This window comes from Tachyglossus aculeatus, chromosome 17 (genome assembly GCF_015852505.1).
Source record: "Tachyglossus aculeatus isolate mTacAcu1 chromosome 17, mTacAcu1.pri, whole genome shotgun sequence".
NCBI lineage: Eukaryota > Metazoa > Chordata > Mammalia > Monotremata > Tachyglossidae > Tachyglossus > Tachyglossus aculeatus.
In genome coordinates this window covers 53219540-53350957 of record NC_052082.1, presented here as the reverse complement: position 1 = coordinate 53350957, position 131418 = coordinate 53219540, and the positions used below count along the sequence as shown (strand labels likewise).

Sequence of the window (131418 nt, the reverse complement as noted above, 5' to 3'; positions counted from 1 at the left end):
CCCACCCCCCAGTCAGGTCTTGGACACGGCGGGCTCAAGCACGTATACACGCACATATCCATACACCTGTGAGCCCACTGTTGGGTAGGGACTGTCTCTCTATGTTGCCAACTTGGACTTCCCAAGCGCTTAGTCCAGTGCTCTGCACACAGTAAGCGCTCAATAAATACGATTGATTGATTGATTGATACACCGGCCGCCCTGCGCTGCCTATGCCGGGGGGAGGGGGAGGCAGGGAGGGCGAGGGTCCCCGACATCCCTCCCGCCGCCCCCTTCAGCCTCCCGTCCTGACTCTCCCGGCAGAGCGGGATGGGGGGAATCGTCGCCATGGCAACCGATGAGGTTTGTACGGATCTTGTTTCCCTGAGGCCTTGGGGGAACCTGGCAACCAGCCCCGGAGGACGGGAAGGGGGCGGGGGGGGGGGTCCTCCTCTGCCTCCCCAAACCGGGGCCACGACTGAGTCACCGGGGAGAGCCGAACAACGAAGGGTTAATGGGAGGGGGGGCGGGGGACCCGGGGTCTGGCGTGGGGAGGGGGTGGTAAGCACCCGATGGCTGGGGGGGCACGGGAGGCCCCTCCTCACCCCGGAGGAGGGCCGAGCGGAGAGGAATTGGGGTTAGGTGGGCGCAGGGTGGGTGGGTGGGGGTGTCTCCAGTCCCAGAGGGCTTCCTGGAGGAAGGGCTGCTTGCCCATGCCCTCCATAACTTGCTTTTCCGGCAGCTCCGGGCCCAGCCCCCTGCAACCGCCGGGCACCACTGCCCTACCCAAGGCGACCCTTCCCCACCGCCGGGCCTCCGGGCACACCCACCCTAATGGCCTCATCCCCTTTTAGACTGTAAGCCCACTGTTGGGTAGGGACTGTCTCTATATGTTGCCAATTTGTACTTCCCAAGCTCTTAGTACAGTGCTCTGCACATAGTAAGCGCTCAATAAATACGATTGATGAGGATGATGATGATGATCCCGCCCCCCCTACCCCCAGCCTTTGGATGGGGGTGTTCTTTTAGGTGGGCCTCTGCTCTGCCCTCCGTCTTCACAATCCCTGCCATTCGTCTGCTATGTGACCTTGGGTAAATCACTTCCTCTGTACCTCAGTTTCCTCATCTGTAAAATCGGGATTCATTCATTCAATCGTACTTATTGAGCGCTTACTGTGTGCAGTGCACTGTACTAAGCCTTTGGGAAGTACAAGTTGGCAACATACAGAGACGGTCCCTACCCTGTTGGGACCCTGTAGGGACTGTCTCTATATGTTGCCAACTTGTGCTTCCCAAGCGCTTAGTACAGTGCTCTGCACACAGTAAGCGCTCAATAAATACGATTGATTGATTGATTGATTAATTGATAGAATGGGGGAGACAGACAACAAAACAAAACATGTAGACAGATGTCGTCAGAACAAATAGAATTAAAGCTAATATTTATTTATGTTTACTTACGTATATTAATGTCTGTCTCCCTCTCTAGACTGCTATTATTGCTGTTTTGTACTTTCCCAAGCGCTTAGTAATAATAATATTACTTTCCCAAGCACTTAGTAATAATAATATTACTTTCCCAAGCGCTTAGTACAGTGCTCTGCACTGTAAAAACGATTCCGTTGTTGGGTAGTGACCATCTCTATATGTTGCCGACTTGTACATCCCAAGTGCTCTGCACAAAGTAAGCACTCAATAAATACGATTGAATGAATGAATGAATAATTGACTACGTAAACGATTGAATTGATAAATACGATTGAATGACTGAATGACTCAGCTCGTTGTGGGCAGGGAATGTGTCTGTTGTTGTAGTGTGCTCTCCTAAGCGTTTAGTACAGTGCTTTGCACACAGTAAGCCCTCAATACATACCCTTGAATGAAGTACCTGAGCTTCCTCCCCCTTAAACTGTCAGTCCCGCGTGGGTCCGGGACTGTGTTGGATCTGATTCTCCTGTACCTTTCCCAGCGCTTAGTGCAGTGCTTAGCTCAGAGTAAGAACTCAATCAATTCAACAAATATCCTTCTTCTGTCCTTGTGGATTCCCTCCCTCCTTTCCCCCAACCCGCCTCTCCCCCCCATCACGCTCACTGCACTTCCCCCTCACTCCATTCAATCAATCATATTTATTAATAATTGTGGCACTTGTGAAGCATTCGCTATGTGTTAAGCCCTGTTCTAAGCGCTGGGGAAGGTGCAAGGTAATCAGGTGAGACAGTCCCCGTTCCACAGAGGGCTCACAGTCCAATCAATATCAATCAATCAATCATATTTATTGAGCGCTTGCTGTGTGCAGAGCACTGTACTAAGCGCTTGGGAAGTACAAGTCGGCAACACATAGAGACAGTCCCTACCCAACAGCGGGCTCACAGTCCAAGTAGAAAGGTATCAAATCCCCATTTTACAGATGAAGTAACTGAGGTACAGAGAAGTTAAGTGACTTGCCCCAAGGTCACCCAGCAGGGTTGTGGCAGAGCCGGGATTGGCTCCCAGGCCTGTGCTGAGTGCTCACTGGGTGCAGAGCACTGTAATAAGCGCTTGGGAAAGTACAACAGACTTGGTAGACACGTTCCCTGTCCACAAGGAGTTTACAGGCTAGAGGCCTCCCCCACGGCTGTCTCTCTGCCCCCACCTTAGCCCCCAAACTCACTGCGCCCCGACTTTCTGCTCCTTCAGCTCTCTCGGTCTCTGTTTTCTTCCTCACTCTTTGCCCCGCTCCTCTCGGTCCGTCGTCTCCCTCTGCCCCTTGCCCTCGTCCCTCTAGACTGTAAGCTCCCTGTGAACCGGGAACCGCTCTACCAACTCGGTGATTTTGTGCTCTCCCAAGCACTGAGTACAGTGCTCTGCACACGGTAAGCGCTCAATAAATACCATCGATTGGCTGATCTTCCCTTCGGCTCCCCTGAGTCAACCTCCTGCTCTGTAATCATCATCATCATCATCAATCGTGTTTATTGAGCGCTTACTATGTGCAGAGCACTGTACTAAGCGCTTGGGAAGTACAAATTGGCAACATATAGAGACGGTCCCTACCCAACAGTGGGCCCTCACCTGATCTTTGGCCTTCCCTAAGGGGCTTCTTTTCAGCAGGCGACAAACTCTTCAGGCCTGGCCCCTGGGTCCTCACCCCCGCTCAGCTCCCAGGACCTGTCCTAACATTTCCTTCTCCGGCTGGGGCCCCCTTGGCTCTCCTTCCCCTGCCTCTCCCCCGCCCCCCGACTTTTTTTATGGTATTGGTTAAGCGCTTACTATAGTCCAGACACTATACTAAGCGCTGGGGTAGGTACAAGCTGATCAAGTTGGATACAGTCCCTGTCCCACATTCATTGATTTGGTCAATCCTATTTGTGGAATGCTTATTCATTCATTCATTCAATCGTATTTATTGAGCGCGTACTGTGTGCAGTGCACTGTATTAAGCGCTTGGGAAGTACAAGTTGGCAACATATAGAGACAACAATGGGCTCGCAGTCTAGCAGTGTGCTTATTGTGTGCATAGCACTGTACTAAGCGTTTGGGAGAGGGCTCTGTCATTCATTCAGTCATATTTAGTGAGCGCTTACTGTGTTTACTGTGTTCAGAGCACTGTGCTAAGCGCTTGGGAAAGTACAATACAACAACACTGAGCCCGTTGTTGGGTAGGGACCGTCTCTATATGTTGCCAACATGTACTTCCCAAGCGCTTAGTACAGTGCTCTGCACACAGTAAACGCTCAATAAGTACGATTGAATGAATGAATGAATGAACAATAAAAAGTGACATTCCCCAAGCCCCATTTTACAGATGAGGTAACCGAGGCACAGAGAGGCGAAGTGACTTGCCCCAGGTCACACAGCAAACACCGGCTGTGTCCCCTTGCCCCTCCCCCCAGAGGCCCCCTGAACCTCCAGCCTCTGTTCCAAATAAGTGATGACGATGAAGATGATGGTGATGGTATCTGTTAAGCACTTACTATGTGCCAAGCACTGTTCTAAGCGCTGGGGTACTTAAAGGGTAATCAGGTTGTCCCATGTGGAGCTCACAGACTTAATCCCCATTTTACAGATGAGGTAACTGAGGCACAGAGAAGCTAAGTGACTTGTAAGTCACACAGCTGATGATTGGCAGAGGCGAGATTAGAATCCACGACCTCTGACTCCTAAACCCGGGCTCTTTCCACTAAACTACGCTGCTTTTTCACTCCCATCCTCACTCCCGTCCTTGACGCCATCTCTCTCCCGGAACCTGTCCATCCGCCCCGTGGGGCTCCCCGCATCCACCACATTGGAAGCAGCGTGGCTCAGTGGAAAGAGCCCCGGCTTTGGAGTCAGAGGTCATGGGTTCTAATCCTGACTCCGCCACATGTCTGCTGTGTGACATTGGGCAAGTCACTTGACTTCTCTGAGCCTCAGTTACCTCATCTGTAAAATGGGGATTAAGACTGTGAGCCCCACATGGGACAATCTCATCACCTTGTATCCCCCCCAGCGCTTAGAACAGTGCTTGGCACATAGTAAGTGCTTAACAAATACCATCATTATTACTATTATTATTATTGGACTGTGAGCCCACAGTCTAGACTGTGAGTCCACTGTTGGGTAAGGACCGTCTCTATATGTTGCCAACTTGTACTTCCCAAGCGCTTAGTACAGTGCTCTGCACACAGTAAGCGCTCAATTAATATGATTGATTGATTGATTATGTCGCCAGCTTCCCAGCCTGGCTGTGCCCCCCGTCCCTGTCCCGTCCTTCCCATCCCCTCTCACCCCGCCCCAGCCGCGCCCCACTTGTTTTGATGTCTATCTCTCCTCTCTTCTAGACTGTAAACTCGTTGTGGGCAGGGATGGTCTCTCTTTATTACTGAATTGTACTTTCCTAAGTGCTTGGTACAGTGTTCTGCACACAGTAACCGCTCAATAAATACGATTGAATGAATGAATGAACAACTCATTAGAGAAGCAGCGTGGCTCAGTGGAAAGAACACGGGCTTTGGAGTCAGGGGTCACGGGTTCGAATCCCGACTCTGCCATATGTCTGTTGTGTGACCTTGGGCAAGTCACTTTACTACTCTGAGCCTCAGTTACCTCATCTGTAAAATGGGGATTAAGACTGTGAGCCTCACGTGGGACAATTTAATCACCTTGTATCCCCCCAGCGCTTAGAACAGTGCTTTTCACATAGTAAGCGCTTAACAAATGCCATCATCATCATCAGCTGTGACTTTGGGCAAGTCACTTAACTTCCCCCTCTCCATCACCCGCGCCTTATCTCCTTCCCTTCCCCACAGCACCTGTATATATGTTTGTACATATTTATTACTCTAATTATTTATTTTACTTGTACATCTCTATTCTATTTATTTTATTTTGTTAATATGTTTGGTCTTGTTCTCTGTCTCCCCCTTCTAGACTGTGAGCCCACTGTTGGGTAGGGACCGTCTCTATATGTTGCCAACTTGGACTTCCCAAGCGCTTAATACAGTGCTCTGCACACACAGTAAGCACTCAATAAATACGGTTGATTGATTGATTAACTTCTTTGTGCCTCAGTTCCCTCATCTGTAAAATGGAGATTAAGACTGTGAGCCCCCCGTGGGACAACCTGATCTCCTTGTAACCTCCCCAGCGCTTAGAACAGTGCTTTGCACGTAGTAAGCGCTTAATAAATGCCATCAACGCCCCCCCCCCCCCCAAAAAAAACCTCCTGGCTTCCAGTTCTGGCACGGAGCCCCGCTCCAGCCATGCAAACCCCTGCCTTGCCCCCTGCACCTCAATCAGTGGTATTTATTGAGCGCCTCACTGTGTGCACAGCACTGGACTAAGCGCTTGGGAGGGTGCAATACAACAGAGTTAGTAGACACGATCCCTGTCCACCAGGAGTTTGCAGACTGGAGGAGGAGACAGACACTAAAATAAATGACAGGTAGGGGAAAGATCCATTCATAAATACAGAGAAGCAGTGTGGCCTAGTGGAAACAGCCCGGGCCTGGATATCCGAGGACCTGGGTTCTAATCCCGGCTCTGCCGCTTGTCTGCTTTGTGATCTTGGACCACTCACTTAATTTCTCTGTGCCTCAGTTTCCTCTTCTGTAAAACGGGGATTAAATTCTACCCCCTCCAACTTGGACTCTGTGCCCCATGAGGGACCGGGACTGTGTTTAACCTGATTATCTTGTATCTACCCCAGCGTTTATAGAGTGTTTTGACACATAGTAAACGCTGACGAATATAGTAATGACAATAGTAATAGTATTTCTGTTGATGCTATTGATGCCTGTCTGCTTGTTTTGTTTTGTTTTGTTGTCTGTCCCCCCCACCCCTTCTAGACTGTGAGCCCGTTGTTGGGTAGGGACTGTCTCTATTTGTTGCCAAAGTGTACTTTCCAAGCGCTTAGTTCAGCGCTGTGCACACAGTAAATGCTCAATAAATACGATTGAATGAATAATAATAATAATAAGTACTGAGAGCGTTGGGATGGAGTGTGTACCTTAGGGCTGGGGTGGCACAGACTCAACGGCAAAGCTGTTGCAGCAATCAATCTGTCAGTGGTATTTCCTGAGCACTTACTTTGTGCAGAGCACTGCACAAAGTGCGTGGGAGTATATAATACAGTCGGTAGGCACAAGGCCTGCCCTCAAGGACCTTTCAGTCTAAGCTCTAGGCCCTCTCCCACCTCTCCCTCCCTCCTCACCTCACTGGAACCACCCCAGTCTTTAGGCCCCAGCTCAAAGCCTAAAGAGAAGCAGCGTGGCTCAGTGGAAAGAGCCCGGGCTCTGGAGTCAGAGGTCATGGGTTCAAATCCCGCTCCTCCAATTGTCAGATGTGTGACTTTGGGCAAGTCACTTCACTTCTCTGTGCCTCAGTTACCTCGTCTGTAAAATGGGGATTAATACTGTGAGCCCCACGTGGGACAACCTGATCACCTTGTAAACTCCCCAGCGCTTAGAACAGTGCTTTGCACATAGTAAGGGCTTAATAAATGCCATTAAAAAAAGCCACCGCCTCCTCCAGGGAGCCTTCCTGTACTAATCAGAGACCCAAGTCCAAGTCTTCAGAACCTCAACAGCTCCTCCACCCCCATCCCCCGCAGCCTTCTGCGACCGTTCTGGGAGATCCAGGGTTGAAAGGGTTCATGTCCGACCTTAATAACCCACCCTTTCCTGTCCCACCACCCAAACCCTTCAGGACGGGGATAATGGAAAATCTTTATTCCCCCATTCTCCTCTTCCCGTCCGGATCCTCCGACCTTCCCTCGGCTTCTCCTCTTGCCACCAGATTCTCCTTCCTTCCCTAGCGGTTTCCCACTTCCCACTCTTCTTTCCAGCCTGGACTCCTCCCCCCTCCTCTCCGTTCCCCTGGGCGCCTCCCTCTTCCCATTCATAAAACTAGGAGCGATGTCTTTATGAATCAGGCCAACGGCCCAGTCAGTGCAATCAGTCAGTCAGTCAGTGGCATTTACTGAGCGCTTCCTGTGTGCTGAGCACTTGTACTAAGCGCTTGGCGGAGTACAACAGAACGGAGTTGGTAAATATAATACAGGAGTTTACACCCTAAGGCAATCTTTCTGTCTCCAACAGTCGCACCGAAGGATTAACTCATGAAGAGTTGCCAACCTTCTTGATGCAGTCTTCATTTGCGGTACCCGTGGTAATTTCTAATCAATCGAGCAATAGTATTTGTTGAGCGCTTACTGCATGCAGGGCACCGTCCTGAGTGCTTCAGCGAGTACAATGCAACCGGGTCGGTAAACACATTCCCCGCCCACGAGTTGAATGAATGAACGAGTTTACAGTCTAAAGGTGAGTTTCCAGTCTCTAATCTTTGACTTCTTTCTCACTTCTCTCTCTCCCCCTCATTTTCCCTCCATTTTCTTCCGGTTCCTTGCACTTTTTCCCCATTCCCACCCTCTGGCCCGGGTCCTTCCGTTTTCCACTTCCACCCCGTCTCAATCTCGCGCCCACCCACCCGCTGCCTCTGCTTGGCTGCTCAGTGGAAAGAGCCCGGGCTTGGGAGTCAGAGGTCGTGGGTTCTAATCCCGGCTCCGCCACTTGTCAGCTGTGTGACTTTGGGCAAGTCAGTTCACTTCTCTACGCCTCAGTTCCCTCATCTGGAAAATGGGGGTGAAGAACTGTGAGCCCCACGTGGGACCACCTAATTACCTTGTATCTCCCCCAGCGCTTTAAACGGTGCTTGGCACCTAGTAAGCGCTTAACGAACACCATCATCAACATCAGTGGGACCCCCTCGCTCTCTTTCTTTCTCTCCCCCTCGCCGCCCTGTGCCTGCCCAGCTCCCCTCTCCTCGCAGGTTCATTCATTCATTCAATCGTATTTATTGAGCGCTGGGTGCAGAGCACTGTACTAAGCGCTTGGAAAGCACAATACAGCAAATACAATGAATGCAACCTCTCCCCCACCAAGTCATCCTGCAGCCCTCTCCGCCTGACTGAGAGGCAACCGAGTCCTGCCCTCCCCCTCTGCCCACGAGATTTCCCCGCGGCACTAATGTCGCTTAACAAATACCATAATTGTTATTATTATAATGTCCCCAGCCGGAATGGATTTATTCAATTATATTCAAGCCCGCCTCTCCCTCTATACCGTCAGCTCCTTGTGGGCAGGGAACGTTCCTGCCAACTGTATTGTATTGCGCTCTCCCAAGTGCTTAGTACAGTGCTCTGCACACCCAATAAGCGGTCGATAAATGCCACTAATTAATGAATTGATTGGTTGATTGATCGTGATCCTCCCTCCTCCCGGCCCCACCTCCCTCCGTCTCTCCCCCTGCCTGCCTGAGGCCTGGTCCCTGCCAGGCCGCCTCCCCCAGGAAACCCTCCCGGATTGCACGGATCCTCGTTCTCCAGGCTTTCCCCCAAGCCCGGTGCCGGTCTATAGATCAGCGTCTGCAGACGGAGCCCCCCCACCCGGACTCTCTGCCTCTCCTGTGCCCCCTCCCCGCCCCCCGGGCCCGATCCCTCTGATGGTGACGTCTCTGCCCTTGCCGCGGGGGCGGCTATGACGCTGCCACGGAAAACGTTGTGACGTCGTAGAGTTGCTACTCCGGAGAAGCTGCCAGGAGGGAAGGAGGGAGTGGGAACGGCTGTGGGCGGGGCGGGCAGGATTCCCGCCACCACACGCAGACCGGGACCCACTCCCCCTCCAACGGGAGTGCGGAGGTGGCAGGACATCAATCAATCCGTCGGTGGTACGTATTGAGCGCTTCTGGCGTTCAGGGCACTGTCCCAACAGCTTGGGAAAGCACAGCCCAACCACAGGCCCGGCCCGCCAGGAGTTTACAGTCTACGGGACACGCAGGGCACAAGATAGGAAGGTGGGACTCGTCGGTTTTCCTACCCTCGGTGCCTCAGTTTCCCCTTCTCGAGACCGAAGACCCCCATCTGCCCGAGAGCCCTGGCACCCCTCCGTCACGCTGATAGAAATCCAGGTGCCTCTCAGAATGCCCCCTGGGTCCCGCCCCCTGGGTAGTTATGCCCTACCCGCATAACTAATGAGCTGTCACTTCCGCCGGACTCAGTTTCCCCTCTCCGCCCCCCCAGCTCTTCCGAAAGGGGGGTTACTCCGCATAGATATTTAACCCCTCGATGCTTCGACCTGTGCTTGGGGGTTGGGGGGTGGGGGCTCCAGTCCTCTCTCCCCCGCCCCTTCCATCCATCCATCCGTCTATCCATCCATCCATCCATCCATCCATCCATCCATCCATCCTTCCGTCCGTCCATCCATCCATCCATCCATCCATCCATCCATCCTTCCGTCCATCCATCCATCCATCCTTCCGTCCGTCCATCCATCCATCCATCCATCCATCCATCCGTCCATCCAACCATCCATCCATCCATCCATCCATCCATCCATCCATCCTTCCGTCCATCCAACCATCCGTCCTTCTCCCCCCCCCGCCCTCCAGGCTCCCCCCGGCCCCGGTGCCCCCTCCCCCGTGGCCGCCGCTATAAATAGGCCTCTTCCAGTTTCCTAAATTCCCCGCTGACGTGGGCGCCACGTCAGTGTGTAGGAGCCGCGGCCGCATGAACGAGGAGCCGGCCCGACCACTCTCCCCGCCTATAAAAGCCGCGACGCCAAGCCCGCCGCTGCGGGAACGGGAGCCGGGCACCGGCCGACGGGCACCGGGCACCGGCCGACGGGCACCGGCCGACGGGCACCGGCCGACGGGCACCGGGCGAAGGGCAGCTCCCACCCGCCCAGCCCGGCGGCCCCGCCAGGTAAGAGTGGCCGGAGGGAACGGAGACAGACGAGGACCGGACACCGGGGGAGAGAGAGAGAGAGAGAGACAGACCCGGGGGAGACAGACAGACCGGGGAAGAGAGACAGACCCGGGGGAGACACAGACCGGGGAGAGAGACCGGGGGAGACAGACCGGGGGAAGACAGACCGGGGGAGACAGACCCGGGGGAGACAGACCGGGGGGAGACAGACCTGGAGAGAGGGACCCGTGGGAGACAGACCGGAGGAGACAGGTCCGGGGGGAGAGACCTGGAGAGAGAGAGACCTGGAGAGAGAGAGACCTGGGGGAGAGACAGGTCCGGGGAGAGACACCTGGAGAGAGAGAGACCCGGGGGAGAGACAGCCCCGGGGGAGACAGACCGGGGGAGGCAGACCTGGGGAGACAGACCCGGGGAGAGAGACCTGGGGAGACAGGCCGGGGGAGAGAGACCTGGAGAGACAGGCCGGGGGAGAGAGACCCGGGGAGGAGAGAGAGTCCTGGAGAGATAGACCTGGGGTGAGAGACCGGGGGAGACCGACAGACCCGGGGGAGACAGACAGACAGAGGCCGGGGATCCGGGAGGGGGGACCGGGGCTCGCCGGGCGGCCGGGGGAGCTGGAGCGTGAAGAAGGCAGGCGGGCGGGCAGGCGGGCGGGCAGGCAGGCAGGCGGGCGGGCGGGCGGGCGGGCGGGCAGGCAGGCGGGCGGGCGGGCAGGCAGGCAGGCGGGCGGGCAGGCCGGGGTCTGGGCCGGACACGTGCGGCCGCCGGCATCCTGGTCCCCCCGGCATCCCGGCATCCCGGTCCCCCTGGCATCCCGGCATCCCGGTCCCCGTGGCAGGCATCCTGGCCCCTGGTGGACCCCGGCGGGGCCCCGGAGAGCCCCTGTCTCCCGCCCCAGAGCTGGGGGCTTCCTGCGGGGTGGGCGGCGGGGCCGGACCCCTCCCCCGCCCCCCCCCCCCCCCGTGAGCAATCCGCCGCCCCGACCCCTTCTGGGCCCCTTCCTCCCCTCCCGGTGCCGCCGCCGCCCCCGTCCCCGTCCTCCCTCTCCGCAGCGCCGTGACTCAGCCGCGGCCGCCGAGCGGGGAGAGGGCGGGGGGCGGCAGGGGGGACGCGCCCCCCCGAGGACGCCCCCCTCCCCTTCTCTCCTCTCCTCTCCTCCCCCTCCACCCCTCCCCTCCCCTGGGACCGCAGATCGTCCTACAGCCCCCCCCCATCGCCCCATCGCCCCATCGCCCCCTCTCCATCCCTCCATCCCTCCATCCCTCCATCCCTCCCTCCCTCCCTCCCGTCCCCCTCCATCGCCGGGCCGGAGCTGTCCGCTCAGCACCGGACGGGAGCCGCCCCGCCCCCCGGCTCCCCGCCCCCCCCCCGGCTCCCCCCGGCTCCCCGCCCCCCCGGGGGCTGCGGCCTCCTACGTCACACGGGCTCTGACGTCAGAGGCCGCGTGCTGCTCCTCGCCGCCCCCCGGAAGAGCGGAGGAGGAGGAGGGGGAGGGGGAGGAGGGGGCGGGGCGGGGGCCCGGCCGTCCGTCCGTCCGTCCGTCCGTCCGTCCGCCCGTCCGTCCGCCCCCCGGGCGGGAGCGGGAGCAGGGGCAGGAGGATCCGGAGCCGTCGGCGCCCGCCCCGGCAGCGCGCCGGACCCTTGGCCGCAGGCTGCTTTACTGCCCGCCCCGCCCCGCCCCGCCTCAGTAACAGTCTCCGGTCACGGACCCCGGCGGAGCAGGAGGAGCAGGAGGAGCAGGAGGAGGAGAAGCAGGAGGAGCAGGAGGAGCAGGAGGAGGAGGAGGAGGAGGAGCAGGAGGAGCAGGAGGAGGAGGAGGAGCCCCCCGGAGCTGTCCGCGGTGCTGAGCCCCGGTGCCCCGGAGCCCGCCCCCCGCCCCCCGCCCCCCCTCCGCCGCGGGCTGTGACGTCAGGAGCCTCCGGAGCGGCCGCGATGACGTCACCGCCCCCGCCCCCGCGTCTCCAGGGCAACCGTGGCTTTCGATTGTTACTGTGGGAACCGGGGGTAACAGTCTACAGCCATGGTCGCCCCGCAGCACGCCCACGCCACCACGTGCCCCGCACCCACCCACCCCCACCACCACCACGACCACGACGCCCCCGAGGATTTCCGCTCGGACTCCGGGCTCGGCCGAAAAGCCCCCCCCCCCCAAAGAAAACCAGCCGCAGCCCCCTTCCGCACAAAGCCCCCCAACCCCCGGGCCGGAGACCAGGCCCACGGGATCCCGGCCTTGCCACCCGCTCCTCTCCTACATGGAGCCCCTCGTTGGGCAGGGACCGCCTCCATCTGTTGATTCATCCATTCAATCGTCTTTATTGAGCGCTTACTGTGTGCACAGCACTGTCCTAAGCGCTCAAGTTGGCAACATATCGAGACGGTCCCTACCCAACAGCGCGCTCACAGCCTAGAAGTTGATGGTTTGTACTTTGCCAAGCGCTTAGTCCAGCGCTCCGCACACAGTAAGCGCTCAACCAACACGATTGAATGCATGAATAGACGCATCTAGGCCGCGCGGGAAGCGGCTCCAGGACAGACGCCCACCTCTTCCCTACTTGACACGTCAATCAATCAATCAATCAATCGTATTTATTGAGCGCTTACTGTGTGCAGAGCACTGCATTAAGCGCTTGGGAAGTACAAGTTGGCAACATATAGAGACAGTCCCTACCCAACAGTGGGCTCACCCTCCTCCCTGCCGGGGCTCAGCTGCCTTCCCCAACGAGGGCGGTTCGGGGTTCGAGTCCTTCCTTTAGGGCCGCCGGGGCCAGAGAGGGGTGGGTGGGCTGCGGGAAGCCCGCCTTGATGGCAAGCTACCTCCCCCGAGGGGCTCAGATTGCCCCCCACATCCCCCCGACCTCTCTTTCGGGGAGCAGGGGGTTCCTCGTTCTCTCTTCAATCCCCTAAAGGCCGAAGAGACCCAGCCCGCCCGGTGAGTGCTCATGGCTGTATTGTATTCTCCCAAGCGCTTAGTACAGGTCTCTGCACGCAGAAAGCGCTCAATAAATACCATCGAATGACCAGATGGATTAAACTGGACTGGCTCGGGCTGGGACGCGATGCGGGGGACGGGGGCGTCCCCCCCGCTGCTCCAGAGGTGAGTGGGAGAAACAGGGTGAGAAGGGATTCTGGGAGTGAGAATAATAATAATAAGAAGAATAATGTTGGTATTTGTTAAGAAGCGCTTACTATATGCCAAGTGCTGTGTGTGTGTGTGTGGGGGGGAGCAAGGTAATCAGGTTGTCCCACGTGGGGCTCACAGTCTTCATCCTCATTTTCCAGATGAGGGAACTGAGGCACAGAGAAGTGAAGCGACTTGCCCGAAGTCACACAGCTGACATGTGAGGGAGGTGGGATTCGAACCCATGACTTCTGACTCCCAAGCCCGTGTGAGGGTGGGAAGACAGTGAAAATCCCCTAGGTCGTTGGGTCTAATTTATTCCGCCTTGGCTGTAAATTTTTTTTTAGGGCAAGGATCGTGTCTTCCAACTGTGGCACTGTCCAGCATTCAGTACAGGGCTCTGCACACAATGAGAGTTCATTAAATACCATAGAAAGCGGTGCGGCCTAGTGGAAAGAGTCTGGGCCCGGGAGTCAGAGGAAATCTCCACTCCACCACTTTCATACTGTGTGATCTTGGGGAAGTCATTTAAATTCTCTGTGCCTCAGTTTCCTCGTCTGTAAAATGGGAATTCACAACACCTGCTCTCCCTCCCACTTGGACTGCGAGCCCCACGAGGTCAGGGGCTCTAATCGACCTCATCAGTAACTTTTATTTACCTCAGTGTTTAAAACAGTGGTTAACACATTGGAAGCGCTTAATCAATCAATCAATCGTATTTATTGAGCACTTACTATGTGCAGAGCACTGTACTAAGCGCTTGGGAAGCACAAATTGGCAACATATAGAGACAGTCCCTACCCAACAGTGGGCTCACAGTCTAAAACGGGGAGACAGAGAACAAAAACAAACATACTAACAAAATAAAATAAATAGAATAGATATGTACAAATAAAATAAATAAATAAATTTATTAACAAATGAAGGTTAATGAATGAATGGATGTTCGGATCCATTCTACTTGCGTATCCGTGTTCTAGAGTCCGGGGGAAACAGCAGAATGACAGGGAGGCAGGGGGATGGCCAGGAGGGAAGACTTCAAGCAGGAATGGGATTCTAATACTAATTGTGGTATTTGTTAAGCAATTACTATGTGCCAAACGCTGTACTAAGCACCAGGGTAGATACGAGATAATCCATTCCCCACATTGGGCTCACAGTCTAGCTAGGAGGGAGAATAGATATTTAAACCCTATTTTGCAAATGAGGAAACTGAGGCACAGAGCAGTTCAGTGACTGGCCCAAAGTCACTCAGCAGGTAAGTGGCAGAACTGAGGTTAGCACTCAAGTCCTCTGACACCCAGGCTGGTGCTTTTTCCACTAGGCCATGTTTTAGTAGGATTCTGAAGGAGGGGAGGGAGATGGCCTGGTGAAGTGCAGGGTGGAGGGGAGTTTGGGGAGCAGTTGGTATGAATCCGCCTTCAGAATGGTGGAGAGTTGAGGATTAGGAAGGTTGATGAAGTGCCCATGTCTGGAAGTTTTGCTTCCCCCAGTTTAACCATGGAGGAGAGACAACCTTTTTTTTTTTCTTTGAATGTGCCAGGAACTGCACAAAGCACTGGAATAGTTACAAAATAATCGGGTTGAACACAGTCTCTATCCCACATAGGGTCTCAGTCTTAATCCCCCTTTCACAGATGAGAGAACTGAGGCACAAAGTAGTAAAGTGACTTGCCTGAGGTCAGACACTAGACAAGAACCTAAATCCTCTGACACTCGGGTCCGGGCTCTTTTCACTAGGCCACACTGCTTCTCTTCGACTTCCTTGGAATAAAATCCTGGAGCCCAGAGCTGAACTGCCTACAGGAGGGAGGCCTGGTGGTTTCCACCCCGAAAGGTTGCAGCCTTGAGAACCTAGAGGCCCTTGGGGTTGGAGAGGCAGGAGAACTGAGTCTTGAAAAGGCAAAGTGATCTAGGGGAAAGAGTACGGACCACGGAGGCGGGAGAACTGAATTCTAATGTCTGGCTCTGTACGGGACTTCAGCAAAATCACTTTGCTTCTCTGGGCCTGTCTCCTCATCTGTAAAATGGGGATAAGCAAAGCTCTACCTGCCTCACAGGTGTATAGGTAGAGTCAAATGAGCTCACAGGTCACACCTGATAGCGTTGAGAGGTAAATTACAAGGTGGGGAGGAGCTGGGGGAGAGATTGAGTGTCGGGGTAGAAGAGGAAGGAAGTTTGTCATCCGCACCAGGGGGAGAGGGCTGGGCCGGGAGAATCACCTGGATTTAAACTGGGTTTAGAAACAATTTGGAAAGGGTCTGGCCCCAGGACTTTTCCCCTGCCTTTTCTACTCTTCCTCCTTCTGACTCTTGCTCCCATCCCATCCTGTTAACCTCTCCTAGACCTCCTTACCCTCCTCCTGCCTCCCCCCTCCCCGGTTCCTTCCCTCCTTTGTCCCCAGGTCCAGAATGCATCTGATCCCTCATCTGAAGGCAGGGGCGTGTCCCACCGTTCAGCTGATGACCGCTCAGCTCATCTCCATACCTTTGCACCCAGGACTCCAAGAGAGCTGCCTCTTCACTACTTGAGAGGTGAAGGAAGCGGGGTGTGTGGGGGGCGGGAATGTGTTTTTCTAGCTCGGGGCTACCACGTCCTTAACCAGGGTCTTCTGATTCTGCTGTAGTGGGGCATACTGATGATGATGGCATTTGTTAAGCGCTTACTATGTGCAAAGCACTGTTCTAAGCGCTGGGGAGGATACACGGTGATCAGGTTGTCCCACTTGGGGCTCACAGTCTTAATCCATATTTTACAGATGAGGTAACTGAGGCCCAGTGAAGTGACTTGCCCAAAGTCCCACAGCTGACAGTTGGCGGAGCCGGGATTTGAACCCATGACCTCTGACTCCAAAGCCCAGGCTCTTTCCAATGAGCCACGCTGCTCCCCACGGTGGGCCCAGCTGGGAGGGAGAGGCTATACCCCTTAATCCCCCTGACCAGGATTTGAAAAGCAGCATGGAACAATCAATCAATCAATCGTATTTATTGAGCGCTTACTATGTGCAGAGCACTGTACTAAGCACTTGGGATGTACAAATTGGCAACACATAGAGACAGTCCCTACCCAACAGTGGGCTCACAGTCTAAAGGAACAGTCTAAAAGGAACAGTGGATAGAGCCCAGGCTTGGGAGTCAATAGGTCTTGGGTTCTAATTCTGACTCCACCACTTGTCTGCTGGGTGACTTTGGTCCAGTTACTTGACTTCTCCGTGCCTCAGTTACCTTCATCTGTAAAATGGGGATTGAGACAGTGAGCCTCTTGTGGGATAGGGACTGTGTCCAACCAGATTGGCTTATATCCACCCCAGTGTTTAGTACATTGCCTGGCACACAGTAAGTGCTTAACAGATACCACTGTTTATTATTATTATTTGGTAAGCCAAGTGGTGGTCTCCGGGAAGCTTATGGAAATAATAATGATGGTATTTGTTAAATGCTTAGTAAGTGCCAAGTACTGTTCTAAGCGCTGGGCACTGTTCTAAGCGCTGCCTCAGTGAAGGGCCTGGAGGGGAGGGGTGGGAACCACACACATCAGCAGTTCCCCTTTTTTCCTAAGGAGGTTGTGGGGAGAAGGCCCATGGTAGCACCCTGCCCCTGATGCCCCTAATGGGAGCTTATAGCTCTCTCTGTCCGTCCCCCCCGAGGCTGAGGGCAGGTGGGGTTCATTAAGTCTTGCTTACTATGTGCAGAGCACTGTACTAAGCGCTTGGAAAGTACAATCTGGCAACAGGTAGAGACAATCCCTACCCAACAACAGTTCACAGTCTAGAAGGGGGTGACACAACAAAACAAATGGACAGGCGTCAATACCATCAAAATAGATAAATAGAATTATAGATATATACACATCATTAATAAAATAGAGTAATAAATTCGTTCAAATATACACAAGTGCTGTGGGGAGGGAGTAGGGGCGATGGGGAGGGGAGCAGAGGAAAAGGGGGGGCTCAGTCTGGGAAGGCCTCCCGGCTGTGGCTCCGTCTTGCTGTTGGAGGGAGGGCTGAACCCGTCGACAGAAGGGAATGGAAAGCCATGGGTGGAGGTGGAGTAAGAGTGGAGAGACTTGGAAGGGAGCCTCGGAGGCCTCAATGCAAGAAGGGTTTGGGGGGGGGGGGGTGCACAGAGGGAGTTCTCCTCTTCAAAAAGAAGGCACCTCTTAACCTTTCTGTCCTGGTCCAATCTCCCTTGAGGGTCTGCAGGACTCCTGAACATAGTAAGCGCTTACTAAATACCATTATTAATAATAACTGTGGTTTTAAGTGCTTACTATGTGCTAGTCACTCTACTAAGCACTGGGTGGATGCAAGCTAATTGGGTTGGACTCAGTCCCTGTCTCAAGTGGGGCTTACAAGTCTCAGTCCCCATTTTACCTATGGGGGAAGTGAGGCCCAGAGAAGTGAAGTGACTTGCCCAAAGTCACACAGCAGACAAGCGGTGGAGGCGGGATTAGAACCCATGACCTTCTGACTCCCAGGCGCAGGCTAAATCCCGACGTTTGGCCCAGCAGAGCAGGTCCAGCCACGGAGCCACCCGTTTTTTGAACGAGGTCCCTGCCCTGACCTCCGTGGACTGGTTCCCTTTCTGAAAAATGGCAGCGCCCACTCGAATCAGCCCGCCTGCCCACGGGGCGCTGGATAGTACTTGTGGTATTTACTAAACGCTTACTATGGGCCGAGCATTGTACTAAGTGCAGGGGTAGATGCAAGTTTATCAGGCCGGACACAGTCCCTGTCCCACATGGGGCTCAGAGTCTCAATTCCCATTTTACAGATGGCAAACTGAGGTAACTGAGGCCCAGAGAAGTGATGTGAGGAGGGGGAGGTGGCCAGGTGGAAGTGGGTGGTCCCTCCTCCCTGCCAAGCGCTAGACCCATTGTTCGCCAATAAGTAGTTTTCCTTTCATTCATTCAATCGTATTTATTGAGCGCTTACTGTGTGCAGAGCACTGTACTAAGCGCTTGGGAAGCACAAGTCGGCAACATATAGAGATGGTCCCTACCCAACAACGGGCTCACAGTCTAGAAGGGGGAGACAGGCAACAAAACAAAACATGTAGACAGGTGTCAAAATCGTCAGAACAAATAGAATTAAAGCTATATGCACATCATTAACAAAAATAAATGGAATAGTAAATATGTACAAATAAAATCAATAGAGTAATAAATCTGTACAAATACATACAAGTGCTGCAGGGAGGGGAAGGAGATAGGGCAGGGGGGATGGGGAGGAGGACAGGAAAAAGGGGGCTCTGTTTGGGAAGGCCTCCAGCTCTGAGTTCCCAAGTTGTCAATCAATCAATCAATCGTATTTATTGAGCGCTTACTGTGTGCAGAGCGCTGTACTAAGCTCCTGGGACGCCGACAAACCCAACCCTCCAACCCTGGTCCCTCCCTTCAGAAGAGACTCAGCTCGGTTTTTGGGCATGGGGGGCAGCTCCTGCAGAGAGGGAGAGAGAGAGATGCTAATCAATCAATCAATCAATCGTATTTATTAAGTGCTTACTGTGTGCAGAGCACTGTACTAATCACCAGCTCTTCTCCCCTCCATGTGGCTCTATTTCCCCCCATCGCCCCCACCCCCACCCAAATGTTGCCTCTTCAATAGGAAAAGTGCGGAAAATTCACCAAGTGGATCTTTTTTTTTTTAAAAGGTATTTATTAAGTGCTTACTTTGAACCAAGCACCATACTAAACGCTGGGGAAGATAGGAGGTAATCAGATCGGACACAGTCCCTGTCCCACGTGGGGCTCACAGTGTCAATCCCCATTCATTCATTCATTCATTCAATCGTATTGAGCGCTTACTGTGTGCTAAGCGCTTGGGAAGTACAAGTCTGCAACATATAGAGACGGTCCTTACCCAACAACGGGCTCACAGTCTAGAAGGGGGAGACAGACAATAAAACAAAACATGTAGACGGGTGTCAAAATCGTCAGGACAAATAGAATTATAGCTATATGCACATCATTAACAAAATAAATAGAAGGGTAAATATGTGCAAGTAAAATAAATAGAGTAATAAATCTGCACAAATATAGACAAGTGCTGCGGGGAAGGGAAGGGGGTAGGGCGGGGGGGATGGGGAGGAGGAGAGGAAAAAGGGGGCTCATTTTACGGATGAGGTAACTGAAGCACAGAGGAGTGAAGTTGCTTGCCCAAGGCCACAGAGCAGACAAGTAGCGGAGCAGGGATTAGAACCCAGGCCCTTCCGACTCCCAGCCTCGTCTTCTATCCACTAGACCACGCTACTTCTCCAGAAACAGCGTGGCTCAGTGGAAAGAGCCCGGGCTTTGGAGTCAGAGGTCGTGGGTTCAAATCCCGGCTCTGCCACTTGTCAGCTGTGTGACTTTGGGCAAGTCACTTCACTTCTCTGTGCCTCAGTTACCTCACCTGTAAAAATGGGGATTAAAACTGTGAGCCCCCCGTGGGACAACCTGATCACCTTGTAACCTCCCCAGCGCTTAACCACATAGTAAGTGCTTAACAAATACCATTATTATTATTATTATCTTGTCTAGTGGCAACTGGCCAAAGTAGTCCCAGCCTTTCAGTATTTATTGAGCACTTGCTATGGGCAGAGCACTGTACTGAGGGCACTTAGGAGCGTCCAATGCGGTAAGAGTTGGCAGATGCGCTCCCTGCCCAGAAGGAGTTTTACAGTCCAGGGGTGGGGACTGACATTAATGGAAATGAATAATTTATAATATATAATTTAAAGAGATGTGCACATCTTTGAGAAGACCCGACTGGTTGTGTAGCGATGAGGTGTTGCTTCTTGGGTGGGGCTGCCACTTCCCTCGCTAGTCAGAAGATCTGAGTTTTAATCCCAGTTCTGCCTTTTGCCGGCTCCTGTGTGACCTGGGGCAAGTCACTTAGCGTCTCTGTGCCTGTTTCCTCATCTGTAAAATGAAGATCAAATAGCTGTTCTCCCTCCTATTTAGACTGAGCCCCGTATGGTGCAGGGATTGCGTCTGATTTGATTACCTCGTATCTCTCCAAGAGTTTAGAACAGTGTTTGCCTCATAATGAGCACTTAACAGATACCATTCCATTCAATCGTATTTATTGAGCGCTTACTGTATGCAGAGCACTGTATTAAGCGCTTGGGAAGTACAAGTTGGCAACATATAGAGACGGTCCCTACCCAACAGTGGGCTCACAGTCTAGAAGGAAGAGGCAGAGAACAAAACATATTAACAAAATAAAATAAATAGAATAAACATGTACAAATAAAATAAATAAATAAGGTGTTCACATTGACAAAACGTGATTATTATTGATGTCCCAGTGATGTTCGAATGTGCTAGTATCCCTCTACCTAGGGATAGAGCATTGGTCTGGGAGCCAGAAGGACCTGGGTTCCAATCCCACCTCAGCCACTTGTCTGCATTGTGACCTTGGGCAACTCGCTTCACTTCTCTGTGCCTCAATTATCTCATTCATTCATTCAATCGTATTTATTGAGTGCTTACTGTGTGCAGAGCACTGTACTAAGCGCTTGGGAAGTAGAAGTTGGCAACATATAAAGACGGTCCCTACCCAACAGCGGGCTCACAGTCTAGAAGGGGGAGACAGACAACAAAACAAAACATATAAACCAAATAAAATAAATAGAATAAATATGTACAAGTAAAATAGAGTAATAAATATGTACAAACATATATACAGGTGCTGTGGGGAGGGGAAGGAGGTAAATCTGGGGGGTGGGGAGGGGGAGTAGGGGGAGAGGAAGGAGGGGGCTCAGTCTGGCTCATTTGTAAAATGGGTATTAAAACAGTGAGCCCCATGCGGGACAGGGACTGCATCCAACCTGATTTGCTTAGCAGTGCTTAATACCGTGCCTGGCACATTAATTAGTGCTTAATAAATACCATAATTATTATTTTTTTCTTCATTTCTCTGTGTCTGTTCCCTCCTCTGTAAAACTGGAATTAAGACTGTAAGCCCCACAGAGGACATGGACCTGATTAGCTTGTATCTACCCCAGCACTTAGAACTACGCTTGACACATACCCCAATGTTGCAAGCCCGTTGTGGACAGGGAATGTGTTTATTGATCTGTTGTACTCTCCCAAGCGCTTAGTACAGTGCTATGCATACAGTAAGCGCTCAATCAATACAACTGAACGAGTGAATACAGTGCCTGGCACATCATAAGCGCTTAAAAAAAATACCGTAAAAAAAGTGGACACTCAATACGCAATAAATGAAGCTAATCCTACCGTCTCCCCTTCCTCCCCTACACCCCACGGAACTCTGGAGTTGCCCTGAAACCTCCCGGGCTGGCACTGGTGGGGCAGGAAGGTGGATGTGGCAAAACCTGAGTAGCTGCCCCTCAGAATGATGAACCAACGGCAAGGGTTTCTGCCCCAGGCTCCTGCCCCTCTTTGGTCCCTCTCCCCACCCCACCTCTGCTTGTGTTAGGTGCTGCCATAATAATAATAATAATAATGGCATTTGTTAAGCGCTTGCTATGTGCAATGCACTTTCTAAGCTCTGGGGAGGATCCAAGGTGAACAGGTTGTCCCACGTGAGGCTCACAATCTTAATTCCCATTTTACAGATAAGGTAGCTGAGGCACAGAGATGTTAAGTGACTTGCCCAAAGTCACATGGCTGACAAATGGCGGAGCTGGGAGTCGAACCCATGACCTCCGACTCCCAAGCCCAGGCTATTTTCCACTGAGCCATGCCTGCCCTGCGAGGCCCATATCAATCGTATTTATTGAGCGCTTACTGTGTGCAGAGCACTGTACTAAGCGCTTGGGAAGTACAAGTTGGCAGCATATCCTGATGAGGTCAGCTGCTGACTGGCTGCAGGTAATAATAATAATAATAATAATAATAGTATTTGTTATGCGCTTACTATGTGCCAAGCACTGTTCTAAGCACTGGGGTAGATACGGGGTAATCAGGTTGTCCTACATGGGGCTCACACTTTTCATCCCCATTTTACAGATGAGGTTACTGAGGCACAGAGAAGTGAAGTGACTTGCCCAAAGTCACCGTCACCCAGCTGACAAGTGGTGGGCTGTCCCCTGCCAATTTATATATATATATATATATATATATATATATATACACACACACACCTGTATATATGTATATATGTTTGTAAATATTTATTACTCTATTTTACTTGTACATATCTATTTATCTATTTTATTTTGTTAGTATGTTTGGTTTTGTTCTCTGTCTCCCCCTTTTAGACTGTGAGCCCACTGTTGGGTAGGGACTGTCTCTATGTGTTGCCAACTTGGACTTCCCAAGCGCTTAGCACAGTGCTCTGCACACAGTAAGCGCTCAATAAATGATTGATTGATTGATTGAGTAGGGATTAGAATCCACGACCTCTGACTCCCAAGCCCGCTCTCTTTCCACTAAGCCAACACGCTGCTTCTCTAAGGTAAGACAGGGAGAGTGGGAAAGACAGGTTGGCTTGGTTGGGGGCGGGGGGGGGGGGGGGGGAAGGGGAAGAGGCCAGAGAAAGGGAATAGGGTGAAGGGGGGACACCAATCCAGGGAAAGTGGGAATCTGATGGAGGAGAGGCTGGGAGGTAAGCGCACAGGCCCCAGGAAAGGGCGGCGAGCCAACGCTCTCCCCCGAGCAAGGTGTGACTCCACCGAAGCTTGCGACACAACTACGTGGTAGTGAAAGGGAGACTCGTTTAGCCACTTAATTTGATCAATGAAGCAGCCAAACCAGAACCGTCTCGAATGATCCTTGTCGTCTATGCACATCGATCGGAGAAGCAGCAGCGTGCCTCAGCGGCAAGAGCCCGGGCTTGGGAGGCAGAGGTCATGGGTTCGGATCCCGGCTCAGCCGCTTGTCAGCTGTGGGACTTTGGGCGAGTCACTTCACTTCTCTGGATCTCGGTTCCCTCACCTGGAAAATGGGGATGAAAACTGAGAGCCCCACGTGGGACCACCTGATCAATCAATCAATCGTATTTATTGAGCGCTTACTGTGTGCAGAGCACTGGACTAAGCGTTTGGGAAGTACAAGTTGGCAACATATAGAGACAGTCCCTACCCAACAGTGGGCTCACAGTCTAAAAGGGGGAGACAGAGAACAAAACCAAACATACTCACAAAGTAAAATAGAATAGATATGTACAAGTAAAATAGAGTAATAAATATGTACAAACATATATACAGGTGCTGTGGGGAAGGGAAGGAGGTAAAATGGGGGGGATGGAGAGGGGGACGAGGGGGAGAGGAAGGAAGGGGCTCAGTCTGGGAAGGCCTCCTGGAGGAGGTGAGCTCTCAGTAGGGCCTTGAAGGGAGGAAGAGAGCTAGCTTGGCGGAGGGGCAGAGGGAGGGCATTCCAGGCCCAGGGAAGGATGTGGGCCGGGGGTCGATGGCGGGACAGGCGAGAACGAGGCAGGGTGAGGAGGTTAGCGGTTACAGAGGAGCGGAGGGTGCGGGCTGGGCTGGAGAAGGAGAGAAGGGAGGTGAGGTAATAAATGCCATAATAATAATGTTGGCATTTGTTAAGCGCTTACTATGTGCAAAGCACTGTTCTAAGCGCTTGGGGGGGTTACAAAGTGATCAGGTTGTCCCACATGGGGCTCACACTCTTAATCCCCATTTTACAGAGGAGGTAACTGAGGCTCAGAGAAGTTAAGTGACTTGCCCAAGGTCACACAGCAGACACGTGGCAGAGCCGGGATTCGAACCCCTGACCTCTGACTCCAAAGCCTGTGCTCTTTCCACTGGGCCATGCTGCTTCTCTTCATTATTAGTATTATCAACTTCTCTGTGCCTCGGTTACCTCATCTATAAAGTGGGGATTAAATGTGAGGTCTCCGTGGGACAACCTGATCACCTTGTAACCTTCCCAGTGCTTAGAACAGTGCTTGGCACAGAGTAAGCGCTTAACAAATACCATTAATTATCCGGACAACCAGAGAAGTGACAAAGTGGCTGCCGCTCGGCGCCAGAGGGCAACACTGCCCTCTCCCGGGAAAATGTAGCATGGCACCCCCCAATCTGCAAAAAGCCCCTGGAGAGATCAGTCAATCAATCAATCAATCAATCGTATTTATTGAGCGCTTACTGTGTACACAGCACTGTACTAAGCGCTTGGGAAGTACAAGTTGGTAACATATAGAGACAGTACCTACCCAACAGCGGGCTCACAGTCTAGAAGACTGTGAGACTAGAAGGCCAGGGAGAGAGGTCAGAGGTTGGAGTCAGAGGTCATGGGTTCGAATTCTAGCTCTGCCACATCAATCAATCAATCGTATTGAGCGCTTACTGTGTGCAGAGCACTGTACTAAGCGCTTGGGAAGTACAAGTTGGCAACATATAGAGACAGTCCCTACCCAACAGTGGGCTCACAGTCTAGAAGGGGGAGACAGAGAACAAAACCAAACATACTAACAAAATAAAATAAATAGAATAGATAAGTACAAGTAAAATAAATAGAGTAATATGTTACTCTAACTCTCCTAAAAGCTTAGTGTAGTGCTCTGCACACAGAAAGCACTTAATAAAGCACCTAATAGAGGAGCATTATGGCTCGGTGGAAAGAGCACAGGCTTGGGAGCCAGAGGTCATGGGTTCTAATCCCCACTCCGCCACTTGTCTGCTGTGTGACTTTGGGCAAGTCACTTAGCTTCTCTGTGCCTCAATGACCTCATCTGTAAAATGGGGATTAAGACTATGAGCCCCTCATGGGACAACCTAATCACCTTGTATTCCCCGCCCCCCCAGTGCTTAGAACAGTGCTTCACACATACTAAGTCCTTAACAAATACCACCATTATTATTATTATAAGTAACAAGTGATTGATTGTCCCGATTTTGTGTATCCACCCCGGCGCTTAGTATGTGTCGTACTACAACTACTATCAATCAATCAATCAATGGTATTTATTGAGCGCTTCCTGTGTGCAGAGCACTGTACTAAGCGCCTGGGAAGTCCAAGTTGGCAACATATAGAGACGGTCCCTACCAACAGTGGGCTCACAGTCCTACTACTAATAATAATGGTATTTGTTAAGCGCTTACTATGTGCGAAGCACTGTTCCAAGCGCTGGGAAGGTTACAAGGTGATCAGGTTGTCCCACGGGGACCTCACAGTTTTAATTCCCACTTTATAGATGAGGTAACTGAGGCACAGAGAAGTTGATAATAATAATAATAATAATAATAATGACATTTATTAAGCGCTTCCTATGTGCATAGCACTGTTCTAAGCGCTGGGAAGGTTACAAGGTGATCAGGCTGTCCCAAAGGGACCTCACAGTCTTAATCCCCACTTTATAGATGAGGTAACTGAGGCACAGAGAAGTTAAGTAATAATAATGGCATTTATTAAGCGCTTCCTATGTGCATAGCACTATTCTAAGCGCTGGGAAGGTTACAAGGTGATCAGGTTGTCCCAAGGGGACCTCACAGTTTTAATCCCCAGTTTATAGATGAGGTAACAGAGGCACAGAGAAGTTGATAATAATAATGGCATTTATTAAGCACTTACTATGTGCATAGCACTGTTCTAAGCACTGGGAAGGTTACAAGGTGATCAGGTTGTCCCACGGGGACCTCACAGTTTTAATCCCCACTTTACAGATGAGGTAACTGAGGCACAGAGAAGTTGATAATAATAATAATGGCATTTATTAAGCACTTACTATGTGCATAGCACTGTTCTAAGCGCTGGGAAGGTTACAAGGTGATCAGGTTGTCCCACGGGGGCCTCACAGTTTTAATCCCCACTTTATAGATGAGGTAACTGAGGCACAGAGAAGTTGATAATAATAATAATGGCATTTATTAAGCGCTTACTATGTGCATAGCACTGTTCTAAGTGCTGGGAAGGTTACAAGGTGATCAGGTTGTCCCATGGGGGGTTCACGGTCTTCACCCCCATTTTACAGATGAGGTAACTGTGAGCCCACTGTTGGGTAGGGACCGTCTCTATATGTTGCCAACTTGTACTTCCCAAGCGCTTAGTACAGTGCTCTGCACACAGTAAGCACTCAATAAATACAATTGATTGATTGAGGCACAGAGAAGTTAAATGACTTGCCCAAAGTCACACAGCCGACAGGTGGTGGAGTCAGGAATTGAACCCATGAGCTCTGACTCCAAAGCCCGGGCTCTTTCCACTGGGCCACGCTGCTTCTCGTGATGATGATAATAATAATAATAATAATGGCATTTATAAAGCGCTTACTATGTGCAAAGCATTGTTCTAAGCGCTGGGGAAGTTACAAGGTGAGGAGGTTGTCCCACGGGGGGCTCACAGTCTTCATCCCCATTTTACAGACGAGGTCACTGAGGCTGATACTTGTTAATAATAATAATAATAATGGCATTTAAGTGCTATGTGCCAATAATAATAATAATGATGATGGTATTTATTAAGCGCTTACTATGTGCAAAGCACTGTTCAAAGCGCTGGAGCACTTACTATGTGCCAAGCACTGTTCTAAACGCTGGGGAAGGTACAAGGTAATGAGATTGTCCCACGTGGGGCTCACAGTCTTAATCCCCATTTTACAGATGAGGTGACTGAGGCACAGAGAAGTGACTTGCCTAATCACACATGATAAAGGGAGGAGCTGGGATTAGAACCCAAATCCTCCTCTGACTCCCAAGCCTGTGCTCTTTCTATGACTGCGAGCCCCACATAATAATAATAATAATGATGGTATTTGTTAAGCGCTTAATCTGTACCAAGCACTGTTCTAAGCACTCGGGGAGATACAAGGTAAGCAGGTTGTCCCAGGAGGGGCTCCCAGTCTTCATCCCCATTTTACAGATGAGGTCACTGAGGCACAGAGAAGTGAAGTGACTTGCCTCAAGTCACACAGTGGAGGAGCTAGGATTAGAACCCACCTCCTCTGACTCCCAAGCTCTTTCCACTAAGCCACGCTGCTTCTTGTGGCATTTATTAAGGGCCTACTATGGGCTGACTACCGTACTAAGCGCTGGGGTAGACGCAAGATCATTAGATCCCACATGGAACTTCCCCGTTCTAAGAGGGAGGACAGGGATCGAATCCACATTTTGCAGGTGACGAAACAGAAGTCCCAGCGTAGTGACTTTCCCGAGGCCACCTGGCCAGCACATGGCAGAGGCAGGATTAGAACCCAGGTCCTCTGGCTCCCAGCCCCGTGCTCTTTCCACTAGGCCATGCGGTTTCTCTATTCCAGCCTCTTCTGGAATAGGTAAGGGAGGCACAGGGAGTGACTGAAGGAAAAGATTAGATAGCCAAGCCCCCGACCCCGCTTTAAAGGGTGCTTAAAGTCTTTTATTAGACTGTGAGCCCACTGTTGGGTAGGGACTGTCTCTATATGTTGCCAACTTGTATGCCAACTCTATATGTTGCCCCCATCTTACCTCCTTCCCTTCCCCACAGCACCTGTATATATGCTTGTACATATTTATTACTCTATTTATTATACTTGTACATATCTATTCTATTTTATTTTGTTAGTACATTTGGTTTTGTTCTGTCTCCCCCTTCTAGACTGTGAGCCCACTGTTGGGTAGGGACTGTCTCTATATGTTGCCAACTTGTATGCCAACTCTATATGTTGCCCCCATCTTACCTCCTTCCCTTCCCCACAGCACCTGTATATATGCTTGTACATATTTATTACTCTATTTATTATACTTGTACATATCTATTCTATTTTATTTTGTTAGTACGTTTGGTTTTGTTCTGTCTCCCCCTTCGAGACTGTGAGCCCACTGTTGGGTAGGGACTGTCTCTATATGTTGCCAACTTGTATGCCAACTCTATATGTTGCCCCCATCTTACCGCCTTCCCTTCCCCACAGCACCTGTATATATGCTTGTACATATTTATTACTCTATTTATTTATTATACTTGTACATATCTATTCTATTTTGTTAGTACGTTTGGTTTTGTTCTCTGTCTCCCCCTTCCAGACTGTGAGCCCACTGTTGGGTAGGGACTGTCTCTAGATGTTGCCAACTTGTGTGCCAACTCTATATGTTGCCCCCATCTTACCTCCTTCCCTTCCCCACAGCACCTGTATATGTTTGTACATATTTATCACTCTATTATACTTGTACATATCTATTTTATTTTGTTAGTACATTTGATTTTGTTCTCTGTCTCCCCCTTCTAGACTGTGAGCCCACTGTTGGGTAGGGACTGTCTCTAGATGTTGCCAACTTGTATGCCAACTCTATATGTTGCCCCCATCTTACCTCCTTCCCTTCCTCACAGCACCTGTATATATGCTTGTACATATTTAGTACTCTATTTATTATACTTGTACATATCGTTTATTTTATTACTACGTTTGCTTTTGTTCTCTGTCTCCCCCTTCTAGACTGTGAGCTCACTGTTGGGTAGGGACTGTCTCTATATGTTGCCAACTTGTACTTCCCAAGCGCTTAGTACAGTGCTCTGCACATAGTAAGCGCTCAATAAATATGATTGATTATGCCCAGAAGCGGAGACCATCCGAGACTCCACCAGTGAGCTCCTGGGCAGCCACGCCAAGAATCCCTGCAAGAAGCTTTGAGGGGGAGAGGTTGGAACGAGTCCTTGGAATCGGGTAAGTGTAGGGTAGGAGGGCCCCCACCTCCAGCTCAGCGTCCCCTCCGTTGCGCCTCCTCCTTACCCCTCGGCTCTGAGAACAGAGCATTGAGCCAACAAACTGTCGACGCCGGTTTCCTGACCCCTCCCCGCGTCATTGTGCGAAGGGTGTGTGACACACTAAGCAGTTCATTCATCATTTTATTGTACAGCGGCTCCGCCGCTAAGTCTGTCTCATCGCCGGGGAGAGCGAGGCACGGAGCAGGGCAGCGGCTTGGCAGGATTCCCTCCTCTCCGCGGCCCTCAGTCCCAGCACCTGCTTCTCCGGCAGTTCAAAGCAGCCCAGGGAGGGCCCGCCTCTTCTGGAGGGGATGGGAGGGGAGGGGCCGGGGCGGAACGCTTCACCGGCCCCCTTAGGCCAAGGGCAAGTAAAAGCTTGAGCCAGCAACCCGGGGCCCCCGGGGATGGGGAAGTGGGGGGATCACCAAGGTGGGGCTCTGAGGAGGGGCGGTTCAGAGCATCTGCTTGGCTTGGGGCTGGGCAAGGGAGCGGGGCCTCCCCCACGCTCCCGTCAGTCCACAAACTGGTCCAGGAAGTTGAGGTAGACCTGCCGTTGGGGCGCGGCCGCGGGCACGAAGTGGCCCCCGGGATGGACCAGGCAGACGGCTCCCGGGAAGCAGGCGGCCAGTTCTCGGCTCTCCCGGGCGGGGATGACCCGGTCGGCCTCGCCCAGGACGTGCAGCGAAGGCAGCTCCACGGGGGCCCGCAGGAGGGGCGGGGACAGCCGGTCGCCACGGGGCCGAAAGCCGGAGACCAGGATGACGAAACGGGGCGGCGGGAAGCGGGGGTCTCCGGCCTGGCCCAGGGCGCAGACGAGGGCTGCTAGGGCCGCCCCCTGGCTGAAGCCCAGGAGCCCGTCGAAGGGGCCGTGCTGCCGCAGCGCCGCCCGCACCGTCTCCAGTGCCTCCTCCAGGCCCCGGCAGGCCGACGGCTCCTCCAGGGCCGAAAACGTGGCCGCCTCTGGCTCCGAGAACCACCAGCCGCGTGGCTCTTCTTCCGGGGGTCCGGGATCTGCGAAACACAAACTCCTTAGAGGCCGCTCCACCTCCGCAGGCAGGTATTCCTCACCCGCAGCTGTAAAGCTCTCTCATCACTTTGCCCCCTCCCACCTCACCTCGCGGCTCTCCCACTCCAACCCGGCCCACCCGCTTGGCTCCCCTAATGCCAACCTAAACTCTGTACCTCCATCTCGCCTTCCTGGAGCTGATCTCGCCCCCGTTCTGCCTCTGGCCCGGAACCCCTCAACCCCCCTCCACGCCCGACAGATGCTCACCCTCCCCACCTTCAAACCCTTCCCGAAAGCACATCTCCAAGAGATCTTCCCTGACTCATTTCCTCTTTTTCCACTCCCTTCTGCGTCACCCTTGCACTTGGATTTGCTCCCCTTTTTTCACACCCCGCCCCCCAACAGCACTTACGTCCATATATACAATTTATTTGCGTGTTCATTCAATCGTGTTTACTGGGCGCTGTGTGCAGAGCACTGGACTAAGCACTTGGAAAGTACAATTCGGCAACAGAGACAGTCCCTACGCTACTGTCTGGCTCCCCCTCTAGAGTCTAAACTCGCGTGGGGTCAGGGAACGTGTCTGCACACTCTGCTGTAATAATAATAGTAATTACGGTATTTTTTAAGTGCTTACTATGTGCCAAGCACCGTTCTAAGAGCTGGGGTAGAGACCAAGTGATCAGATTGTCCCACGTGGGGTTCACAGTCTTCATCCCCATTTTCCAGATGAGGGAACTGAGGCTCAGAGAAATTAAGCAGCTTGCCCAAGGTCCCACAGCAGACTGTGAGCCCGTTGTTGGGTAGGGACCGTCTCTATATGTTCCCGACTTGTACTTCCCAAGCGCTAAGTACAGTGCTCTGTACACACTAAGTGCTCAATAAATACAACTGAACTGAACGAAGTGGCGGAGGCGGGATTCAAACCCTTGACCTCTGACTCCCAAGCTCGTGCTCTTGCCCCTAAGCCACGCTGCTCCACGCTACAGTACAGAGTTGTACTGCGCTCTGTATGTTGTACTGTACTGTGCTGAGAAGCAGCATGGCTCAGTGGAAAGAGCCCAGGCTTGGGAGTCGGAGGTCGTGGGTTCAAATCCCAACTCCACCACTTGTCAGCTGTGCGACTTTGGGCAAGTCACTTAACCTCTCTGTGCCTCAGTTCCCTCATCTGTAAAATGGGGATGAAGACTGTGAGCCCCATGTGGGACAACCTGATCACCTTGTATCCCCCCAGTGCTTGGCACAGAGCATTCATTCAATCACATTTATTGAGTGCTTACTGTGTGCAGAGCACTGTACTAAGGGCTTGGGAAGTCCAAGTTGGCAACATATAGAGATGGTCCCTACCCGACAGCGAGTTCACAGTCTAGAAGGGGGAGACAGACAACAAAACAAAACATATTAACAAAATAAATAGAATATGTACAAGTCAAATAAAGAAATAGAGTAATAAATATGTACAAACACCTATACATATATATATAGATGCTGTGGGGAGGGGAAGGAGGTAAGGCGGGGGGATGGGGAGAGGAAGGAGGGGGCTCAGTCTGGGAAGGCCTCCTGGAGGAGGTGAGCTCTCAGCAGGGCTTAACAAATACCATCATTGGGCTCTGTGACACGTACTTCCCAAGCACTTAGCACAGTGCTCTGCACGCAGTAAGCTCTCAATAAATACAACTGAATTAATAGAAAGAGCCCGGGCTTGGGAGTCGGAGGTCGTGGGTTCTAATCCCACCTCTTCCCCTTATCTGCTGTGTGACTTTGGGCAAGTCACTTCACTTCCTTGTGTCTCAGTTCCCTCATCTGTCAAATGGGGATTAGGACTGTGAGCCCCACGTGGGCCGACCTGATCTGCCGCTAACCTCCTCACTGTGCCTCGTTCTCGCCTGTCCCGCCGTCGACCCCCAGCCCACGTCCTCCCCCTGGCCTGAAATGCCCTCCCTCCACACATCTGCCAAGCTAACTCTGTTTCCTCCCTTCAAAGCCCTACTGAGAGCTCACCTCCTCCAGGAGGCCTTCCCAGACTGAGCCCCTTCCTTCCTCTCCCCCCTCTATTCCCCCCATCTTACCTCCTTCCCTTCCCCACAGCACCTGTATATATGTTTGTACATATTTATTACTCTATTTTACTTGTACATATCTATTCTATTTATTTTATTTTGTGAGTATGCTTGGTTTTGTTCTCTGTCTTCCCTTTCAGACTGCGAGACCACTGTTGGGTAGGGACTGTCTCTATACGTTGCCAACTTGTACTTCCCAAGCGCTTCGTACAGTGCTCTGCACACAGTAAGCGCTCAATAAACACGACTGAATGATATCTATTTACTTTATTTGTACATATTTATTCTACTTACTTCAGTTTGCTAATATGTTTTGGTTTGTTGTCTGTCTCCCCCCTCTAGGCTGTGAGCCCGCTGTTGGGTAGGGACCGTCTCTAGATGTTGCCCACTTGGACTTCCCAAGCGCTTAGTCCAGTTCTCAGCACACAGTAAGCGCTCAATAAATACGATTGATTGACGGTTGGGTAGGGACCATCTCCATATGTTGCCAACTTGGACTTCCCAAGCGCTTAGTCCACTGCTCTGCACACATTCATTGAATGAAAGAATGACCTTGTATCCCCTCAGCACATAGGAGGCGCTTAGTGCGGGGGGTGTCTCACCCGGGTTAGTCCAGTGCTCTGCACGCAGTAAGCGCTCAATAAATACGACTGATTGATTGACTGTTGGGTAGGGACCGTTTCCATATGTTGCCAACTTGTCATCATCATCATCATCAATCATATTTATTGAGCGCTTACTATGTGCAGAGCACTGTACTAAGCGCTTGGGAAGTACAAATTGGCAACATCTAGAGACAGTCCCTACCCAACAGTGGGCTCATAGTCTAAAAGGGGGAGACAGAGAACAAAACCAAACATACTAACAAAATAAAATATATAGAATAGATATGTACAAGACAGAGTAATAAATATGTACAAACATATATACATATATACAGGTGCTGTGGGGCAGGGAAGGAGGTAAGATGGGGGGGATGGAGAGGGGGACCCAAGCGCTTAGTCCAGTGCTCTGCACACATTCACTGAATGAATGACCTTGTATCCCCACAGCGCTTAGTGTGGGGGGTGTCTCACCCGGGTTAGTCCAGTGCTCTGCACGCAGTAAGCGCTCAATAAATACGATTGGTTGATTGACTGCTGGGTAGGGACCGTCTCCATATGTTGCCAACTTGGACTTCCCAAGCGCTTAGTCCAGTGCTCTGCACACATTCACTGAATGAATGAATGAATGACCTTGCGTCCCCTCAGCACATAGTAGGCGCTTAGCGCAGGGGGTGTCTCACCCGGGTTAGTCCAGTGCTCCGCACGCAGTAAGCGCTCAATAAATACGATTGATTGATTGACTGTTGGGTAGGGACCGTCTCTATATGTTGCCAACTTGTCATCATCATCATCAATCGTATTGAGCGCTTACTATGTGCAGAGCACTGTACTAAGCGCTTGGGAAGTACAAATTGGCAACATATAGAGACAGTCCCTACCCGACAGTGGGCTCACAGTCTAAAAGGGGGAGACAGAGAACAAAACCAAACACACCAACAAAATAAAATGAACAGAATAGCTATGTACAAGTAAAATAAATACAGTAATAAATATGTACAAACATATATGCAGGTGCTGTGAGGAAGGGAAGGAGGTAAGACGGGGGGGATGGAGAGGGGGACCCAAGCGCTTAGTCCAGTGCTCTGCACACATTCACTGAATGAATGACCTTGTATCCCCACAGCGCTTAGTGCGGGGGGGTGTCTCACCCGGGTTAGTCCAGTGCTCTGCACGCAGTAAGCGCTCAATAAATACGATTGACTGATTGACTGTTGGGTAGGGACCGTCTCCACATGTTGCCAACTTGGACTTCCCAAGCGCTTACTCCACTGCTCTGCCCACATTCACTGAATGAATGAATGAATGACCTTGCGTCCCCTCAGCACATAGCAGGCGCTTAGCGCGGGGGGTGTCTCACCCGGGTTAGACCAGTGCTCTGCACGCAGTAAGCGCTCAATAAATACGATTGACTGATTGACTGTTGGGTAGGGACCGTCTCTATATGTTGCCAACTTGTCATCATCATCATCAATCGTATTTATTGAGCGCTTACTATGTGCAGAACACTGTACTAAGTGCTTGGGAAGTACAAATTGGCAACATATAGAGACAGTCCCTACCCAACAGTGGGCTCATAGTCTAAAAGGGGGAGACAGAGAACAAAACCAAACATACTAACAAAGTAAAATAAATAGAATAGATATGTACAAGATAGAGTAATAAATATGTACAAACATATATACATATACACAGGTGCTGTGGGGCAGGGAAGGAGGTAAGATGGGGGGGATGGAGAGGGGGACCCAAGTGCTTAATCCAGTGCTCTGCACACATTCACTGAATGAATGAATGACCTTGTATCCCCACAGCACATAGTAGGCGCTTAGTGCAGGGGGTGTCTCACCCGGATTAGTGCAGTGCTCTGCACGCAGTAAGCGCTCAATAAATACGATTGACTGATTGGGTAGGGACCGTCTCCATATGTTGCCAACTTGGACTTCCCAAGCGCTTAGTCCAGTGCTCTGCACACATTCACTGAATGAATGAGTGAACATTCATTGAATGAATGAATGAATGAGTGACCTCGTATCCCCTCAGCACATAGTAGGCGCTTGGTGGGGGGGGGGGGTGGCTCACCCGTGTGTGTCCGGGGTAGGGGGTGGGGTCCGCTGAGGCAGAAGAGGTGTGCCCGGCCCCTCAGGGCCTTCCTCAGCGCCCCGGTCTTCCGTCGGAAGGCCTCCTGGCTCTGCCGGAACCCCGCCAGGCCCAGGAGCCGCAATGGCCGCCGCTCCCCCGCCGCCATGGCCCTCCCTCCCCGACCGGAACCGGAAGCGGAAGTCCGCCCCGAAAGCGAGGCGCTGATTGGTACCTGCGGCGGCGGGGGGCGGGGCTTAGCGCGGCGGCGCGGGCGCCTCCTCCTGGCGGGCGCAGCCTCTGCAAGGCGGGGCCTCCTTCGCCTGGAGGGGGCGGAGACGCGTCACGTGAGCCCGCCCGTCCAATGAGGAGCCAGCTGCCGTTCCCGCCCGCGGCCGCCGGGTGGCGCCAGCGGCCCCCGTTGGAGACCCCCTCCCCCGCCCCCCCCACCTGCTTGTCCCTGCAGGGGCCTCGGGGCGGCCGGTGACTCGGGTGGTTGACGGTCCAGGGTCCCAGGGAGCTGCCGGAGTAGAAATCCATGGGGTAGGGATGCTGCCAGGGGATGGCCTGCAGGGCCACAGACGCCTGGGGACAGAGGGCACACCATGGAACCTCAGTTGGGTCTGGGTTCCCCCCCTCGATCCATCAATCAATCGGATTTATTGAGCGCTTAAGCGCTCAATAAATCCGATTGATTGATTGATTGATTGCAGAGCACTGGACTAAGCGCTTGGGAAGTACAAGTCGGCAACATAAGAGAGACAGTCCCTACCCAACAGTGGGCTCACAGTCTAGAAGGGGGAGACGGAGAACAAAACCAAACGTACTCACAGAATAGGATATGTACAAACATCTATACAGGTGCTGTGGGGGAGGGAGGTAAGATGGGGGGGGTGGAGAGGGGGACGAGGGGGAGAGGAAGGAAGGGGCTCAGTCTGGGAAGGCCTCCCGGAGGAGGTGAGCTCTCAGTAGGGTCTTGACAGTCCCTACCCAACAGGGGGTTCACAGTCTAAAAGGGGGAGACGGAGAACAAAACCAAACATACTCACAAATGGATATGTATAAGTAAAATGGAGTAATAAATATGTATAAACATATATACAGGTGCTGTGGGGGAGGGAGGTTAGATGGGGGGGTGGAGAGGGGGACGAGGGGGAGAGGAAGGAAGGGGCTCAGTCTGGGAAGGCCTCCCGGAGGAGGCGAGCTCTCAGTAGGGTCTTGACAGTCCCTACCCAACAGGGGGTTCACAGTCTAAAAGGGGGAGACGGAGAACAAAACCAAACATACTCACAAATGGATATGTATAAGTAAAATAGAGTAATAAATATGTACAAACATATATACAGGTGCTGTGGGGAAGGGAGGTAAGACGTGGGGGATGGAGAGGGGGACAAGGGGGAGAGGAAGGAAGGGGCTCAGTGTGGGAAGGCCTCCTGGAGGAGGTGAGCTCTCAGTAGGGCCTTGAAGGGAGGGAGAGAGCTAGCTTGGCGGACGGGCAGAGGGAGGGCATTCCAGGCCCAGGGGTCGATGGCGGGACAGGCGAGAACGAGGCACGGTGAGGAGATTAGCAGCAGAGGAGCAGAGGGTGCGGGCTGGGCTGTAGAAGGAGAGAAGGGAGGTGAGGTAGAAGGGGGCGAGGTGATAGACAGCCTTGAAGCCAAGGGTGAGGAGTTTCTGCCTGATGCACAGATTGATTGGTAGCCACTGGAGATTTTTGAGGAGGGGAGTAACATGCCCACCCTCAAGCTCCCAGGCCCCAGCCGTGGGAAGGGGGGTTACCTCGTAGGGGGTGAGCAGAGGTTTGGGGAAGGCTGTGCCCCAGTCGATGGAGAGGCGGGGACAAGCCACCTGCACCCACCTGCAAAAAAAGGAAACTTGGAACGTCTCCCCGCTTCTCCCCTCCCTCCAGTCCGGACCCTCTGACCCCCCACATCCAAAGCTAAGTCCCAGACCGGGAGGGAGCAAAGGAAAAGTTGGCGGCCACAAACCTCTCTGATCCTCCCTCCCTCCCCTCCTAAACGGCTCACACTCAGGGCGGCCCAAGGAGACCACGGTGCCAGGCTGTGAAGCCCTGGAGGGCAAGGACCATGCCTAAGCCACCGTGAAGGTTTCCAGTCCTGGACTGAACAGGCAATAAACCTGAACTGATGATGATGATGACAGTGTGAAGTGCCAAGGGTGAGCAGGGCACGGGGCAAGCAGCTCGGGGCCTTTCGAGTCTCGGCGGCAAGGGGAGGCCCACCCCAAGGGGAGGCCCACCCTGGCTGGGGGTTGAGGAGGCAGAGGCCAGGAGATGGGACCGCGCCTGGTACTCACACGTCCACTTTGGGCAGTAGGCTGAGCTTGCTGGGGAAGATCTCGGAGAGCAGAAGCCGCAGGAAGGGAAGGCCCAGGGCTCGCAGCCTCGACTCCAGGTGCTGTGAGGGCAGGGGCTTTTTAGAGCTGGACAGTAACAGCAAGAGTTTCTCCGGTGCCTCCTGCTGTGCAGCCATCAGCCACCCAGCCGTTCCTCCGTCTGGGGGTCCCACTGCCCGCTATACCATCACCCAACAGCCTCGAGGCCTAATTTTCCTGCAACCACCTGTCCCTCAGTCGGACCTCACAGCCAACTGCTGGAGTTCTCCTATCCTCATCCCACCAGCTCGACACTAAAATAAGTGCGAGCGATTCTCTGTGCCGGGGAGGGAGATGGTCCCCTATCCCGAGCTCACTTTGCCCGGGAGAGAAAAGACCGATAGTGGGATGGAGGGAGGGGCTCCTGGGGAACAAAGGGGCCAGCGGAGGATGAGGTTGTAAGAGGAAATGGGAAAAGGAAAGCGATGCTGATTGTGGGGCTGTGGTCTCCAGCCACCCCCGACCCCCTCACCTCCAAGACCTTGGGGCTGCCCTGCCGGCCCAGGGTGCCCAGGATGAGCCCCCAGGAGCGGGCCTTGCGTGCGGCGGCGATGGCATCCTGCCGAGCGGCCCGCATGCGCTCGTGGTCGTAGTGCTCTCGGGACAGGACCTTGCTGTATGGGTCATACCTGCAGGGGGGCAGAGGGAGCTGAAACTTAGGGTACCCAGCTACCGAGGCCCTGCCGCCTTGCCCCCAGCAGCGGTGCCCCGCACTCGGCTGGGACACGTGGGGCACGGCTAGACCCCATCCATCGGCCGGCCCTGCCGCCCCGAGTCAGAGTCAAGCGGGTGAGAGGAAGACCTGCAGCCCCGGGGAGGCGAGGCGAGGCCGGGAAAGGGCTCGGGAGCACCGCGAGTGCTAATCCCGGTGGCCACAGCCGGCTGACCCCGGATCCCTCCCCGGGGGCCGCCTAACCCTCCGAGATCCGCCCCGGGAGGTGGGGGCCTCTGCCCAGGTCAGAGCGGGGTGGAGACACTTGGCCGCTGCTGCGTCCCAGCCCCGAGACGGGAGTCAGAGCCCGGCCCCCTCCCCCCCCCAAGCCTCCCCCACGTTGGTACCTGTAAGCAGCGACTCCCGGGTTGGCGATCATGATGGACTCCAGGTGGAAGCGGCCGTCCCCAAGGTAGCTGAGGGGTTGGGAGGAGATGGGGCCTCTAAGTGGGGTGAGGATCCTCTCCCCACCCCCATTTCTTCCCCATGCCCCTGAGCCCGCTACCTCCTAATAGGTGCCAGGTTGTGTTCCTTGGAAGGAGGGTCTTGCCTATCCCAAGACACCCCCCTGCAACCCACCAGAGACATCACACCAAACCCACAGCCTAGTGTACGGGATGGGGAGTCAGGACCTGTGTTCTAATCCTGGGCTCTGCCACCTGCCTATTGTGTGAACTTGGGTAAATCGCTTGACTTCCCTGGGCCTCAGTTTCTTCATCCGTAATATGGGGATTAATAGCTGTTATCTCTCCTACTTAGACTGGCAACGCCGTTTGGGACAGGGGCTGTGTTCAGCGTGACTGGCTTCTATCTACCCCAGGGCTAAGTAAGGTGCCCGGCAACTAGCGAGCACTTAAACATCAGAGTTGTTCCTATCATTACACCCCAATCAGGGTGTGTGGGGGTGGAAGAGAGGAAGGGGTGCAGTCAGTGTGGGCAGCAGCAGCGCCTGCCCTCCCCCGTGAGGGCTCATAAAAGTTCTGTGTGTGGCCACCTCCGCTACACCCCCTCCCTGCCAGGGATGGAGAGACCAACTGGCCGACCACAGGGCATCAGGGAAGCCATGGAGTGGAGGTCGAAGAGGCTCTAGGCAGAGCGGGACGATGAGGGAGACGGACTCCCCACCCCAAACCCCCGCACAGGGGCAGAGGCTTCATGGAAGAGCAGGGCCCAGGCTGGAAGCCTTCTTTTCTACCACCCGCCAGGCCCGGCTAGGACTGCAGCAGGATGGAAACTCACGCCAAGGGGGCTTGGCGGGTGGCCCCGGGGGCTGCTGGAATTTGCTTGCCTGTAAGGGGCCGGGGATGGTGGGAAGCTGGTACCAACTGGGTTTGTGCCAACCCTAATGGGCTGGGCGCTCGGGGGTTCTGCCCACACCTGGGCAGGGCTGCTCTGCAGGGCATCTCCAGGGAAGGCACTCCCTGGGGGCAGGGGTCCGGTCGGAGGGATGGAGCCGCGGCACCCCACCTCCGCCCCTCCCGCTCTCCGGCGGGGACCCCCTCCCCACCTCCCTGCCTCCCGGGAGCCGCGGGGAAGTGTTTGTTCTGCGGCCGGCCGCGTTCACACAACGTTAAGCATTTCCATTACGTAAAATAATTATGCTCCGGCTCCTGCTCGTTAGCTGTCCTGACACCAAATTAATGAGGCCGCGGTGGTGGGCCCGGCCCAGGCCCAGCCAGGAGATCCGTCTTCTCCAATTACCCTCGCCACTGCCCCCGCCCCCAGGATCCTCTCCCCCACTCAAAGGTCCCCCGGATGCCCCTAACTTACAGGATGGCCTCCGTGGCCTCTGGCAGGCGGGGAGCCGTGCAGCCCAGGATCTCCCCCGGGGACAGGGGCTTGCATTGGGGGATGCTCACATGGTATTCGGCCCGCAGCTCCTGGGCGGCCGCCTGAGGGGATGGGGAGAGGGCCGGAGGGCGAGTTTGGAGGGGAGGGTGGGGGGGGATGTCAGATGGGAGGGTCGGGGGTGAGAACCGCTTTGGACAGCAGGACGGTCGGACCAACCCCCCGCCCCTCTCCCAGGCCCCGGCTCTCCCTTCCCCTACCACCCCGCTCACCTGCAGGGTGGAAACGAACTGGATTGTGCTGACCAGGGCCAGAGCCGTGGCCGGGGGGAAGGTGAGGCGAACGGAGTCCAGCAGGTGGGCCGTGTCGATCCGAATGTCAACGAAGACGTACAGGGTCCGGAGACCCCCGGCCGAGATGTCCATGGGCACTGCAGGCGAGGGGTGATCAAAGCCGTGGCCCTCCCCTCCCGGCCAGCCGGGACCGGGGTGGGAACGGGCTCTAGGAGCCGGGCTTCAGTCGGCTGCTCTGAGCATCTGGGGTGTGTGCCCGTCGCCAGGGTAACCCCTAGACCAGGTGAGGGGCCGTGTGAGAGCCCCCTCTTCTTCTCTCCCCTCCGGGCCCGGCCCTTTCCCACCCCCATCCCCGGTCACCCGTGTGAGGCCTGGCCTGACCCCGGCCCTGGGAACAGGCGGCCCCCACACACCCGCATCTGGGACGGGACCATGGTTTCCACGGCAACCAAATCCAGGGGACCGTTCCACCTGGGGAGCAGGGAGGGCCCAGCCTTTCTGGTGAGGTGGAGGAAGATGGAAGAGACTGGGCGGTGGTGGTGGGGACACCCAGAGACAGAGCCCCCCAGAAATGCGGGAAGAGAAACTCAGAGACAAAAGGACACAGCGAGATAATCAACTTCAAGAGAGATGGCTGGGGTGCCCTGGGCACCCCTCCCCCTGCCCCGCCCCGGCCATACCCAGGCAGCTGTGCCCATAGTGCACCAGGAAGTCAGCCCCCAGGGCTCGGGCAGTGAAGTCATCCACGCAGCAGGCACCGTACGTCACATCCCCCATCACCACAGCCTCGGCCTTCGTGAACCTGTGCGGGGTAGGGAGGACCGAGAGGAGGCCGGCGAGGCCTGGCTTAGGGCCACACTGTGTGGGAAGTCCCGGGCCCCAACCCTCCCAAGCTGCCACCCGCCGACGCACCAGGCCCACAGTGGGAGGGGCCCAGCTGCCGCCTCCCTCGGCCCTGGCAGCGGCTCCAGGCACTGGCCCTAAATGGGCCCATCCCCCGTGCCCGCACCTCCAGCTTTGGCCAGGCAATCAATCAATCAATCAATCGTATTTATTGAGCGCTTACTGTGTGCAGAGCACTGTACTAAGCGCTTGGGCAAGAGGGGTACCTCAGCTGTCTGACCCACCCCCACCCCCAAGTGCCAACCCGTTCTGGTCACGTATCCTCCCAGCCTCCCAGATCTTCTGAGATGCCGCCTCACCCCACCTACCCGTTCCCCAACAGGGCAAGGACAGTGAGGCCCTCTCTCCCTACCCCCGACAATCGCTGGGACCCCACGACTCCCTAGGGTGGGGAAGGGGCCCTAGACAGCATTTCTGTGACCCGCAGGACATCGGTGCCCGTTTAGCCACTCTCCAGGGAGAGCGGGATCCGGGTAACACGCAGTCACTGGCACCGATGCGATGCCAGCCCTGAGTAGCTAGGGCTGGAGGAGGGGACGGTGGATTCCCCCATCCCCTAACACCGGTCTCCTCTTGGGGCTGGCGAACACCGCCCGGAGACCTCAGACCCCGGCTGTTCCCCCTGGCAGGGCGGGAGGGAGCGACGACAGATACCCGCCCCAGCGCGGGCCCTGCAAGGCCGCAGATTATTCAGCTCTTTAAGATGCAGGCCGGGTGTCTGAGTCAGCCGTGGTGCTCAATTTTTTATAGATGAAAATGTATGCAAATTGGCCCGAGCCCCAGAGAGCGTTCCCGGGGGAGGGGGGAAGCGGGGAAGCGGATCGGCGGCAGCGAGGAGGCGGGGTGGGGGGTGGGGGGCCGGCAGCAGCAGGCAAGTGGGAGGTTCCCATCACGAGGTGACCTCTCTTCTCCCCTCTCCCCGCCCCCACCGCTGTGTTCATTTGTGTCTGTGACAACTCCACACCCCCAGGCCCCCAGCCCCATCCTCCCACAGTTAAATGAAGTAAGAATTGGGTGGGGGGTGGGGGGGGAAGGGAGGGTCCAGATGCCCATCCCTGACCCATGTGCCACCCTACCCGCCCCCCCCCCACCCCCGATCCAGAAGTGAGCACTCTTCTCCATGGAGATGGATTGAAAGCCACCTCTGAGGGAATGTGGCCAGGGCCCCCCCTCACCTCTCCAGGATGTCCACAATGGTGCAGGCAAACAGGAGGAGACCCTCGGGCATCTGCAGGGCGACTTTGGGGTGGGGGGGTGTAAACAGTTGGGGAGAAAAGCTTGGGTGGGGCAGCAGCTTCAAGGAATTCTGGGTCCCTTCCCATTGTCCCAGTAAGGTGCTGCCCTCAGGCTGGGGGCTGTGGTGGTCTGGAGGCCCCCTGGGGTATAACTGTAACCACCCCCCGCCCCAAGCCACCCCCTTTTCCTGCTGAGGCTCTTGCTGTCCCACCAGTCCCAGCCCCCATAGCCCCCACTCCCCTGCCATCACTCACCCTTCTTGGCCTGGGCCTGTCGGAGCCTCCAGACGGTCTTGGGGATCTCAAAGTTGTAGTTGTCAGGTAGGGCCCGCACGGCCTCTTGCAACCTCACGTCGCCCAGGATTTCGGGGGGGATCTGGTTGGCCAGGCGGCCGCGGGAGATTCTTCGGCCTGGGCGGAAGGGAGTTGGCAGGTCTTCACCGTGCACCGCCCCCCTGCCAACCCTCACTACGGCAGCTTCAGTAATCATAACAATCATCATCACTGTGGTACTTGCTACTTATACTATGTGCCAAACACTGTTATAAGCCCTGGGGTAGACACAAGATCATCAAGTGCCACACAAGGCTCCTGGTCTAAGGAGGAGGGAGAACAGGGACTAAATCCCCATTCTGCAGACGAGGGAACTGGGGTCCAGAGAAGTGAAGTGACTTCCCCAAGGTCACACAGCAGGTACGTGGTGGAGCCGGGACTGGAACCCAGGTCCTCTTACTCCGGGGCCCGGGCTCTTTCCACTAGGCCACGATCATCACTGCGGTAGTTGTTCAGTGCTTACTATGCGCCAAGCACCGTTCTAAGCACTGAGGTACTCAGGTCAGACTCAATCTCTGTCCCGCACAGGGCTCATAGTTGACAGAGCAGAGAGAACAGGAATCTAACCCCACTTCACAGATGAGGCACAGGGAAGTGAATTGATTAGCCCAAGGTCACAGGTAGGCGGGTGGGGGTTAGAATTGGAACCCAGGTCTTCTAACTCCCAGGCCTGGGCTCTTTCCAGTAGGCCCGTGATGGTTTGGGGTGACTGGCTGGCTCGTGGGTGGCCCGGGGACTTGGGCCCCGTGGGTTCACCTGGAGCGGGTGGGCTCCCACGCCAACCTGCTCACGTCTCCGTGGGAGGCGGGAGGCCCGGCACGATGGCACGGCACGACAACGAAGGGTAAAGGGATAAGGACCTATGAGTCCGAGGAAGGGTAAAGGGATAAGGACCTACGAGCCCGGCTCCCGCCACCATCCCCACAAGCCATCGGATCATCCCCAGGAGGGGTAGGGAGCCACCCCCGCCTCCCCGCTTTTCCCACTAAACTAGTACTGAAGCTGGAAAATCAACCCATTAAGCTGAGCGGAAATCTGCATAATTAATTTCCATATTATGGAGCAACTGGGAACAAATGAAGTGAGCATAACAATGTAGGGGAGGAGGGCGAGGCAGAGGAAGAGGTTGGGGGGAAAAATGTATCTGGTTACTGTGACATTGTACTCTCCCAAGTGCTTAACACAGTGCCTGTTGTTGGGTAGGGACCGTTGCCGACTTGTACTTCCCAAGTGCTTAGTACAGTGCTCTGCACACAGTAAGCGCTCAATAAATATGATTAATGAATGAATGTATGAATGCTCTGCACATAGTAAGTGTTCAATAAATACGACCGAAAGAATGAAACGAACAGGGGCTCTGGCTGATTTAAAGGGGAAAGACAAGTAAAACGTGGATTAATAGCTTTAGTTACAACGGGGAGAAGGGGGCTGGCACAACCACAGAGATATATCAACTGATCCTCCCCCCCCCAGCTTGAGGGATGGGGTCTGTGATTTGATGATCTGCTATCTTGGGGACGCAGCACGACCTGGGGCAAGAGCCCGGACCTGAGTTCTAAACCCAGCTCTGCAAATACCCTGCTGTGTGACCCTGGGTAAATCATTTAACGTCTCTGTGCCTCAGTTTCCTCAGCTACGACATGGGGAATGAAATCCTACTCCTGCCTAGACCGCGAGCCCCATGTGGGACAGGGCCTCCATCCGACCTGATTATCTCGCAGCTAATCCAGCACTTAGTACGGTGCTTGGCACATGGTCAGTGCTTAAAAGATATCATTAATTATTATTACCTACTCCAATGTTTGGTTTATAGTAAGCACTTAATAAATGACATCAATAGGGGGCTGACTGGAGCTTGATGAGGAGGGGGATGTCCCATTCCTTTTCTGGGGCAATAAGTGCCATGATCAGGGGACTGACCAGAAGTAGATGAGGAGGAGGATTCCCCATGCCCTTTCACGAGCAATGAGGCAGAAGCTGCTTTGCCCCAAAGGGTTATGGCTGCATGAAACCAACAAAACCAATCTCCGGAGGCCACTAACCCACCCCTCCACTCCGGGTCCTGGGCCTCTCCTCGTGGCCTCCCAACCAAAAACCACAATAATAATAATAATAATATTAGCGGTATCTGTTGGGCACTTACTCTATGCCAAGCACTGTACTAAGCACTGGGGCAGATTCAAGACAACCAACGGCTTGGCTAGACTGTCAGCTCTTTTTTCTGTTTTCTTTTTTTAATGGTTTTCGTTAAGCCGGGACTAGAACCCAGCTCGCTGTGGGCAGGGACTGTGTCTACCCACTACGTTGTACTGTTCTCTCCCAAGTGCTTAGTACAGTGCTCTGCACACAGTAAGTGTTCAATTAACATGATTGATTGATTTTGGCACCTGCCAGTCCCTGCCAAATGGACCCATGGACTTGGGAGCATAGATGGGTATCCTGCCCGCTGCACTAAGCTCTCCAGCAAGGGGTTCTCTGGTCCCACCCTCAGCCCCACCACACTTACGTCCATATCTGTAATTTATTTAAATGTCTGTCTCCTCATCTAGACTGTAAGATTCTTGCGGGAAGGGAATGTGTTGACCAACTCTGTTGCACCGTATTGTACTCTCCCAAGTGTTTAGTACAATGCTCTGCACGCAGTAAGCGTTCAATAAGTACCACGGTGATGATCTTCCTGTCTCACCGGAGCCGGCCTCTCGGCCAGCTTCTTCCTGGGGTCTGTCTCTTTCAACCTGCCCATCGGTCAGTTTACCCTGAGGGCAGCTTATCGGCCTTTTGGATCATCCTATTAAAAAAAAAAATTTCCCCAGCATCCAAACATTCACTAATATTTTATAATTATTTATACTAACGTCTGTCCTCACTTACAGACCGTGAACTCATTATGGGCAAGGGACTGTGTCTGCTAATTCTGTTGTATGGTACTCTCCCAAGAGCTCACTTCTGTGCTCTGCACTGTAATTGATTAAACGTGTGCAAAGCACTGAATTAAGCACTTGGAAAATACTACAGAATTAGTAGACGGGATCCCTATCACGTTTGTATGGTGTTCGGACTGTGTCTGATCTACTTAGTACAGTGTGACTGTAGGCAAGTCACTTCACTCCTCTGGGCCTCAGTTCTCTCATCTGTACAATGGGGATTGAGATTGTGAGTTCCCCAAGGGACTGGGTTCAACTCGATTTGCTTGTATCCACCCCAGCGCTTAGTACAGGGCCTGGCACAAAGTAAGTGCTTAAAAAATACCATCATTATTAGAGCTCCACACGGGACAGGGACTGAGTCCAACTCGATTTGCTTGTATCCACCCCAGCTCTTAGTACAGGGCCTGGCACAAAGTAAGCGCTTAACAAATACAGAAGCAAAAACAGAAATAAAGCAAAAATACAAAAACAAATAGAAAATCAGCGTGGCTTAGTGGATAGAGCCCGGGCTTGGGAGTCAGAGGTGGTGGGTTCTAGTCCTGCCTTCACCACTTGTCAGCTGTGTGACTTTGGGCAAGTCACTTAACTTCTGTGCCTCAGTTCCTTCATCTGTAAAATGGGGATTAAAACTGTGAGCCCCATGTGGGATAACCTGATTACCCTGTATCTACCCCAGTGCTTAGAACAGTGTTTGGCACATAGCAAGCGCTTAACAAATAGCACACACACAAAAAAACCTTCATCATTATTAGAGCTCCACACAGGACAGGGACCGAGTCCAACTCAATTTGCTTGGATCCACCCCAGCGCTTAGTACAGTGCTTGGCACATAGTAAGTGCCAAGTGCCATCATCATTATTATGAAGCAGCGTGGCTTAGTGGAAAGAGCCTGGGCTTGGGAGTCAAAAGTCGTGGGTTCTAATCCCGACTCCACCATGTGTCAGCTGTGTGACTTTGGGCAAGTCACTTAATAATAATAATAATAATAATGGCATTTATTAAGTGCTTGCTATGTGCAAAGCACTGTTCTAAGCACTGGGGGCGGGTACAAGGTAATCAGGTTGTCCCACGGGGGGCTCACAGGGTTCATCCCCATTTTACAGATGAGGGAATTGAGGCCCGGAGAAGTGAAGTGACATGCCTAAAGTCACACAGCTGACAATTGGCGGAGCCTGGATTTGAACCCATGACCTCTGACTCCAAAGCCCGGGCTCTTTTCCATTGAGCCACGCTGCTTCTCCAAGCAACTGGGAGAGCGCTGCTTCTCCCAGCGCTTAGTACAGTGCTTGGCACATGGTAAGCGTTTAACAAATACCACTAAGAAAAAACCTTCCATCACTATTAGAGCCCCACACGGGACAAAGACCGAGTCCAACTCGATTTGCTTGGATTCCCCCCCACCCCCCCCCACCCCCAGCGTTAAGCACAGTGCTTGGCACATAGCAAGCGCTTAACAAATTCTGTAATTATTATTAGGTGAGGTGATGGGGAAGGACCTTCCCAGACTGAGTCCCCTCCTTCCTCTCCCCCTTCTCATCCCCCCAGCCTTACCTCCTTCCCCTCCCCACAGCACCTGTATATATGTTTGTACAGATTTATTACTCTATTTTTTAATTTTACTTGTACATATTTATTCTATTTATTTTGTGAATATGTTTTGTTTTGTTGTTTGTCTCCCCCTTCTAAACTGTGAGCCCGCTGTTGGGTAGGGACCGTCTCTATATGTTGCCAACTTGTACTTCCTAAGCACTTAGTACACTGCTCTGCAAACAGTAAGCGCTCAATAAATACGATTGATTGATAATTAGACTGTGAGCCCACTGGGTAGGGACCGTCTCTATATGTTGCCAACTTGGACTTCTCAAGCGCTTAGTACAGTGCTCTGCAAACAGTATGCGCTCAATAAATATGATTGATTGATAATTAGACTGTGAGCCCACTGGGTAGGGACCGTCTCTATATGTTGCCAACTTGTACTTCCCAAGCGCTTAGTACAGTGCTCTGCACACAGTAAGCGCTCAATAAATACGTCTGATTGATAATTAGACTGTGAGCCCAGTGGGTAGGGACCGAGATGTTGCCAACTTGGACTTCTCAAGCGCTTAGTACAGTGCTCTGCACACAGTAAGCGCTCAATAAATACGATTGATTGATAATTAGACTGTGAGCCCACTGGGTAGGGACCGTCTCTATATGTTGTCAACTTGGACTTCTCAAGCGCTTAGTACTGTGCTCTGCACACAGTGAGCGCTCCATAAATACGATTGAATGAATGAATGAATGAATGAGGGGCACAGACCGGCTCCCAGCGGGCTGGGAATCAATCAATCAATCGTATTTATTGAGCGCTTACTGTGTGCAGAGCACTGTACTAAGCGCTTGGGAAGTCCAAGTTGGCCACATACAGAGACGGTCCCTACCCAACAGTGGGCTCACAGTCTAGAAGACTATTGCTCGATTTATTTTACTTGTCCATATTTACTATTCTATTTATTTTGTCGATGACATGCATCTAGCTTTAATTCATTCATTCATTCAATATTATTTATTGAGCTCTTACTGTGTGCAGAGCACTGTACTAAGCACTTGGGAAGTCCAAGTCGGCAACACAGAGAGACGGTCCCTACCCAACAGTGGGCTCACAGTCTAGAAGGGGGAGACAGAGAATAAAACCAAACATACTAACAAAATAAAATAAATAGAATAAATATGTACAAGTAAAATAGAGTAATAAATATGTACAATCAATCAACCAATCAATTGTATTTATTGAGCGCTTACTGTGTGCAGAGCACTGTACTAAGCGCTTGGGAAGTACAAATAGGCAACATAGAGAGACAGTCCCTACCCGACAGTGGGCTCACAGTCTAGAAGGGGGAGACAGAGAACAAAACCAAACATATTAACAAAATAAAATAAATAGAATAGATATGTACAAGTAAAATAGAGTAATAAATATGTACAAACATATATACATATATACAGGTGCTGTGGGGAAGGGAAGGAGGTAAGATGGGGGGGATGGAGAGGGGGGTGAGTGGGAGAGAACAAAACCAAACATATTAACAAAATAAAAAAAATGGAATAGATATGTGCAAGTAAAATAAATAGAGTAATACATATGTACAAACATATATATATATATACAGGTGCTGCGGAGAAGGGTAGGAGGTAAGATGGGAGGATGGAGAGGGGGGCGAGGGGGAGAGAACAAAACCAAACATATTAACAAAATAAAATAAATGGAGTAGACATGTGCAAGTAAAATAGAGTAATAAACATGTATAAACATATATACACATATACAGGTGCTGTGGGGAAGGGAAGGAGGTAAGATGGGGGGATGGAGAGGGGGATGAAGGGGAGAGAACAAAACCAAACGTATTAACAAAATAAAATAAATAGAATAGATATGTGCAAGTAAAATAAATAAATGAAAAGAGTAATAGATCCGTACAAACATATATACATATATACAGGTGCTGTGGGGAAGGGAAGGAGGTAAGATTGGGGGGATGGAGAGGGGGGCGAGGGGGAGGGAACAAAACCAAAAGTATTAACAAAATAAAATAAATAGAATAGATATGTGCAAGTAAAATAAATAAATGAATAGAGTAATAAATCCGTACAAACATATATACATATATACAGGTGCTGTGGGGAAGGGAAGGAGGTAAGTTGGGGGGGGGGACGGAGAGGGGGGCGAGGGGGAGAGAACAAAACCAAAAGTATTAACAAAATAAAATAAATAGAATAGATATGTGCAAGCAAAATAAATAGAGTAATAAATCTGTACAAACATGTATACATATATACAGGTGCTGTGGGGAAGGGAAGGAGGTAAGATGGGGGATGGAGAGGGGGGTGACGGGGAGAGAATAAAACCAAACGTATTAAAATAAAATAAGTAGATGTGTGCTAGTAAAATAAATAGAGTAATAAATCTGTACAAACATATATACATATATACAGGTGCTGTGGGGAAGGGAAGGAGTTAAGATGGGGGGATGGAGAGGGGGGCGAGGGGGAGAGAACAAAACCAAACGTATTAACAAAATAAAATAAATAGAATAGGTATGTGCAAGTAAAATAAATAGAGTAATAAATATGTACATATACATATATACAGGTTCTGTGGGGAAGGGAAGGAGGTAAGATGGGGGGATGGAGAGGGGGTCGAGGGAGCGAGAACAAAACCAAACGTATTAACAAAATAAAATAAATAGAATAGATATGTGCAAGCAAAATAGAGTAATAAATATGTACAAACATATATACAGGTGCTGTGGGGAAGGGAAGGAGGTAAGATGGGGGGGATGAAGAGGGGGGCGAGGGGGCGAGAACAAAACCAAACGTATTAACAAAGTAAAATAAATAGAATAGATATGTGCAAGTAAAATAAATAGAGTAATAAATATGTACATATACATATATACAGGTTCTGTGGGGAAGGGAAGGAGGTAAGATGGGGGGATGGAGAGGGGGTCGAGGGAGCGAGAACAAAACCAAACGTATTAACAAAATAAAATAAATAGAATAGATATGTGCAAGCAAAATAGAGTAATAAAAATGTACAAACATATATACAGGTGCTGTGGGGAAGGGAAGGAGGTAAGATGGGGGGGATGGAGAGGGGGACGAGGGGGAGAGAACAAAACCAAACGCATTAACAAAATAAAATAAATAGAATAGATATGTGCAAGTAAAATAAACAGAGTAATAAATGTGTACAAACATTTATACATATATACAGGTGCTGTGGGGAGGGGAAGGAGGTAAGATGTGGGGATGGAGAGGGGGACGAGGGGGAGAGAACAAAACCAAACGCATTAACAAAATAAAATAAATAGAATAGATATGTGCAAGTAAAATAAACAGAGTAATAAATGTGTACAAACATTTATACACATATACAGGTGCTGTGGGGAGGGGAAGGAGGAAAGGCGAGGGGGAGAGGACAGAGGGGGCTCAGTGTGGGAAGGCCTCCTGGAGGAGGTGAGCTCCCTTCAGTAGGGGAAGGGGAAGGAGCCGCGGGGGCGACGCCGAACCGAACCGGACGGAACCGAACCGAACCGGGCGGAAGCGGAGGGGGCCCCCGGGGCGGGTGGGAGACCCGAACCGGCGCGGCACCCACCTGGCGTCGCCGTCCCCTCAGCCGCCCCCTCAGCCGCCATGGCCAACATGGCCGCCATCGCCTCCACCCCCACAGGCCGCCTCACAGGCAGCGCCAATCCAGCCCCGAGCGGCGGGAAGCACGCAGGCGCAGCAATCGATCCCCGAGCGGAGCCAGCGTTCGAAGGGGGGCGGAGCTTCCGGTTGGGGGCGTGGCCGGAGTTCGGGGCGGGGCTGGCATTCGGAGGGCGGGGCCCGAGTTCGGGGCGGGGCTACCGTTAGGGGGGCGTGGCCGGCGCCAGGGGGCGGAGCCGGCGTTTATTCATTCATTCATTCAATCGTATTTAGTGAGCGCTTACTGTGTGCGGAGCGCTGGACTAAGCGCTTGGGAAGGACAAGTTGGCAACATCTAGAGACGGTCCCTACCCAGCAGCGGGCTCACAGGCTAGAAGGGGGAGACGGACGACAAAACAAAACTGTCATTCATTCATTCATTCATTCATTCAATCGTATTTATTGAGCGCTTACTGTGTGCAGAGCGCTGGACTAACTGCTTGGGAAGTCCAAGTTGGCAACATCTAGAGACGGTCCCTAACCAACAGCGGGCTCACAGTCTAGAAGAGGGAGACGGACGACAAAACAAAACAGTCATTCATTCATTCATTCAATCGTATTTATTGAGCGCTTACTGTGTGCACAGCACTGTACTAAGCGCTTGGGAAGCCCGAGTTGGCAACATCTAGAGACGGTCCCTACCCAACGGCGGGCTCACAGTCTAGAAGGGGGAGACAGACAACTAAACAAAACTGTCATTCATTCATTCATTCATTCATTCAATCGTATTTATTGAGCGCTTACTGTGTGCACAGCACTGTACTAAGCGCTTGGGAAGTCCGAGTTGGCAACATCTAGAGACGGTCCCTACCCAACAGCGGGCTCATAGTCTAGAAGGGGGAGACAGACAACAAAACAAAACAGTCATTCATTCATTCAATCGTATTTATTGAGCGCTTACTATGTGCACAGCACTGTACTAAGCGCTTGGGAAGTCCGAGTTGGCAACATCTAGAGACGGTCCCTACCCAACAGCGGGCTCATAGTCTAGAAGGGGGAGACAGACAACAAAACAAAACAGTCATTCATTCATTCAATCGTATTTATTGAGAACTTACTGCGTGCACAGCACTGTACCAAGCGCTTGGGAAGTCCAAGTTGGCAACATCTAGAGACGGTCCCTACCCAACAGTGGGCTCACAGTCTAGAAGGGGAAGACAGACAACAAAACAAAACTGTCATTCATTCATTCATTCATTCAATCGTATTTATTGAGCGCTTACTGTGTGCAGAGCACTGGACTAAGCGCCTGGGACGTACTAGTTGGTAACATATAGAGACGGTCCCTACCCAACTGCGAGCTCACAGTCTAGAAGGGGGAGACAGACAACAGAACAAAACATGTTAAAATAAAATGAATAGAATATGTAAATATGTACAAGTAAAATAAATAGAGTAATAAATCTGTGCAAACGTATATACAGGTGCTGCGGGGAGGGGAAGGAGGTAAGGCGGGGGGATGGGGAGGGGGAGTAGGGGGAAAGGAAGGAAGGGGTTCAGTCTGGGAAGGTTTAAGCAGCGTGGCTCCGTGGAAAGAGCACAGGCTTGGGAGTCAGAAGTCCTGGGTTCTAATTCAGCTCCGCCACTTGTCAGCTGTGTGACTTTGGGCAAATTGCTTCACTTCTCTGGGCCTCAGTTCCCTCATCTGTCAAATGGGGATGAAGACTGGGAGCCCCACGAGGGACAACCTGATTACTTTGTACCACCCCCAGCGCTTAGAACAGTGCTCGGCACATAGTAAGTGCTTAACAAATGCCATCATTATTATTATTATTATTATTTAGGGGCGGTACCATGGTTCGGTGGTGGGGCCATCGTTCTGGGAGCAGAGCCATCGTTGGGGGGTGGAGCTATCATTTTGGGGTGCAGCCATCATCCGGGGGGCGGGGCTATAGATTAGGGGCGGTGGTTATCGTTCGGGGGTGGAGCTATCATTTAGGGGCGGGGCCATCCTTCGGGGGCGGAGCATCAATTAGGGGCGGGGCCATCGTTCGGGGAGGGGCTACCGCTTGAGGGCGGAGCTATCATTTAGGGGTGGGGGGGCCATGCTTAGGGGGCGGGGCTATCGATCAGGGGAGGAACTATCATTTAGGGGTGGTGCTATTGTTTGGGGGAGGAGCTACCATTCAGGGGTGGGGCCACTCTTAGGGGTGGAGCCATCGTTCGGGGGCGGAGCTATCATTTAGGGGCGGAGCCATCCAGAGAGGCGGAGCTATCATTTAGGGGAGGGGCCATCCTGAGGGGCAAAGCTATCATGAAGGGCGGGGCCATCTGGGAGGGCGGAGCTATCATTTAAGGGCAGGGCCAACCTGAGGGGCGGAACTATCATGTAGGGGCGAGGCCATCCGGAGGGGCGGAGTTATTTAGGGGCGGGACCATCCGGAGGGGCGGAGTTATCATTTAGGGGCGGGGCCATCCGGAGGGGCGGGGCTATCATTTGGGGCGGAGCTATCATTTAGGGGCGGGGTCATCATGAGGGGCGGAGCTATCGTGTAGAGGCGGAGCTATCATTTAGGGGCGGGGCCATCCCGAGGGCGGGGCTATCATTTAGGGGTGGACCCATCCTGAGGGGGCGGAGCTAACATTTAGGGGCGGAGCCATCCTGAGGGGGCGGAGCTATCATTTAGGGGTGGAGCCATCGTTCGGGAGAGCTATAATTTAGGGGCGGGGCCATCCTGAGGGTGTGGAGCTGTCATTTAGGGGAGGGGCCATCCTGAGGGAGCAGGGCTGTCATTTAGGGGCGGGGCCATCCTGAGGGGGCGGAGCTATCATTTAGGAGTGGGTCCATCCCGAGGGGGCGGGACTATCATTTAGGGGCGGGGCCATCCCGAGGGGGCGGGACTATCATTTAGGGGAGGGGCCACCCGGAGGGACGGAGCTATCATTTAAGGGTGGCACCATCCTGAGGGGGCGGAGCTATCATTTAGGAGTGGGTCCATCCCGAGGGGGCGGGACTATCATTTAGGGGCGGGGCCATCCCGAGGGGAGGAGCTATCATTTAGGGGAGGGGCCACCCGGAGGGACGGAGCTATCATTTAAGGGTGGCACCATCCTGAGGGGGCGGAGCTATCATTTGGGGCGGGGTCATCATGAGGGGGCGGAGCTATCATTTAGGGGTGGAGCCATCCTAAGGGGGCGGAGCTATCATTTAGGGGCGGAGCTACCTTTCGAGGGCAAAGCTATCTAACATTTATCAGAGAAGCAGCATGGCTCAGTAGAAAGAACACGGGCTTTGAGAGGCAGAGGTCGTGGGTTCTAATCCCAGCTCTGCCACTTCTCGGCTGTGTGATTTTGGGCAAGTCACTTAACTTCTCTGTGCCTCAGTTCCCTCATCTGTAAAATGGGGATTAAGATTGTGAGCCCCATGTGGGACAACCTGGTCACCTTGTATCCCCCCAGCGCTTAGAACAGTGCTTTGCACATAGTAAGCGCTTAACAAATGCCGTTATTATTATTATTATTATTATTATTATTGTTTAGGGGTGGGGCTACCGTTAGGGGGCGGAGCTATCAATTGCTGGGGTAATAATGATAGCATTTATTAAGCGCTTACTATTTGCAAAGCACTGTTCTAAGCGCTGGGGAGGTTACAAGGTGATCAGGTTGTCCCACGGGGGGCTCACAGTCTTCATCCCCATTTTACAGATGAGGTAACTGAGGCACAGAGAAGTTCATAATAATAGTAATGATAGAATTTATTAAACGCTTACTATGTGCAAAATACTGTTCTAAGCGCTGGGAAGGTTCCAAGGTGATCAGGTTGTCCCGCGGGGGGCTCACAGTCTTCGTCCCCATTTTACAGATGAGGTAACTGAGGCACAGAGAAATTAATAATAATAATGATAGCATTTATTAAGCGCTCACTATGTGCAAAGCACTGTTTTAAGCGCTGTACAAGGTTATCGGGTTGTCCCATGTGGGGCTCAAAATCTCACTCCCCATTTTACAGATGAGGAAACGGAGGCCCAGAGAAGTCAAATGAGTGGCCCAAGGTCACACAGCAGACAAGTGGCAGAGTCGGGATTAGAACCCAGGTCCTTCTGAGTCGCAGGCCTGGGGTCTCTCCACTGCACCACGCTGCCCGGGGGGAATCAGCCGCAGCCGGGCGGGAGGTGTAGGGGGGACGCCTGGGTCCGTCCAGGGCCTAAAGGACGAGTCCAGCCGTCCCGTCCCCCCGAAAAACTTCGGGGCGTTGTGGCCCTTTAAGCAGAGCTCAGCCCCCGAAGGACCCGAGCAGACTCCCCCCCGGGGCCGGTCCTACCTGGAAACTCCTAATTAAAGTCGGTGAGAGAAGCGAAAACAAGTGGTATCGCGGGTGTGTGCGTGTGGAGAGAATAATAATAATAATAATGGCATTTGTTAAGCGTTTACTCTGTGCCTGTACACTGTTCTAAGCGCTGGGGTGGTTACAAGGTAATCAGGTTGTTCCACGTGGGGCTCCCAGTCTTTAATTCCCATTTTACAGATGAGGTCACTGAGGCACAGAGAAGTTGCTGCTGCTGCTGATGGTATTTGTTAAGCGCATACTATGTGCCAAGCACTGTTCTAAGCATTGGGGTAGATACAAGGTCATCGGGTTGTCCCACATGGGGCTCACAGTCTTAATCCCCATTTTACAGTTGAGGTCACTGAGGCACACAGAAGTGAAATGACTTGCCCAAAATCACACGGCAGACTAGTGGCGGAGTCAGAATTAGAACCCACGTCCTCTGACTCCCAAGCCCCTGCTCTTTCCACTAAAGTGATTCGAGAGGGGGAGGTGGGAATAAAGACCGAAGGGGTGTAAAATGGGGATTGAGATTGTGAGCCCCATGTGGGACAAACTGATTATCTTGTATCTCCCCCCAGCGCTTAGAATAGTGCTTGGTACATAGCAAGCGCTTAAAAAAGTACCATCATTGGTATTATTAATAATGATAATAATGCCATTTTACTAAGTGTTTACTACATGCCAAGAACTGGGGCATTTACGAGCTGCTCAGGTCAGACACAGTCGTTCCGCACGAGTGCTCAGTCTAAAGGGGAAGGAGAGCCGGAATTTCAGCCGCATTTTACAGATGAGGAAATTAAGCCCGGGGAAATTCAGTGACTTGCCCAAAGTCACACAGCAGGCAGGTGGTAGAGCCGGAATTAGAACCCAGTTCTGCTAACAGCCAGGCCCGTGTTTTTTTCCACCAGGCCAGGTTGGTTTCTGTCAGCTTTCTGGACTTTCTGGCCCTTTCTTCCAGCATCCCCCCGCGCTCCCCTCCCCAGATGGGACCCCAATGTCTATGGTGCCAGTCCTTGGCCTATTCCCTATTCCGGGGGCGGGGGTCGTCCGGGAGGTGGAAGAGGAGGAGGAAGAATTCGATTGCATTACTCACGGGTCTGAGTAATTGCCATCTCTCCTGGCCATCTCGGCCCGCCCCCTCCCCTCTCCCACCGCCGCGTCCGCCCCCTCTTCTGCTGCTCCTGCTGCTGCTGGTATTTGTGAAGCGCTTTACTATGTGCCAAGCACTCTTCCAAGCGCTGGGGGAGATACAAGCTAATCATTAGGTTGTCCCTTGTGGGGCTCACAGTCTTAATGCCCACTTTACAGATGAGGTAACTGAGGCACAGAGAAGTAAAGTGATTTGCCCAAAGTCATACAGCTGATAAGTGGCAGAGTCGGGATTAGAACCCACGACCTCTGACTCCCAAGCCTGGGCTCTTTCCACTAAACCGCGTTGCTCCTCCACGCTGCTTCTGCCCGGACCCGGGTTCTGGAGTTGCTCCCAGCCCCCAAGGGGACCGAAATAGCCCCCTCCCTTAACGCGGGCCTAGCCCGGGCCAGCCTAGTTCTCCGTTTTGAACCCTGGAGGCGACGGTGCGGGGGAGGTTCATTCATTCATTCACTCAATCGTATTTATTGAGCGCTCACTATGTGCAGAGCACTGTACTAAGCGCTTGGAAAGTACAATTCAGCAACAGAGACAATCCCTGCCCACAACGGGCTCACAGTCTAGAAGGGGGGGAGGCAGGCATCAAAACAAGTAAACAGGCATCAATAGCATCCATATAAATAAATAGAATTATAGATATATACCCATCATTAATATAAATAAATAGAATTAGAAATATGTACATATATACACAGGTGCTGGGCGGGGGCAAAGGGAGAGAGTCGGGGCAATGGGGAGGGGATAAAGAAGGAAGGGGGAGCAGAGGAAAAGGGGGGCTTAATCTGGGAATGCGGTCATCGTTCCTGCCCGCCCCCTCACCCCGCTCCTGCTTTTTCCTCTCCTTCCAGCTGAGCCCTGGGTCTGCCTGGTGTTTGGGCAGTGGGGGTCCCGAGAATTCGGGGATAATAATAATAATAATGGCTTTTATTAAGCGCTTACTATGTGCAAAGCACTGTTCTAAACGCTGGGGAGGTTACAAGGTGATCAGGTTGTCCCACGGGGGGCTCACAGTCTTCATCCCCATTTTACAGATGAGGTAACTGAGGCACAGAGAAGTTAAGTGACTTGCCTCCAAAGCCCGTGCTCTTTCCACCGAACCACGCTGCTTCTCATAATAATAACAGCAATGGTATTTGTTAAGCGCTTACTATGCGTCAAGCACTGTTCTAAGCCCTGAGGTGGATACAAGGTAATCAGGTTGTCCCACTTGGGGCTCACAGTCTTAATTCCCATTTTACAGACGAGGCCACTGAGGCAGAGAAGTGAGGTGGTTTAGCCAAGGTCAAACAGCAGATAAGAGTCGGGATTAGAACCCCGGCGCTCCTGCCACGAAACCAGGCTGGGGATGGGGCTGGAGAGGACGGTCATGGAGGGAACAGGTGGGGGGGTTTCTTGTGGGGGGGAGGGAGACGGACGAATGCTAAGAGGGGGACCCCTCCTCCCCGCCAGGCCATCCTGGGGGTCCACCAAGCTCCACCGCTGAGGAGGTTGGACCCAGGACTCCGAGCTTCCGGACCGATTCGGGGTGAGGCCGGGATTCGGCGGGAGTCAGAGGTCGTGGGTTCTAATCCCGACCCCGCCACTTATCAGTTGTGTGACTTTGGGCAAGACACTTCACTTCTCTGTCTCAGTGACCTCATCCGTCAAATGGGGATTGAGACTGTGAGCCTCACGTGGGATAACCTGATGACCTTGCATCATCCCCAGCGCTTAGAACAGTGCTTGGCACATAGCAAGCGCTTAAAAGAAGCAGCGTGGCCCAGCGGAAAGAGCCCGGGCTTTGGAGTCAGAGATCATGACTTTGGCTCTGCCAGTTGTCAGCTGTGTGACTTTGGGCGAGTCACTTTACTTCTCTGGGCCTCAGTTACCTCATCTGGAAAATGGGGATTGATTGTGAGCCTCACGTGGGACAACCTGATCACCTTGTATCCCCCCAGCGCTTAGAACAGTGCTTTGCACATAGTAAGCGATTAACAAATTATTAATTATTATTATTAACAAGTTAACATTATTATTATTATTAACAAATTAACATTATTATAATTATTATAATTATTAACAAATACCATTATGATTATTGGGCCTTGACGCCCACTCAGCGAGGGGTTCCGTAGCCCCAGGGGGGCATGCGAGAAGGCCGAGGGGAAGGGTCATGCGGGAAGGTCGAGGGGTAATAGGTGCAGGGGCATGCCGACTGGTACTTTTCCAAGCGCTTAGTACAGCGCTCTGCACACTGTAAGCGCTCAATAAATACGACTGAGTGAATGAATTAATCAATCAATCGTATTTATTGAGCGCTTACTGTGTGCAGAGCACTGTACTAAGCGCTTGGGAAGTACAAGTTGGCAACATACAGTCCCTACCCAACAGTGGGCTCACAGTCTATAAGAATGAATGAATAAATGAATAAATAAAGGCCGGGATCAGGGGCGTGCGGGAGATCCGGGAGCAGGGAAGTAGGGAGCTCCTCGGGAGAAAGGACCCGCATGGGAAGGAGGGGAGCGTGTAAGGGGGCCCGGGGATTTGGGGTCCCTGGCGCAGGGTCCGGCTCTTCCCCGGGCCGGGGCGCGGCGGGCAGAAAGCCCTTTCAAAATAGTAATAATAAATAATGGTATTTATTAAGCTAGTACTCCCTGTCAACCACCGCTCTAAGCGCTGGGGTAGAGACAAGGTCATCAGGTTGTCCCACCTGGAGCTCCCAGTCTTCATCCCCATTTTCCAGAGGAGGTCACTGAAGCCTAGAGAATAATAATAATAATAATGTTGGTATTTGTTAAGCGCTTACTATGTGCCAAGCACTGTTCTAAAAACTGGGGTAGATACAAGATCATCGGGCAGTCCCACGTAGAGCTCCCAGTCTTCACCCCCATTTTCCAGAGGAGGTCACTGAAGCCTAGAGAATAATAATAATAATAATGTTGGTATTTGTTAAGCGCTTACTATGTGCCAAGCACTGTTCTAAACACTGGGGTAGATACAAGATCATCGGGCAGTCCCACGTAGGTCTCACAGTCTTCACCCCCATTTTCCAGAGGAGGTCACTGAGGCTTAGAGAATAATAATAATAATAATGGTGGTATTTGTTAAGCGCTTACTATGTGCCAAGCACTGTTCTAAGCGCTGGGGTAGATACAAGGTCATCGGGTTGTCCCACGTGGGGCTCACAGTCTTCACCCCCATTTTCCAGAGGAGGTCACTGAGGCCTAGAGAATAGTAATAATAATGGTGGGATTTGTTAAGTGCTTACTATGTACCAAGCACTGTTCTAAGCGCTGGGGTAGATACAAGGTCATCGGGTTGTCTCACGTGGGGCTCACAGTCTTCACCCCCATTTTCCAGATGAGGAAACTGAGGCCCAGAGAAGTGAAATGACTTCCCTAAGCCCGTTGTTGGGTAGGGACCGTCTCTATACGTTGCCGCCTTGTACTCTCCAAAGCGCTTAGTACATTGCTGTGCACACAGTAAGCGCTCAATAAATACGATTGAATGGATGAAGTGGGGGAAGTGAAGTCGCGCAGCGGGCAAGCGGCGGGATTAGTACAGTGCTCTGCACACAGTAAGCGCTCAATAAATACGATTGAATGAGTGGATGAATACTGAGAGCTCACCTCCTCCAGGAGGCCTTCCCACACTGAGCCCCCTCCTTCCTCTTCTCACCCACCCACCCACCCCCGCCCTACCTCCTTCCCCTCCCCGCAGCACCTGCAGCATGGCTCAGTGGAAAGGGCACGGGCTTTGGAGTCAGAGGTCATGGGTTCAAATCCCGACTCCGCCAACTGTCGGCTGTGTGACTTTGGGCAAGTCACTTCACTTCTCTGTGCCTCAGTTCCCTCATCTGTCAAATGGGGATGAAGACTGTGAGCCCCCCGTGGGACAACCTGATCACCTTGTAACCTCCCCGGCGCTTAGAACAGCGCTTTGCACATAGTAAGCGCTTAATAAATGCCATTATTATTACTTATGACTCTATTTTACTTGTACATATTTACATATTCGTTTTATTATGTTAATATGTTTTGTTCTGTCGTCCGTCTCCCCCTTCTAGACTGCGAGCCCGCTGTTGGCTGACAGCCCCTTCCTTCCTGTCCCCCTCTCCATCCCCCCATCTTACCTCCTTCCCTTCCCCACAGCACCTGTATATATGTATATACGTTTGTACATATTTATTACTCTATTTATCTTCCTTGTACATATCTATTCTATTTATTTTATTTTGTTAGTATGTTTGGTTTATGTTCTCCGTCTCCCCCTCTGAGACTGTGAGCCCACCGTTGCGTAGGGACCGTCTCTATATGTTGCCAATTTGTACTTCCCAAGCGCTTAGTCCAGTGCTCTGCACATAGTAAGCGCTCAATAAATACGATTGATGATGATATGTTTGTACATATTTATTACTCTATCTTACTTGTACATATCTATTCTATTTATTTTATTTTGTTAGTATGTTTGGTTTATGTTCTCCGTCTCCCCCTTTGAGACTGTGAGCCCACCGCTGGGTAGGGACCGTCTCTATATGTTGCCGACTTGTACTTCCCAAGCGCTTAGTGCAGCGCTCTGCACACAGTAAGCGCTCAATAAATACGATTGATTGATTGATTGGGTAGGGACCGTCTCCGGATGTTGCCGACTTGGACTTCCCAAGCGCTTAGTCATCATCATCATCATCATCAATCGTATTTATTGAGCGCTTACTCTGTGCAGAGCACTGGACTAAGCGCTGGGGAAGTACAAATTGGCAACACATAGGGACAGTCCCTACCCAACAGTGGGCTCACAGTCTAAAAGGGGGAGACAGAGAACAGAACCAAACATACCCACAAAATAAAATGAATAGGATAGATATGTACAAGTAAAATAGAGTAATAAATATGTACAAACATATATACATATATCCAGGTGCTGTGGGGAAGGGAAGGAGGTAAGATGGGGGGATGGAGAGGGGGACGAGGGGGAGAGGAAGGATTGATCATCATCAATCGTATTTATTGGGCGCTTACTGTGTGCAGAGCACTGGACTAAGCGCTTGGGAAGTCCAAGTTGGCAACATCTAGAGACAGTGGGCTCACAGTCTAAACTGCAGGCAGTAAGCGCTCAATAAATACGACTGAATGAATTAGGACCCACGAGCTGCGACTGCCGAGCTCTTTGCAGGGAGCTCCGTTGCTTCTCTGTTTTTTCATCAATTTTGCATGGGAGGCGGGCGCTCCGCCCCGCCCCGCCCCGCCCCGCCCGGGTGCCCCGCCCCGCCCCGCCCGGGTCCTCTCCGCTCCTCTCCGCTCCTCTGCTCTCCTCTCCGCGTCCGTCTCTCTCGGTCCCGCAAACGGGCGCGGGAAGCATCTCCGGGAGCAACGCGGGCCGGGAGCCCCGGGCAACCGCATCCCGACGGGGCGGGGCGGGGCGGGGCGGGGCGGGCCCCCCATCCCCGGGGTCCCGGTCCCGGGCTTGGTCCGGCCGGGGCTCAGGATGCCCGAGCGGCCGAGCCTGGGCCGTGGGCCGGGGCAGGTGGCGGGGGCGCCGCCGCCGCCGCCGCCGGGGATTAGCCGCCCCCGAGGGATTTGAACCCAGAGCCCGCGCGGGCCCGTCCCCGCCGCCAAGATGCTCCGGAAAGGTGAGCCCGAAGCCGCCCAACCGGGGATGGGGAGGGGGTCGGGGGGGGGTCCGCTCCGCCCTCCCGGGACCTCTCCCTGCCCGCGGTAAAGTTTTGCACTTTGGGGCTCGGCCCGTGGGGTGTCCCCCCGCCCGGTGCGGGGTCCGGGGTGCGCGGAGGGAGGGGCCCCCGCACCCGCAACGCCCCTCCCCCCCCCAGTCCTGGGGGAGGGGGCGGGGGGTGGACGCCCCGCAAACTTTCCTGCGGGCGGCGGGGCGGGGGGCGATCCGGGACTGGCCGTGGACCGGAGCCTCCGCTCTCGGCCAAGCTCCCCGGAGAGGCGGGGCGGGGCGGGACCTCCGAGGGAAGGGCTCTGGACGCCCCCTCCCCACCAGTTGGCCCGGGTTGCGGTGTGTATGCGTGGCTGGAGAGGGGAGGGGGGGCACGACGACTCCCATGTGGGTCCCGCTTCTCTGCGGCCCAAATTTTGGGGAGGGTGGGCTGTCCCTGGGGTCCGGTGGACGAAACCAGGAGCCCATCTTCCACTCGGGGTCTTCCCTGGCTCTCCTACCCCATCCCATCCCACCCCACCCTACCCCCATCCCACCCCACCCTACCCCCATCCCTCCCCATCCCATCCCATCCCTCCCCATCCCATCCCACCCCACCCTCCCCATCCCTCCCCATCCCATCCCCATCCCATCCCTCCCCATCCCTCCCCATCCCCATCCCCATCCCTTCTCCATCCCCATCCCCATCCCTTCCCCATCCCCATCCCCATCCCTTCCCCATCCCCATCCCCTCCCCATCCTACCCCCCTGCACCCGGGCCTCGGTGCCAGGCGCATCCCGATGCCCAGACAAAGGCCGACGCGGGAGGCCCAGGTAGAGAGGGGCCCGATCCCGGGGCTCTTCGGATCCTGCCTTAATCCGCCCTTGTTTCCATGGCAACAGTCGGGGATGTCGTAAGCTGAGGATTCTGACCTCACAGCAGGATAAGGAAGGAGAAAGCTGGTAGGGGGAGAGGAGGCCCGAGGATTTAGGGAGAGGAGCAGGTTTGGGCCCCAGCCGGGAGCGGGGAGGAAAGAGAGATGTCCCGGGTTGAGGAGTGAGAAGAAGGTCTGTGGAGATGCCAGAATCCAGCGTGATGAAAGCAGGCGCCTTTCCCTCCCGCTTCTGCCTTCTCCGGTCTGCTGGAGTAAAGTGGTGTAACTCGTGTCGCTCGCCTGCAGTTCCGGCTCTCTGGATTCCAAGTCAAACTTTGTTTAGAGGGCAAGGCGGTGGGGCAAATGAATAACTGCCTTTCGCTCTTTGATGGTTCTGAGTGGGCCCAGTTCTCCATCAGGTCAGGGCGCCTAAAGAACATAAAGCCATGAGCAGTGCCCAACTGGGTCAGGCCAACAGCCCTTCCGACCCAGTGTTTGTTCTGACTCCCACAGTACCCACGGGATGCTTGGCGGAATTGGGTTGGTCCTCCCTCTTGGTCACCACCTCCAGGCTGACACCCTGACCTTCACTGTAAGCCCCTTGAGGGCAGGAATAGTGTCAACCAACTCTGTAGCACTCTTTCAAGTACTAGTACAGTGCTCTGTGTTTAATAAGTGTTCAATAAATGCCAATGATTGATTGATGTCATTCAACATCCCTGACCCCCCCCCCCCATAACTCATCCTTAACTTTCTATCTAGTTACCCCCTCATCCATCCCCTTGAGCCTACTGATATTTTCTGTATGAACAATTTTCCATGGGAACAGATTCCATGCATCTACCACCTGCTGTGGGGAGAAGTGTTTCCTTTTGTTTGTTTTGAACCTGCCATCTCCAAGCTCCCATGGGAGCCCCTCCCTGCCCCCTGGCCGGGTGAGAGGAGCTGAGTGAACACAACTGCCTGCTTGCCTGGACTACATTTCTAGCAAAAATGAAAGGAAATGGACTTAAACTGCAAGTGGAAAGATTTGGGTTAGCATAAGCAACAACTGGAACAGACTCCTGGGGGAGCTTGTGGAATTTCCATCCCTGGAGGTTTTTTAAATAAAATGCAACAACATCTAACGGTGCTGAATGACTTTAGGCACTTCTCCTTGCCCAGAGGCAGAGGGCTGGACTAGATGAGCTCAAGAAGTCCCTTCCAGCTGGAGGATCTTAGAGGGCCTCATCCTGCTTGCCCCTCTGTAAGGAAATAGCACGGGGGGAGAAAAGTGATGATGAAGATTCATTGTGTTCCACCATCCCCCCAGGTGTGGAGGGAGCAGAGCTTACAGCTGGCTGGGGCTCAGGATGGACCATAGGTTTGCTCAGCTAGAATAGAGCGACAACGTGCGAAGGTTAATGACCCTTCACCAGTGCGGTCCCCCGGAGCTGAACTCCTGTTTCTTTCATGACGGGGAGGGGAGGCCTGGGTTTTGGAATGTGTGTTTTGGAAAGTGCTCAGTCGGCTCAGTGGCCACGGCGCAGGGTTGGCCTCTCTCCTGCTGCTGGGCTGAAGTGGCCTTTCCCTGGCGACAAACGACTGCGTCCTTCCCAGGGAGGTTGGCGTGAGGGGGTCGGGAACGGCCCAGAAGCACCTAGAGAAGCCAGAAGCTGAGGGCAGTGGCAGGCCCGGAAGCTGGGCCTAGGTCGGGGTAGGAGCCTGGCACAGTGGGAATGGTCCTGGTGTCTCTCTTGGGGGCTCCGGTCTCTGGGACTGCAGTCGGTAGAGATAAAGGCTCTGTCCTGACAAATATCATTTTCTGTTCGGTCCTGTGTCTTTCGGCAGCTCGTGGTTAAAAATGAACCATGAAACCAGCCCACTCACTTTATTTTTATGATTTAGGGGCGTAACAATAGACCTGGAGGTTTGTATTGCGCTTTGCTCCCATTTCTCTCTCCTCCTCCTCCTTCTTCTCCTCCATCCCCCCTCAGCAAGCAGAGGCCTCCTCCCCCACCCCTGCTGCAACCCCTCTCTGGTACCCCAGGCTTTCTCCCCAGCCCTGGCCCCAAGGGGCAAGTTAGTTGCATGTGTTGGCATCCTTTGGTTGTTTTTTCTTTCTACCCAGTGGGTAGTGGAGTCTTAGCTGGTAGCAATGGTCTATGGAGAGGTTTCCATCTTGCTTTGCCCAAGGGAAGGAGAGAAGAGCCCTGAACAGGGACTCCCTGGGGACTGCTCCGGTCTCTGCTGCAGAGACATTCCACTGGAAGTTTCATTTATTTCCACCGTTCCCCTAGTGAATTCTGGACCAGTGGATGTTCTCTTGCCACAGAGCCCGGCGTGGGTCTCTTAGAAGTATCGTGGTGGTTCCCGGCTTCCCCCTCCAAATGAGAGGGAGAGACAGAGACCGAGACAGAGAGACAGACAGACAGACATTGGGTTGGGTTCAGGCCTCCAGTTCCTGCAATGGGCAGATGCTCCTAGGCTGTCCAATAGAATAAAGCTTGAATTGGGTGCATGGGGCCCACGGTGCCACACAGAGGTTTCCAGAGTTGTCTCTCATGCCCAAGCGAGCACGCTCAACTCCGAGACTGGCAGAAAACCAAAGCTTCATGGGTGAGCAAGAAGCACCCCGAAGGGGAGGGCTGAAGCAGGGAGGAGTGAGGCCAGGTGTGAAGGTTTTCCTCTCTCTAGTTTCCATGTTTCAGCTGGATATTCAGGGCAGAGCGGCTGCTGCCACTGGCACAAGGGACTCCGTAATCCCTGGGAAAGGGCAGCCACTGGGTCACTTGGCAAGGGGTGTGCACCTTGGCAACCAGCCTTTTCTTTTTCTTTTTTTTTCTTCAGTGGCATTTGTTAAGTACTTACTAAGCGCGGGGTTGGACCCAAGTTCGTGACCTACTTGGAGCTCACCGTCTTAATCTCCATTTTACAGATGAGGTAACTGAGGCACAAAGAAGTGACGGGACTTGACCAAGGTCTCATAGCAGATGTGGCGGAGCCAGGATTAGAACCCAGGTCCTCTGACTCCCAAGCCCGGGGTTTTTCCACGAGGCCATGCTGCTTCTGTCAAGAGCCAGAACCGGGCCAGAAGCCTGGGTGGGTTGGAGCAGCCGACACTGCCCAGGAGAGGAGATCATCTCCTAGCCCATTCTAGCAGTGCCGGGGAGGCAAGAAGCCATTCCTGGTAACAGATGGGCAGAAGGCATCGCAGAAGCCTTCAGAAAGGAAGGGTCTGAGTCTTTAAGAGGGTTTCGTTCCACCAGAACCAGCCCATTGAGGTCAAGACCTACGACCTTCATTTATCCAGCTAGAGAAACCGAATGCAAACCTACAGCCTCTGGACTAAAACCCCGGACATTTCCTTAAAGTTTTTGTCTTGTTAAGCAAGGAAATATAGTGCCAAATAGGCTTTGTTAAGTGGCAGTCTAATTAATAATTTAAAATCTTGTAGCTGTCTTTCATTAGAATTTATCTGTACATCAACCACAAAATCAGTCAAACACACTCATTTATAAGTTAATGCCATCCCTGAATAATTCAGCAAGCAGCTAGAGGAAGGCCTGCAGTTCTGCAAGATGCATCGCATCCTTCTGGATTCTGAAGCCAGATGGTCCTCGCATGGCGGTTTGACTGGACCGCCTCCTTCCTAGGGAGGGAGCGGGTTAGGAGCTGGGCTAGTGGCCGGTTGGGCAGGGTCCCCCGGACATCCCCCAGTGACTGGGGGGCGGGGGGGAGGGCGGAACTGGTCTCCAGGCAGACTGAAAGTGAGCCCACCCCAGCACTGCCTCTCCGCTGGACGGCCGAGACCCTAGCGTCTCTTCACTCAGGGAGAGAGGCGAGACCTGCTGGGGAAGAGCCTCTTCCTTGTAGGCTGTGGTGTAGCTTGGATTTTAATCCCGCTCTGCCACTTATCTAATGTGTGACCTTGGGCCAGTCACTTCACTTGTCTGGACCTCAGTTACCTCATCTGTAAAATGGGGATTAAAACCATAAGCACCACATGGGACAGGGACTGTGTCCAACCCGATTTGCTTGTTGTAATAATAATAACAATAATAATAATTGTGGTATTTGTTAAGCGCTTACTATGTTCCAGGCACTGTACTAAGCGCTGGGATGGACATAAGCAGAGTTGAACATAGTCCCTCCATGTCCCATGTGGGGCTCACAGTCTCAATCCCCATTTTACTGAGGCACAGGGAAGTGAAGTGAGTTGCCCAAGGTCACACAGCAGACAAGTGGCAGAGCCGGGATTAGGACCCATGACCTGACATGGCACGTGCCTGGCACGTAGTAGGTGCTTAGCAAGTACCATAATTATTAATTATCATTATTATTATTTTTTTTGTTCACGTGGGAGAAAGCAGTGGAGAGGCAGACAGAGAAGGCCCAAGAGCCTCCCCTGGGGAGGGGGTGAGTGTCCGAGCTTCTGGGCCCCAACTCACGAGAGGGGCAGGTGGGTAAAGTCCCGGCAGAACCGGTCCTCTCAGTGGCTGCGCTGGATGGCTTCCAGCTGTTCCAGTGGACCTGGAGATGGGGAAGAGCTAGAGGAGGTGGAGGAGGGGTTGCTGAATAAGTGAAGCATACGCACAAATTTTCTCTCCAGTGGCCAGAATGAAAACAAGTAAGGCAGCAAAATGTTCCCCTTGTGAGCTAAGAATATATATATATATATGTGTATAAATATATATATATATATATATAAACACGTGCTCCTCTCCAGCTCCTGACATACCAGCAAGAGGCCATTTCCTCCCAGCTGGGTTTTCAGCACCACTTTCCACGGGGAGTCGAAGAACGGAAACTGCCAGCGTGCAAGGGACACTGGTTCTGTGCTCCTCAGCCTGCAGTGCGTTACAGTTCTGTTCAGCGTAGGGTCTCTGACACACAGCCCGCCACTCCCCACGTCCTTCAGAGTGCCCTGGAGTTAGAGGGAAAAAGCACAAAGCCACTTGGGGCAAAAGGGGAGAGGTGGTCTTATCTGAGATGGGAAGGAAAATAGAGCATGAGATGGAGAAGTGAAGGGAAAGGGGCTGGCGTGAAGGGGTCTCAGTGGAGAAGGGTCTCGCCACCCGATCAAGGCTTTGCTACAGCAGTGGCGTCCACTTGGAGATTTGAGCAGAATGGAGAGATGGAGGAGGTGGGCTCAGTGACTCCAAGCCAGAGGAGTTGCCCCCATCTCAGAGGCGTTTAGCTGAAGGGGAGCTAGGTGTAGCTTGGCGTTGACTTGATGAAGATGGGGAAGGGGGAAGCAGAGGGGAGTCTTGAGCGCTGTCGGGATTGCCGCTATCGAGAACCTCCAGTATTAAAGTAGTGGTTAAGAGTAAAGAAGAGAGATGATGACAAAGAGGTACAGATGGCCCAGGAAGCAAAATAGCCACTTGGCAAGAACTGAGCCTCACGGGGGCACTGAGCCAGAGGGGTTTTGGTGCTCGGAGGAGGAGGAAGAGGGGGTGAGGGGGGGCTTGCAACAGCAGGTGGTTGGGGAGGAGCCACCCCGGGGGTGAGGGGTTGGACAGGGAGCACCGCCTGGGCAGCGGGAGAAGCCCGAGAGACCAGGCCGAGGAGGGGAAAGCTTCCTGAAATGACATCTCCTCCTGGAAGCCTTCCCTGAGGCTGTCCCCAGGCTATATCCACCCCACAGCTGCTACTTAAGCACTCTTGCTCCATCTACCTAAGTGTGGTAGTCACGAACATCCGTAGCACTTTAGGACAAATCTTTCTGACCCTATCAGTTACTCCTATGCATATTCACTTCTCCTTCTTTCTCCTAATCTGAAAATTATTTTAGTGTCTGTCTCCCCCACTAGGTTGAAAGCTCCTGAGAGCCCGGATCACGATCACGAAGCCCACTCGGGGCTGGGGAGGAGGGGCCGGGACCCATTTCCTTAGCAGATTTGTATGGAATCAGAGTCAGGCTATTGATTCCACATCAAGTGAAAAACCTTTTTCACTATCAATCAGTCCATCAGTCAGTACATCAATCAGTGGCATTTATTGAGTGCTTCCTGTGTGCAGAGCACTGTACTAAATGCCCCGGAGAATACAGTACAATAGAGTTGGTGGACACAGTCCCTGCCCACAGGGATCTTACAATCTAGCTGGGGAGACAGACATTCAAATAAATTAAAAATAGGGGAAATAGCTATGCACAAAAGTAATGTGGGGCTAGGGATGGGGTGAATATCAGTTGCTTAAGGGGTACAGATTAAAGTGCATAGGTAATGCAGAAGGGAGGGCAAATCAATCGATCGGTGGTATTTATTGAGCTCTTACTACATGCAGAGCACTGTACTAATCAATCAATCAATCAATCGTATTTATTGAGCGCTTACTATGTGCAGAGCACTGTACTAAGCGCTTGGGAAGTACAAATTGGCATCACATAGAGACAGTCCCTACCTAACAGTGGGCTCACAGTCTAAAAGGGGGAGTCTAAAAGGGGGGGGGGAGTCTAAAAGGAGTCTACTAAGTGCTTGGGGGAGTCTAGTATAACAGAGGGAGGTGGTCTCTTGTGTAAGAAGGGGGAGGGAGTTCCAGGCCAGGGGAAGGATGTGGTCAAGGGGTCGGGGGCAAGGCAAACGAGGCTGTATCACTTCCCTAATGGAGGAGGATGGGACCTAGATGACCCCCCACAGTGGTGTGGAGAGACATGGAGACACAGTGTCATGCCGGCGACCTGGTTAATGCTCCTAGTATTAATGAGTAAATTTCAGGCGGAGGAGTCGACAGCTCAGAGACCAATGTCCTGAGCCAGTCAAGAAGAAACAGCCCACCAGGCACAGGATTTCAAGGGCCCGGGAATCAGAAGGACCTTTAACAGTTCCCTGTCAGCAAAATGGGGATTCAATACCTGTACTCCTTCCTACTTAGACTGTATGCCCCATGTGGGACCCGATGATCTTGTATCTAACTCTACTCTTAGTAAGTGCTTGGCACATAGTAAGTGTTTAACTAATACCACAATCATTATTATTATTATTGTTACTAATTCTGCATCTTATAACTACCCCAGTGCTTAGTACAGTAATCGGCGCATAGTAAGTACTTCATGAATGCCCTTGTCAACATCATCATCATCATTATTCCAGGGTACCAATTCACGCTTAATCAGTTTGCCACCCCATGTTCCGACTGGCTCCCTTGAAGTCATCCTGCCTCCGTGGGCACAGTGGTCAGTCGGTCAGTTGGCAGAGGTCTTTGCAGCACCCAATGTGCATTTTAAAGAGACGATAACGAAATAAGGCAGCCACTCCCAGAAATCTCTGCCTAATCTCATAATGAGCAAGATACAGCCAGGCGCCTCTTGATGAGATAATTTTTTCTCTTCATTTGTTTAGGTTAAAACGCTTCTGATATAACAGATAAAATTTGGCTGGTGATGAGCCTGTGATTACTGTCTAATCACCCGGAGAGGTTTGGATAATAAAGTACAAACAGCCTTGCTATCTTGTTCGGAAAAGTAGACTTTTGTGCTGGCATAGTAAGGGTTGGCACAACACATAGTGTGCGCACGGGGGCAGAGACACACCTGGCATGAACACAACAGGCACGCTGGAGCATGTGTGCCGAACGGGATGCTGTGGCGATGCGCCCCGTGCGCTCGCAGCTGGTCCGTTGGCACGGGGGCGTGTTGTGGGCCCGCGGCCTGGCCCACTGGGACGGGTCGAGGGGTGTGTGCCGTGGGGGTAAGGCGAGGCACGCTGAGGGTGGGCCTAGCGAGTGGGTGCCTTGGTGCACCACATAGCTGGCATAGCGTTGGCTGGCGGGCGCTGGAGACCAACGGGGGAGTGGACACGATGCAGCACGTGTCCACCCAGAAGAAAGGCCAGCCCCGGCCCCCTGAAGCGGAGCTTCTCCCGTTGGGCTCTTGATTGGCATATCCGGAGCGGTGACGTCACGGAGCCAGAGGGCCGAGGCATCGCAAGTGCGCGAGCCGGGCCCCACTGGCTTGTACTGGAGGTTAGTTGGGTCCCGGCCCAAGAACAGCCCTTTCCTGCCATGTGGGATGACATGTTTTCCGTCAGTCAGTCCGTCAGGTCTGCCAGCTTCTCTCCCTCTTCCCATCTCTGCCCCTAACTGAGGGCTCAGATGCACCCTTGAGTGGCCCTCTCCATCTGCTTCTGTGGAGAGGAACGAGAGATCACGGGGTCCTTGGGGACAAATTGGCATTCTTCTCATGATTATTTATTAATAGGGATATTGGCTAGTGAGGGGATGGGGAGCTGAGGTGCTTCCATTAACGAGAAATACACAAGGCAGGGAGCCTTGGTCTGCGTTTGACATTTAGTGGGTTCAGTCCTAGGGAGTTGACGCTCTCTCCTTTATGAGGTTTTGCCTTTAATGTTCTATTTATGGGCTCATCTGTGCCATCCGCCCTGGGGTAGCGAGGAGGGAGCCGGGCAGGCTGAAGGCAACTGGGGGCATCCTGGGGGGCGTGTGGGGAGGACTACTGGGATCAGAGATCTCAGCCGGGTAATTGGGGAGGGGCTGGCAGGGGGTGGGTGCAGCCACCCAGATAGGGAGAGACAGGATGGGGGTGGTCGTTAGTTTGCCTGCTGCCCTCACATCCGTTTTTTAATGCGCTTGGAGCCGACATGTTTCTTGGAAGCAGCATGGCTTAATGGTTAGAGCATGAGCCTGGGGGTCAGAAGGTCCTGGGTTCTATTCCCGGCTCTGCCACTTGTCTGCTGTGTGACTTTGGAAAGTCCCTTCACTTCTCTGGACTGTTACCTCATCTGTAAAATGGGGATTAGCTCCCTGTTGGGTAGGGACCGTCTCTATATGTTGCCAACTTGTACTTCCCAAGCGCTTAGTACAGTGCTCTGCACACAGCAAGCGCTCAACAAATGTGATTGAATGAATGATTAAGAGTGTGAGCCCCATGTGGGACAGGGACTGGGTCCAACTTGACTAACCCCAGTGCTTAGAACAGTGCTTGGCACATAGTAAGCGCTTAACAAGTAACATTATTATTATTATTACTACTTCCCCGTGTGTCTGTCGAGGCCAGAGAGGCAGGCAGCCCAGCCCTCAGGGCAACCCCGCTGGGGATCCGCTTGGGCTTCCATTCCTCCTTTCTTCTTCAGGAGTTTTCTTCTTCAGTCCAGTTTTATATCAGATTGTCCTGACCGCAGCTGGTCAGTAATTTACCCAAGGTTTCACAACAGGCAAGTGATTAGAACCCAGGTCCTATGGATCCCAGGTCTGTGCTCTTCCCACTAAACCATACAGCTTCCGTTGTACTTTCCCAAGCACTTAGTTCACTGCACTGTTTCCAGTGGACATTCAGTAAGTTCCCTCACTGCTATTACTACTGTCTGGTATTGGCACAGCAATAGATGACCTTTAATTCTGATAATTTTTGTTTTAACCCCCTCCTCGCATCCCCCCCCCCAAAAAACACACACTTTGCATCCCACTGCTGAGTTCCATGGTTTCACAGGGACCTTGGAGTGGAACACAAAGGCTCTGGAGAGAGGGAGGGGGCCAGGGGTCGCCCCCGTGACAAACTCCAGGTTCTGCGGATTTCCTCAGAGAACCTTTTTGTGTGTCCTTACAGCGCCGTTGTGTTGCGTACCCCATGTAATGCACGGCACTTAATATGTGTCCCTTTTGGGCTGGCAAGGGGTGTCTGCGTATGCCGTGAATGCTATTTTGGTGCATCTGGAAGGGTCAGGGTCCTTGTGCCCAGGTGCAGAGAATGAAGTCATCGAGGCCAGAGTGGGATACCACCTTCAAAGTCTTATTGAAGGCCCATCTCTGCCACGAGGCCTTTCCCGACTCAGCCCTCATTTCCACTTCTCCCACTCCCTTCTGCGTCACCCAGACTTGCTTCCTTTATTCACCATCCGCCCCCAGCCGCACGGCACTCATGTCCATATCCGTAATTTATTTTTTTCTATTATTGTCTGTCTCCCCCTCTAGACTGTAAGTTCGTTGTGCGCAGGGACTGTATCTGTTATATTGTTGTGTTGTTCTCTCCCAAGCGCTTAATATAGTGCTCTGCACACAGTAAGTGCTCAATAAATCAGATTGATCGATTGATTGGGAGGTGCAGCGCAAGGACCCTGCTCTCTCTCAGCAACAACAGTGCCTGCCAGGAGCCCAGAACTAAGCCAGCAGCATGGCATAGTGGATAGAGCACGGGACTAGGAGTCAGAAGGTCATGAGTTCTACTCCTGGCTCTGCCACTTCTCTGCTGTATGACCTTGGGCAACTCACTTTACTTCTCTGGGCCTCAGTCACCTCATCTGTAAAATGAGTATTGAGACTATGAGCCCCACGTGGGACAGCAACTGGGTCCAACCCATTTGCTTGTATCCACCCCAGTTCTTAGTATAGTGCTTGGCACTTAGTAGGTGCTTAACAAATACCACAGTTGTTATTATTAGGGGCCGAGGGTTGTCTTCCAGGGCCAGTCCATACCCCTGGGGGTTGCTGCAACCAGGCAAAGCCCCTTGGGGAAGCCCAAGTATGACTGCCCCAAGCCCAAGGGTAGCACTGGAATGGCTTTGGGGCCGCTGGGAACCAGATAATGAGGAATGGCCATTGGGCACTACCACTAGCCAGCAGAGTGACCATATCCAGACCCTTGGACCCTGGCCTGAAGGGTGGGTGAGCTCAGTTCTGTGGGATTGCATGGGTGGAGGTGTTGGAGATGCTCCTACTCCCCACCCTCTCCCCGAGACTTCATTGCACACACAACCAAGTGGGCCTGAATGCAGGTCCCTGCCCGGTCAACGAGGGTTTTGAGATCAGGACGGTGGTGGGGAGATTAGGACAGCAGGATTTGGGGTGGTCTTAGAAGCCGAAGCCCACTCGGGGCTGGGGAGGAGGGGCCGGGACCCATTTCCTTAGCAGATTTGTACGGAATCAGAGTCAGGCTATTGATTCCACATCAAGTGAAAAACCTTTTTCGGGTCATTTTCAGCTTTGGATATGAAATATTCAAAGCAAGGCCGCGTCCAGGACTAGGAGGTAGTCTGCAGGGCCTGCTGGGTGGGAGGGGGCACCTGGGGTCTGGGTGGAGGAAGGAGGGAAGGAGGGAGGGAGGAAGACCTAGTGTGAGAACAGTCTTCCATCTGGCCCATTCCAGCATCCTATGAAATGGCTCCTTCCTTTGATCAGCTTCCTGTCCTCCCTAGGGGGGCTATTGGATTGTTATACAACCCCACTGGATGAACTGAATCACTGAGAGAGGGAGTGGGGGCTGGGGCGGCTTTCCAGAAAAATCCCCCGGAAAGAGATAGAGGACGAGGACGCCAGGAGGTTCAGGGAAGCTGGGATCGTCTTCGCTTCCAGTTCCTCTCTGATCTGGCGTGTGCTGGTCTCCTTGGGCCTGGCCTAGGGTTAGGGGACAAAGGACTTGATAATTAGCCCCTCTTCAAGGACATACTTGTACAAGCGGCATGGCGTAGTGGCTAGAGCCTGGTCCTGGGAGTCACAGGGTCATGGGTTCTAATTATGACTCTGCCACTTGTCTGCTGCATGACCTTGCACAAGTCATATAATTTCTCTGTGTCTCAGTTACCTCATCTGTAAAATGGGGATTGAGACTGTGAGCCCCATGTAGGGCAGGGGACTGTGTCCAACCTGATGTTCTTGTATCCACCCGAGCACTTAGTACAGTGCCTGGCACATAGTAAACACTTAACAAATGCCATTATTATTATTATCATCATTAGTTAGCAGGGCACCCCTGGGAGAGCCAGGCCAAGGGTCTAGTGGGTGGGGTCACCTCCATAATAATAATAATGATGGCATCTATTAAGCGCTTACTATGTGCAAAGCACTGTTCTAAGCGCTGGGAAGGTTACAGGGTGATCAGGTTGTCCCTCAGGGGGCTCCCAGTCTTCATCCCCATTTTACAGATGAGGTAACTGAGGCCCAGAGAAGTTAAGTGACTTGCCCAAAGTCACGCAGCTGACAATTGGCAGAGCGGGATTTGAACCCATGACCTCTGACTCCAAAGCCCGGGCTCTTTCCGCAGAGCCATGCTGCTTCTCTGCTTACTAGGTGTCAAGCCCCATGTGAGGCTCACAATCTAAGACGTAGGGAGGACGTATTGAAACCCCATTGGACGGGTGAGGATACTGAGGCCCAGAGAAGTTAAGGGACTCGCCTAAGGAGACTACTCCATAGTCTCAGTACAGTGCTCTGCATACAATAAGGGCTTAATAAATGCTACTGATTGATTGATTGGGTATTAAGCGCTTATGAGAGCCCAAACAACAGGGCATGTTCCCTGCCCTCAGTGAGCTTACAGCTGCCCAGGAGGACAGTGTTGTGAAGTGGGAGATTGTAAAATGGGGGATGGGATCATCATCATCATCATCAATCGTATTTATTGAGCGCTTACTGTGTGCAGAGCGCTGTACTAAGCGCTTGGGAAGTACAAGTTGGTAACATGTAGAGACAGTCCCTACCCAACAGTTGGCTCACAGTCTAAAAAGGGGAGACAGAGAACAAAACCAAGCATACTAACAAAATAAAATAAATAGAATAGATAGGTACAAGTAAAATAAATAAATAAATAAATAGAGTAATAAATATGTACAAACATATATCCATATATACAGGTGCTGTGGGGAAGGGAAGGAGGTAAGATGGGGGGGATGGAGAGGGGGATGGGGGGAGAGGAAGGAAGGGGCTCAGTCTGGGATCCTGAAGTCCTATCTGGAAGTGTAGAGCAACACGACCTGCCAAGGAGGCAGCATGGCCTGGTGGAAAGAGCATGGGCTTGAGAGTCAGAGGACCTGGATTCTAACCCCAGCTCTGCTACTCATCTGCTGTGAACCTTCGGGAAGTCACTCCACTTCTCTTTGCCTCAGTGCCCTCATCTGTAAAATGGGGATTAAGACTGTAAGGCCTACATAGGATGGGACTGTGTCCCATCCGATCATTTTGTATCTACTTCAGTGCTTATTACAGTTCCTGGTACATAGTAAGCACTTAACAAATACAACACGGTTATTATTATTATCATTGGATGGGTTAATAATGATAATAATAATACTAGTAATAATGGTATTTGTTGGATTATGGGTTGGAGTTTGTGGCTTCCTGGATGGAGGAGGGGTGGGGCAGGAGACTGGGGAGAGAGTGAAGCAATTGGGATGGGGGAGGAGCCAACCTGAAATGGTGAGTTCACGGGTATTGGATGGGTTGGGGTCTTTTGTCCTCCTGGCTGGAGGCAAGGTGGGGCAAGAGATTGGGGAGAAAGTGAAGCAACTGGGGGGACGACCTTGCCACAGAGTAGGGGAGGGAGTCCCCAAGGTCCCATTGGGGCGGGGGGGGGGAGTGGGAGGGGATCGTTCTGCCCTAAAAGGAGGGTGTAGAGAGGTGAGGAACCATAAGTCAGTCCATGGTACTTATTGAGTGCTTCCTGTGGGCAGAGCACAGCAGAGCAGTTCCCTTTATCCAGCTTCTTTGTCCACTTGAAACTGGCTTGCAGGTTTGAATTGGTCTAGGGAATTCTGCTGTGTGACCTTGGGCAAGTCACTTTGTTTCTCTGGGCCTCAGATACCTCATCTGTAAAATGGGGATTAAGAGTGTGAGCCCGATGAGAGACAGGGACTGTGTTCAACCTGATTAACTTGTTTCTACCCCAGCACTTATAACAATGCTTGGCACATAGTAAGTGAGCAACAAATACCGTAATTATTATTATTAGAGTTTTACCAAGTCACCCTCCACACAGGCACCGGCCCTTGGGGAGAGCAAGGTGGGGTGGATACAGAGTCCAAAGCTTACAGATACTCAGTGGGCTTTTGTTTTATTGCACTCCTGACCAGACAGGAAACTGAGGCCCAGGACTAGATACCTTCACCTGAGAGGTTGGAATACATCTTCAGAGTATCTACCCCAGCAACTAGCATAGAGCTTGGCACATTGTAAGGGCTTAACAATACCTATATACATGTATGAGAAAAGGATGAAGGGAGGGAGAGCTAACTGTGGTATTGTACCCTCCCAAGCGATTTGTACAGTGCTTTGCACATAGTAAGTGCTCAATAAATGAGAGAGAGGGAGAGACACCCCACCCTGAGTGGAGCTACTCAGGGGTAAGGTGTCTGGGCATTGGTGATTTCCTGGATGACATCATTGGTGGGGGGGGGGGGGCAGAGTTGGGGCAGGCCAGATGTGCTGCAGCTCCCCCCTCCCCCCAAAAAACACACCCTGCTGTTAAAAGTGTAAAAGGGGCAGCTTAACCCACGGACAATTGCAAAAATGCCCCATTGCTTTTTGGGATAGTCCAACCATGCCAAGGCCCCAAGGCAGGGCAAGCCCAGGCTGCCTCGGCATCTCGATTTTTCCAGCTGTGAAATGGGGACAGGAGGTCACACTGGCCAAGTCCTCAGAGACGTTCAAGGGGAGGGTAGGAGGCAGCCGGCACTCCTGTCGCTGTCATCCTGGAGAGGATGCTGGAATTGATTTCTCCTTTTACACTCCCTTGAAAAGAGCAGCCACATGCGGGGAAAGCATGTTATTGGCTGAGTGTTTGCCCCAGGAGAACAGCCGGGTGTGATAAAGAAATACTGCAACATGTGCCAGAGGGCACAGTCTTCACATCAGAGAAAAGAAAACAGCCTATCAGGCCCAGTCTGCCCAGCTTCTCTGTCCGAGCCCTTTGCGTGTGGCTTTTGGGGCTGCAGCCCCCCTGAAAACCTCCGCATCCAGGGGCCAAGCCCGACTCGTGGTGTGATGTGTGGACAGAGAGGACCGAGGCAGCTGCAGCTCCTCCTAGGTCTCTCATCTGCCCTCCTCCTTAGGAAATTTCCCCAGTATTTTTGCTAACAAGCCCAGTCCATTATAATTTCAATGGAATTTAAAAAACAAAATCGTCCTCACACACATGGCTCTGCAGTGTCTCTTCCAGGGCCTAAGATCTAGTCTATCTATTTTTTAATAATTGAGGGTAATAAATATGTATTTCCTTCTCCTATTTCCCACCCTCCGCAGCTTGTCAGTTCTCTGCGTCTCTCTTCTGATCAGACCGAGTCTTCGCTGAGCAAAAAAAAGATCCTTTAAGTGAAAAGGATTAAAGCCTTGAAAGTAGGTCTCCCCGAGCCTCCTCCTGGCTCAGCCTCTCCCCACCAGGGCCAAAGAGAGCTCTCCCAGCCAAAACCAGAGAGGACAGCTGCCACAGAACTGTGGGGAGGAGAGCGTGGGAGTGGGAAGGGGGAGTGCTGGAGCCCCAGAGAAGAGAAAGAGAGGTTGGCAGAAAGGGGCATACCTCTTCACTGCCCACCTCCCTGAGGCTTACAATCTTCACTAGACTGCAAGCTCCTTGAGGGGAGGGATTGTGACTATCAACTGTGTTGCGATAATAATTGTGGCATTTTTCAAGCGCTTATTAGTCACCAAGCCCTTAGTACAGTGTTCTGCCCAAAGTAAGCGCTCATTAAATACCATCAATTGATTGTTGTCGCTGGAGTCCCTTCCCTTCGAGTAACCAGTGGGGCCTGAGAGCTCTGCAGTCGCTATGTTTACCTTGCCCCTATAGACTGTAGTAAGCTTCTCTTGGGCAGGGATTGTGTCTACCAACTCTACTGTATTGTATTTTCCCAAGCTTTTAGTCGAGTGCTCTGTTGCTCACAATAAGCACTCGATAAATACCACTGATTGACAGATTGAATGCATCTGGAGAGGGGGAACCCCCCCCAAAATCTGTGGGGCCCCAGGGTCTCCCTCAGCCCCCAGTGGGATCTGGGTAGGAAAGTGACTTGGAGTGGAGGCCAAACCCCCATACTCTCAGAGTTCCTTCCCCAGCATTTAACAAAGAACTTGGCACATAGTAAGGACTTAACAAATACATATATATGAGAGGGAGGGAGAGAGAGCTAACTGCCGTATTGTACTCTTCCAAGAGATTAGTACAGTGTTCTGCATATACGTGCTCAGTCAATCAATCATTCGTATTTATTGAGCACTTATGTGTGCAGAGCACTGTACTAAGCATTTGGGAGAGTACGGTATAACGGAGTTAGGAGACATTTTACCTGCCCACAACAAACTTACTGTCTAGAGGGAGCTGAGAGAGAGAGAGAGAGAGAGAGAGAGAGAGAGAGAGAGAGAGAGAGAGAGAGAGAGAGAGAGAGAGAGAGAGAGAGAGAGCAGGAACCGGCCTGCTGCCTGGCTAAAAACTTTCCTCCACTGTCTGTGCAGTGAGATGATTCTGCTTATGCAGCAAATCTTTACCGCACTGAATTCCCAGCCAGTATGCCCCTAGGCCCAGAGAGAGGCTGTCAGCCTTTCTGCCCCATCCCTGCTTTTCCCCCTGCCCCTTTCACCTTGCCCACTGATCTAGCCTCTGTCCCAGCCCAAATAGACTGAGCTAAGCTCCCTCAGTCTCCCCCAGATCCTGAGAATGCTGGAAAAGTCAAATGGTGGTGGTGGGGGAGAGATGGAGGGGAAGAGGAATGTAAAGTCCTTGGGGGGCCCCAAGAGTGGCCCTTCTGTTTTTCCAGGCAGGGTGGGACCCGACCCCTCCTGGGGCAGGGTGAGGGGGAAAGGGTGAGGGGTGGGGGGAGGAGGACACAGTCGGGCCAGCCCAAAGAAGTGGCAGTGTTGAAGGCTGGAATGGAGGAGCTGTGGGGAGGGAAGCAGCTATTTATAGCTTTGCTTCGGCTTTTGTTCCTTTTCTAGCAAAGCTTCTCTTTAAATAGGATGCCACAAATCACCCCCAACTGCCTGCAAACCCTCTTCTAAATGTGTGTGCGTGTGCGTGTGTGTGTGCATGTGCGCATGCGCGCTCAGAGCGTGAAAGCAAGAGATGGGTGAGAGTGTTGGGGTGTGTGTTTTAAGAGCATGTGTGAGAATTGTGAGTGGAATTGTGCATATGTGTGTGGGGGTGTGTGATTGTGACTGTGAATGTGCATTTGAGAATGGAAATGTGACCAAGAGTTTATGAGTGAGGATGTGCCTGGGGGAGTGAGTGGGATTGTGAGTGGGTGTTTATGAGTGAGGTTGTGTAAGATCAGCTAATCAATCAGTGGTTTTTATTGAGTGCTTACTGTGTGCTGCAGAACACTGTACTAAGAGCTTTGGAAAGTATAATACAGGAGAGGCGGAGTACGTGATCCCTGCCCACAGGAAGTTTATAGTCTACAGGGACTAAAAGAGATAAAGAGTAGGGAAAATACAGTATAGGAATATTTACATAAGTGTATTGGGGCTGGGATGAATATAAAATTGTTTAGAGGGGTACACAGCCAAGTTCACAGTGGATGCAGAGGAGAGGGTGGGTAGGGGAAATAAAAAGTTTAGTTTGGGAAGGTGTCTTGGAAGTGATGTGACTTTAGAAGGGTTTTGAAGGTGGAGAGAGGGGTGGCCTGTTGGATACAAAGAAGGAGGGAATTCCAGGCCCGAGGGGGGACCAAGAGGCCGTAGCCAGATAGACGAGATTCAGGTGCGGTGAGTAGGTGGGTGGGCTTTAGAGGAGCGAAGTGTGCAGGCTGGGCTGTAGTAGGAGAGTAGCCAGGTGAGGTAGGAGGGGGGTCCTGGGCGGCGCGGGGGGGAGGGGGCGCCGGACGGGGAGGGTCTTCTTCTGTGCGGGAGGCAGGGCGGCCGGAGGGGCTTCCCCGCATCGCTTTGCGGACTGCCGCTGGGACCCAGGGGCGAAGGACAAGAGAGGGAGGAGAGATGGAGAAGAGAGGAGGGAACGGGGGGGGGAGGAGGGAGGGGGGAAAAGGGAGGAGAGATGGGGAAGGAAGGAGAGAAGAAGGGAGGAGGGAGAAGGGACGAGAGGGAGAAGGGAGGAGAAAAGAAGGAAGGGAGGAGAGAAGAAGGAGGGAGGAGAGATGGAGGAGAGAGACGGAAGGGAGGAGAGAAGGAGATGTGAAGAAGGGAGGGAGGAGAGAGGGAAAAGAGAGGGAGGAGAGATGGAGGAGAGAGAAGGGAGGAAAGATGGAGGAGGGAGAAGGGAAGAAGAAGGGAGGAGGGAGGAGAGATGGAGAAAGGAAGGAGGGAGGGAGGGGAGATGGAGAAGGAAGGAGGGAGAAGGGAGGAGAGATGGAGGAGGAAGGAGAAGGGAGGGAAGAGAGAGAGAGAGGAAGGAGGGAGAAGGGAGGAGAGATGGAGGAGGAAGGAGAGGGGAGGGAAGAGAGAGAGAGAGGAAGGAGGGAGAAGGGAGGAGAGATGGAGGAGGAAGGAGAAGGGAGGGAAGAGAGAGAGAGAGAAGGGAGGGAGGTGAGATGGAGAAGGGAGGGAGGAGGGAGAAAGGGAGCGGTGTCTCCTCCTGGTCGCCGATTCGCTATGCCGTGGGTCCAGGTAGCCCTCTGTGTGCCCAGGTAGCCCTCTGTGTGCCCAGGTAGCCCTCTGCGGGCCGGAACAGTGGCCCCCAGGATCCATGGGATAAGCGGAGTCCTCCCGGGGGCTGTAGAGGGTCCAGGGTCGGGGTCCGAGCCGCCGGGCTCCCGGACTCCTGGGTCCCCGGGCTCCCGGACTCCTGGGTCCCCGGGCTCCCGGACTCCTGGGTCCCTGGGCTCCCGGACTCCCGGGTCCCCGGGCTCCCGGACTCCTGGGTCCCCGGGCCGGCCTTCTCTTGCCGCTGGAGCCCAGGACCTGCGCCGCCTCCTGAGGAGGAAGAAGCAACAGTGTAACCTAGATATGTCAGCGCTCCATCCGGGAAGATAAATCCCTGCAAGAGCCAGGAATCGGCAGGCTGGGCCGGGGCCGGGGGCGAGGGGAGCAGAGTGGAAGGTGGGTCTGGGAAGGGGAGGCAGAGGAGTGGGGGGCTCAGCTCCAGGCTGTTCCCCCTCACGCCCTCCAGCTCCACGATCAATCCGACAGTCAACAGGGGGGAAAAGGCAAAACAAAACACTCTAAATATTTAATGGGGTCGGGGGCGGGGGGAGCCAAGAGAAGAGGAGGCCCCTCCATCCGCCGCCCGGCCCTGCCAGCCGTCTGGCTCCTGTGCCAGCGGTTGCCTGGAGCTGCCCTCCCCCTCCCCAGGCCGGGATCAATAACAGCATCGGAGCTCAATCAGCGCAGGGGTCAGCCCGTCTGCAGCCCTGCTCCGAGACCACCCCCACGGGCCTCACCCACCCCCACCACGCCTGCTGAGAAACTCTGGCCAAGGAAGCCTGGTCTGTCTGCACCCCTGGAAGGCGTGATCTGGGCAGAAGCCCCCAGCCCACCAAGGGCGACTCCGGGGGGCTTGGGTGTGGGAAAGGAGCTGGGGATGGAAAGTGGGTGGAAAGGGGAGGAGAGCTGAGAAGGCCGGACAACTGGGCTTCACTTGGACTGGCCAAGGCCTAAGCCCCTGCCCCAGAGAAGCGGCAGTGTGGACTAGTGGATAAAGCACCAGCCTGGGAGTCAGAAGGACCCGGGTTCTCATCCTGGCTCCGCCACGTTGCTGCTGTGTGACCTTGAGCAAGTCACTTCTCTGTGCCTCAGTCACCTTATTTGTAAAATGGGGATTGAGACTGTGAGCCCTAAGTGGGATGGGGATTACATCCAATCCAGTTAGCTTGTACGTACCCCAGTGCTTAGTACAGTGCCTGGCACATAGTAAGTGTTTAACACATACCACTATTATTATTATTGTTGTTGTTAATAAGTCTCCTCTAGGCTGTAACCTCACTGTGGGCAGGAGATGTGTCTGTAATATTGTTATATTGTACTCTCCCAAGCACTTCGTACAGTGCTCTTCATTCATTCACTCAGTCATTCATTGAGCGCTTGCAGTGTGCAGAGCTCAGTACTAAGCTCTTGGGAGAGTACAATTTAACAATAAGACACATTCCCTGCCCACAATGCTCTGCGTAAAGTAAGCGCTCAACAAATGTGATTGACTGACTGACTCTCCCAGAAGACAGGGTTTCATTAGTGGGGTTGTCCAAGGGGCAGGGTGTAGCAGGCAGCCCGCCGTGGGGGTGCTCAGAGGAGCATGGCAGATGGGTCCAGCCCTGCCCTGGAGTGGCAGGAAGCCGAGGAAGTTTTTGCGGGAGCATTAGAAAATGTTGACATGTTTTTTGAAACAATTTCAGATCTGATATCTCCGCCAGATTGAGTTTGTAACCAGCTTTATTGTTTAAGCCTGCTGGGATTTCATCAAAGGCGTCTGCTGTTTACCCAGAACCATTTCATTGGAGAAAACAGCAAATAGACCTGCATTTCTATCTGATTTCACTTTTTCCTTTTGCTCACGAATTTAAGTGCTTGTGAGAAGCAAGGCGGATAAGGCAACGCAGCACAGATCAGATCAAGGACGGGGACGGCTGCTGCCGGCGAATTCATTAATAGAGTGACGGAAGGCCAGAGCCATCCTGTGGCAGAGCTGCTTCTTCAGCCACGGGGCACCTGGGGCGGGGTCACAAGTCTCACCTCCCCTGACAGGCGCCTACTAGACTTTCCAGGTCTATGGACCTCGGGGTCCTTTTTCCAGCTCCTGGATGATTTGAAACCCAGTAGACCAAAGACTGAACATCTGTTCTCTTTTTTGTTTTTGTGGTATTTGTTAAGCACTCCCTATGTGCCAGGCACTGTACTAAGCGCTGGGGAAATAATAATAATAATTGTGGTATTTGTTAAGTGCTTACTATGTGCCGGGCTTTGTGCTAAGTGCTGGAATGGATACAAGCAAATGGGGCTGGACAGAGTCCCTGCCCCACATGGGGCTCACAGACTTAATTTCCATTTTACAGATGAGGTAACTGAAGCCCAGAGTAGTTAAGTGACTTGCCCAAGGTCACCCAGCAGACAGATGGCTGAGTTGGGATTAGAACCCAGATCCTTCTGACACCCAGGTACAAGCTAATCAGATTGCACACAGTCCATATCTCACAGGGGGCTCACAGTTTTAGCTCATTATGGCAGGGAACGTATCTTCTAATTCTGTTATATTGTACTCTCCCAAGTGCTTGGTGCAGTGCTCTGCATATAGTAAGCGCTCCATAAATACCATTGATTGACTGATCCCCTTTTACAGAGGTCACTGAGGCACAGAGAGGTTAAGTGACTTGCCCAAGGTCACACAGAAGACATGTGGTGGAGCCAATATTAGAATACAGGTCCATGCTTTTTCCACTAGGCCACACCACTTCTCTGCTCCCACAGACATATCCTCAGAAGGAAGGAGATCTGTCCTGCCTGCCTACAGCCTCTAATGATAATAATAATAATTATGGTATTTCTAAAACACACCTCTAGACTGTAAGCTCGTTATGGGCAGGGAACGTGTCCACTAATTCTGTTGTACTCTCCCAAGAGCTTAGTACAGTGCTCTGCGCTTAGTAAGTGCTCAATAAATACCATTGATACGCAAGAAACTCAGATTGGACCCAGACCCCGGTCTACATGGGGCTCCCAGTCTAAGGGAAGGGGAGAACAGGTAATTTCATCCCCATCTTACAGATGAGGAAACTGAGACACAGAGAAGTTAAAGGACTTGTCTAAGGTCACACAACAAACGAGCGGCAGAGCCGGGATTACAATCCCTGTCTCCAGACCCTCTGTCCTGTGCTCTGTCCACTAGGCTGCACGGCTAGTCAAAAGCCTCCTAGACAAATCCCACCCCCGCATTGCTTTCCCATCCAAGAGGAAGGGTCAGCCTCCTTCCGACTGGGGCTGGGGTGGGGGGAGAAAAGGAGCCCCTTGGCTCTCTTTCCCCTCCTGAGGTAGCTCAATGACTCACTGCGTCCCGGCTGATTTACCTTCAAGCCAAGGAATCTAATCTCCCTACCAGGATGAAGCATTGTGGCCTAGTGAATAGAGCGTGGGCCCGGGACTCAGAAGGACTTGAGTTCTAATCCCAGCTCCACCACTTATCTGCTGTGTGACCTTGGGCAAGTCACTTCACTTCTCTGGGTCTCAGTTACCTCATCTGTAAAATGGGGCTTAAGACTGTGAGCCCTATGTGGGACAGGGACTGTGTCCAACCTGATGACCTTGTATCTACCCCAGTGCTTAGTACAGTGCCTGTTACCTAGTAAGTGCTTAACAAGTACCATAAAAAACACCGGGGTGGTGGCCGCCCCATGCTGGCAGTGAAAACTGCTCCCGGCGGGTCAGGGTGAGGGTTGGGGTGGTCGGGGAGGAAGCAAACCAGTTGACGGAGGTTCAGCTTGGAGCCGTGTGGATGGAGTTGGGACTGTCTCTATATGTTGCCAATTTGTACTTCCCAAGCGCTTAGTACAGTGCTCTGCACATGGTAAGCGCTCAATAAATATGATTGATTGATTGATTGGAGTCTAACCCTCCGGGGTTTGGTTTGGGGGGCACTGGCGAGCCCAGGCCTCTACTACCAGAGCGGGCCTGCTTCCACCCTGCAAGTTTTCAGTCTGTGAGAACGTGGCAGGCCACTACACGGAGAACACAATCATGTTGATCTTGAAAAATGGGCTTGGGCCTTGAGGGGGAGTATCATCAATCCAGAACATGACACAGAGCTCTTTAAAATGGAGCCGTGGGGACGCCCTGCTCGAAGGAGCTGGCAGAGGTGGCTGGCTGGCAGGGGGCAAGCCAGGGAGGAGCAGAATGAGCCTGGCCCAGGTAATAAAGGTGGCGGGATCTTGCTAGTGTCATGGCTAAGGTCTCGGCTGGCCAGCCTCCCTTTCAGCAACCCTCGGCTCCCTTCCTCTGGGGATTCTCCCTATTGTTCTAGAACCTTCTTAAAGAATCTAAATCTTCCCCTCGAAGAGGGGTGTGGGATTTGGGAAGCAGCGTGGCTCAGTGGAAAGAGCACGGGCTTTGGAGTCAGAGGTCACGGGTTCAAGTTCCGGCTCCACCGATTGTCGGCTGTGTGACTCTGGGCAAGTCACTTAACTTCTCTGTGCCTGAGTTACTTCATCTGCAAAATGGGGATTAAGACTGTGAACCTCCCGTGGGACAATCTGATCACCTTGTAACCTCCCCAGTGCTTAGAACAGTGCTTTGCACATAGTAAGCGCTTAATAAATGCCATCATTATTATTTGGGGGGCAAGGAGGAGAAGGGGAGGGAGAGAGGAAAAGCAGTGTGCATAATGGAAAGAGCACGGCCTGAGAATCAGAGGAAATGCGTTCTAATTCCAGCTCTTCCACTTGTTTGCTATATGACCTTGGGCAATTCAGTTAACTTCTCTATGCCTCAGTTATCTCATCTGTAAAATAGGGATCAACAGTGAGCCCCATGAGGGACAGGGATTGTGTGTGTCCAACCCGGTTAGCTTGTATCTACCCCAGCTCTTACTATAGTGCCTGGCAAATAATAAGCACTTAACAAATACCATAAAAAAATCAAAGCTTCCCAAAGATTGATTGGTCCCCTGAACCGGGAGGTCTGGGATGTGGCTAATGGACTCTCCGACTTCCATCAAGCCAATGTACTTGTCTTACCTTGCCTCACCTTTCCCTTAGACCGATCTCTTGATTGAGCGTGGAGCTCTTGCTATCTATTTTCTGGCCTCTGTGAAGCTCCCTGTTGGCTTGCTTGTTGCTGCTGGTCTGAGAAGCCCTGAGCCCTGTTTCTTATTCAAAAGGGCCTTGTTTTCCCTCAGTCGGGGCCTGGGCCATGTGACAAGGTGTGGGATTAGACAGGGCTCCAGGGAGTTTGGCCTAGCAGGCACTGCAGAAACAGAACAGCTCTTTTTATGGTATTTGTTAAGCGCTTACTATGTTCCAGGCACTGTTCTAGCCCCTGGGGTAGATACAAGCTAATCAGGTTGGACACAGTATCCCATATGGGCCTCACAGTCTTAATTCCCATTTTACAGATGAGACAATTGAGGCCCAGAGAAGTCAAGTGACTTGCCCAAGGTCACCCAGCAGACAGGTGGCAGAGCCGGGACTAGAACCGTGGTCCTTCTGACACCCAGGCCTGTGTTCTATCCACTAGGCCACGCTGCTTCTGTTTCCAGTGGCTTCCAGCTGCTCTTCCTGGTTCTGGAAAACAGTTCTGCCGGCCTGACTGGCAATGCCCTCCCAGATCCAAGGAGGACCAGTCTTTTTTTTTAAAATTGCATTTGTTAAGCGCTTACTGTGTGTCAAACACCTAATTAATAGGTTAATTAGGTCGAACACAGTCGCTGTCCTATGTGGGGTTCACAGTCTAAGTAGGAAGGAGAGTAGGTATTGAATCCCCATTTTACAGTTGAAGAACCTGAGGCAAAGAGAAGTGAAGTGACTTGCCCAAGGACACACAGCAAGCAATTGGCACAGCCAGGATGTGAACGTAGGAACTCTGACTCCAAGGCCTGGGCTCTGTCCACTAGGCCTCACCGCTTCTCAGTCTTTGTCGCAGTCAGTCTCCTCAGCTGATCTGACATCCCCTACGGCCCAGGACCCGAACTGGGGGCTCACGGTTCAGTCATCAGGAAGGAACATCTCCTCCAAGAGGTCCTCCCTGACTAAACCCTCCTTTCTTCTTCTCCCACTCCCTTCTGTGTCTCCCTGACTTGCTCCCTTTATTCATCCCCCTCCCAGCCCCACAGCACTTATGTATATATCTGTAATTGACTTATTTATATTAATGTCTGTCTTCCCCTCTAGTTCTTAGGTTCGTTGTGGGCAGGGAATGTGTCTGTTATGCTGTTATACTCCCAAATGCTTAGTAGAGTGCTCTGCACACAGTAAGCGCTCAATAAATACAATTGATTGCAGGGAACATGTCTACCAACTCTGTTGTACTCTTCCAAGCGCTTAGTATAGTGTTCTGCGCACAGTATGTGCTCAATAAATACCACTGATTGCTTGATTGGTCCTGGGGGAGGCTGGTGGCTGTGTGGGGAGGAGGAAGCAGTATCCATGTGGAAAGAGTCTGGGCATGGGAGTCAGAGGACCTGGGCTCCAATCCTGGCTCTGCCACGTTCCTGTTGTGGGACCTTAGGCAAGTCACTTCACTTCTGTCTACCTCAGCTTCCACGCCTGTAAAATGGGGATTAAATCCTACTTCCTCCTACTTAGACTGTGAGCCCCATATGGAACAGCAGTGTGTCCAACCTGATTATCTTGTATCTACCCCAGTGCTTAATACAGTGCTTGGCACAAAATAAGCACTTAAGAAGTACCATTAAAAAAAAAAAATTAGAGGGACGAAGGTGGGGACCCAGTGTGCGCAGAGCACTGTACTAGGTGTTTGGGAGAGTACACTACAACTTGGGATGGATTGGTCCTTCTCTTTCCTCCACCCCTTTGACTGAACCCCTCCCCTCTTCTCAACAAGCTCCCCCGGCCAGAGGGCGGACTCCATGGCAAGGCACCTCTCACCAGCCCTTTGTTTTGAATCCAGAAGCACCCAGAGTAACCCCTTCATTTAGAGTGATGAAATGTAAATCTCAGCATTCCCGAACTCCCCCTTCGGCACCAATCCCATCAGCATCTCATTCCTGTTACCTAGGGCTCCTCCAGGTCTCATTTAGTGGATCCTGTCAGCTGAGCACCTCCTCGGCGACCATCTCGGCCCGGTTCTTACATCTATCACACCTGTGCTGTGACAATGTAATTTTTATCTCTGGTTGTTTATTTCTCAGATGGAACTACTTGTAAATTCCAAGAAGAAAATATATCCCTGCATGTGACAGAACCAGCGCGGGGCGATTAATCTGGGCTTTTAAGACTGGAATGCAAAACTGGGGGATGTTGCTTGGGGTATTTGGAGCCAAGTCACCCCTTCGGGGGGCAGCTGTTGGGCTTGAGGGATTCTGGGGGGAGAGCTGGGATGCCTGGGTTGAGTCCGATCAGGGTACAGGCCTTGACAGAAGCTCCCTGTAGATTGTAAGCTCATTGTGAGCAGGGAATGTGTCTGTTATATTGTACAAGCACTTAATACAGTGCTCCGCACACAGTAAGCACTCAATAAATACAATTGGCTGACTGGTTGACTGCCTTATTGTGGGCAGGGAACACGTCTACCAACTCAGTTGTATTGTATCTCCCAAGCGTTTTGTCCAGTGCTTTGCACACAGTAAGCACTCAGTAAATACCATTGATTGGTTGACAGGATGAGGTTCTCCAGGACATGTATCTGGGCTCCACCCTCTAGGGTCGAGGCATTTAGTATCAAGAGTGGCAGATTAGGGAGAAATCAATCAATCAGTCAATTAATCGTATGTATTGAGTGCTTACAGTGTGCAGAGAGCTGTGCTAAGCTCTTGGGAGAATCAAATAGAACAGAGTTGGAAGAGATACATTCCTTGCCTACAGGGAGCTTACAGTCTATTCGGGGAGACAGGCAATAATAAAAATTATGATTATGTACATAAATGCCGTGGGGCTGAGGGTGGAGGGAAAAAAGGATGCAAATCCAAGTGCAAGGGCGATGCGGGGAAACAGGAAGGGAAGGAACATGGCAGGAAGGGCCTAGCTGCAAGTCGAGAATGGGTGGGAGTGTGGGAGTTGAGGGTTCGGGTTAACTGGGCTGGCAGAGTTGGGCAGTCAAATGCTGTAGAAATCAGAGCTGGAGAAGGAGGCATAATGACTGCTGTTACATTGCAGCCATGTAAATGGCTGCGCTCCCTCTCTGACGAGTATGGAGTGAAGTAGGGCTTGCTCCATCTGGAGAGGGAGGATGACAGAAAGAGGTTTGGGCCAGCACCCTTGGGCTTGACCGGAAAACACGCCCCGAGGGCTGCTGGGACTGACTAGAGCTCAGGCTCGGGGACAGATCGAGATGGAGCGAAATGTACGACAGGAGGGCCGGAGCGGCAGAGGCGGTGGCTCCGCACATCTGCGCCCAGAGAGAGCCAGGCGGGGGCCGGCTGGCCGTGTGAGGGAGGACGGGCCCGGTTTCGGCTCCGCTGTAATCCGTGGGGGTGGCTGGCTGGGGGGGAGCCGGAAGTGTTGGTGTTGGGCTGCTTCCCAGGGAATCTGTGATCAGCGGGAAGGTGACAAACGAGGAGGTTCTTGCTGTAAAAGAGCATTGCTCCATTTCTTCGTTAGGCTGCTCCTATCCCAAATCTTCCCTCTTCCTCTCCGCCCCGACAGCTGCTGTTTTTAGTACAGATCCTGTTGCAGCCTCTTTCCTCCTGGATTCCCTCTCCTCCCCTCTCTAGCCTAACTAAAGTTCTCCTCTCTGACTGTTGCTTGGAGGGTTTTTACTCCCCCTCAGTGGCTCTGCGAACCTGGTGACCGAGCCTCACCTTCCTTTATCCAAGCTGGACTCCCCAGCTCTGCTCTTAGCTTCTGATAATAACCACAACAATGGTAATGATAATAGTAATAATAATAATAATGGTGTCTGTCAAACCCTGTTCTAAGTCCTGGGGTAGATACCACTTAATCAGATCGGACGCAGTCCCTGTCCCACATGGGGAGAACAGATATTTATTTAATCCCCACTTTACGGTTCCGGAAACTGAGGCACAGAAGTGATTTGCCCAAAGTCACAGAGCAGGAAAGTGGCAGAGCTGGGATTAGAACCCAGATCCTCTGACTCCCAGGCCCATGCTCCTTCCACTAATAATAATAATAATAATAATAATAATAATGGCCTTTGTTAAGCACTTACTATGTGCAAAGCACTGTTCTAAGTCCTGGGGGGTTACAAGGTGATCAGGTTGTCCCACATGGGGCTCACAGTCAATCCCCATTTTATATATGAGGTAACTGAGGCACAGAGAAGTTAAGTGACTTGGCCGAAGTCACACAGCTGACAACTGACGGAGCAGGGATTAGAACCCATGACCTCCCAAGCCCATGCTCTTTCCACTGAGCCATGCTGCCTGTGCTCTTTCCACTGAGCCACGCACTAGCCATGCTGCTTCCAATAATAATAATGACAAGAATGATAATAATAATTAAACATAATAATATTGATAATAATAGGATTTGGTAAGCACTCCTTATGTGCAAGCACTAGGGTAGAGACAGAATAGTCAGATCAGACACAGCCCCCATCCCACCCAGGACTCGCAGCCTGAAGAGGAGGGCGAACAGGGATTTAATCCCCGGTTTAAAGATGAGGAAACTGAGGCCCAGAAAAATTAATAGACTTTCCCAAGGTCACAGAGCAGGCAAGGGGCAGAGCCAGGGATCAGAACTTAAGTCTCCGGATTCCGGTTCTGGGTTCTTTTTCACTAAGGCCACTCTGCTTCTCTCTGTTCTCACCTGCCTGCTCTGCTGCTCTTTGGAAAACAAACCGAGGACTGATCTGTGCGGCTGCTCCCAGGGTTTTGCCCCTTGCTCCCCAGCACAGTATGTGTGAGGCCTTCTCTGGCTCTCTGATGAGGCCACGGCGGAGAAACTTTGGGACCTCCAAGAAGCGGCTTGATCCTCTAGGCCTGCTGAGCTCCAGTCCGCCCGCCCCCTCCATCCAGCCTGCCTCTTCTTCATGGAGAGTCCCTTCAGGTCACAGGGCAGGGTGCCAGGGAGCGGGGCCAATTTGGGTAAAATCAGGACCCCACCCTTGGTTAATCCTACTTCCCAGTTGTGAAATTGGACTAATCCTTTGATAAGGATTTAAATGGCAAACCAGACTGCAGAGAGGGATGGCTAATGAATCTTCTTTTAAAACAACAGTTCTGATCCTCCTGGGCTTATGGAAAACATATTTGAGCTAAGCAGATTCCCCTGTGTCCTCTGCCAGAGGCGGCGGGCCGGGAATCTCAGCTAGGCTGATCCTGAATGGATGTCGCCACCCCGATCCTGCCTCACCGCCACCAGCCCTCCTCTCCCCTCCTCCGGTTCCCTCATCCTTTCCTCCCTGGAACCACTTAGGGCCAGATTCCCTTGAGTTTCCCCATCCAGGACCGCCGGTTGTTTGCCTGTTTTGCCCAGATCTTCACGGTCTTTGTGTACTTCCTATGCAGAGACACTTCACACTTGGCGTACGCAGACAGTGACAGAGCGGGGAAGGCAGAGAGAATGAATGAGAGCACTGCACACTGCCACACGCATATATGTGCATTCACACACTCATACACACATACACACACGACCTTTTCTCGGGAGAAGCCCCACAAAATTCAGGGAGATGCGATTTCTTGAGTCAGCGGAGAAAGTACAGTCAGGGAAAAAACATACTCGGAGCCTCAGTGGCGGAGCTATGCTGAGGGCGATTCTCGGCTCCGTCGGGGCCTGGGGGTCTGGGGGAGGAGGAGCTGAGATGGACCTGAGAGAAGTAACGCACATACAACCGACTTTCAGCCAAGTGGATATCCCAGTGGGATGGCGGAAACCTCTTGAGTAGCCTCCAGAGGACTGGGAGAGGAGTGTTACATTAGAGACTCCACAGAGCGAGACACAACTAAGAAAGAACGGAGCTGTCTGACTCAAGGAGAGACCTCCCAAGTGGTGCTGTGGCATCCTTCCCCCCGAACCCCCACTCCTTTTCCCAGCCTGCTTCAGTCAGAACGACTGTAAATGTCAGTGCCTTTTAGGGAGCGTGGCGAGGAAAGAGAGGAAGCAGCAACCACAAGGTGTTGTCTCTTTCCTCAGAATGGCCACTCTCGGCCTCCCTCCTCTAGCTGGGAGAAGGCCGCTGTGGCCTGGTAGAGAGAGAGGTCATCTTGAATGCTCCAAGAACCCGGCTCTCTTTGACCTGAGTGTCAGCACCAGAGGGCCGCACAGGTCCTTTTTACCTCCAGACTCACTGGACTAATAGTAGTAATAATTTGTAGTATTTACTTACTGTGCTCCAAGCAATGTATTAAGGTCTGGGAAGATACAAGATAATCAGGTGGACACAGTCCCTGCCCCATAAGGGACTTACAGTCTAAGTAAGAGAGAGAACAGGTATTTAATCCCCATTTTACAGATAAAGGAAAGTGGGGCACACGGAAGTGAAATAAATGACTCTCTTAAGGTCACACAGCAGGCAAGTGGCGGAGTAGGGGTTAGAACATAGGTCTTCTGACTCTCAGGACTGTGCTCTTTCCCCTAGGTCATGCTGATTTTGGACTCATATTTCCATGATGTTTTGAATTGAAGGTATTTTGTCTGTAGCTGGGTCTGTAGCCAAACTCTTCTCCACTTTTTTCTTAGATTGTAAGCCCCTGGGAGGCTAAGGATCTTGTCTAATTCTCACCTGGGTATTTTCTCCCAGAGCTCAGTACAGTGCTCTGCAGAAAGGAAGCGTTAAATAAGTACTATGACTACCATAGCTACATATCTGAGACTCCCTGCCCTAGTCCAGGTAACAGAGGAGAGCCACTTTAAGAGGACATCTCCTGAGTGTAAAGGTGAGCCTGCAACAGGCATAACTCTCCAGAGGAGGGAGGAAGCCAGGAAAATAATAATTGTGGTAGTTGTTAAGTGCTTACTATGTGCCAAGCACTGGGCTAGATACAAGATCATCAGTTTGGACACAGTCCCCGTTCCCTATAGGGCTCACTGTCTAAGTGTGAGGGAGAACAGGTATTGCATCCCCATTTTATAGATGAGGAAACTGAGGCAGAGAAAGGATAAGGGACCCGTCCAAGGTCACACAGCAGGTTAATGGCAGATCCAGTTGGGACCTACATTTCCTGACTTTCATTCATTCTATTATTCATTCATTCAATTGTGTTTACCGAGCACTTACTGTGTGCAGAGCACTGTACTAAGCGCTTGAGAGAGGACAACATGATTTGTGGGCAGGGAACATGTTTACCAACTCTTTTGTATTGTACTCTCCTGAGTGCTTAGTACAGTGCTCTGCAAACAGTAAGCCCTCAATAAATACAACTGATCGATTGATTGACTCAGCTGTCTGTGTTTTCCACAAGGCCACAGTGCTTCTCTAACACTAATGCTTCTCCAGTGCTTCTCTAACGTCCTCTAGACTGTAAGATCATTGCAGGCAGGGATAATAATAATAATAATGATGGCATTTATTAAACGCTTACTATGTGCAAAGCACTGTTCTAAGCGCTGGGGAGATTACAAGGTGATCAGGTTGTTCCACAGGGGGCTCACAGTCTTAGTCCCCATTTTACAAATGAGGTAACAGACCCAGAGAAGTTGTGACTTGCCCAAGTCACACAGTTGACAATTGGCAGAACCAGGGTTTGAACCCATGACCTCTGACTCCAAAGCCCATGCTGTTTCCACTGAGCCACGCTGCTTCTCTGTGTCTGTGTCTGTTATATTGTTGTATTGTACGCCTTTATATTATACTCTCCCCAGTGTATAGTACAGTCCTCTGCACAGATAAGTGTTCAGTAAATACAATTGACTGACAGATTAATATGTGTGGCGAGGGCTGGTCTAGGAGGAGAGATGTTGGGTTGGAAAATCAGAAACAAAGGCGTCTGCCCTGCCCACAATTCCCTCCTTCATGCACCTCCCCACCTTCCATCCATCTTCTGAGGCGAAAAGCCCCCGGCCCATGGAGTGTGCCACTCCCAGACTCGTCCGGGTCGTCTCGCTCCCCTCAGAGGTCGGAAGACTTGGGCTTGCAGCCGGGAGCTCCATGCCTCCAGACTGATGAACACCGTCTTCTGGAACATAAGGGCGCTTATTTACAACTCCCCATCTTCCAGCCGCATTCAGGCAGCGATTGGAGAGGCTCATCTTGGAGGGAGCGAAATGCTGAAGTGCCGGGCGTGTGGCTCAGCTTCTGGGTGTTTTTGGTTTCCCTGAACCAAATGCTAATGGGCTGGTGGAGTGAGGGGGGGGGGACCAGGAGCCCCTCCCTCCCTTCCTCTCTCCCGCTCCCCCATTTCCCCTTGCCGGGCAGGAGAAACCATTCCCTGCCTTTCCAGCCTCGCTGTCTTTGGCTGCTCTTAAAATATTCAGTGCTGTTGGCCACTGATTTCACAGCAGGTCAAAAGCGTGCAGAAAGAACAGTAGGGGGGGAATAAAGTGTGGCAGTGAGATTAAACAGCTCAGCAGGCCCGGGTGGCAGGCTGGGGTTTGGGGACCGGCCGAGCCTCCTCCCGGGACGGAGGCCGGGGAGGGGCCGTGGGGGAAATCGTTCCAGAGAGGGGCAGAGGTGGCGGAGGGGGAGAAGATGCAATAAGGACCGAATCTGGGATGCAGGCCAGTCCGGCCAGGAGGTTTGGGCACCCACCTGGAACAGACCCTCTGGCTCTGGTTGGCTCGCCTGGACCACCGCTCACCCTATCATGCCCCTGCCTGGTTGCTAGGTAACTGTGACAGAGTTGGACCTCCTATGCAACGATCTTTTTACTTAACAGCATTTTTAGTACTCATCTTGGAAGTTGTAGTACCTAAGAGTTTTCTGCCATCAGAGAAATGGTCCCCCGCCTTGGCGGTGTCTCTCCTGCTCCGAGGGGCCTGGTACGGACTCTGAGGGGCTTGCCGTCTTCTCAGTCCTAGATTCAGCCCGGAGAGGTGTGGGCAGTTGGTTGCTTCCTCCCCCGGCTTGCCATTTATCTCAGCATCTGTGTCCCCTGCTGGATTGTAAGCTCCTTGAGGGCAGGGATTGTAGTGACCAACTCTGTCATACTCTCCCAAGTGCTTAGTACAGTGCTCTGCTTCGAGTAAGAGCTTAGTCAATCCGATTGAATGGTTGGCTCTTTGAATCTTGTAGGATCAGTTTAGGGGGAGGTTCTACCTGCAGGGGTGGGGGACAAGGGGCTCAAACCTGGAGCCGGGGAGTCAACACCGGAGGTTGTTCGTTGCTAAAAGGGAAAGGCCTCTTCTCTTGGCAGGAGAAACATCAAGGACAAACCTGGCGGGGGAAAGAAAGCAAGGTCACTCTGCCCCACGGCAAGATCAGAAACTCCTGAAGGCAGCGGCTGGTGGATAGGGATGACTCCAAAATGCAGAATTCTGGAACTAAATGGAATTTCAGCAGATCGTGTTCCGCCCCCACCTTTTAAAAAACAATTTTTTTAGGAATTTGTTAAGTGCTTATTGTGTGCCAAGCACTGGGATAGATACAAGCTAATCAGACTAGACACAGTCCTTGTCTCACAGTTTTGATCCCTGTTTTACAGATGAGGAAACAGAGGTACAGGGAAGTTATTTGCCCAAGGTCACAGAGCAGACAAGTGATGGAACTGGAATTTGAACTCAGGTCCTTCTGACTCCCAGGCCTGTTCTATATCCTCGAGGCTAGGCTGCTTCTCTTTCCTTTGCCTCCAGGACAAATGAAGGGCTGGGTTGTTTAAAATTCTCTAGGGGTGTGTGTGTGGGTCACCACTGTCTTTCTCGTCACCTTCTTCCAGTGCTTATTAATAGCAATAATAATAATAACAATAATAATAATCGTGGCATTAAGCATTTACTGTGTGCCAGGCACTGTACTAAGCACTGAGATGGATACAAGCAAATCGGGTTGTCCCACAAGGGGCTCACAACCTCAGTTTAATCCCTCTGAGAGTCCAGAATTTCATCCTCCTCTCTATCTCTTACTGCAGTTTCTTTAGGAGGAGAATAAGGAAGGCTGGGGAGGAAGTTGGGGGTGGAGGAGAGGGAATTTGAACTCAGGACCAATTGCACGGACCCTGCCCATCGTCCTCCCTGTGGGGATACCAAGAGCTTGATTGGTGCTGCCAGTACAGGAATCTTGTTTTAGAGCAGAGGTTCTCCCTGCCTCACCACCCACCTCCCTTTCCATCAGAAATTGAGGTATGGCATTGAGGTTTCTTTGAGATAATAATGATTGTATTTGTTAAGCGCTTACTATGTGTCAAGCACTGGTCTGAGCACTGGAGTAAATACACGCTAATCAGGTTGGACATAGTTCTTATCCCTGACATGGGGCTCACAGTCTTCATCCCCATTTTACAGACGGTAACTGAGGCACAGAAAAGTTAAGTGACTTACCCAAGGTCACACAGCAGAGAAGTGAAAGAGGGTTAGAACCCAGGTCCTTCGGACTCCCGGGCTCATGCTCTATCCAGTAGGCCACACTGCTTCCCTCCACTCGAGCTATAGACAAAGGCCCTGATGGTCCAGGGGGGTGATCAGGCTATTTCTTGATTCCCAGTCAGGCCTAAGCCTGGGCCATGGGTAGCCAAGACCTGACCCTGACTACTGGGCCACCCTCACCCCAGGGTGGCTTAGCCATTGGGCAGAAAGGGGCAGGTGCCTGGCTCTTCCATCCTAAGGGTCCCCAGTGGACATCAGACAGTCTCACTGTGGGTATCCCAACAGCCCCTTTCCCCTCCCCATCCCTACTCTTGACTTTGGCAGATGCTGGAATAAAAATCGTCCCAGCAGTGGCAGGGAAGGAAGCGTCCACAGTCACATGGGAGAAGGCAAACATGGGCCTGGGGACCTTTGGCTTCCTTGGGCCTCAGCCCTTGTTCTGGTCTCACCCTGTACCCTGCAAAGCGGGGTTACAATCAGAGGCAGAGGGCACTCACCAGAGGAGCAACTTGAAGGCTCATAATAATAATAAACAGTGGTGTTTAAGTGCCTACTATGTGCTACGCCTGAGGTAGATCAAATCAATGTGACTGAACACAAAGTGGAGCTGATAGAGTAAGAGGGAGAGAGAATATGCATTTAATTCCCATTTTACAGATGAGGAAACTGAGACCCAGAGAGATTGAGCAACTTGCCCAAGGTCACCCATCTATAAAAGGACAGAGCCAGGATTAGAACTCTGTTCCCTGACTCTCAGCCCCATGCTCTTTCCCATGCCACTGTCCCCTGACACCTTTGAGGAAGCAGCAATGGCCAGGAGTGGGGATCCTCTAGACTGAAAGCTCATTGTGGACAGGGAACGTGTCTACCAACTATGTTGTATTGTGCTGCTACTCACTGGCCTGTGAGAAGCAGCATGGCCTGGTGGATAGAGCACGGCCTGGGAATCAGAAGGTCTTGTTCCAATCCCGGCTCTGCCATTTGCCTGCTGTGTGACCTTGTGGAAGTTATTTCACTTCTCTGTGCCTCAGTTATTTCATCTGTAAAATGGGGATTGAGACTGTGAGCCCCATGGGGGACAGGGATTGCGTCCAACCCGATTTGCTTGTATCCACCCCAGTGCTTGTACAGTGCCTGGTACAGAGTAAGTGTTTAACAAATACCATAATCATTATTGCTCTCCCAAGTGCTTTGGGCAATGTTCTGCATGCAGTAAGCACTCAGTGATGATGATGATGCTGGCAGGGACCCCACCCCAGCCCAAGTGCTCGCTTACATGAGGGTAGGTCAGGTGACAAAGCAGCATGGCCTAGTGGGTAAAGCACGGGCCTGGGAATCGGCAGGCTGTGGGTTCTAATCCCAGCTCCACCAATTGTCTGCTGTGTGACCTTGAGCAAGTCACTTTACTTCTCTGTGCCTCAGTTACCTTATCTGTAAAACGGGGATTTGAGACTGTGAGGCCCACGTGGGACAGGGATTGCGTCCAACCTGGTTTGCTGTATCCACCCCAGTGCTTAGTACAGTGTCTTGCACGTAGAAAGCACTTAAGAAATACCGTAATTATAATTATTATTATTTTGGACCAAGCACCACCCCTACCACCGTCTTGGCTTGGCTAGGGTTCGCTGTCAGCCCTGTGTCCAGACTACAGGTCTTCCTTGTGCATTTAAGAACATCTGTGCTATTTGGGTGCCAGGGATGTTTTCCCTGTGAAAGCAGAGCCCTGAAGCTGGACTGAGCCAAGAGGGGTTTTTTTTTTGTTGTTTTTTTTTTAGAGCTGTTTGTTTTGTTTTATTGTTTCTCCTCCTGGAAACATGGTCCATCATCTCCTATCAAAACGAGCAAATACATTTCTCACTCCTGAGCCAGCTCATTCTTACCTGGAACACAGAAAGAATAAGAGTGCGCTTGGAGAGGGAGGAAAATCATATGTTATTTTTAAAAGGCATTTTGAGTGAGGGCTGAATAGAGTTCAAGAAAATTGCCTTAAAGACCCGTTCTCCATGGGGACGGCAATTTTTTTTTTTCGTGGAGCACAAGTATTTTGAAACTTAATTGCACATTTGTAAGGGCTACTGTTTTTATTTCTCTCTGGTCTCTGAGGTGGGTTTTGAAGATTGCTGTCTCTCTGTAATGGTTTTCTTTATCTCAAATAAATTCTGCACACCTGCGAGGTGGAGCGGCTTGAAAGAAATGATGTCAAAATTGGCTCTCGATTTAATAAATCTGCAAATGGAGCCTGGCTACAGTGAGGCGATGGGAGCGAAGCTTCTTGTGGCTCTGCTTACCACTCTCTTCTCCTTTCCTGTCGGATCAGCTCCGGTTAATTCTTTCTACTTCAGGGGAGGGAGGGGTCCTGAACCTCTGGATGGCTGCAAGCTGCTACATAAAAGAGCCCGTGGCTTGTGGCTTATGGCTTGAGGGGGCCTGGGGGACGTGACCTTCTCCCCCCCCACCCCGAAAAATGGTGGTAACAGTTGGGTCTAAGGTATCCTGAACCTGAGGAAGGTTTGAATTTCTTAACCCCATCCCTGGCCTGTGCCCTCTACCCAGATTCCTATAGTTCACCATCTGACAAGAGCCTCATTCTAGTGTGGGTCTGAGGCTCTGTCTATTGTTCCAAAATGCTTTCAATTAGGGTTGATTCAGATTCCTTTGCCCGCTTTAATAATTGGGAATCAGAGGCCCAGTCTTTGGTCTAAGGCAGTGGGCAGACTGGCTAACAACGATGCTCTCGGTAGGAGCTGGACACCCCTACAGCTCTCACGACTCAGGACGGAGGGAAAAGGCAGCACTGAGGATGGAGAGGCTGATGTTTTCTCTTGAACTGAAGAGGCATAATGATTCCCTGGAGAAAGATGTTGTTATTAACCTTTAACCTCCCTGAAATGCTCCAGAAATAGGCTACCCTGATCTATAATAATATTAAGAATAATAATAGTATTTGTTTAGCATTTACTATGTGCTAAGCACTATGCATAGTGCTGGAGTCGATACAGTTGGATCAATGACCTCCCAATGTCTCTGTCCTTCTTCTTCTTCTCTCCACTTTCCCTTTCTTTTCCTCTACTCACTTTTCCTCTCTTTCATCCCCTCCCTCTTCCTAGCGGATAGAGCATGGGCCTGGGAATCAGAAGGTATTGGGTTCTAATCCTGCCTCCGCCACCTGTCTGCTGTGTGACCTTGGGCAAGTCACTTCACTTCTCTGTGCCTTACCTCATCTGTAAAATTGAGATTAAGACTGTGAGCCCCATCTGGGACAGGAACTGTGTCCAACCTGTTAGTTTGTATTCCCCGCCTCCCTCCCCCGCTTCCCGCCCCCCCGGTGCCTGGCACATAGTAAGCGCTTAACAAATACTACGATTATTAGTGTTATTATTACATCTCCTATTTATGTACCTCTTTACTTCTCCTCTCGTTCCTTTCTCCCCTTTCCTTGAGTAATATTTCCTTCTTTCCCATCCTTTGTTCCCACGTGCCTTTTCCCCTCTTCCCTGACTACCTTCCGTGATAATAATAATTATAGTATTTATTAAGTGCCTGCTATGTACCAAGCACTTTGTTCTGCCCTGGGATCGATGCAAGCTTACCAGAGCCCACAAAGCATTCTCAATCTAAGAGGAAAGGGGAGTAGATTTCTTATCCCCATTTACAAGTGAGGAAACAGGCCCTGAGGGGATAAGTGACTTGACCAAGGTAACCTGGCATGGTTAGAGCTGGCATTAGAACCTGGAGCTCCTGACTCCGAGACCTGTACTCTCTTCACTAGACCAGGCTTAGCAGGAAAATCACAATGAGAAAGAGATTTTCCCCGAAGGCCTGCGGCTGAACTTTAAGAGACTGAGAGTAGGTGTCCCAGAACTCCACTTGGAGGCAAGGACGGAGGTTTTCAGGTCTGTCTGATTGCTAAACTCCAGTAATCCATCTTGGAACTTCAGCTGGGAACACAAGGCTTCTCTCTGCTAATGGGCCGAGGGCCAGACCTGCCAACAGGGAGTTGGTTTTGTTTATTCAGAAAGGGAAACAGCCATCATAGGTGCCACCTAAGGATTAGGAGATAAACAGGTGATGATAACAACAATGATAGTATAATAATAACTGTGGTATTTAAGAGACTCTTATTATATGCCAAGGACTGTACTAAGCGCCACAGCACTGAAGAATTGATATTAAAGTCACACATAGTCCTTGTCCCACAGTCTAAAGAGGAGGGAGAGCAGGTATTTAACCCCTGTTTTGCAGATGAGGAAACTAAGGCACAGGGAAGTTAGGTGACTTGCCCAAGGTCACACAGCAGGAAATGGGCAGAGGCGGGATGACCAACAAGCCACCTCAGACGGAGAGCTCAGCCCTCCTTATCTTTGGTTGGAAAACTGACTTTTGAACTCCTTCCCTCCTTGGACCTACACAGACAGAATGGAAAAATTCAAAGTCCCCCTCGTCCCACCGGCAAGCAAGCCAACCTCCCTGGCCTCCCTCTCTAGCCAGCCTCCAAGCAGAAACCCAAACATGGAACAACCTCCCAGCTCCTGTGTGTCTTATGCTGTCGAGTCGTCTCCGACCCAGAGCGACTCCATGGACACATCTCTCCCAGAACGCCCCACCTCCAACTGCAATCGTTCTGCTAGTTTATCCATAGAGTTTTCTTGGTAAAAATACATAAGTGGTTTGCCATTGTCTTCTTCCATGCAGTAAACTTGAGTCTCCACCCTCGACTCTCTCCCATGCCTCTGCTGCCCAGCACAGGTGAGTTTTGACTTTAGCAGATTGCCTTCCACTCTCTAGCCACTGGGCCAAGCTAGGAATGGAATGCGTATGTCTCTGCTTGACTCCCTCCCGTAACCGAGACTGGTAGAGAACTGGAAACTCTCCAGGTGCAATCCTGAGAGGGTTTCCAGCTCCTACCCTCCTTTAAATCAAAGTTCAGGGCCCCCCACTTCCAGGAAGCTCTACCTGATGAACGCCACCTACTCCAATCCACCAGCATTCTCTCTGATCCACCCCTTGAATTCACTCTTCTGTTGACTCCATTTATTGGGGGATGTTTCTGATGATTCCCTAAGTAGATTTATCTCGTCTCTCCTGTTAGATCAAATGCTCCTCAAGGGCAGGGATGGTGCCTATTGTCTTAGAACAAACCCCAGCATCTCGAAGAAGGCTGCGGCCCAAGCGGCTGCACAGAAATACTTGGGGATGGAGGCGAAGCAGTGTGTGCTAGTGGTTAGAACCTGGAAGGCAGATGCACCTGGGTTCTAGTCCTGGCTCCGTCCCTTGCCTGCTGTGTGACCTCAGGCAAGTCACTTCACTTCTCTGTGCCTCATTTACCTCATCTATAAAATTAGGATTAAGACTGTGAGCCCCAGGGGGGACATGGATTGCATTCAAGCTGATTAACTTGTATCTACCCTAGTGCCTAGTATAGGGGCAGTGTGGCCTGGCGGAAAGAGCATAGGCCTGTGAGTCCGAAGACCTGGGTTCTAGTCCCATCTCCACCCCTTGTCTGCTTTATGGCCTTGGCCAAGTCACTCAACATCTCTGTGCCTCAGTTCCCTCTCCTGCAAAATGGGGATTTGTACTGTGAGCCCCGTGTGAGACAGGAATTGCATGCAAGCTGATTAGCTTGTATCTACCCCAGCACTTGGTGCAGCTTGGTATATAGTAAGTGCTTAATAAATATCACAGACATTATTATTATTGCAGTGCCTGGCATATAGTAAGCTTTTAACAAATACCATTAAAAAAATAAAATAAAGGTGATCCAGTGACCCTTTGCCCGGGCAGTAGGGGCTGAGAGGTCTCCTGGGAAGTTTTTCTGCACGGTGTTTCTTAAAGACATTTCTGTGTGCTACTCCGGGAGGGCCTTCAAAAGAACAACTAAAGGTTCCTGTGGCAGCACTAAAGCCCTTTCTTTTCTCGCCATCCTCTCGCCAACTGGGAGCTAGCTTGCTCGGTTGGATTTCCATCCCACGTTCTACATCCTTATTTAAGCATCTGCCCGAATAATCCGCCCAACCAAATGTGATGTCCTTATGATATTGTTTTTCCTCCGAGCCCTCAATCCTTTCTGATCTGGGAGTCAGCGGGAAGAGCTCTGAGCCTCCTAAATGAGGCCGGAACAAGTTGAGATGTTGAGCTTAGTGTCGTAATGGGACGACTCTCTGAGCCCATCTTTGTGTTCAACCGGCTGCTCCCCCTTGCCCTTCGCTGTTTTTGGTGGGGGGACGGGAGGACCCCAATGGGGCCGGGCTGCGGAGACCCAGGTCGGTGGGAAGCGGGGTTTTGCCAATGCATAATTTGGTCCGGGGGCAGAGACCCACGAAATGCTGTCAGCAGAATCCCACCGCTTCCCAATGAGTGGAAAAATGAATTCCATTAGCTCCGGCCAGAGCATGCTCAGGGCAGTCTCAGCTGGCTGAGGGAGAGAGATGGACAGGCGCCTTAGTACACAGACAGGTTAATGGTAGCTGCAGAGGCCCCGCTGCGTTCAATTGGATTTTGCCTTCTTTACCTTGTTTCTTCAGGGACTGACATCTCTCTTCCTTGGATGCTCAGGAGAACTTGCTGTGCTCAGAGTGATCTGGTTCAGGAGGATTTGATTCAATCAGGGAAAAGATGAGGGGAAAGTGGCTGCCTCCCCACAAAGCACAGAAGTGCTCAGGGAAAGAAGCTTTGCGTAAGCCAGGTGTGAAAGGCAGGCAAGTTTGGAAGAGGGATTGACCTTTGCTTCTGGCAAGCAGGGCTAGGCTGGAGCTTTGAAATGGCTGATCCCAAAAAGTGACCTTTCATAGACTGCCCCATTGGGAAAAGAGTGCTGAAGTGAGAGGTAACTTGAGTCTGGTAGCCCCCGTAGTCCCTCCTTGCAATCAGTCAATAGAATTTATTGAGTGCCTACTTTGTGCCTAAGGGCTTGAGGGAGTACAAATAGTCAGTAAACATGACTCCTGCCTTCAAGGAGCTTACAGTCTAACAATCAATAGTGTGCCTTGAGTACCTACTATGTGAAGGGCACTGTACTAAGGGCTTGGGAGAGGAAAATGCAATGGAGTTGGTAGATTGGATCCCTGTCCTCAAGGAACTTACAGTTTAGCAGGGGAGCAGTGGAAGCTCTGACACATCCTTGATCTAGGCATTCAGTCAGTCAGAGTCAGACAGTCAATCGTATTTATTGAGTGCCTACTCTGTGCAGAGCACTGTAATAAGTGCTGGGAGAGTAAAATACAGCAATATAACACATTCCTTGCCCACAGTGAGCTTACGGTCTGGAGGAAGAACAGACATTAAAATGAATAAATAAAATTACAGGTATGTACATAAATGCTGTGGGGCTGGGAGGGGGGATTCATTCATTCATTCAATCGTATTGAGTGCTCACTGTGTGCAGGGCAGTGTACTAAGTGCTTGGGAAGTACAAATTGGCAACATATAGAGACGGTCCCTACCCAACAGCGGGATCACAGTCTAGAAGGGGGATAAATAAAGGGAGCAAGTCAGGGCGACACAGAAGGGAGTGGGAGAAGAAGAAAGGAGGGCTTAGTCAGGGAAGGCCTCTGCATTGCCTAGTGGAAAGAACGTAGACCTGTGAGTCAGGAGACCTGGGTTCTAATCTCCATCCCACCACTTGCTTCCTGTGGGGTCTTGGGCAAGTCGCTAGGCTTCTCTGGACCTTAGTCTTCTCATCTGCAAAACGGGCATTAAATACCAGTTCTCCCTCTGTGAGCCTCTTGAATTAAGTACTTACTGGTAGTCCCAACATTGTGGAAGATAAATGATAAATTCAATTGGACTCAGTTGCTGTTCCACACGAGGTTCATTGTCTAAGAGCAAAGGAGAGCAAGTATTTAATACCCATTTTACATAAGAGGAAACTGACACAGAGAGGCTAAGTCGCGTGGTCACAGTTACACAGTAGACAGGTAGTGTAGTGAAGAACCTTGTTCTTCATCTTCTTAGAGAAGCAGCGTGGCTCCATGGAAAGAGCACGGGCTTTGGAGTCAGAGGTCATGGGTTCAAATCCCGGCTCTGACACTTGTCTGCTGTGTGATCTTGGGCAAGCCACTTAATTTCTCGGAGCCTCAGTTACCTCATCTGTAAAATGGGGATGAAGACTGTGAGCCCCACGTGGGACAACCTGATCACCTTGTATCCCCCCCGGTGCTTAGAACAGTGCTTTGCACATTGTAAGCGCTTAACAAATGCCATCATTATTATTATTATTGTTCTTTCAATTACCAGTTCAATGCTCATAGTAATAATAATAATAATAATAATAATGGTATTTGGTAAGCATTTACCGTGTTACTGTTCTAAACGCTGGAGTAGATGCAAGGTAATCAGTTTGGACACAGTCCCTGTCCCACATTGGGCTTGCAGCCCTAATTTCCATTTTACAGGTAAACGAAGCAGAGAGAAGTGAAAATGACTTGCTCAAGGTCACACAGCAAACAGATAGCAGAGTCATGATTAGAACCTCGGTCCTTCTGACTCCCAAGCCAGTTCTCTTTCCAGTAGGCCATGCCACTTCTCCATTCCCTTTGTGGACAGAGAACATGTCTTCTGCTTCCATTGTACTTTCCCAAGCACTGAGTTCAGTGCACTTCACCAAACGTGCGCTCAATAAATATTGTTACTGCGATCATCATCATTATAGGCATTTATTGAGTGCTTACTATGTACAGAGCACTGTGCTAAGGGCTTGGGAGAATATACTATCACAGAGTTGGTAGATACGTTCCCTGCTCACAATGAGCTTTAGGTCAAGGTGGAGAGGAGAGAGGGATTAATATAAATTAGTAATTTATACTATAAAATTTAAAGATATGTGCATAAATATTACTCCTCCTCAGGAGGGATCCTGAATTTAGGCGCATGGGATAGAGTGGAAGGGAGCAAAAAGGTGGAGTTCCAGAGAGCCAGAGAAGGAAAGAAATGTCTCATCATCATCATCATCAATCGTATTTATTGAGCGCTTACTATGTGCAGAGCACTGTACTAAGCGCTTGGGAAGTACAAATTGGCAACATATAGAGACAGTCCCTACCCAACAGTGGGCTCACAGTCTAAAAGGGGAAGACAGAGAACAAAACCAAACATACTAACAAAATAAAATAAATAGAATAGATATGTACAAGTAAAATAAATTCAGAACATTGAGATCCAGTTAACTCCTGTCACCCCCAGCACCATCCCAGTCTGAACGACAAACCTTCCCTCTTCACCTCCTCTGTGGTTTGTCCATCCTTGGGGAGTTCTAAGCTGATGGTGAGGTTTTGAATAAAATCAGAATATCAGCACCTTCGTGTGAAGTTTTCCATGGATCTTTGTTGTTTGAGATTCTCAGGAGCTGATTCATATTTCAATATATTCCAGTGGAAAATGATCAGATTTTGAGATTTTTTAGCAGTTGGTACGTCATTACATTTAAATTTGATATATTTTGACTAATGCAGTTTGAAATTTGGAAACTGCAGACAATTTTATTCAATATCCATTTTTATACCAACTCACTCTTAAAAAAATGCTAAAAATTTCCAATATCCTGTTCAGTAATGGTTTGGAGTCCCTGTTCCCTCTCCTCCCACCCCACTGCCATCCCCACCACCTCACCCATCCTGCCCTTCCAACAGCCGGCCCTGACCCATTCAGCCAGTGTCCAGCAACCCCCCGATGTCCACTGACCACTAAGTCACCACGTCCACCTGGAAATGCTTTCTTTTGCAGCCGCTTTCAAGTATCCCCCTGTGGTTCCGAGTCCAATTTAATTTGACCTTCAGACCCACTTCTCCTAAGTGACTTTAACAACTCCTATGGGCGGGCACTTAAGACTAAGTTTTGTGTCTAGAAGAAGGTTTTACATAGAATTTCAACTTTTCCCCCTGCCTGCCTTGTAACAGCCTTTATGCCACCCAGTTATGCCAGTGTTAAATATGTGATGGAATAAAATAAAGAACAGGCAGGGAGAGTGGGGAGAGGTGAAATAGGGCAAAAGAGAAAAGATATGATTTTAGATGAGAGCTGGGAAAAACTCCATAGAGTGCTTATTGTGTGCAGAGCACTGCACTAAGTGCTTGGGATAGTGGCTCAGTGGAACGAGCATGGGCTTTGGAGTCAGAGGTCACGGGTTCAAATCCTGGCTCCACCAATTGTCAGCTGTGTGACTCTGGGCAAGTCGCAACTTCTCTGTGCCTGAGTTAGTTCATCTGTAAAATGGGGATTAAGACTGTGAGCCCCCCGTGGGACAACCTGATCACCTTATAACCTCCCCAGCGCTTAGAACAGTGCTTTGCACATAGTAAGCACTTAATAAATGCCATTATTATTATATACAGTATGACAGAGTTGGTAGACATGTTCCCTGCCCACAATGAGCTTGCAGTCTAGAGAACTATTATTATTATTATTCTAGTATTTCTGACAGAATGTTGCAAAACAGCAGGATGTTGGCTCCATTTTAGGAGTCAGATAATAATAATAGTTGTGGTATTTTTTAACTGCTTACTATGTGTCAAGCACGGTTCTAAATGCTGGGGTAGATATAAAATAATTAGGTCAGACACTGTCTCTGTCCCATAGAGGGCTCACAGTCTAAATAGGAGGGAGAACAGCTATTTTATAGCTGTTTTTATAGCTATAGCTGAGCCCCATTTTATAGGTGAGGAAACTGAGGCACAGAGAAGTGAAGTGACTTGCCCAAGGTCACACAGCAGGCAAATGGCAAAGCTGAGATTAGAACCCAAGTCCTCTGACTCCCAAACCTGCACTCTTTCCACTAGGCCATGCTTGAGAGCCATGGTATAGAAAAAGAAATGGACCAATGTTTGGGCTTGGCTGAGGGCCCCAGAGAACTCAGGGCCCCAAATTTCTGAAACAGCTCCATAAAAGCCCAGATTTCCAGTTTTGGGGTTCACGCTCTCCCAAGACTGTGAGTCCTAAAAGCACTTGGAGAAAATTCAGAAGTTGGGAAGTGGGAGCCTACCGCTAATCTTATCCTGGGCACCGCACGCTTTCTGTGGTGGTGTTTCACGATTTCTGAAACAGTTTCTGCTGCTGAAGGGCAAGCTAGGCTAAGGGTGGAAAACCTCTGTGGAGGACTTCTATTGGCCAAATCCCCTCCATCTCAATTTAAAGAGACAAATTATTTAGGGTCCTGGGTGTGTATGTGGGGGAATCAATCAATCGTATTTATTGAGCACTTACTGTGTGCAGAACACTGTACTAAGCGCTTGGGAAGTACAAGTTGGCAACATATAGAGACAGTCCCTACCCAACAGTGGGCTCACAGTCTAAAAGGGGGAGACAGAGAACAAAACCAAACATACTAACAAAATAAAATAAATAGAATAGATATGTACAAGTAAAATAAATAGAGTAATAAATATGTACAAACATATATACATATATACAGGTGCTGTGGGGAAGGGAAGGAGGTAAGATGGGGGGGATGAAGAGGGGTCCTGCCATTTACCCACTCTGCAATTCAGCTAGGATTGGAAGACCAACTCCTCTGGGCTGAAATTTCTTGAAATATCCCCATCATCATCTTCTTCTTCTTCTTTCGTGGGTTTTATTGAGATCTATCGTGTGCAGCTAAATGCTTGGGAACATAAATAGAAATAAAATCAATTAATCGTATTTATTGTCTGCTTACTGTGTGCAGAGCACTGTACTAAATGCTTGGGATAGTACAGTAGAACAGAGTTGACAGACCCATTCCCTGCCCACAGCGAGTTTACAGTCTAGAAGGGGATCAATAAAGCACCCAGTCCCTTCCTGGAGGAGCTTACAATAAAGTGGAGCCAACATTCAGTACGTTTTTGCTCAGCCTCTGAGCAGGGCTGAGAAGCAGTGTTGCCTAGTGAATAGAGCACAGACCTTGGAGTCAGAAGGATCTGGGTTCTAATCCTGCCTCTGCCGCTTGTCTCCTGTGTGATACTGGGGAAGTCACTTCACTCTTCTGTGGCTCGGTTACCTCATCTGTAAAATGGAGGTTAAGAGTGTGAGCCCCATTTGGGACATGGTCTGTATCTAGGCCAGTGCTTAGTACAGTGCACATAGTAAGTGCTTATCAAGTGCCATAAAAAAGATTTTATGATGTTAGTCTGCTCCCCTTCCCCGGGAGTGACATCAAATCTGCATGCTTAGCCGAGGGTTTGAGGGGTCAAAGAGAGGTGAGGTCGGGTTTTTGGGAAAATACTTATGCTTCTCCCCAAATTCCCATTGCCTGAACTGGGCATCTTGGGATAGAGCAGGCACCAAATCAGTGGGACTCTGTGGGCCCCAGAAGTATGCCCGGGGTCCGAGATCCAGACCGGGGGTCTGAGGATCCCAGCTCCAGGTGTGGGCAAGAGTTTGGTAGGCACCTGTGTGTCTGAACAGAATTTGCTTATTAATTATACTCCATCTGCTGCCGCCTACGGAAAGCCGACAGGCAGGAGGAGGAGGAGGAGGAAAGGGGAGAAGCGAGGGCCGTGAATAATGCACACGCTGAATAATCCAGAGTGGGCCAAATGTTAAAAACCAATACGCCAGACCCCAGGACAGAGATACATTCATTCATTTATTGGGAAGCAGCGTGGCTCAGTGGAAAGAGCCCGGGCCTGGGGGTCAGAGGTCATGGGTTCGAATCCCAGCTCAGCCACTTGTCAGTTGTGTGACCTTGGGCAAGTCACTTAACTTCTCTGAGCCTCGGTTACCTCATCTGTAAAATGTGGATTACGACTGTGAGCCCCACGTGGGACAACCTGATCACCTTGTATCCCCCCCAGCGCTTAGAACAGTGCTTTGCACATAGTAAGCGCTTAACAAATGCCATTATTATTATTATAATTATTAAAATAGGGATTAAAACTGTGAGCCCCAAGTGGGACAACCTGATCACCTTGTATCCCCGCCAGCGCTTAGAACAGTGCTTTGCACATAGTAAGCGCTTAACTAGACTGTGAGCCCATTGTTGGGTAGGGACCGTCTCTATATGTTGCCAACTTGTACTTCCCAAGTGCTAAGGATAGTGTCTGCACACAGTAAGCGCTCAATAAATACAATTGAATGAATGAATGAGCAAATACCACCGTTATTATCATTATTATACCGTTATTATCATTATTATTATTCATTCAATCAATCAACGGTTTTATTGAATGCTTACTGTGTTCAGAGCGCTGTACTGAGCGCTTAGGAGAGTACAGTACAACAAAATTAGTAGACACATTCCCTGCCCACAGTGATCTTGCAGTCCAGAGGTATTAGCGATTCTGTTCAGCTGCCTGCCCCAGGCCCAGAGTTTCAGATAAGGAGAGGCTGATCAGCTGTTTTAGAACCATTGGTTGAAGGGAAACTGAGGCAGAAAAGGCAGGGTGAATCAGTATGTATGTTTCTACCAACTTCTTTATTCTCCCAAGCGCTTAATAGAGTGTTGTGCACATGGTAAGTTCTCAATAAATATAACTGATGGATTGATTTTTTAAATGGTATTTGTTAAGCGCTTAGAACCTGGGTTCTAATCCTGGCTCTGCCACTTGTTTCCTTTGTGGTCTTGGGGAAGTCACTTCACTTTTCTGTGCTGTGGCTACCTCATCTGTAAAATGGGAAATAAGATGGTGAGCCCCATGTGCCAGGCATACAAGCTAATCAGGACAGGCACAGTCCCTGTCCCACATGGGGCTCACGGTCCCAATCCTCATTTTAAAGATGAGGTAACTGAGGCACAGAGAACTTAGGTGTCTTACCCAAGATCTCACAGCAGATAACTGGTGGAGTCAGGATTAGAACCCAAGCCCTTCTGCCACCCATGCCCATGCTCTTTCCACTAGACCATGGTGTTCCTCATTAAGAACTTGTTTATAGCCAGCCTCAGCATTCGGGTATTCCATATATGTTTATTCAATTATTTATTTAATCCTTTATTATTTGAATTATTTATTTATTTGTTTGTTTAAATTATTTATTTATGTATTATTCAATTATTTATTTTACCCCCTCTCGTTGTAAATATTTTTATGGTTGTCTTCCCCTTTAGGAGTGATAGATCATTGTGAGCAAGGCAAGTGACTCTTTTTCCTCCTGTACTTCACAAGGGCCCACTATGGTATGCTACATCAAGTGGGAGCTCAATAAGCACTCCTATTTCTGTTTTACTCTCCGAAGCATCTAATACAGTGCCCCTACACACAAGATATGCTCAATAATATAACTGATAGTGGGATGGGGTCAAAACAAACAAAAGGAAGACTTCCTCACACAGCAGATAATAAGCATGTGAAATTTGTTATTATAATCAGTCAATCAGTAGTATTCCTTGAGGCACTTACTGGGAGCAGAGCGCTGTACTGAGTGCTTGGGAAAATACAGTACAACAGAGTTGGTATTTTCGATCCCACAAGGAGCTTACAGTCTGCAGAACTATTAATAATAATAACAAATTTAATGCCTATAATAATGGTATTTATCAAGCACTTACTGTGTGCTGAGCACTGTGGGAGATAGAATACAATCAGATTAATAATAATAATAATAATGATGGCATTTGTTAAGCGCTTACTATGTGCAAAGGACTGTTCTAAGCGCTGGGGGGGTTTACAAGGTAATCAGGTTGTCCCACGGTGGGCTCACAGTCTTAATCCCCATTTTACAGATGAGGGAACTGAGGCCCAGAGAAGTTAAGTGACTTGCCCAAAGTCACACAGCTGACAATTGGCAGAGCTGGGATTTGAACCCATGACCTGTGACTCCAAAGCCCGATTAGACTTAGTCCCTGTCCTGTGTGGAGCTCACAGCAGAAGGAGAAAAGGAACTTAGTCCCCTTTTACAGAAGAGGAAATCAAGGAAGAGAGAAGTCAAATGATTTGCCCAAGATCACACAGCAGGCAAATGGTGGAGCTGGTAGTAGACACCAGGTCTTCTGACACCCGATCCACTGCTCTTTCTACTAGGCCATGCAATTGTGCTGTTGAAAATATATCCAAGTTCAAGAGGGGTTTGGGCAAATTTGTGAATGAGCGGCTCAAAATGAATTGCAAGAGGGACATTTAGGGAAGAGGAGGGGAAACACTGGGGATGTTAGATGGCACACCCCCTTCCCATTAGCATGGACTTCAAGGAAGACATCCATCCCTGGTTCTTCCAAGGATCCTATCATGAGCCCACTGTTGGGTAGGGACTGTCTCTATATGTTGCCAACTTGTACTTCCCAAGCGCTTAGTACAGTGCTCTGTGCACAGTAAGCACTCAATAAATATGATTAATTGATTGATTGATTGATTGATCCATTTTGGAATGGAACACCAAGTGTGATGGGATCATTAGTCTGACCCAGTGATGACATTTCTTATGGTCCTGGGTTCTTTTTGTTTTCCCCTAATGGTATCAGTTAAGCGCTTACTGTGTGCCAGACACTGTAATAATTACTGGGGTTGATCAGTCGTTCAATCAAATTTATTGAACATTTATTGTGTGTGTACTAAGACCTGTACTAAGCACTTGGGAGAGTACAATATAACAACAGACACAGTCCCTGCCCACGATGAGTTTACAGTCTAGAGGGGGAGTTTACAATCTAGACACAAAGTAATCAGCTTGGACACAGTCCGCGTCCCACATGGGGCTCACGGTCTTACTCGGTTTCACAGGTGAGGTAACTGAAGTGCAGAGAAGTGAAGCAACTTGCCCAAGGTCACACAGCAGACAAGTGGCAGAGCAGGGATTAGAACCCAGGTCCTTCTGACTAACAGGCCCATGTTCTATCCATTAGGGCATGCTTAACAAATACTATAAAGAAAGTAGGAAGGATAAGGATACACCTAGCATAGTGGGAGTAAGGAAAGATGGATAGGGGGATAAAATAAATAAATGAGTAAGGGAAGTGAGGGGATCGATACACACATAAATGTGCAAAATGCTAACATGCATTTTGGGATGACATGGCCTTGGGTGAAGTGAGCAATCAGGGAATGTCTCCTGGAGGAGGTGGGATTTTTGGAGGGCAGTTGAAGCCAGGGCAAGCTGTGGTCTGGCAGATTTGATGGGCTTTTGTGTGGCCTCGGGCAAATCACTTAGCTTCTCTCTGCCTTAGTTACCTCATCTGCAAGATGGGGATTAAGACTGTGAGCCCTATGGACCGTGTCCAACCTGATTAGCTTGTACCTACCCCAGCGCTTAGTACAGTGCCTGGGACATAGTATGAGCTAAACAAATACCATAAAAAGGTGGGGGTTGGAGAAGGAGTTCCAGGAGAGAGGAAGAGCATAAGAAGTTTGCTTGGGACTTGAAGACCCCCAGTGCAGCAGCCCCCAGAGAGCTAAAAGATACTCAGTGGGTCCAGAGGGGAGGAGAGACACCAAACCAGAAATTTGTGGGGGGCATTGTCTGTGGAGAGTGAGATGAGGAAGTGAGATGAGCTGCTCCTAGGACTTCCTCTCCTGCAGGCTTGGAGGGGATACTCGGGAAAAGTCCAAGTCTCCTGGAAAAAACAAACAGAGAGCTCCCTGCCCTGGCCCTGGGGGAAGAGATGGCAGACTTAATAGGGCCTCTCTTCTCTCCCAATGGGTGGCCCTCTCACTGTAAAAAAATAATAATAATAGTAATAGTATTTTTTAAGCACTTGCTGTGTGCCAGCACTTTACTACACCTTGGGGTAGATACAAGCAAATCGGGTTGGACACAATCCCTGTCCCATGTGAGGCTCACGGTCTCAATCCCCATTTTCCAGATGAGGTAACTGAGGTCCAGAGAAGTGAAGTGACTTGCCCAAGGTCACATAGCAGACAAGTGGCGGAGCTGGGATTAGAACTCATGATCTTCTGACTCTCAGGCCATGCAGAGTATCACCCAGGTCAAGGAATCAGTGACCTCAGGAGGCTATTTGGCATCAGTGACACCCCGCCAGTTAGATAGTGGGGTGCGTTCCTGGAGCACAGAAGGGGCAAGACTCTCCACCCACCACTGTCGCTTTCTCCTCCACCCTCACCACCACTCAGCAAAAGAAGCAGACTCTCCCCCACGCTCTCCCACTTCGGGCCCAACCTGCTGGGGGACACATGAGACTACATAGTCAGAGGGGAACCCCCATCCCGAGGAAGGGAGCACTTCCTCCTCATCCAGGAGTCGGGGGGACAACTGGCAGCGTAGCGGGGCCCTTTTGATCTCGCATCCCTCCGCTCCAGTGTATTAAAAGACGCAATTAGTAAGGAATTCACGGCGAGGAACGTTCGGGAGGAAGAGAGATGCTCTAAATTAAACCTGAAAGGTTATTCCACTAAAAGGCAGCACGCTTTTCAACTGAGAGCTGTTCTTCGGGAGTGTTGGATGAGATTGGAGTGGCTCCATAATTCAGGATGTCAGGTGGGGAGGGGGGAGTTAAAGGAGAAGTCGGATTGAGATAAGGAGGAGGAAGGCATCACAGATGCTGGAAATATTGTGCTGATGATCCATGTGTTTACCCAGAAGAAGTGGCTCTTCTTTCCGTCCCTGGGAAGTTGACAGCAGCAGAGACTTGGGTAACAATTTCTTTATGACGATGACAGAATCAAACATGTTTGATAAGAACAGAAGCTCAGTACTTAGCGGAGAGAGAGGAGCGGCACCTTGGGAATGCGAACTAAAGCAGGGACCAGAGTATCCTCCGCTTCCCCGTCTCCTGCCTCGGGGAGCCGGGACTGATGTCACAAAAATGTAGGGCGGTCAGGCCCCGCTCTCAGAGGAAGTAGGCCTGGGTGGCTTACTCGGGAGGGGTCCGGGAAGCTCATCGGGGGGACGACAAAATATGAAGAGTTCTGTGGCGTATGTGAACCCAGACGTTCAGAGCCTGTTTGCAAGACGACCTAATGGAAACCACTTAGTTATCCTTAGTACATCAGGCAGGTGTCCTGTGCAGGGAGTTTGCTATCCACTCGGTTTCCTTATTATTAATAATAATAACAATAATAAGAATTGTGGTATTTGTTAAGCTCTTACAATGAGCCAGGCACTGTACTAAGCGCCGGGATGGAATCGAGTGGGACCCAGTCTCTGCCCCACTTGAGTCTCACAGTCTCAGTCCCCATTTTACAGAGGAGGGAACTGAGACCCAGAAAAGCAAACTGACTTGCCCAACCTGACACGACAGGCAAGTGCCAGAGCCGGGATTAGAACCCAGGTCCTTCTGACTCCCAGGCTTGTGCTCTATCAACTAGGCCACGCTGCTTCTCAAATGCAGCAAACCGACCTGCTTCCCAGGATTGTCGGCAGGGGACAGCGGGGTGTCTTTGCCAAGGACTACTGCCCACCAATCTTCCCAGGATCCGCCTCTTCTTGTGGGAAAGGAGGGGATGGTGGTGGCGGCAGGGGCTGGACACACTCCGGCTGCCCTCTGATGCCACTCGAAGTTAGCAAAGGAGAAGAGGAGGCCTCTCTGGGCGGGCTGTGTCCTCCGGTGAGTGGAGCACTGGATGGATGCGATTTGATAATGGCAGTGAGATGTTCCTGCCCCTGGGCAGAGCGGGACCCGGCATTCTGAGGCGCCAGCAGCTCTCTGTGGGTGGCTGTAAACTGCCAAGGGTCTTGATCAGATTAACAGACAGCATTTCAGGGGGAGGGATCCATTGGATTAGCATTGATTGTCCTCGAGAAAAGCATTAGTGAACCCTCTGTCAGTGCAGGTCCCCCGGAGGGAGGAGGGTCTAGTGGAGAGGCAGAGGAGAGACTAGAGACAGACTGAGTAGTTTGGATGAGTAGTGAGAGGTCATGACAGTCACCTGAACCCTTGGCCCAGGGCTAGAAAGAAATCAGGCAGCGGGCAAGTAAAATTTGACTAGAAGTGGACACTTCACCCCCAGCAGGGCCAGCTTCAGACATTCCAGGGGCAAGGAAAAGTTTGCCAACCTCTCCTGTTCCACACGACATCGTCACATTCCACTTCCAGACAGTAGACAGCATTCTGAATGATGCTACCCTGTTACACTGGTGTGTGTTGGAAACATGGTGTATGCTGCCATTATATTACACTGCATGTGGATATGCAGCATTCTGTGTGCTGTCACCCTCTTATACTGGATGTTCACAGTACTTTTATGACATCACTACATTATACCATATGCACATGTAACGTTCTGTATGATGTCATTATGTTACACTTATGCAGCTGCAGTATACAGTAGTGACATTATAAGGAAGCCCACTCAAACCCCCAAATTTAGTGGGAGGAGAGAACAAGGGGGTGGATTCCAGAGAGAACCCAATGTGGCTGAGAGTGCCCGGGATCCCAGGTGCAGAATAGAACCAAGGCCCAGGTTGGGTTCATTCAAACCAAAGGGAAGGGAAGGCCCAGTGGTTTTTCAGGGTAATTTGCTCCAGGCAGATGGTTGAATTGGATTATTCAGGCCTCCAGGACAGATCCAAGAAGCAGCGTGGCTCAGTGGAAAGAGCCCGGGCTTTGGAGTCAGAGGTCACGGGTTCAAATCCCAGCTCCGCCAATTGTCAGCTGTGTGACTTTGGGCAAGTCACTTAACTTCTCTGTGCCTCAATTACCTCATCTGAAAAATAGGATTAAGACTGTGAGCCCCCATTGGGACAACCTGATCACCTTGTAACCTCCCCAGCACTTAGAACAGTGCTTTTCACAGAGTAAGCGCTTAATAAATGCCATTATTATTATTATTATTATTGTTGTTGTTATCCAGCCTGGGTGTAGCAGGTCCAGAGCTGATCCACTCCGTATGGAGCAGGTTGACTGGATTCTTGTCAAATCTCAACTCTATAATATTTATTGAGTGTCTCAGGCACTTACTATGTGTCAAGTCCTGGCCTAAGCACTGGGGTAGATACAAGATAATCAGGTTGGACACAGTCACTGTCCTGCATAGGGCTCCCAATCTAAGTTGGAGGGAACTTAACTATCATGCCTGTTCTCCATAGGTGCCCGGTAGCCACGGCTGATCGGAGCTAGAACTCAGTTTTGCAAGGCTGGGGACAGCAAGTACAGCATTTCTTTAGTCTACAGAGCCTCTCAAGGACAGCGTGGCCCTCACAGACACCTGACCCTGAGAAGCACAGAACGCTCTGTGCATTAGGCCCAAAACTCAGCGAAATGTAATGTAGATATAGAGAGCTTTCTGTGGACATCCCCCTGAGCTTGCCCCCGCTGCCATCCCAAGCCTATGGCGTTCCTCTGGAGACAATTCTGACTGCCCATGTCTTGCTCCAGAGCTGCTAGTTTTCCCCTCCAGGTCCCCAGGAACACGGGCACCGCTTCCAAGCCACAGCGCTCGGCAGCAGGAGGCGAGGAGGGACTGGGTACTTAAAATAAAAATTCCAGACGTAAAGGTGCGCTGAGCCGTTATGGAGTCGGACCACTTGAAAGCCAGACCATCTGGTGTAGTGCCTGATGAATGGGCCCTCCACTCTGGGATGGCACTGGCATCTTGGTGATCTTGACGCACCCCTCTATTGCGGCCCTGATCCAGGGGCGAAGGCAGGGGATTTTAAACAGTGGAACACCCTGCTGCTCCAGAAGCTCCACTGATTAAGCTGCCCCATCCCCACCCTGAGCCAGGGAGACTTGGGTTCCAGCGTCTCACATGGCCCTGAGTCCAGTCCACAGAGAAGACAGCTTAAGGAGCAGAATTACTGGTCACTCATTCTTTCAACCTCTTCCTTCTCTACCCTCCAAACCAGGTCTGCCAAACCCCACCCATGCGCAATTAGGATGTAACAGGGAGAGAGAGGGAGAGGGGGATCTACCACTCCCAGCAGGGGAGGGGTCTGGAGAGGCTGACCCCTTCTAGTTGTCTCACAAGGGTGGAACTGGATGCTGTGACTCCCCAACAACCCCCTAAATCAAATCCTGCCACTGATTCTCACATTGGTTCTCTCCCTCCAAGGGGCTTAGGAATGGGACAGAGAAGGGGATGATGGTTGGCATGGACTGGGGAGGAGGCTCAAGTGTGAGGAGAATTGGACCGAGATGTCAGACGAGCAGTCGGCTGGAAGGTCAGGGGAACGGGTGGACCAGAGAACGGTAGATTCTGAGAGGGAGCAGAGGAGACACCATCAGTCAATCGTATTTATTGAACACTTACTGTGTGCAGAGCACTGTATTAAGCACTTGGGAGAATACAACATAGAGTGTGTAGACTCGTTCCCTGGCCACAGGGAGTTTACAATCTAGAGGAGGAACCATCTAGAGACCAAAAGGAGGAGACCATAAGCCCGTTCATTCATTCATTCATTCATTCAATCGTATTTATTGAGCACTTACTGTGTGCAGAGCACTGTACTAAGCGCTTGGGAAGTACAAGTTGGCAACATATAGAGACAGTCCCTACCCAACAGCAGGCTGGGCAGGGAATATGTCTGTTAACTCTGTTACATTGTACTCTCCCAAGTGCTGAGTACAGTGCTCTGTGCATAGTAAATGCTTGATAAATACTATTGATTGATTGAGATGGGGAGGAGAGTAGAGTAAGGACCCTAAGAATTATACTTGGGGTTGGGGGTGGGGGTGAAGCTCTCCTTTCTTGTCACTCTTTTCATCAGCTGCTGTTCCCTGGGACCCAGGATCCTGGGGAAACACTTTCGTTGCTGCCTCAGATGGTAACTACTCTAGTTGCTAAGCGCAAGGCTGCCTCTTCCGAATAAGTAATGGTGTGTATTTTTGTAACTGCGAGATTTAGATAATTGTGTTAATTAGGAATCTTGGAATGCCTGAGATTAATGAACCAGCCTCATTTTTGATGTCGCTACTCTGCAGGGAGGGGCAGGGAGGGAGATACATGAGGTCTGACAGGCTATGACCTTTTCTCCTTGGGGGAATTAATCCTTTTCAGTTGGGTTCTGTCAAATCTCTGCTATTGGGGGGCTGATTATCCAGGCCTTTCCTTTCCCATTATTTCCACAAGGCCATTTAACTACCCATTAGCACATTCACCAGAGGGAGGGCAGGGGAAGGGGGGAGAGTTCAGGAAACTCAAAATAATAGCATAGCTCCTTGTCAGCGACTCCAGTGAAAAATCTGTTGGGGTTGGGTAGATGGGAGGGGAAGGGTGTTATAGGGGAAGCTGAGGCTACCAGCTAAACTCAGGTTTGGGCATTACAGTGGATTTCATTCATCTACGTTGTCTCTGACCTGTTAACACAGATACAGTAATTAAGAGGGGTCTAAATATTTCTGCCTCAGGCTAAGGCATTGACTGTATGGTTCTCTCAGCTTCCATAGTGGAGAGTGGTGATGACTTAACTTGTCCAAAACAGAATTCCTATCTTCCCACCCAAACCCTCCGGCTTTCTCATCCCTGTAACAACACTACCATCCTCCCTGTCTCACAAGCCTGTAGTTTTAACATATCATCCTCATCAGTTCATTCATTCATTCATTCATATTTATTGAGCGTTTTCTGTGTGCAGAGCACTGGACTAAGGACTTGGGAGAGTACCATACAACAATAGACACATTCCCTGCCCACAAAGAGCTTACAGTCTATCTCATTCAATCCACAGATTCAGTCTGTCACCAAATCCTGGCAGTTCTACCTGCACAACATCTCTAGAATACCCCTTTTTCTCTCCATTCAAAACCGATACCATGCTGGTCCAAACCCTTATATCCCACCTCAACTATTGCATCCGCCTCTTCTTTGACCTCTCTGCCTCCAAACTCTCCCCAGCTTAGTCCACACTGCTGCCAGGATCATTTTTCTAAAATGTAATTCTGCACACATCTTCCCACTTCTCAAAAACCTCCAATGATTGCCCATCCATTTCCACACCAAATAGAAACTCCCTGCCATTGGCTTTAATAATAATAATAATAATAATAATAATAATGGAATTTATTAAGCACTTATCATGTGCAAAGGCACTCAATCAGCCCTCCCCCTCCTACCTCACCTCACTACTACCTCACCTCATTCCTCTCCCACTACAACCTCACTCCTCTAACACCACCCTGACTCACGGTGCCTCCATCTTGTCTCTTTCACCACTGACCCCATTCTGCCATCCTCCCTGTTGCCTGGAACCTCGCTCCCCCTTCATGTTTGAAAGATTGCTACTCTCCCCATCTTTGAAACCTTACTAAAGCGGCATCTCCTCCCCAAACCCTCCCCTGACTAATGTCTCATTTCCCCCACCCTATTCTTGGGTCTGTAACCTCTAAGCACTTTGTAACCCCAACCCTAATCCCTTAGCGTTAAATACATAGCTTCATACTCTGCTGCTTCCACTATGTGCAATTTCTATTAATAATAATAATAATGATGGCATTTATTAAGTGCTTACTATGTGCAAAGCACTGTTCTAAGCGTCTCCCCCACTACAGTGCAAGCTCCTTGAGAGCAGGGATGGTGTCCATCAACTCTACTGTAGTGTACTCTTCCAATGAACTAATCAGTCAACCAATGGTATTTATTGACCACTTACTATCTACCATAGGATAGAGTAGGTAGACAGGATTCTTGCTGTGCTTACAGTAAGCTCTCAATAAATACCACTGATTGATCAATTGATTGAATGAGGCGCTGGGAGGCTGGATGCCCAGGCTGGCTGCAGGACACAGTCCCTGCTGGAAGAAAGTGCTGCAGAGGGTAGAAGGCATTGTTGTGTGCAGGGAATGTGTCAGTTTATTGTTCTGTTGTGCTCTCCCAAGCGCTTAGTAAAGTGCTCTACACATAGTAAGTGCTCAATAAGTACGATTGATTGACTGACTGCTGCAGCAGAGGGTGAGGGGCCAGATTGGGGAGGGCTCCTGGCCTCGGTAATATCTGTTGCCGAATTGCGCTTTCCAAGCACTTAGTACAGTGCTCTGTTCACAGTAAGTGCTCAATAAATACGACTGAATGAATGAGTGCAGCTCCTTGACTGAGGCTGTTTATAAACCCCCATTTTGAAATGCCTCCTATGTGGCAACTGGAATGATGAAAGGCCCCCCCGAATGGGACTAACAAAGACGAGTTATACTTCAGGATAAAAACCCATAGAAGCGGCAGTTGCTGAAAGGAGAATAAATTGTATTAACTGCGGTCAGATAGGAAGGGAAGGGTGTGATTGGAGAGGTTCGCTCTTTCCCAATCCCAGACAAAATAGGATGGAGAATCCAGGAACCCCGGGAAGGATCCAAGCCTGGTTGACAAGGCCTCTGGGAGCCGCCCAGGAACCCTCTGGGAAAATGGAGCCCGTCCATCTTACAGCGCTACTCAGCCTGGCCTGGTTCACTCTTGCCAAGTCAGTTTTCCAGTAAGAGATAGAAATGGCTCTTTCTGCTGTTCATCATTTGTTTTCATTTGGGAAGGTAGGAGGGGGCGGAGGAGAAGAGAATGCAGGAGGGTCACGGGGTAGGGAATGTGGAACAAAGATAGGGGATGTGGGGCAGGGGGACGTGGGACAAAGAAGATGGAACAGGGAGGTAGAACTGGGATATGGAATGGGGCCTGGGGCCGAGGACGTGGGTGGAGACTTGGGTCAGTGATGTGAAGCAGTGATGTGGACAGAGTTGCCGACCTGTCACGCGCATCCTTCCTCTGGCCTGGAATGCCCTCTCTTTTCATATCCTACAGATCATCACTTTCCCCGCCTTCAAAGTCTTACTCAAAGCACATCTCCAAGAGGCCTTTCCCTGCTAAGCCCTCGTTTCCTCTTCTCCAGATCCCTTCTGCATCACTCTTGCACTTGGATTTACACCCTTTATTCATCTCTCCCTCAGCCCCCAGCACTTACTTACATATCCATCATTTATTTATATTAATGTCTGTCTTCCTCTCTAGACCGAAAGCTTGATGTAGGCAGGGACTGTGTCCGCTATCTCTGTTGTAGTCTACTCTCCCAACTGCTTAGTGTAGTGCTCTGCATACAATAAGAGCTCAATAAATATGACTGATCCGTTAATTAATTGATTGACCAGTCAGGAATAATTTGATTAGGCGCCTGGGTTTACTCAAGGGAGGTGGAGCCTAGAGAGGTCTCTGGATGGAAAGCATCTTCCCCCCATAAATCCCCAAACTCATCCTACCCTGTTTACCTCACTCCCTGGCATTGTGGCAGCCACCCGGGGCAGCTGCCCGGGGTACCCTCCTGGGGTTAGTTGTTGCCCTAAGTGTGATCCATCTAGTCTGAAAGCTCTGTGGTTAGCTCAGATGGATCCTGGAGTGAGCAGAGAGGGGCTGCCCCTTGGCAGGCCTGGCTGGGGGAGAAGAGGTAGAGGTGGCTGTGGGAATCCCTAGGCTGATCTCAGAGCCCTAGGAGTGATGCAGAGTAAAGAGGGAGGATGCCACCCAAAGCCCCAAGGGATTTTCTCCAGGACATGAGCTGGGAGAATGGAAGTGATAGGGTCACAGTAGAGAGCAGCTCTTGGCCTAGGAGATGAGGAGCAGGTCTCTCACGCATCCATTCATTTGTTGGTATTTATTGAGCAAATACTGTGTGCAGAGAGAGCACTATCCTGAGTATCTCCCCTCATCCATTAAAATGTGCCTCAGATGGGAAGGGGCCAGGATCGCTACTATCAATCAGTCAGTCATTCAATGGCATTTATTAAGGCTGTTCTATTTAATCAGTTGATTGAATTAATGATTGAATTAATCAATTAAATTAATCAATTAATCGGTGGTTATTTATTGAGTGACTACTGAGAGCAAAGCACTGTACTAAGCTTTGGGCAGAGGGCAGTGGAGGCAAAAATCAATCAGTGGTTTTTATTGAGTGCTTACTGTGTGCAGAGTATTGTACTAAGCACTTGACAGAGTACAGTACAAGAGAGTTGGTAGACACGTTCCCTGCCTGCAGTGAGCTGAAGTCTACTGGGATCTTCAGATACAAAATTCTAAACCAGTGAGTCGACGCGTCCCTTCTTCCTGTTAAAAAAGTCTTTTGTTATATCTAATCTCTGCCACTTCTCTGTTTTGTGACCTTGGGCAAGTCACTTAACTTCTCCGGGCCTCAGTTACCTCATCTGTGAAGTGGGGATTAAGACCGTGAGTCCTATGTGGGACAGGGCCTGCGCCCAACTTGATTAAACTTTAAGCACTTAGTACAGTGCTTTGCACACAGTAAGCACTCAATAGATAATTAATAATAATCGATAACAAATATACTGAATGCAGGAATCTACTGCAGTACTTAGAACAGTGCCTGACAAATAGCAAGCACTTAATAAATTCCATTTTTAAAAAAGCAGCTGATCTCCACCTTCTGTACAATTTATGGTCGTGGTGATGGATTGAGTTGCTTTTAGGTGTCTCCTCCAGATGAAATAATTCTAACTCCTTTCCCGTTCCCTCCCAGGTCCTACCAACCTCACCAACCCAAACTCCCTCCCCTCCTCAGCTGGTAAAACCTTGCAGGGGGCCCCAGGAGTTGGGGGGACGGCGGTCCCCCCTGTTCCTGATCTTCAGGCTTCCCACAGAATCAAGGGGAACAATGGTCTGGGCTCCTGAAGCCCAACTGTCATCCTCCCAGCCCTCCCCGCCAACTTCCACCCTGCTGTGCCACTTTCTCTGCACGCAGTAATGAGTTTCTTTCACCCTAATGGACACCAGTGAGTGGAGCCCTTTTGTTTGCATCAATTCCAATCATGGGATCAGTGCGGCTGTTCTCAACCTATTAACCCTGCAGAGGTTCCGAGTGGGCCGTGCTTGGCCTGGTGGGCAGGGGTGTGGCTTGGGTATCGAGCTGAGCCAGGTGCCCCTCCTTGGGAACAGACCCCCGAGGAAAAGACCCCCACTGCTCCTCATCCCAAGAGAGCGCCTGGGGGCCCGAAGCAGTATCAGCCCAGAGCTTGGGGGCAGAATTTCTGGGGAGACCCTATTCTTACTGGCCCAGAGCCTTTTTTCTTTCTGACCTGGGACCATCTGCACAGCTGATGGGGGCCAAATCCCTCTGCTATTACCCCCCACCCCACCCGGGGCAGGGCTAGGAACTTCAGGGTGGAGGATAGGGTGCTGGAAGAGGGGGTCCCCAGTTATTGGACTCTAGAGAGGCTGATGAACTCCTCCTGGTGACTGTTTTATAGGGGGCAGGGGGACCTCTGCTCTGGCTCAGTCCAGGCAGGACAGGAAAAATAATCTCGGAGAGTAAGGGAGGAGAAATGTACACCTTAAACAATCTATTTTTTTGAAATAATAAAAGCACACCCACACTGTGTCCCTCCCTCATTTCTCATGCTCTCTGCACCACTCTCTCCTCTTCCACCCACACCCTTGCACTCCCTCCTCCACGGTCTTCATCATCACCATCCCCTTGCCTCCTCAGTGGGGATCTGAGCCAGCAATCTGTCCAGGCCAGGACGAGGGACCACCATCTCTGGAGAGGAGACCACTACCCACCTCCGCCTCCCCTCAGAAGCCCTTTCCATCCTAAAGAGGGGTTCAGGCAGAGTCCCCCTTCCTTCAGCCCTCCCTCTCCTCACCCTCACTCTCATGGGCACCCACACTTGCCCACTTTAAGAGCAGCTGCTTGCCAGGAGTGATGGGCAGTGGTCTAGGAGGCAGCCCCTCTGTCTGCCACCCTACCCCTCTCTTCTCCCTACTTGGAGCAGAGTTGGAGCCCACGATGCCCATTTGCTGTGGATGTGACCTCAGTGGGGAGGGATGGAGACTGAAACCAGATCCCCTCCCCTTAGGGCCCTGGGGATGTCAGCCTCTCGCAGGTCCCCTCCCAGCTGGCCAGAGGCTTGGGGACGGAGCCCGGGAGTTCCATCCCGGGCCTCCCCTCGGCTCTCCAGGGAAGGTCAGGGAAGAGATTGGGGTCTCGAGCCAGTCAGGCCCTGCCCCAGAAGGGTATGCAGACTGGCACTGGGGCTGGATCCCTTAAAAGCAGTCCTGATGCAGAGACCCTGTTTCTGATACACCCCTACCCAATCCTGGAGCTTCAGGACCGCTCTGGCCCTGCCCCAAGCAGGCCCCCTGCAAGTCTCCCCCCGCCCCTGCCCACCCCCAAGAATGATCAGGAAGCGAGGGAAGGGGTTTCGGAGAAGCGGGAAGGGTATGGAGGGGCCAGCCCCGGAGCATCCCGTGCAGCCACGCCTTGGAGGTCATAATTGCTATTAAATCACGGCCTAACCAAATTATGCAAAAACCAAATTATCTCCAATGATTTTTATGCTTTTGAAATGTTCCAGAGACGCCGGGGTGATTACTGGGGGACGGGTAGCAGCTGTCACTCTCTGGGAGTGCAGAATTCCCAACAGCTGGGAGCTGTCAGTTCTTTACGATGTCGCCGTTAGCTGCAAATGAGAGAGGCGGTTGGCACGGTGGTGGGCAGGCCGAGGGCACCGGGGAGGGTGGATGCCGCTTCGAGCCAGGCCCCGGGGCCCACTCCCGCCCCAGGGTGGGGTTAGCAGACCTCCCCCTCCACACGTCCACCCCTCAGCCAGCGGAGACACGGCTGACCCTGGCCCGGGCAGTGTTAATGGACATGTCTGAGCTCTGAGCCGTTCAGCCTAGAGCCGATCCCGAGGAAGCAGCGGGCAGGTCTGGGGCAGGGGCACGGAAGCACCGGCCTTGTTGGGGTAGAAGGAGCCTGCCATCCTGCCCAGCTCCTGCCCCTATCAACCACTCCAAGTGGCAACCTTTTTCCCCAAGCAGTAGACTTCCTTCCTTCCCCACTGTCGCAGGTAGGCCCTAGCTGGGTCCTGGAGAGGGGAAACCCTCTTTAAGACGATGTTTAGTACAATACGCTTCTGCGTCACTCTTCCACTTGGCTTTGCTTCTTTTACTCACCCCACCCTCAGCCCCAGAGCACTTATTTACATATCTGTAGTTTATTTTTTATCAATGTCTGCCTTCCCCTCTAGACTGTGAGCTCGTTGTGGTCGGGGAACATGTCTGCCAACTCTGTTGTATTCTCCCAAGCGCTTAATACGATGCTCTGTTTGCTGTTTCCATTCTTCACCCCTCCCTCTTCCCTCGTCTCCCGCCCCCACCAGCCTCGTCACCCCCTGACCCTCTGCTCCCCCTAGCAGCATGGCCTAGTAGATAGAGCACAGGCCTCGGAGTCAGAAGGTCATGGGTTCTAATCCCGGCAACGCCACTTGTCTGCTTTGGCACCTTGGGCAAGTCACTTCATTTCTCTGTGCCTCAATTACCTCATCTGTAAAATGGGGATTAAGACTGAGAGCCCTACGCAGGATAGGGACTCTGTCCATCCAGTTTTCTTGTATCCGCCCCCCAACACTTAGTACAGTGCCTGACACATAGTTAAGTGCTTAATAAATACCATAATTTATTATTTATTTTTATCTCCCCCTACCCTCCACCTTCTGATCCCCCCATCCCCACCTCTACCCTTCACCCTCTGATACCCCCTTCCCACTAGTCCCCAGCTCCCCTGCCACCTCACTCCCCTCTAGCCCTGGGTTCCTGGACCTCTCTTTGATTTGATATCGGCTGATGGAAGCATGGCTTTCAAGCCCCCTCCCTTCCTCTCCCCCCTTCACCACTCCGGAGAGGACCTGTGGACTTCTCACCCACGTCCTCCTTCTGGCTTGAAACAACCTCCCCCTTCATACCCCTACCTTCAAAGCCTTATGTAAAGCACATCTCCTCCAAGAGGCCTTCCCTTACTAAGCTCTCATCTGTTCTTCTCCCACTCGCTTCTGCGTCACTCTTCCACTTGGCTTTGCCTCTTTTACTCACCCCACCCTCAGACCCACAGCACTTATGTACATATCTGTAGTTTATTTTTTATCAATGTCTGCCTTCCCCTCTAGACTGTGAACTCGTTGTGGTTGGGGAACATGTCTACCAACTCTGTTGTATTGTATTCTCCCAAGCACTTAGTACGATGCTCTGCACACAGTAAGCACTCAATTAATTCAATTGATGATGATCTGCACATAGTAAGCGCTTAATAAATATGATTGATAGGAGGAGTTAGGGCCCTGGCAGGGACAGGGGAAGAGGCGATACGACCTCAAGCGAGTCCCTTCCCACATTGGGTTGAGGTGTGCTGTCTTGGCCTAAATTAACTGGCTGCAGGTAGAACTGGGACTACTAAAATCCAGGTTTCTTAATGCCCAGAACCCTACTCTTTTCACTGGACCTGCAACTAGGCCGACTCTTTCGCTAGACTGATCGGGCTGTAGGTGGGAAATCCAGGATGCGGGTGGGGGCCCCCACAGTTCAGCCGAGCGCATCTTGCCTGTGTCTGGATTAGGTTTCTTTGAGACCAGTACCCCACCCGGGCAAATCGCCTGTGGGTCCGTGGGGACGGGATGGACGTAGGAGTCCTGTGGGTGAAATGCTGTGTAACAATGAGGGAGCCCGTCCTCATTAATAATGCATTCGGAAGAAGCAATCTCCACTTCCACTAGCAAGCTGATACCCTGGAAAATAGCAGGTAATGATGAACATTCATAACGAGGCTGTTCTAATAATGAGTGCAGTGCTATTATAAGACCACAAGCTGGACACATCCGAAAATAAATTATTTTAAGGATCCATTAACGAATGCCTAATTAATGCCCAATTAGAGTGGAGCTAAAGAGGAAGTGCTCTGGCCAGTGGTGAGTGCTCACCGCAGCCATGGAGACTGAGCACGGTGGAAAAACCTAGCCACGGTAGGAGCAGGAAGAGAGAAAGAGAGATGACTAGTGGGGAGGGGAGGGATGGGAAGAGGGCCCACCATCATCATCAGTCGTATTTATTGAGCGCTTACTATGTGCAGAGCACTGTACTAAGCGCTTGGGAAGTACAAATTGGCAACATATAGAGACAGTCCCTACCCAACAGTGGGCTCACAGCCTAAAAGGGGGAGACAGAGGACAAAACCAAACATACTAACAAAATAAAATAAATAGAATAGATATGTACAAGTAAAATAAATAAATAAATAAATAAATGAGGGCCCACCAGGAGTGGGGACGGGACTACACCCTCCTGGTTCCCATTTTCCACTGCCCAACGTAGTTCCCGGAGACATCTCCCTCCCCAATCCCTTTCCCTTCAAGGGAAGGTGGACTGGCCTCTGTTGGCCAGGCCTCTGGCAGTTCCTGTCCATCCCGGTACCAAGCCTTGGACCGCAGCCTCCAGATGGGGGGAAGTGTCTGGTTTGGATCCATGTCTGGGAGGGGCCCGTGTAGATGCCTGTGAACATCTCACCCGCTTGCTGCCTGGTTTCCCGGCCCCGGCCCCTGTGGGCTCTCCCGTAGTGGATGGAGGACAGCCCAATGTGCTTCCCTGCTAACCTTACCCCTGCAAGTGGGGAAGAGGGCTCTGTCCAGGGGGATGAAGTGGGTACGGGTGGGTTTAATTGGGTCCCCCAACTGCTCCGACCCCTCCTTATCCCTTCCAGTCTGCCCGCCCTCCCAAATGGCACCTCCCACAAGCCTGAAGCCCCCCTGCACCCAATCCCCAACCTCCATCCTAACCCCAACCCCCTCTCCCCTGCCCGGCTCACAAAAGCAGCATGGCGTAGTGGATAGAACACAGGTCTGGGAATCAGAAGGTCATGGGTTCTAATCCCAGCTCTGCCACCTGTCTGTTGTGTGACCTAGGTCAAGTCACTTCACTTCTCTGGGCCTCAGTGATCTCATCTGGAAAATGGAGATTGAAACTGTGAGGTCCGGGCAGATGATGAGGATGGCATTTGTTGAGCGCTTAACTATGTGCAAGGCACTGTTCTAATCACTGGGGGAGGATACAGGGTGATTGGGTTGTCCCTTTTGGGGCTCACAGTCTCCAACCCCATTTTGCAGATGAGGTAGCTGAGGCCCAGAGAAGTTAAGTGACTTGCCCAGGGTCACGCAGCTGACAGGTGGCGGAGCCGGAATTGGAAGCCATGACCTCTGGCTCCCAGGCCCGAGCTGTTTCCACTGAGTCACGCTGCTTCTCTAAGATCCTCAGCAACCTGATTTCCCGCACCTTGAGAAGATAATCATCCCCAAACCAGGCCCTGACAGTGAGGGTGTGCGCTTGAAGCAAAAATTCCTCACTCTCGGCTTCAGGTCTTCAAGGCTGTCCATCCCCTCGCCCCCTCCTACCTCACCTCCCTTCTCTCCTTCTCCAGCCCAGCCCGCCCCCTCCGCTCCTCTGCCTCTAACCTCCTCACTGTACCTCGTTCTCACCTGTCCCGCCGTCGACCTCCGTCCCACATCCTTCCCCTGGCCTGTAATGTCCTCCCTCCACACATCCTCCAAGCTAGCTCTCTTCCTCCCTTCAAAGCCCTCCTGAGAGCTCACCTCCTCCAAGGGGCCTTCCCAGACTGAGCCCCCTTTTTCCTCTCTTCCTCCTCATCCCCCCCACCCTACCTCCTTCCCCTCCCCACAGCACTTGTATATATATTTGTACAGATTTATTACTCTATTTATTTTACTTGTACATATTTACTATTCTATTTACTTTGTTAATGATGTGCATCTAGCTTTAATTCTATTTGTTCTGACGACTCTGACACCTGTCTACATGTTTTGTTTTGTTGTCTGTCTCCCCCTTCTAGACTGTGAGCCCATTGCTGGCTAGGGACCGTCTCTATATGTTGCAGACTTGTACTTCCCAAGTGCTTAGTACAGTGCTCTGCACACAGTAAGTGCTCAATAAATACGATTGAATGAATGAATGAATGAATGAATGAATGTGAGCCCCACGTGGGACAGGGACTGTGTCCAACCCAATCTGCTTGTGTCCACCCCAGCACTTAGTAGAGTGCCTGGCACCTAGTAAAATGCTTGACAAATGCAATTATTACTACCTCTCTTCACAGCCACCCTGACACCCTTTCCCTTCTATTTCTCTCTCACGCTCTCCCTTTCCCTCTCTTTCTCTCTGTCTCTGACCACTCTGTCCTCCCAGGGCGCTGTGTGGAGTTGTTCCTGGTGCTCTTCGGGCTGGAAATTCAGGTCACCACCCCCTGCCCCGTGGACTGCGTGTGCTACCCGGCGCCCATGACGGTGAGCTGCCAGGCCCACAACTTCGCCGCCATCCCCGAGGGCATCCCGGAGAACAGCGAGCGCATCTTCCTCCAGAACAACCAGATCAGCCTGCTCTTGCGCGGCCACTTCACGCCGTCCATGGTCACCCTGTGGATCTACTCCAACAACATCAGCTTCATCGCCCCGGACACCTTCCGGGGCTTCGTGCACCTGGAGGAGCTGGACCTGGGCGACAACCGCCACCTGCGGGCCTTGGCCCCCGAGACTTTCCAGGGGCTGGTGCGGCTGCACGCCCTTTACCTTTACAAGTGCGGGCTCAGCTCCCTGCCCGCCGGGCTCTTCGGCGGCCTGCACAACCTGCAGTTCCTCTACCTGCAGGACAACCACCTGGAGTTCCTCCAGGACGACACCTTCGGGGACCTGGTCAACCTAAGCCACCTGTTCCTCCACGGCAACAGGCTGTCCAGCCTCCACCAGGACACCTTCCGGGGCCTGGTCCACCTGGACCGGCTGCTCCTCCACGAGAACCAGCTGCAGTGGGTGCACCCCCGGGCTTTCCACCACCTCCAGCGGCTCACCATCCTCTTCCTCTTCAACAACAGCCTGTCCGAGCTCCAGGGGGACTGCCTGGCTCCCCTGGGAGCCCTAGAGTTCCTCCGGCTCAACGGCAACCCCTGGCACTGCGGCTGCAAGGCCCGCTCGCTCTGGGAGTGGCTGCGCCGATTCCGGGGCTCCAGCTCCAGCGTCCTGTGCCGGACCCCCGAGCAGCTGAGCGGCCAGGACCTCAAGGTGCTCCAGGCCGAGGTCTTCCGGGCCTGCTCCACCTCCTCCTCCGAGTCCCTCCACCAGATCAAGGCGCACCCGCTTCCGGCCCCGGACCGGGGCGTCCCCCGGGACCGGCTCCCACCCCCCCACGCCTCCAGGGAGCGGGATGGCCCACCCGCCTCCCGCCCAGGCTCCCGCAAGCCCGGCAAAAACTGCACCAGCTACAAAACCCGCAACCAGACCTCCAAGCCGGGGGGCGGGCTGGGGCCGCAGAAGGGCATGCCCGAGGGCCAGGACTACGCGCCCGACTACGAGGCCAAGTTCGGCTTCGACCTGATGCCCACGGCCCGGCCCAAGCGCAAGGGCAAGTGCGCCCGGCGGACCCCCATCCGCGTCCCCAGTGGGGTCCAACAGGCCTCCGGGGCCTCTGCGGCCGCCGGGGCCTCGCTCCTCCTCTGGATCACGGTGGCCACGGCGGCGGTGGTCACCCTCCGTTGAGCCAGGGGGGAGAGCAGGGGGTGGGCGCTGGCTGGGGGCGGGTGCCGGCCACCTGGCTGCCGCCGGACACCATCTCTTTTCTCCTTCTCTTCTTCGGATGGGAAGGATGTGGTGCTCCCAAGGGAAGAAGGGGGAGTCGTCGGGTGGCACCCACCCGCGTGGATTTTCCCTCCCTGAGCTGCCCGGTCCGGCCCGGCCGCAGCCAGCCTGGATTGGAGGCCTCAGCCCTCAGTTGTCCCCCCACCACAGCCCGGACCGCCCACCTGCCGAAAAGCCAACCCCGCCAGAGGGACGTGAGGGACACCAGTGTGACAACTGGTCAAACGAACGAGAGCGGGGCACTCTGCGAAATCCTGTTCATTTCAGGGGCCTTTGACAGACCCCTGAGATTACTAGAGGGAGCACAATTGTTGTAAAAAACAAAACAAAAAAACCAACAAAAAAACAAAAAGCGAACAAAAAAAGATCACCGATTAAGCCTAGGCCATTTATCTGCAAGTCTGTAGGTGTGCGAGGACTCTTAGTCGGCGGGAACTAAGAGCGCTCGGCCCTCTGGGACCCTAATCCAGACCTTCTCTGATGACAATCTCAAATTCCTGACCATCTCAGGCACGTGGCGGCCCAGGGCTCGACAACCCCGGCCCGGCCCTCGGAGCAGCCACCAACCAAAGGAAAGATTGCTTAGAGGCTGAAATGTAGAACTTGAAGAGATTCCCGCAGCAGGTGCGTTTTTGTAACTGTGTTCACTTATTTAAAAAAGAGAGAGTGAGAGCGAGAGAGAGAGGTAAATGTACAGGTTTTCCTCCCCCTCCGTTACCAAACTGTATGTCTTATATCATGTTTATAAATTATATGGAAACTATATCTGCTGAAATAATGATCGTATTGTTGAATTTCTAGCGAAGGATTATTATTTCATTTTTGTCTAGAAAGCAAACTGGGTGGAGGAGTTTATGTATACCGAGATTGGAAGGGAGTCGGGGAGGGAGTGAGGGAAGAACATGAGCCAGACAAGGGACCAGTGTTTTTAGTGGCTTGGGGCACCAGCCTTTTTGATATTGCCATGCAGCCCGGTTCTTCCCCCCTCCACCCCCACCCTCCCTACACACACAAGCCCCAGTTCCCTCTCACTGACCTAACTTCTTACTGTGCCCCAGGCAGAGGGAAGAAAGTCAAGGGAAACGTCAGTCAGCTCAGACTCCAAAAGAGCTGGCCTCTGTGAAGCAGTAGGAAGGATGGAAAAGGAGTCTTTTTTTTGAAGCTGAAAGAAGAGGGGTTCCA

At 51.6% G+C, this 131418-nt stretch overlaps 4 protein-coding genes and 1 non-coding gene across 5 annotated transcripts; 2 read left to right on the top strand and 3 right to left on the bottom strand.

Moving 5' to 3' along the window:
* Positions 1-327: 327 nt before the first annotated feature.
* On the top strand, positions 328-11889 carry LOC119939087 (extensin-like). The gene is made up of 6 exons (XM_038758849.1): positions 328-342; positions 9008-9125; positions 9933-10195; positions 11037-11116; positions 11251-11287; positions 11779-11889. The coding sequence occupies exons 1-6, from the start codon at positions 328-330 to the stop codon at positions 11887-11889; spliced, it is 624 nt and encodes a 207-aa protein (XP_038614777.1).
* A 17431-nt stretch (positions 11890-29320) lies between these two features.
* Positions 29321-34821, bottom strand: OVCA2 (OVCA2 serine hydrolase domain containing). The gene is made up of 2 exons (XM_038759486.1): positions 34649-34821; positions 29321-29912 (listed from the first exon to the last, which is right to left on the bottom strand). The coding sequence occupies exons 1-2, from the start codon at positions 34812-34814 to the stop codon at positions 29413-29415; spliced, it is 666 nt and encodes a 221-aa protein (XP_038615414.1). The 5' UTR covers positions 34815-34821; the 3' UTR covers positions 29321-29412.
* DPH1 (diphthamide biosynthesis 1) lies at positions 29828-50432 on the bottom strand. The gene is made up of 13 exons (XM_038759485.1): positions 50365-50432; positions 42226-42381; positions 41911-41974; positions 40513-40634; positions 39812-39969; positions 39522-39643; positions 38099-38167; positions 37512-37668; positions 36962-37062; positions 36425-36503; positions 35096-35230; positions 34881-34968; positions 29828-29912 (listed from the first exon to the last, which is right to left on the bottom strand). Exons 1-12 carry the CDS (start codon positions 50420-50422, stop codon positions 34903-34905), a joined length of 1287 nt encoding a protein of 428 aa, XP_038615413.1. The 5' UTR covers positions 50423-50432; the 3' UTR covers positions 29828-29912; positions 34881-34902.
* A 10938-nt stretch (positions 50433-61370) lies between these two features.
* On the top strand, positions 61371-130159 carry RTN4RL1 (reticulon 4 receptor like 1). Its single transcript, XM_038759571.1, has 2 exons — positions 61371-61484; positions 128795-130159. The coding sequence occupies exons 1-2, from the start codon at positions 61472-61474 to the stop codon at positions 130135-130137; spliced, it is 1356 nt and encodes a 451-aa protein (XP_038615499.1). The 5' UTR covers positions 61371-61471; the 3' UTR covers positions 130138-130159.
* Positions 100809-100945, bottom strand: LOC119939813. Its single transcript, XR_005454776.1, has one exon. It is a non-coding gene; the product is annotated as a small nucleolar RNA SNORA7 (small nucleolar RNA).
* Positions 130160-131418: the final 1259 nt, after the last annotated feature.

Coding starts and splice junctions, on each gene's coding strand:
- LOC119939087 (XM_038758849.1), top strand. Junction 9,126..9,932: donor CCACTCCCCCTCCAACGGGA/GTGCGGAGGTGG, acceptor CGCTATAAATAG/GCCTCTTCCAGTTTCCTAAA. Junction 10,196..11,036: donor CAGCCCGGCGGCCCCGCCAG/GTAAGAGTGGCC, acceptor TCCCCGTGGCAG/GCATCCTGGCCCCTGGTGGA.
- DPH1 (XM_038759485.1), bottom strand. CDS start 50,422: ATGGCGGCCATGTTGGCCATGGCGGCTGAGGGGGCGGCTGAGGGGACG. Junction 40,635..41,910: donor ATTGTGGACATCCTGGAGAG/GTGAGGGGGGGC, acceptor TACCCCGCACAG/GTTCACGAAGGCCGAGGCTG. Junction 37,063..37,511: donor GCAGCCCCAAGGTCTTGGAG/GTGAGGGGGTCG, acceptor CTGCCCTCACAG/CACCTGGAGTCGAGGCTGCG.
- OVCA2 (XM_038759486.1), bottom strand. CDS start 34,814: ATGGCGGCGGGGGAGCGGCGGCCATTGCGGCTCCTGGGCCTGGCGGGG. Junction 29,913..34,648: donor CCTACCCCGGACACACACGG/GTGAGCCACCCC, acceptor TGTGTTTCGCAG/ATCCCGGACCCCCGGAAGAA.